General features: G+C 41.2%; 2 protein-coding genes across 2 annotated transcripts; one reads left to right on the forward strand and one right to left on the reverse strand.

Moving 5' to 3' along the window:
* Positions 1 to 15296: 15296 nt before the first annotated feature.
* On the reverse strand, positions 15297 to 84344 carry mei4 (meiosis-specific, MEI4 homolog (S. cerevisiae)). The gene is made up of 5 exons (XM_072656593.1): positions 84287 to 84344; positions 82452 to 82700; positions 79910 to 80451; positions 64585 to 64716; positions 15297 to 15584 (listed from the first exon to the last, which is right to left on the reverse strand). The coding sequence occupies exons 1-5, from the start codon at positions 84342 to 84344 to the stop codon at positions 15297 to 15299; spliced, it is 1269 nt and encodes a 422-aa protein (XP_072512694.1).
* Positions 84345 to 87581: 3237 nt separating this feature from the next.
* Positions 87582 to 90769, forward strand: LOC140575382 (5-hydroxytryptamine receptor 1B-like). The gene has a single exon (XM_072695685.1). The coding sequence runs from the start codon at positions 88145 to 88147 to the stop codon at positions 89303 to 89305; it is 1161 nt and encodes a 386-aa protein (XP_072551786.1). The 5' UTR covers positions 87582 to 88144; the 3' UTR covers positions 89306 to 90769.
* The last annotated feature ends 53410 nt before the right edge of the window (positions 90770 to 144179 follow it).

Here is a 144179-nt window from a genome sequence, read left to right on the forward strand (position 1 = left end):
GGGTGCGGTGAAGATCAAAATGGTGAAGAGCAAAAAAAAGAGTACATGAGAGACTTGAACCCTTTGTTTGTGTTGTGTCTGAGTCTAGCTGCCTATTGGGTCACTGTGGTCACACCCCTTTCCCCAGGGATGTGCCACAACTGACATAATTACCATTCATTCATGTTTCATAGGCCCCAAAATAGAACCCTGTTGGACTTCACAAGATATGCCAAACCAAACGGTTTACCACGTAATTCACATTCTCCTCTAGTCAAGTCAAGAGGCTTTCCTTGTCATTTCAGCTCTGTACCGAAATGAAATTGCGTTTTTTCCAGAAGAAAAGGTGCAACATGGAACAAAACGAGAACAAAACAATACAGTACTGTACAGACTGCAGAAAGTGCAATGTGCAGCCATAGGTGACATAATTAAACTAAGAAGACAATAGAATAAATAGTACTATGTCTGTCTATTTTCTAAATAGACAATAGAAAATAGTATAAATAGTTATAGGTACTGAGGTAGTAAGTATTGAATATGTAAATAAGATAAATAGGATGCAGACAGATTTAAAATGCTATACGTTGTGGGAGTGGGGGGGTCTAGTTCAGTCTCTGTTGTTCAAAAGTCTGATTGCTTGATGGACAAAGCCTGCACCTTCTGCCAGATGGCAGCAGTGAAAAATGTCTGCTGAGAGGGATGAGTGGGGTCCTTCACAATGCTGATGGCCTTATCGGTGCGGTGTGTGTTGTGAATGTCTGTGACAGAAGGAAGATAGACCCCTATGATCTTCTCAGCTGTCCTCACTATTCGCTGTAGGGTCTTGCGGTCTGAGGCATTGCAATTCCCAAACCAGGCGACGATGCAGCTGCTCAGGATGCTCTCCACAGTCCCTCTGTAAAACATGGTGAGGATTGGAGGGGGAATATGAGCTTTCCTCAGTCGTAGGAAATATATATCTCCTCAAATAAACAATGGTTAGTGTCATCCATGGCTTTAATGCAAACAGCTTTCAGAAGACCAAAGACATGTTACAGAAACAGCTGAAAAAAACCTTTAAAAAAGCATTGCTAAAGCCCTGGTGCACATCAGTCCACAATGAGACAAACAGTTTACAAATGGAGAAAAACTGTTATTTACCCTAGGAATGGACATCCTGTCACTCCAAAAGCAGAAGGGCCTACAGAAGACATACAGAACCTACAAACTCCAAAAACATTTCATTTATCTACTATTAGATAAAATGGTTTTAATGACGGGACACCACAAAGCCAATGCTGTCCAAAAACATGAATCCCATTTCAGGCTTGCCCAAGACAAACTTGAAGTTTCACAATGCTTCTAGGACAATGTTCTATGAAAAGATACACAACACAACACAAAACAAAAACTGCACACAAATACAAAAACATAAATTTTGACACCTGTGAAGCATGGTGATGGGGGTTTGCTTTTCTGCTTCAGGGCCCAGACACTCTGCAATCACTGATGGAACAAAGAATTCAAAGATTTATCAAAACATTTGACAGGAGATAAAGTTAGAGCAGCAGTTCATGACCTCAAGCTGAAGAGACAATGGGTAATGCAACATGACAAAGACCCAAATCACACAAGAAATTCATCTTCAGAATGGTTGAAAAAGACCTTTTCTGCTTTGGAACAGCCAAGTCCTGACCTTAATCCTATCGAGATGCTGTGTACACAATGCAAACATCTTGATGAACTGAAACACGTTTGCTTTGAGGAATGGTCCAAATATTCTCCTCAAGCTACAGGAAACGTTTGGTGGAGGTGATTGCTGCTAAGCGGATCACTGTATGCACTTTTTCTAGCCTACATTGTGGATGTTTACTCAGTGTGCTCAAAAAAAGACATGAACTGTCTTTTAGTAGTTATTAGTTTAATTAGATTGTTTTTGTTTATAATTGTGGGAGTAGGGGTTCACTACCCCTGGCACGACCAGCAGGACTTATAAGAACAGAAGATAGAAAAACACACAGAAGACAGTGACATGTAGATTACATCTGGCAAAGTGGGGCATTTTAGTTTGTAAAGAAAAAGATTCTGCCACTATTTTCTTTTCAGTGCTAAAGTTTTTTTCAGTTTGTGCAAGCAGGGACGAATGAATTAATCCTGGGCTCCTGGGTGCAAACCTCTGCAGGGCAAGCTCCAATGCTGCAAGGGTTTCACACCCACTCCTGTTCCACCTTCAATGGTGCAGAAGCTTCTTTCAGGCAATTGTACGAGGACCAGAATGTAACTGCTGCACCATTGACGTGGTGTGTTGGGCACGTCCGTAATAGCCTACACTTCCGACCGAGATGTGGGCTGTGTGGAATACAAACTAAAAGTAGGCTATCTAAATGGATCATTACACAGAACTCCAGCCCATCACTCAAAGCTGTGCTACATGAGAGGAAAAGCTGCTGAAAGAGAGAACTGACAGCAGCATTTTGAGTACAGTGAAGTCAAGGCGAGTTTCCCTCGTCTACTGTTTGTGGTTTTGCAGTCACGTCATACACGCACTGACTGCCTTTTTCCCAACCAGTGTAAATGCTTCCCGCTCCTGGGGAATTCTCCCCCCCCTGAATCTTTCTGCCTCTGATTCCAGTGTGTGTTATGCTCAATATGGATGGGACACGGTAATTGCATCACATTCAAAAGCTTGACTTTATGCAGCCTTTCTTCACTTCTCATTTGCATAAATCCATTTTCAATTCTGGAACTGTCTGTTCATTGGCTTCGGTTACATTAACCACTGACAACCTAATAGTGACTTCTCCTTAACTACATCCTTGACTACACTGTGAGTCGCTCTGGAGAAAGAGAGATCCTCCTAGATGCTCCTCAGGTTTCTCTTCCGAACTAAGAAGAACAATTCCATCCCTTGCACTGCAGTCTCTCTACAGCTTGTTTTAGGAGTACGGTTTGTTCAGAGCACCAGAAAGCAGCCGCTATTTGTAGGTGGAGAAGGCTGGTAAGGTGTGTTTTGTGAGTCACTGTCTAGCAGCATTTAAACCTGCACCTTCAGGCATTATTAAGCATTAGTCGGGTGATCCCGTAAAGCTATGTTTTTGGGTTTCGAGAAGACCTGTTCAATTCTAATTGCACTGTTAAAAGAAAATTATCTTATAGGTTTGGATTGTGCTGAAAGCCCGTCAGATTTGTGACACTTCGCAATTGAAAATGCTGGAAAGACCTTTTAATCGGGCTGCCTGCCATTGCCTGCCACAAGCATCTCATCAAAGACAGTCCGCATCTCTAATGGCCTCTTAATCACATGGGTGTGTAACCTTGAAAAAGCTTGTGAGGGAAAAGATAAGGGCAGTAAGGAGCAATGAGAGGGAGGGGAAAAACATTAAATGAAAACTAGAGAAGCCTGAAATCTTAATCAATAGACAATTGCTTTAGGTTTAGGGCAAGATTGCCTGGGAAGGGAAAACACATTCAACCCAGGTGTGTTTTTCTATAGCACTGTTTTAACGACACTGTGAAAACCAAGCCACTTAGGCCGCAGTAATGGATCATTCAACACCTCCTGTGCTGAAGACATACAGTAATTGAACAGAGGACGATAGCCTTTTAGATTGACTTCTGGAGCCGCTATACACTTTCGGTGACATGTCAGAGGCCATGAAAAAGTATTTCTAACATGAATGAAAGCGAAGAATTCATTGTAACCTGACAGACGAGGGAACTGATGACAAACGTCCTTGCGTAGAAGAATCAGATGTTAGATCCAAGATGCCAGACAGCCTAGAAGTAAAAGCTATGTACATTTTTGCGGACACTGACTAGTTTAGACAATAGGTTTAATGTTCCAGAACATTGCTGCTACATCTGCCCACTTACATCTGCCCATTATGAAATGTAACTTGGACATTGAGTTTTTGGTGATCGGATCATGTTCGGATTTCAGTTGACCACATGAACAGCCAGGTTATTGGACAAGTTTGGAACCTAATTAACTCGATAGGACTGGTTATAAGGGTCAAGAACTGGCATTAAGAATCGTCAGCTGACTCTTCTAACTTAGCGCTAACATTTCACATCTAAGGTCTCCCCTATGCAACTGATTGAGGATCTGAAAGAGACGACTTAAGATTACTGATGGGGAAGGCTGTAAATAATTTTCCAATGCATTTGCCGCTCACAATCGGCCCTGTCCCAAATGTAATTAAGGCATGGCAATAAGAGGGAACTGTGGAAGTCTAGGCAAGATCTGGAAGACCAAGAAAATTCTCAGAACTGCCCTTAGGCTCACCAGAAAAGCAAAGCAAATGCCGCACATGACAACAAAGGGTTGCATTAAGTTCATCCAACACAGGAGTGGTGGTGCACAGTTCTACTGTGCAGCACTACTGGCCGGAGTCATTAAAAGTTAGCACTGAAGTCCAAAACTATGCTCTCAAACCAGTTCCCCATATTTTTGTTCCATCCCTAGGACTGTCTTGGGGTCCCCGAGAAGTGGTCTGAGAACCACTGCTTTGGATGACTTAATAAATGTTAGTAAAAGTGTGACAGATGGGTGTAAGGCAAACATGAAGGTTTAAGAGGGACTTTCCGAATACTGACAAACATTTCTAGTTGTGTGTTTAGAAGTAATGCTTGTGTGCTACAGCAAGATTCTTCTTCGTACTGTAAATTCAGGAGAGAGACACTGCAATAAAAGGAAACGGTAAATAGGCCTCATTTGATTCCTACATATCTAGGTTTCTCCATATCATTAGCTCTCCCGGATGCTTCATTCTACACATTCACATTTGTTACATTTTGTAAGTGGAGGGAGGCTTTTCAGAGAGTAGATGGCTTTGGAATGAGTCCGTCACGCTAAAGAGTTGCTCTAACCGCCCACCATGTTCATTATACAATCTCGGCACACTTCCTCCAAACTTTATTGCTTAAAGGACAATTTCATGCCACATGTGATACTGCACGGTAAAGGCAGCTGGAAAGAATTTAGGCAACCCTCCTCAGGCACTCCGTTGATGAGCTATCAGTAAAATGAGGTAGCAGTAAATTAGCATCCCATAACTTGGGGGAAGGTAAGTAAAAGTGGGCTTCAGAGGAAACCTGAGCTGTAAGTGTGCACAGTCAGGTATGGCACATGAAAGGACATATTTTCAGCAGGACTCTTCTACAAAATCTCTGCAACGAACAACAAAGTCAGAAGAAGAAATTCATTAGCGAGGGGCTAATGCATGTAGCATTAATTAACTGATTAGCAGGGAATATGTGTAGTGTGCCTTAGGCTCTAGTAAGATATATGATATCCAAGCTGGGTTTTTAGGCTAGAACATAAAACCTTAACATGTGTGAAAGTCAGAGATGGAAACTGCGCTCCTGATAACACTTTGAACTCAGAAATGTTGCTTTAATTTTGAGTTCAAATAATTAGAGCTTGATGTCATTAATCCACCCCTCACACCCCCAAAACAATTTCGGTCTGCGTATTTTGCCATAATTAGGAGCAGAGAACCATTCCTCATAATTACCAGCAAAATCGCCCAGTAATATTACAGGGGCGGGATCTCTAAAATAATGGTTGTAATTAAGCTCGATTTCAGAAGATCAGGGCAAAGACTTAATGCATAACTAATTACACAGAGCTTTCAGATCACCCCAGTATATAATATTCATAACTCTCCTCTCACATATTAGCAAAATTAATTTCCATCTCTCAGATAATAACTGGGGAGGATACCAAATATAGTCTTAATATTATTTGGCAGTCTCAAGTGCTTCTTCAGACAGTATTCACAGAGCATTCAGAGATATTGCTCCATGACTGCCCTGACTTTACAAAATGTTAAAATAAAGCTCTCAACGTAGGCATAACCGCTGCTATGTTCGAGACGCCAAACCTTCTTCAGATTCACACCTACGTGTTCTGTACTTACAGATATTGAGAGATTGACAGTTTACAGTGCTAATATCGCTACAGCGTTGACACCCACTGTAAATCTCTGCCTGCCTAACAGAGAGCAGTCATACCGGCAGGGCTAATTCAGTGCGTGTGTCATTGCTTCACATCAGCACCTACAAGAATGGCCCCACCAGCTTCCCTATAAATAACGCCGTTATGAAACACGACCATACCACGACTCGGCTAGAATGGGCCCTCCATCAGCAAGGTCACATCCATGATCAACGACACAGCAGAAACTTGCAGTGACCCCTCTGGTAAGAGAAACGATTTAGAAAGTAGCCCTGGCCATGTGATTCTCTAACCAGTTTTGTGCCGTTCCCATACGCTCTAATACTTCTTGAACACTTCGATCTGGATTCACTGACTTTCCACTGAATTTGCCCCCCTAGATCGATTGGACTGAACTTGTGGAGCTCTTGCATAACTGTATGCAGATAGATAACATTCTGTTTGTGTGTGTATGAGTTAAACATGGACAAGACCCGGTTAGAGGTATAAAACCATTATCCAACTGCAATGTGTTCACATGCGGCCAAGTGAAATATCAATATGAATGTAAGGTGTAACCATAATGTAAGGTGAGATACCCCTCAGTTTTGTTAACTAACAGCGACTCCAGATGAGGACAGATGTGTTATATGTGGACAAACATGTTAGACCTGCCCCGCTCAACTGTAGGTGAAATGGAAGCATCACAGGGCAACATCTAGAGGCAGCTCACCCACGAAGAAGCAGACCACTCAAACTCACTGAATGGAGCACCGAGTGCTGTTCAGTCACTCACTTCAGATTTCCAAACTGCCTCTGGAAGCAACATCAACGGAAGGATGGGTTAGAAGTTTCAATAAAACGGGCCTCCACAACCACAGGATCAATACCAAAAAAGAAAAGCAAAGCCAAGTGTTGAATGGATTGGTGGTCAGATGTCCACACAGATGGCCTTGAGCCATGCTCGTGTGGTTTTAGGTGATTTGCTGGTAATGTGGTACAGTAGATTTCTGTGAAGGTACTGCAGTAGTCAGTTATCTACTGTAATTGTACAGTAATGCCTGTAAGAGATTTAACCTCAACCTCCTCCAAAAATGGTAGAGCCACTTCCATGGGCAGATGTGGTACTTGCCCCGGCTCCACTGTTTTTTTGCAGGTTTAAAGCTACTACAATGCTGAATGGAGACAATGGCTATCCTAAAAGACTTCTGTGCAGTTGGGATTTACACCGTCATTATAAAAAATTCTCTTATTAAGAGAATTGCGCTAATGATTTTTTAGAAATATGTACATAATTAAACTTTGCCATTACGAACACTCTCAGGAGGTTGAGGAGTCCTTTTCAGCTGAGCTTATGAAACATTGCTTTAACCCCAAAACTGTGCTATGAAAATGTGACTGTAATCTCAACTAGCATCTCACGGTCCCGGACGCTTTAGTACACCCAGCGGGGTTCCACGCCCCACTGAGAAACTCCCATTTCTGCCAGAGATGATCAACGTTTACCACGGCGGAAAAGGAGAGCGAAGACAACGTTCATTGCTGCTGCTAAGCTGTTCCCGCAACTCCATCCCCATCTGTCTCTTTTCAGGCAGACACCGTCATTAATTCACACCGCAATTTACTGTCAGGACCTAGTTTCGGTTCATTGTTCATGCTCTGATCAAGATCCTCCGACTCCACTTTCTGACAACTTGCACTGTAAATGTCGCACAGTGCGCGGGTTGTTTACATCGTTGTAAATTTCCCAAACGCATTACACTTGATGCGGCGCAGCCACGGAACAAAGAGGGATGGATTTTTTTTTTCATAAATCCTGACATCAATTAGAATGCAGCTCATATTCCTCAGGAGGTAGCTTGTTCCTGACACCACTTGTAATGAGCTTTTGATGTTTTTATACAGGCTGAAAATGGCTTTACAGTAATTAAGAAGTAGTCATGCTATGATGGAATGCTATGATGGACCTTTAACATGTACTTGTAAAAAATAATAATAATAATAAAAATAGGAAGCTTTTTTGAGTGCACTTAAATGGTAAGAACTATTTAAAGGGTTCTGACGTACATACATCATGTAACGCTCTTGGCAACAACATATCACCTAGTACGTGGGGTCACTCAGTGTCAGGTCTTTCAACTATTACACACTCTTGACTAAGTGGCCCAACCAGGGTTGACCCGGGCTAGTGCCCTAGTAGCCTGTAATGGCCACATCACTCTTGGCCACATCATCTGAGATAGTACCTGGGGTCACTCAGTGTTTGCCTAGATAACCCAAAGGGGATTGAACAAGTCCCAGGCCAGTGCTCTAGTAGCCTGCCATAGATTGCCCCTCAATCCAGAGCTATCTAGAGGCTTTCTAAGCTGCCTCTGTTGTTTCTCTGATAGTTGTCTTGTCATGTCCTGTGGCTGTAGGCTTTGGATATGTTCAAAGGTTGTTTTACACTGGGCTTGAAAAAACAGGACATTACAACCACTCTTTGGGCTCGAAATGCTTTCAGTGTTTAATCATGGAAAAAAAAGCCATGGCCTTCCCCTGTGAGGTTGTCTGCCTTTGATTTAAAAAATGCCTCTGTGTGCCAAGGTCAGCCGAGAGAAGCATTTAGGGGGCACCTTTGGTGCCATTTCCTTCTGAGCCAAAGTGCTTGGTGTGCATGTGGGCTGAATAAAGCTCGGATTCAGATTCCTAGGTCTTTTGGGACGCTATTGTGCAGTCTGACAGTGATCTATGGCCCAAAGAGAAAAGGACAGCTGAAGACCTACTGTTGTGTCGAGTCTGCATAAAGCTTTCAGGAAAACAGCTCTATTTAAAAGGATCTGCACACAACATTTGTGTATCTGATTTCCTGTAGTGCTCGCTCTGAGACCTTACAGGTACCTCTGAACTCGCTTCAGAGATTTTCTTTAGCTCTCAATCACCTGAACCAAGAATGAAAAAGAAAAGACTTTGGGATCTGAACAGAACTTTCTAACTTACTAGCCAGACTAGCCTGTGGATCCTTTCTAATGTATGTTATAATAGTAAGCATCAGGGAAAGAACGTCCTCTTTGGACCTGTTGGACCACATTTATGTCCGTCACTGCAATCACTAAGCAAGCGCTATATCCATCCAGCTTCACGTGCAAGAGAAACAACAAAAACTGTACCTGTTGCTGCTGTTGTCTCTTCACATTAGGACCAGAGACGCGTCCAGTGCTAGTAATGGAAGCAAAACACACTCTTGAGCTCAGTGATAGCAAACGGCATCGATCCACTACAATCACAGTGAGGGAATGATGCTTTCAAGCATGACAAAAAGTCTTTTCAGCTGGTAGACAGACTGAATAACACTTTGCAGGATGTGTCACAGGCTACTATAAACAGATGAATACACAAGCACCACCTCGCCATGGGGGTTCACCAGAAGATGCAAACACTGGTGAGCCTCGAAACATGTAGAGATGATTAAGCTTTGGATAAACATATACCAGAGCGACGGAGAAGAAGAGGAAAGGCTTATCCAAAGCTCTTCATCCTTCATCTCATCTGTGAAACATGGTGGCATGGGCATATTGTGTATGGCAGCTTCTGGATCAATTAGCATTACTAATGTAACTCTGACAGAACATGCCTTAAATCCATAAGAGAACTTATGTCATAACTTACTTTTGAAAGGTGGCCTACATCCCAAACTCCTCCCACTTAGTCACATATAAACCCTCAGTTACCGTGCCGAACAACTTTGTACCCTTCACCTCTCCGTCTTCACCTTTTTTTAACTTCAGCTTCAGAAGGGGCTTGAGCTTCTCACATTCACACATTCCTCAGTCATTAAAAGCATGGGAAACCTGAGGTTCAAGCACAAATGGGCTATGCATCAAGACAACTACTGAACAGCTTAAAAAAATTACAGCGATTCTGCTGTGAAGAGTTGGCTGAACTTATTACTGGAATTCATGAGGGGGGTGTATTTTTTTTTAATGGCAATGTAGATTCAAATAGGCTGTTATTTTTCAGTTTGATTCTAAAAGTACGGAGCCGAAACAACAAAAACTGTGACTGTCCAATTACTGACACAGTGTACCGTCGCATTTCGCAAACCAACGGCAAACTATGTTTAGCCCAGTGTTTCATAAAACACTCAGTCAGTAATGGCTTTTTTGCTAAGAGCTTCAAAACATTACGTTTTAATTATTTTCCACTCGTTAATTCACAGCTCTGGCTGTCAATAATGTGAAGTGGAGACCCAGCTTGAGCGGCGATCTGAAAAATGAGAAATGGGACACTTTTTGACGTGAAAACGAACGCAAATAGCAATATAAATTGCAGCAACACCAGGGAGCAATCATCCAAACTGACGGCAAACTAATAGTGGAAATGTAATCAAACAAAAGAGAGTAGTATTGCTACTGAAGCCTATGTGTTAGCGACCATTCAACATTAAGCAGCGTCTCCCAACACATTATCTAAGAGCCACGTCTGCCCCTGGAGGTGAGTATTTTTTTTCCTTCCCATAGTTCCTCCCTGAACGGCTGAGGACAGGATATGAGAGATGCAGAGATGACAGAAGGAAAGGCAGGCTTGCTGAGGCCGAGACAATACGCTGATGATGGCTATCAGCAGGTGCATGGGCGCTGGGAGCCCGGCTCAGGAACCGAGAGAGCAGCGGCAGCAGGAGCAGAGGCAGCGGCAGCGGGAGGACAAGCCCAGCCCTGTGATTCATGGCGGCCTATCATTCAACAGCAGCGATGTTATTGCCCACACAAATATCTCAGCATGTCAGTCCAACATCATCACAGGGTCGCTTACGGTGCTCCTCTTTACGAGGGGCTCACGCGGCAGGAAGCAGAAGAGAGGAGGAGGAGGGGGCAGAAAGGAGGGAAGAAGATAAATGTAGAAAATGTGTTTGTGAAACAAGAAACGTATTTATACAATACATTATCGGCAAGGAGTGGTTCCCTGAAGAGGAGAGAGAAGAATTACAATCAGGGCCATCATAAAAAAAGAGAAGAGACTGTGCCAAGGTCATTAAATGCACCGTTCCTAGGGAGAGAGGTAGAAGTAGAGGTGTGGATAGATGGTGTCAAATATGCGGTCATCTGTACCTGAAGCAGGGTGTCCTACTTGCAGCTTCTTTACTTGTCTTGGTTTTCAGGCACTCATGATAGCCACATACTTTGGCCCTAGTAAAGTATGTGGATATTTGGGCCATATTTAAAGATAAGTGATGGTATCGGCATCCGTATTGGGCCGATATCAGCAGAAAGGTTGGAATCATCCTGGGAAAACACTAAAATATAATATTTTATAATATATATATATTATTATTATATTATACTTTGCAAGATCTCCCACTTAGAAATCATGGAGGGGTCTGAAATTTTCATCTTAGGTGCATGTCCACTGTGAGAGACATAATCTAAAAAAAAAAAAAATCCAGAAATCACAATGTATGATTTTTTAATAATTTATTTGTGTTACTGCTGCAAATAAGTATTTGAACACCTGCCAATCAGCAAAAATTCTGGCCCTCAAAGACCTGTTAGTCCGCCTCTAAAAAGTCCACCTCCACTCCACTTATTATTCTAAATTAGAAGCACCTGTTTGAGGACGTTAGCTGCATACAGACACCTGTCCACCCCACACAATCAGTAAGACTCCAACTACTAACATGGCTAAGACCAAAGAGCTGTCCAAAGACACCAGAGACAAAATTGTAGACCTCCACAAGGCTGGAAAGGGCTACGGGGAATTGCCAAGCAGCTAGGTGAAAAAAGATCAACTGTTGGAGCAATTATTAGAAAATGGAAGAAGCTAAACATGACTGTCAATCTCCCTCGGACTGGGGCTCCATGCAAGATCTCACCTCGTGGCATATCAATGATCCTAAGAAAGGTGAGGAATCAGCCCAGAACTACATGGGAGGAGCTGGTCAATGACTTGAAGAGAGCTGGCACCACTGTTTCCAAGGTTACTGTGGGTAATACACTGAGACGTCATAGTTTAAAGTCATGCATGGCATGGAAGGTTCCCCTGCTTAAATCAGCACATGTCCAGGCCCGTCTTAAGTTTGCCCATGACCATTTGGATGATCCAGAGGAGTCATGGGAGAAAGGTCTGTGGTCAGATGAGACCAAAATAAAACTTTTTGGTCTTAATTCCACTCGCCGTGTTTGGAGGACGAAGAATGATGAGTACCATCCCAAAAACACCATCCCTACTGTGAAGCATGGGGGTGAAAGCATTATGCTTTGGGGGTGTTTTTCTGCACATGGGACGGGATAACTGCACTGTATTAAGGAGAGGATGACCGGGGCCATGTATTGCGAGATTTTGGGGAACAACCTCCCTCAGTTAGAGCACTGAAGATGGGTCGTGGCTGGGTCTTTCAACATGACTGACCCAAAGCACACAGCCAGGATAACCATGGAGTGGCTCCGTAAGGTTCTGGAGTAGCCTAGCCAGTCTCCAGACCTAAACCCAATAGAAAATCTTTGGAGGGAGCTCCAAACTCCGTGTTTCTCAGTGACAGCCCAGAAACCTGGCTGATCTGGAGAAGATCTGTGTGGAGGAATGGGCCAAAATTCCTGCTGCAGTGTGTGCAAACCTGGTGAAAAACTACAGGAAACGTTTGACCTCTGTAATTGCAAACAAAGGCTACTGTACCAAATATTAACATTGATTTTCACAGGTGTTCAAATACTTATTTGCAGCAGTAACACACAAATAAATTATTAAAAAATCATACATTGTGATTTCCGGATTTATTTTTAGATTATGTCTCTCACAGTGGACATGCACCTAAGATGAAAATTTCAGACCCCTCCATGATTTCTGAGTGGGAGAATTTGCAAAGTCGCAGGGTGTTCAAATACTTATTTTCCTCACTGTATAACCTAAAATAGCACTACAGAGTTAAATGTCGAACCCAAGAGGCATGTGTGTAAAACAGACCATTCCAAAACTGCTTTTCTTTTTGGCAAAATCATTTTAAAAAGTAGCTGGTGTGTTTCAGATCATTGTCGTTTGAGCAGTTTCTTTGTAAACAACTGTAGGTTTGCGTCCAAAATGCCTCTGTACACTTCTGAGTTGATAATCCCACCAATGAACACAACTGTAAGAAAAACCAACCACTTTACAGTACCTTTAGTGTGGTCCGGTTGGATATTCTTCTCCAGGCTTTCTTCACACAGAGCCAGATGAAATATACCACTAGACTTACTGTAACATTAAGAGCATATTATAGTTATAATAACACATCTGCTCATTCATTAACAAGGATTACCAGCCTGTTTCGGTGTTTGTGTCATATCTGGCACAGCCATGCTTGAACCCAGCCATAAACATACACATATACTTCGCCCATTCACCAATATATACTATGTGGACTAAGGCATCAGGATACCTACACATTACACCTACAGGAGCCAAATCCATACACATTAATATGGAGTTGGTCCGCCTCTAACAGAAGGTTTGGAGCTCTGCAGTTATTGAGTCAGCAGAGCGTTTGGAGACATTCATGCACTAGGCTCTGAGCTCAGCACTTGGCTACCTCGCTCTGTAAATTTACGTAGTCTGCTGCTTTGTGGCTGAGTTGCTGTGGTTCTTAAACGCTTCCACGTTTCAATAATACCTCTCACAGTTGATGGTGGAATATCTAAGCGAGAAGAAACTTCTCCAGCTGACTTGTTGCAAAGGTGGCATCCTTTTACAGGATTTCAGTAAGCCACCCATTCTTTCACTAATGTGTGTAAATGCACACTGTGTGCCTGGGTTCTTGATTTCATACATCTGTGGTAAGGAGGCTGAATGCAATACATTTTAATTAATGATTAAGAGGCATGTCCCAATACCTCTGTCTATACAGTGTATTTAAAATGTACATTCTGATGTGTTTGGATGGTAAACACCACAAACACAGCTTCGAATTCATTGTTCTGGTTCAGAAATGTTTCCTTTGAGTTAGCATTTCCAATCTGGCACCAAACCAAGCAGAGACCATTTGTCATTAGTTTGCATGATTTTGATCACCTTCCAACGAGGACACCTGTGGAAACACTGCAGCAGTAGGAAGGGACCAACATGCCAAGTCTACAAGCGGTTAGATGTTGTGCCTCTTCACTAAAACTAATATCATTTTGTACTTTATTAGCTAACCTAAAGAGCTTCAATAAAGCGTACCCGTGGTTAAACTGTTACATCTGAAGCATACATTTAACACTGTGTTTAAAAGGGGAGAGAATGGAGATGCTACAAAAAGTTCAAGATGCTCAAGTTCAAGCAGAACAAAGGCTGGCTCCTTAGGCAGGAAAGCATCTTAACCACCCTTAAGGGGGTAATCTCCCCATTAAGATTAATGGGGAGATTTAGAGTTTAAGCATTTTGTGATCAATTTCACACTAGCCTAATCACGGTGGGGCTAAAAAGACACAACAAAAGCCTCCTGGACTGACTGGACTATTCTTTTTTTTGGTGAATTTCTTCTCTTTTTCTCCCAATTTGGTTCATAGCCCCCCTAAACTTTAAACGCTAGGATGGTAAAGCAAGCCACCACCTCTTTTTAAACTGCCACCGATGCGGCATTGCCAGGCAGCAACATGCTTAAAGAGCATGGCCAATTGTGCTCTCTCTTACTCTTACGGCTGCTGATGGTGAAGCAGCATGGCTTGACCATAGTGGTAGCACATTAGACCCCACTCTGACTCTTCCAGCTTTAAGACCAATGATTCTGTGTGGGCTCTGGACCCACCGCGACCCTGACCTAGAAAAGGTGGATAAGAAGATGAATGAATGAGTGAACTTACTACTTAGAAGGTGGGTCCAACTACATCTGCTATAAATCAAACACAGCATTCCACATTAGGGACAATCATACCAACAGTTAAACATGGTGTTGGTTGTGTGATAGTGTAACATGACATAGCTAAGGAAAAGTATTTCTGCTGTTTTATGCAGTAAGTAGATTTTTCTACCCATGTACCCATGTGACCCATGTAGGCTCTGGACCCACCACTTCCATGGCGAAGCAGATGAATTGCAAGTGAGCAAACTGTAGATAAAAAACATATTGATGGGAACAACTCAATTATACTCAATAATTACTCAAAAATATGCGCTTGCAACATGTACTTGACCACATATTGATCATACTGGTACAGAAAATATCTTGATATTAAACACAGATGCTCAGAAGAGGAACTCCTTAGTTTATTTATCATTCACAGGACAATTTTTTCATATTTCACACTGAAACAAGCTGGAAATGTATGCCCTTGTAGCTCTCTTGTGCTTCAGGAGACATGTCCATTAAGTCTTTCAACTTGTACAGACCTCTTGTCAATCTGTAGTCACTTCAATTCCTCTGAATCCCAAAGTCAGATTGTAATCTCACTATGACAGGGTGAAGGTGCCACTAGGGATTAAAAGTACTCTGGGAAGAGAAGCTCAGAGCTGAGGTCCCTGCAGTACTCATAGGATTAAGAAGTGCTCTAATTCGCCACAAATACAGAGCGAAAAGGGGAAATTCTTCGGAGAGAGGAAGGACATATCTCTCTAGCTGGGCCTGGAGGTCCCTATGCTCAGTCCCCGCTCTTCCCTGTCCGACCACAGTAAGCTGCTCCAAGAGCCAGAAAAGGTAGACAGAATTTTCGTACATGCTCCAGTCTACCTGCTGCTGCTGCTGCTGTCCATGGCTTGAACTCTGCAAAACAACACAGCGCCTTTTAATGGGGGTCGACCAAGTTCACCAAGTACTTGAAGTTACAGCTGAAAAACAAGCAAGAAAATGTCATGTTTTTCTATGAGATGACAAACACTCAAGGGGGTTCTTAACATAGAACATAAGGGTGAGTGAACGGTGCAAGTCATGAAATAAGGGTAATACACTTAAGTAGTGCCTTATATGTAGTAGAAAGCCATTTCCTTTCAGCCATAGGTTGCATCACTCATTGATTAGCATTTACTGCACTACTTCTTGACTTATATAATGCACTATATAAGACGCAGGTAGTTATTTTGGGCAGTGGTTCCCAATTCTTTTCCTGGAGGACCCCCTGCTCTGCACATTTAGTGATTTCTATTGGTCCATTCATCATGATATTCTGACACAATGTAAAGGACAAAAGGATTAGCACATGCTCATTCATTCAGTGTTTCTGTCCAGGGAAGAAGGTTTTCTACTAGATTTTGGAGCATTGCTCTGAGGATTTTATAGAATTCAGCAACAAGAGCGTTATTGAGGTCAGGATGTTGGATGATCACCACCCCATCTCATCCCAAAAGCACCATCCATCATTTCAGCGAACACAGTTCTTCCACTGCTCCACAGCTCAATGCTGGGGGGTTTATACACCTTTAGTCCACGCCTGGCATTACGCATGGTGCCAATAGGCTCTAGCTGCTTTTCTGCTTCTATTCTATTGATAATACTTTTCTACAAGGATAAGACAAGCTGTGTAAGTACATCTGCACATCTGTGTCAGCAATGGGTGCAACTTAAAGTAGCTAAATTTAAATATATATATATATATATATATATATATATATATATATATATATATTTCTCTAACTGGTGGTCTGTGCGATTAATGTAATGTGTGCGATTTATGTTTTTCCGCACGACAATACATGCATAATTAATATAATTAATATAATTAAGTGAACTGCTTTTTAAATGGTGGGGTCTTCTTTAGGGTCAAAATTAAGCATTTGATCTGCATGTATAACTATACAAAAATGCGATTCATCACGATCAGCTATTCCCATAGTGTGACAGCTGCAAGATTTACTCTAAAACCTGGTCATACTGAAGCAAAATGCTCCAGGTTTTACCCAACTCTTTTCCGTTTTATGCAGATTGTCAGTTTTTGTCAAAGCCAGTAACCGTGAGACAGGAGGGTACACACTGTGCTGCCTAAAAAGTCAGATAACTTGGCTGTGAACTAAGCAGTAAAGGACTTGATTCCAGCATCCCACTGCTGCCACCGCCTCCTTGGGCAAGGCACTTTCGGCCCAAGCCGCAGCTCCAGGGGTTACTGCTCCTGTAAAGTGAAAGTCTGCAAAATGAATAAATGTAAATTGCGACAGTCAGGAATTATCAATCAGGACAGCGACTGCTGGAAGGGGAAACCAGTCACTTGGCTTACATGTGAGGAGTAAGTACCCATCTATACACTCACCAGTCCCATGTCCTCTCATAAAAAAAAAAAAGGAGAGCATTGGTCTCTCCTCTGTACGCCACTCTCGCCCCCACTCCTCCACCAGATAAGAAACGTTGAAAAAAGCAGAAGGAGATTAGGCTTCAAAGCCCTGGAACCGAAGAGTGCCACAACAGATGTTACTGGCTCTGCTCCGAGCGCCCTGAAGCTGGGCAAGAGAGCGCGGCAAAAAGCTACCAGCAACAAAAGACGCTGGGAGAAATTCAGGCCTAATGGTTTCAAGGGCATCCTACTCAGAGTTAATATTTGATAGCTCCACCTGTTCTAGCTGTAAAGTAAAGGTGGCTGAACATGGCAGGAAAAGCACTTTATGGGCGTCTCTGCCGCGACTGCAGAGAATGATAAAAGGATGACGTACAACCGAATTCGTAAAAGTTGGGCTGTGTAAAGCCAGCATGATTCAGGGGGCCGAGGACACTGGGCCTGATGAAGGTGACAAGAAGAATGATGTGGCAATGATGCTCGGCGTTGTGTGTAATTGCTTCAGCAAGAGACAGAGGAAACAACGAAACCACCACAATAAAAAAGGTATAATTTTAGGTTAATGTTTGAAAATCACTCGAATCTAAGTTGAAGTGAATGTGAAAATGCAGAGGTGGCTTGAGTGATATGAAGAGCGTATCTATTTAGGTTAGATCGTTGGACTGGTGTATGTTTATTTGGGTTAGATGTGTGTGTGTGTGTGTGTGAGAGAGAGAGAGTTGGAGTATGCAGGCCGCTGCTCTGCTTGTTAGCAGCAGCTTTCGTCTCAGCCCTCCAGAGGTGTGACAGCATGTGACATACTTTCCTTGGCAACAATGCCCACCAGCCTAGGGATCCCTACACACATTTTCTTTCCCCAATCCTCCCTCTCTCTGTGGCCTTCTCTCCCCCCTTCAATCTCTCTCCCTCTCTCTCTGACCCTCTCTCCCCCCCACCCTGTTCAATCTCACTCTCTCTAAACCTAATATTTCCAACAAATAAACATATATAAATAAATATGTAAGTTCAGCTCGTCACGCCACTGCTGACATTTTTCGGAGCGCAACCTCTCTGCAAGAGCGGGAGGAAAGACTTATGAAAAATGTTCCCCTCGCTTCCTCCTGCATAAGAGGACCGAACTCTGTGTACTCATACCTCTTCCATAACTCATATAACGCAAAATATAAACGCAAGGCGAGTAATAATAAGACGGCCCGTCCCGTAGAAAGGCGAATCCTCAACAGTGCAGAAAGTTCTGGCTTTAGCACCTTTGTTTTCCTTGGTCCTCTGCCCACAAATACAGTTCACTGAGATCATCTCTGTAAGGGTCCCATGACGGTTACGTCGGTATGGCGCAAAGATAATTATGAAGAGAAAGACACCCCAGAGCCAGTAAGTCCACACTAAAATCTGTAACAACAACGAAAAAGCACAGACACTACTTCCTTCCCATGTGTAGCATGATTACAGAACAGTGCTTAAAGAAGAAGCCACTAAAGTGCTGGAATACACAGTGTGCTGCACAACAGGGTAGGGAAGAAACGCTCTCCGAGTACGCTGAGATGACAAATCTGAAGCTGAAATGTCATTCCTTCCGAATCTGGGAGTCCTGAGGCACGCAGCAATAAGACCTCGGTCTGGGCTTCGGGAGGACTGGTGGGACCTTGAGGGAGAGAGGGGAGGAAATGAAAGGGAACGGAAGGCAAATAATCAGCAGTGTGTGGAGAGAGCGAGAGGTTGAAAAGGGAGTGAGACACACAAAGACTGAGGAAAGAGGAAAAAGGTATATAGGTGATATATATTTGGAGAGGCTTCATTGATCTCTGGGGAATGCTGATGAGGGAGTGCTGCCGGACAGCAAAGCGTTATGGTTCTGATTGATCACGGCACTGCTCTGATGATGTCCTGCCAGAACCAGGTCTTTGATAAGTTAAAGGGCACGAAAGTCCTCAAACTTTTCTGTTGGATGTATGGTTCTATGTGACAGTTCAGCATGGTTCAGGTATATGCTTTCCTAAGCTTGCTCTCCTGCAAGACAGCCTAGGTTGGAGAAGCACTTTTTTTTTTTACCACAGTTAGGACTAGTTTGTAGCTCTGCAAAGATCTCCAAAAGCATCTCTGCATCACGATGCAGGTGTAATACAAAGACAGTTGCAATTATAGACAAACACAATCTAACTAAACTCATAACACACAAACAGTTAACAGTACTGTTCATGTCTTTTTTTTCAACACATTGAGTAAACATCCACAGTACGTCGTAAGTCGTAAAACATTTTTTTAGCTATGTTGTTGATGCTCAACTGCCATTTAGGTAACATTCTGAATGTAAATGATTGTCTGTTGAATGCCACTCTGCACCTAACCCGAACACCTTACCTTAACCTTACTCTGTTAGAGTAAGGTTTAGGGTTAGATTTAAGGTTTTAGTTACGGTGTAGGGTTACATACATTTTTAATACCATGTCAGTCCCCCTTCAGCAGCAATCGCCTCCACCAAATGCTTCCTGTAGCTGCAAATAAGATGTGCACAACATTGAGGAGGAATTTTGGACCATGCCTCATTACAAATATGTCAATATTTATGGGAAGCCTTGTAAAGCTGGCCCTCTTCAGTCATGCCACAGCGTCTCGATAGGCGTAAAGTCAGGACTCTGACTGTTCCAAAACACAAACCCTTTTAAACACATCTTTAGTTGATTTATTTGTGTTCTTTGGGTCATTGTCCTGTTGCATTACCCAATGTCTCTTGGGTCATGGAATACTCCTGTAAAATGCTTTAATACATCTTTGTATTCATTGTTCTCTCAGTGATTGCAAGGCATCCAGGACCATGAATCACAGTTAGGATTAGGTTTTGGTGTAAAGTGTTTGTATACCGTTGTTTTTTAAACAAACATCTGGATACTCTTCAGATCATATGAAAAGAGACATGCTAACAGCACAACATTATTAGCTTGCTAATAAACAATTACTTAATTATTTAAATATCTGGGGTGGGGTAAGGCTTAGGGTTAGATTTAGGGTTTCGGTGTAGGGTTACATTCAATAGACAAATGTTTACATTCAACTTAGGAGTTCAGTTGCATTTAATAGACATTGAGTTGAGTGTTTGTTAAATGTTCGTTGAGCATCTACGAGGCATCTACAATGAACCATCCAAGGAAAGTGATACTGAATATTTTGGATAAATGCAAGCTATTGGAGAAGCAGCTGCTGGACTGACAAATGACAACTTTCTCTGACTGAAAAAAGACACTTGGACCACTGGTTCTAATTAAAACTAACTACACGTTGCCACTGTCTGAGCTATTATATTACACATGCCTATAAACCTGTTCATGAACAGTGTTCAGTGTTTGTTTTAAAATTACAGGATTCCCTGTGTGTGCTGGTTAACTTCTCTGCAGAACACCAGCCCCTATCTTAGCAAGCCAGCTGTAAGAAATACTACAACTGACATTTGGAACATTCCACACAGCGTGGAACATAAACTGTGACCAAGTTCGTAAATTTTAGTCCATGCACCGCAGGAAAAACACTGACCAGATTAGTGAGTTGAGGCAGTTTATCAGCGGACTCAAACTCGCAATGGTTTCACTCTTTCAATTTTTTTTTTTTACATAAGTAAATGGCATGTGGTGTTAACTGTCGGCCTAGCACATCTTACCTTAATTGTATGGGTGTGTTCTGTAAAACGCAAATGTCATCAAAACCATGACCTCACTTAAAAAGGCTAACTTAATTACTAATGACCTAATAGACAAATTCTATAGGATATACACTGCGTCCAGTTCTCTACCTTTAAAGCAAAGAAACAATGCCCTTTACATCAGCATGACACACATATAGTAAACCCATGGAGTCTGACCTTGAGGTGAGATAACAGCTTTACAGATAACTGCTGATTGTGGCTGTCTCGTCTGGCTTTATTCCTGGGCCGTATCGTACCTCTAGCATGCTGTACACTCTCTGTGGATATAGCATGCGGGAAGATGACATGAAGGCGAGACCCCTGGCCTCTTAAATTTAAGGTGGGAATATGATGAAAAGGAGAAGGAGAATACGAAGAAGCCGAGGAAGAAGAAGAAGAAGAAGAAGAAGAAGACGAGGGCTGAGTGGCGCTAACACCAGTACATCACTACAGGCTTACTGCTAAATCACTCAATCACAGCCCACTATATTTGGAGGAGCGAGGAGAGCGATATGAGAGAGAGCAAAAGCAATATAGAGAGAAAATGATTTATTTTCCCAACACGGCCTGCCTCTTTTTTCTTTTTTTTTTTTTTAGACCTAGAGAGACACAGAGGGAAAAGGAGAGACAAACTGATAGAAATAAACAGAAAACAATCCAGCCAGAGAAAGGCAGGTGTCAGGAACGCGTGCTAAGGTTAATCTTGTTCACTTCTCTTGCATATTCCCATCACTTTCCTTGGTAAGTTGGTTTCATCTTGTATGCCTGGAAGATTCTATTTGATGCTCCGCAAAAACGGGATCTTTCGAAAGAGGGCAGATGATACAACCGCTCCAAGTGGTGTTAAAGCCCTCCCGGAGAGGCTTGGTGCTCTGTGGGCTGCTGGTGCTGCATGGGGGCGGACCTCTCTTTCGCTGCAGAATTAATGCTCATCTAAATGCATAGGCTGTCTATTGTGCCCACGAGCATAGTGTCCCCATGTCCCAGCACAGGGAGGGCCGCCGTATGCTCTGCTTCTGCCGCCTTTAATAGGCCAGAGAGAGGAGGAGGAGGAGAAGGAGATCACTGGCCCGATACGCTGCTAACTAGGACACACAGCGCTTGTTCACTTCATACCAATCAGAAAAAAAGGAAGTTCAAACATGGCCTTGACCCTAAGTGACAAAGTTATGTCAAAAAATGAGGTTCAAGCCAATCACTGACTTCTGTTCATTTCAGGACAACAGGTTCTGTTGAGCAAAGTGGTTTTGGAATACAATACTTACATTTATCTACAGCATCATATTCAACTGAGAGTAATACGCTAGATGGCCATGAGAAACTGTATTTCTCATGCTCTAGTATATACATTTAATGGGCAAAAGTATTGAGACACACTTCTTAAACATTGGATTAAGGGGTTTCACTCAGTCCTATTGAAAAAGACAAGCACCTAGCCATGCGATTTGCCTTTATAAACAGTGTAAATGTGTTATGTGGAGTGACGAATCACAATTCTCTGGCAGCCTGATAGACGAGTCTGGGTTGTGAATGCCAGGAGAAAGTTAACTGCCTGACTGTCTTGTGCCAAATGTAAAGTTTGGAGGAGGAGGGATAATGCTATGGAGTCAGGGGTTGACCTATAGGCCCCTTAGTTCCAGGGAACAGAACACACAGACATTGACATTTTGGACAATTCCAACATGACTATGCCCCAGTGCACAAAGCAAGGTTCATAAAAGCATGGATGGGTGAGTTTGGTGTAGAGTTTTTCTTGACCTTTATGATCAACAAGAACAGAGGCTGTAAGCGAGACCCTCTCATCCAACATCATTGTCTGACCCCACCGAGGTTTTGAACGGGCAAAACTTTTTATAGATGCACTCCAAAATCTTGTAGAAAGTCTTCCCTAAAGAGCGGAAGCCGTTATAGTTGCAAATTGGTGAGACCAATTCCATATTAATGCCTTGAATTTGAATGCATTTAGATAGGGGGTGTATAGAGTGTATCATGACATTGTGTATATATGCACCAATTATTTTTCAGATCAAACCACAATTCCGTATGTAAGTTTAAATGTTGACTAGTTATAACATACTAAGTACACCCTCTACAAAGGTGCTATGAGGGATTCTTTGAGTGATGCTCTTGGTTCCATGAAGAACCTTTGTTTGTAAAAAAGATATGATGAGTGTGAAAAACCCTTAAATTGGTAAGGAACCTTTGAATCAAGTGATTGGACAAGGCTATAAGAAGAGAACAAAGTGTTTTCAGGGAATGGTGGAGGTCAAGTAGAGATCTGGAGGACTAAGATAACAGTTACACAGATTCGAAAGCATACCACAGCAGCACTCACGTGACACACAAGTGCCTAAAGACAAAAAACATACGGACTGACCACACTGTCCTAATATCCGAGCCCCTGCACACAGTCGTTTCGTCTGCAATTACCTCACTTTAGTCTTGCGCTCGCATTAGGTATTAACCAGCCTTTATTAACCAGTGGTAGGGAAGCTTTGTAAATCCACTGTTCGTTTAGCCAACGTTATTAAAGTGACATACTTGTCTGACTGCTACCTTGGAATTACCAGTGAATATGTGTCTAATGGAAAGTTAGGACTTTTACATTAATTGTGTGTGTGTGTGTGTGTGTGTCTTTGTGCGCTTTGCGACTGGATGTAAACCATATCTAATGACTCTATTCAGCCATTGTTTTAAGCTCATTCTCTTTGTGTAGAGAATGGCATAAATACTTAATTTTGCTTATGGAGGAAAATGCATAGTTTTAATTAACTGATTAGTCCACAAAATAATCAATAGATCCTTAGTGACGGCTCTAAACCTTTAGGAAAGAGACGTTAGAAGATTAGAAGACTCTTGCCTGCGTCCTCACCATGAAATTCAGCATCAGCAATTGTTGACACAATTTGGAAACTAAGATAAACGTTACACAAAGTTGTGCTTGGGAAAAGTGTAAGAGTGCAACTAGGTGGATCAATCAAGGGAAGAGTGAACAGCTGAAGATGAAAAGAGGATGATTTCTGCAGTGGACTAATGATCCTAAACCCACCGAATATTCACAGTGGACTACCTCATAAGGTGCAAGGTTTTATTATGGCCCTCACAGTGTGTGGACAGAGCTCAAAAGAGCAGTGCATGCAAGACGACCCAAGAACATCATAGACTTTGAAGGCTTTTGCAAGAAGGAATGCGCAACAATCCCCAAAACAAGAAGTAAAAGGCTCTTGGCTGGCTACAAAGACTGTTTACAAGCTGGGATACTTGCCAAGGGGGGTGTTACTAAGCACAGTTTTCCATTGTTATTTTAAAACTGTAAAAGATGGAAGCAAATATGGCAGCACAAGCGATGCAAGAGGAAAGAGAAGAGCAACAATTACAGATAAGATGATAAAACTGATAAAATCCATAGCTGAAGAACATTGAGACATGCATCCAAATAAAAGGTAAAGGTGCAAGTATTTGTAACTGTACAGCGAAATGTGTCCTCCGCATTTAACCCATCTGTGGTAGAGAACACACACACACACAAAGGGCTTTGCGCAAGTGCCCAACAGTGGCAGCTTGCCAAGCCCGGGAATCGAACCCACAACCCTGTTATCAATAGCCACCACTCAGCGAGCTATGCAAGCTATGCCAGTATACAGAGGTCATGAAAACAGGACAGTCAAACCCAAGGAAAGCATATTAGGAAGATTTCTAGGATTTTTGGGACGTAGCTGAGAACAGAGAGCTTCCCCACCTTATTCAGGACAGTAAACCTTGTGGGCCTGTACGCTGCTCAGACACCCACTGACTCAGCTTCAAACGCTTCTAAACATTTTGCAGAGCTCCACGTATGATTAAGACAAACTGTCCTTCTCATGTTTATTAAAAAGTTTTAGCTACTGAGACACAGCCGATCCATCATTTTGCCTCTAGTCACGACAACGGCAGAGACGGATGTGAATAGTGGGGTGATATTCCTGCGAAAATTGGGCAGAAGGAAAATAAAATAATGTCTCATTTTCACCAGTTGAAAAATGAAAAATTGTACTTGGTGTGCAAGACATCTGTGTCATTATGAATACATTGCATAAATAAATGACACTTCATCTATAAAGGCGTTAAGATGGATGTCGGTAAGCTATGCAGAGCAGACATATACTAGATAAAACAGCATGGTGGTTTTTAGAGGACAATATTTTATAGGATTATATTGTCTAACAGTGGGTAGCAGCTCACCAACTCACAGAGCTAAAAGTACTGGGTCAGAAGAAAGGCAATGACCTTGTAAGACAAAGAGGAAAACAAAGAGCTATACACTGAAAAAAAAACCCTTCTACTTTAATGGTCCCCAAGACTAACTCGCCCGACAGGAGTTGTTTGACACATTCATTCGGCCCAAAAATACCCACCTCTGACGACTTCAAACCGTACTCACTTGTGCGGCACCAAACCAATGACTCACAATGCTAAGACCTGTAAACAAGAGAATGGCCGTGACCCAGCTGCCTTACATTGTTAAAAGAACACAGCGTAGGAGTTCTTTTTTCCCTCCGGTGTCTATGGGCAGGACTTTTTCCTGCTAAGGGTCCAGATTTAGTGCCACAGCTTTGTCCTTGAGGGTACTGTTAAACTATCACTTGGTCCTTGTGCTTCATATTGCCTTGATCACAAAGATGACACTCAGTGATCGATTCCCACGCCATTCTTCTTCCTACCTTCACAGCTACGTTGCTGTTTGTTTGTGTGGTGACCGTTCATCCTTGTGTTGACTTACGTGAGGAAAAAAAATGAGGCAGGGGAGGAGGAGTTACACTCTTCTCGTCCGCTGCCTATAGACAAGGGTATGGATTTTTGGCACATTCATAGAGGCTACATGTACAAAGCAATGCAGAATTAGTCCTTCGCCTGTTCACAGACAGAACCCTGTCCAGGAATACAATCACTGCCAACGATGAATTTCTTCATAACTCTGATCATAAGATGTAGATCTTGCATCCACAAAGCACAAAAAAGCAAAAAGGGAGCATCTAAACAGGGGTGCAGACAAGGCCGTTCAAGCCCATGGGACAGTGTGTTAAAAAAGACCTAAAAGGAAGCTCTGATAATGAATGAAATGAAGCTGATAAGGGTCCTGTCTCAGTCCGAAAATGTCCCCGCTATGGTCTTCTCACTCCAGAGGAGCAAACAACTTCCACGAATTGATTTTTCTCCAGCGCTGCTGTTTTTCAAGCTATCTTTTTTTCCCCCTTCTTCTTCTTCTTGCACCCCCAGAGTGATATGCTCACGATACAGAGATTTACAAGACAGAAAATCGATTCCATCTCCTCCAAGAGCGCATCTGCTGAGCTTTATCTATCATGATCCAATCTTAAGCGTGGAGGTTTGTTTCTGCCATTAAAGACAACATACAAAATATGACAACATTTTACATTAAAAAATATAGCAAAAACAACATTAAATGAGTCAGGAAGCCTTCAGATATCATGCAGTGTTTCTGACAGGCTTACTACTGTAAACTACGCATTCAAACGTCAACACTTTATTTTGTCTGACCAGGAAACTGCTAGTAAGCAAGAACTTATATGAACTTCAATAAAAGACATTGTTTAAGATGGTTGGCACTGCTTATAATGGCCCACATCAGAAGTCCTATGCTGGGTATTGGTCATTTATTAGACAAAACAAGTGATCTCTCCAATAAAAGGCTTTCTATGCCTATAAACCACTCTTGTCCTGCTGCACCTGTAACTACTAAACATAGCAAAATGTATATAAGTATGCAGACACGACGGCCCTTCGAACACTCTGTTGCATATACCAAGCTGCAGCGGCCAAATATGTAGGGGACTTTAATTAGAATTCATTGTGTGCTCTGCCTCTCCCTGCTGATTGGCTAACACCGCTGACACACCCATGGAACGAGAGAAAACCCAGAAACTGCAGCAAAACGGTGCTCAACGTTTTGAGATTGAACATACCCCCAGTATTATGTAGTAGTGTGCAACGGCCTTCCAAAGGTTGACACCTTGTGCGTAGTAGCAGTGACATACCAAGCAGGAAACTGCCTAACTGGCTCCTTTCAACCCTGCTGTTCTGCCAGAGTGAATTAGGCTTCATTTTGGTGCTAGAGCCTAAGTGTATCAGCCAGCAGGCTAAGCTAACACTAGCATTCCCACCAGCTCTACTGTACTGTTCTTCCTAACGCCGCTTTAGCTTTAGTTAGACTAAAGTCAACGTGATTCTGAAAATCCGAACGCATTTTCCTTCCCTCCTATTTCCGAGTGTAACAGGATGTACGAGCGGGGAATGATTTAAGGCATATCCATAGAGATTTGATTAGATGGTGAAAACTCGGCATCTGCAGTCTACCATGAAGAAGTACTCGCCTCCTGCTACACCACACTGGGGCCCGCACTAGATGAGGGGGACGAGATACTGATAGAAGAGCAGGAGAAAAGGGCTTTAGTTCCAGGAGTTAGGCTGTATTTATCTGAGCCTTTGGGAGCATCTGGAAACGGAGGCAGCAACTGGTGTTTTCACTCAGTGATAGGTCACAGATACAGTCAAGCTGGAAAATCTGCACACCCCTTTTACCATCGTCGTGTAGACTGAGTTCATTTCTTGTCACAGATTTCTATGTAAGATTTCACACTGACAAAGTGAAAGCAGGGTTTAGACTTTTGTGCATTTGTGCTAATTTATTCAAACTCTAAATGTAAACTAAATGTGTGTAAAATATATAAAAGTGTGTGCACCCTTTGATATGACACCCAAAAGTGAGCTGAGGTGCCTTTTGTTTGAATGTCAGGGTCAAAGGAATTATCTGCAGGAATTATCTGATTCTAGAGAGGGGTGCATTAACTGTTGCAGCTTTACAGGCCCCAAAGAGCACAGTGGCCACCATCATTTGTAAACTGAAGAAGCTTAGACTCACATAGAATCCTCCTGGATCTGGCCACCTAGTCATACTGAGCGATCAGGTAAGACAGGCCTTGGCCAGCCAGGTGAGCAGGACCCGAGGGTCACTCTAACAGAGACAGCTCCAGCGCATCCTTGTGGGGATGGGAGAACTTTTCAGAAGATCATCCAGGCAACAATCCACAAATCACACCTTTATGGTAGAGTGGCCAGACGGAAGACATTCCATAGTTAAAGGCACATGGCAGCCCGCTTGGAGTTTGCCAAAAGGCACCTAGAGAACTCTCTCAAACCAAAAACAAAATCGAACTTTCTGAGTCATGCAGTGCTTATCACCTGGCTAATGCCATCCTTACAGTGAAGCATGGTGGTGGCAGCATCATGATATTTTCTGGAGTTGAACATTTTTTAATCTTGATGGAGTGGAAACTCTGGGAAGTCTGTTTGGTTGAATTATGGGTGTATTTCAAAATGGGCAGTAGTTTCAGCCACTGCTTACAACATGAGAAGACATTTAGCACTTAGTGCTTTTGTTAAAATAGTCTTTTTTAAGCATCAAATGTCTGTGCCTAATCCATCTACAAAATATTCAGACACACTGTGATATATATTTAATAGTATTAATGAAAAGTTGGACCAAAAAAATGTGTGCATGCTGTCATTTATAATTCTTAGAGAGACAAAAAATCAGAATCTGCAAGAAAATTGCAATCAATACATCTCTGCTATAAATACAGTTTTTGCACCATTCAAATAAACATAATGAACTAAAAAATGATTAGATACAGATAAATTGGACTTCTCTGAAATAACTTTAATGTTATGGCTGTTTTGACCAGAAAGTATTATTAATAATAATAATAATAATAATAATAATAATAATAATTGGTGCTCTCTTTTGCCTGGACATGTATCATCATTACAAAGGTTATTTTTCTTTAATACTATATTTTAATATGTTTACATGAATACTGGACTTCAGTAGAACCACATATATAACTAAAGACAAAATATCCATTACTATGAATAACTAAAAAAGTAAAAGATGACCGGATTTCCAAATGGCAAATTTCTTTAATATTGTAAGCCAGATTACTTTTTTATTTCTATCTTTTACTATTTTCTGAAGCACATTTTAAGCATCCTGTACTTGGTCAATACTAAGTAAAACCTCCTTTGATGAAGTTCGATGTATCGCAGCTTATAAACACTATAAGTCTTCCATATCTTCCTTGTAAAAGGCATCCAGTTCTGGGAGATTCTTGGGCCATCTTGCATGCATTGCTCTGCTGAGATCTATCCAAACATTTTTAATGGTGTTTAGGCTGGAGGACTCGGAATGCCATGCACATGTGTCTTAAGGTCTTGAGGGAGGCCATTATGGATTTTGAGGTTGTTTAGGAACATTATCCTGCTGTTGAAGCCATCCTGTTTTCATGTTCAGTTTTTTTTACAGATGGTGTAATGTTTGCTTCTAGGATTTACTGGTATTTAACTGAATCCACACTTTCCTCTACCAGGGAAATGTTCCCTATGACCAAACCATAATCGATGCACCCCTTGAGCTCATCTTCCTGACAATCTTTTGCAGTCAAATGGAAGCTTCTTGTTAACTACCATTTCTTAATTACATTACGAACTGAGGAAACTGCTACCTGAAAACACTTTGCTTTTGTCTTATAGCTTTCTCCTATTCTGTGGGTATCCAGAACGTCCTTACCCAGAGAAATGGCTCAGTTATGCAGCTCCGGTTGAAGGGGGTCAGGGGCTTGTGAGGCTCCTAGGTAGGTTAGTGCTTAGGCTAACGTCTTACCTAATAGCCTGCAAAAGCATACGATGTGTCCTTTTCATCAGAGCTGAATAATCCAACAATTTCTTTTGGTAAAGATGTTCTAGTGTTGATTGCCACTCCACAAAGCAGTAACAGCAGACATATGAATGTTTTAAATTTACTGTCAGACGCATGTCCTCTTCTTTGAATATGAGTAACGTTAAATAGCCCGGTGGAATATTGGGTAAGCACAGTGAGCCACTTTGTGATCAGTGTCCACAGCAGTAGCGTTACCCTACTTCAGACTGCATTCATTTTAAATATGATGCGACCATAAACCATTTGATATGAAATGACTGCAAATTCTGCACAAAACGGTAGAAAGAAAGCCAAGAAGAAAGCCATTTCTCAAAGATATTCATAGTCAGGTTTAAAGTTTGCCACAAGCCACCTGGGAGACACACCAAACATGTGGAAGAAGGTGCTCTGGTCAGATGAAACCAAAATCGAACTTTTTGGCCACAATGCAAAACGCTATGTTTGTCGTAAAAGCAACACAGCTCATCATCCTGAACACACCATCCCTACTGTCAAACATGGTGGTGGCAGCATCATGGTTTGGGCCTGCTTTTCTTCAGCAGGGACAGGGAAGATTGATGGGATGGAGCCAAATACAGGACCATTCTGCAGCAAAATCTACAATGGAATGGTTCACAAATAAACGTATCCAGGTGTTAGAATGGCCAAGTCAAAGTCCAGACCTGAATTCAATCAAGAATCTGTGGAGAGAGCTGAAAACTGCTGTTCACAAATGCTCTCCATCCAAACTCACTGAGCTCGAGCTGTTTTGCAAGGAAGAATGGGCAAAAATTTCAGTCTCTCGATGTGCAAAACTGATAGAGACATACCCCAAGCGACTGCTGTCAGCTGTAATCACAGCAGTTACAAAGTATTAACGCAAGGGGGCCAAATAATTTTGCACGCCCCACTTTTCAGTTTTTTTATTTTTTAAAAGTTTAAAATATCCAATAAATTTCTTTCCACTTCACGATTGTGTCCCACTTGTTGTTGATTCTTCACAAAAAATTACAATTTTATATCTTTATGTTTGAAGCCTGAAATGTGGCAAATGGTTGAAAAGTTCAAGGGGCCTTTTTTTTGCAAGGCACTGTATATATAATATCATATATCGTTATAATAACATTCGCGCCACAGAAGCAGCATTTTCTTTGACCAAGAAAACCTAAATGAAAACAAATTGTATACCAATATTCTCTTATTTCATTCATTTTTAACGATGACAGACCTGACACTGTCAGATTACATATATAGCGCTATTTATTTTATTGTGGTCAAATACTATTAGGCAGACATTCTACAGTGTTCAAGCTACAGATATTAAACCAGCTGCGCTGACACAAAAACCTGTGTAGGTTTACATTTTTTTTCCCCACACAGAAAATTGATCAGGAATCGATAAAGAAACGGACCGATTAGGGGAATCAATAACTGTCATTGGTACCAATAAAATCGAATCAATTCCAATTTCTAAATGTAACAGGACAACATAGTCCAAATGTATGGAACACAAGTCAACAGCCCTGTTAAATTAAACACTGAAGAAAATACAGACGGCCTCCAGCTGTTTGAGCGGATTAGTCATTTAGTCCGGCTATGTTTATGAGCCCTCAGTCAAACTGCAGGCTACTTATTTATTAAAGTATTATGGTATAGCATTGGTTAATCTGATTCCCTCTGTCATGAGCAGAACACATGCTGGGTCTAGCTGCCGAAAGTAAAAGGCTTGGGTTTTTACTTTTACTCACTCAGGGACAGAGATGCTAAAAACCTGCATCTATTTTTAATGGCTGCTGCGGTATGGAAAGGACAACACAAACAAATGTGACCCTGAAGCAGTGTGGTGTTGCATTTCTCAGTGTAAAGGCTAGGGCCTCGGACCTGCTGCTCCACAGGGCAAGGCTAATTTCCCACACAGGCAGCCTGCTGGGATACTGCACATTCATCTCCGCTGGACACCTGTACCATATCAGAGGTTGCACCAATGACACAGGCAAAGTGCACCAAAGGTACAGTACAGTACAGTACAGCCCTTGTTCTCCGTTTGTCACTGTAGGGATCGTTAGTGCATACAAGGTCTTTAAAATGCAATCTAGCTTGACTGTACTAATGGAGCAAGTCATGTTCTAATCTATTTGACCGCTTAGGAAATGTTTGTCCTCATGGTGCACTGTGTATGTTTCCTATTAACTAGGTGAGGATGTCTTTTACAGAGTCCTTCAGCCCTACAGGCCAAAACCTCAATTTCCTAACAACTATTGCGTTGCAAAGATTTGTCAATTGAACACAATCATTGCTGGTAGAGTCAAGGTGGGATCTTTTGCCTTCTTGGTGTGTTTGTGCGTGGCCTTTCTACTGTCTTTAAATGTGCTTTACAACATCTATGTTCAGTCAATTGAGCTGCAACCTAGTAGTTTTCAGTAGTGGACGCTAAACAAAAAGTTACAAAGGATTTTACTGAAAATAAATAAATAAATAATAGGACTGCAGCTCTAAGCAATGTCATCAATAAATTATTATAAAAAAAACTGCAGACAGTTAATCACATTATTGATTATTTTGAGGAAATGTACACGTCTCACATGTAAAGAGGGATATACCATTGCTAATATCAGACTTTATTACACAATGATCCAAAACACACAGAAACTATTGTTTCTGTATAGTTATAGGTGAAATGATTATGCATAAGAAAAAAAAAACAGCTGTAGAAGCAGCATTCCATAACACTCCATAACAAGATTTGGCTGTGTTACTTCTTTGTTTGAGTAAAATAAAGTGTTGTAGACAGTGCAGAAAGAGCTGCTGATATTTTGTTTGCTTGTTTATTTGTAATATGTCTATAATTAAATATTAAAATATTTATTTTTTGCAGTTTCAAAAAGAAATGCCTATTCATCAATTTGATAGTTTTTTGGCTTCAAATCATGTGAGAAGTGAGCTGATTGAAATTGACCGGCTAGTTGCCGTCAACAGTATGTGGCCGAATACTTCCAAGACTACACTCGACAACAAATCTGTATGAACAGCTGAGGCTGCATCCCCTGACACCGTATGGAAATACTGTATGTACAGTAGTAGTGTACCCTGTTTCTTGGCAAAAGAATTGACGTTGTTCAACACGGCTGAGAAGACAATATTCAAAGAAAAGCTGGCCACATTTAATCATCAGTATGAGCTAATTCTGATGACACCAGAGCAGTCATATTACAGGGATTAAGGTCGGCCAGCTTAATAGCTTTGACCACAGACATGGTCTTCAGTCAATATGATGCCTCACAAGTCGCTCGCAGGTCATTATCTCTGTATGGATTAGAAACGTGAGGGCAAATGTCAAGCCATTATTCATTCCAGTGAGGCACACCAAAGAGACACTGGCAAATGATGCTCTACATGAGTGGGACATTGAGAAGAAGCAGATCATATCATCTAAATCTGAAGTTTTATAATTTTCTCACTAATTTTAGTTCTTTCCAGTTACGACACACTAACGAGGACTCCCAAATCACATGATGCTACCTGTGCTGGGAAGGTAAAGGCTAGCATGTGCTTCTCCTGAGAAACATGAAGCCAGCCAACCACATCTTTATCAAGCTCTCTTACATCAGCCCAGATGCCCACAATGGCTAGCATCGTGCTGAGTGAGGACAGTGAGGGCTAACCAACCTACCCAGAGAGAATTATTATTATAATTATTATTATTGTGATCATTATTATTACATTCTTTATGGAACCAAAAGTGGTTCTTCTATTGCATCGCTCAAAGAATCCTTAGAAGCACCTATATTTTTTTGGTGCATTGTACATAGGCCACACCCCCACATCCATGGAGAGTTCACATACCGTCATGCGTCCCTCAAGTATATGCAACTAAGCTAATCAGAGGCTACTTTTAAAAACAGGACACACCTTCAGGGGGGTGAAACACATTGGGGACCCATGATAAAGACTGCAGATAGATTGCAGTAGTGGAACAAGCTAACCTGACATGGCAAGATCAATAAGTCCTGGATGCCTTAAACAAAGCATTGAAAAAATCTTGCTGCACAGACATTGTCTCTCCGGAGAAGCTTGCCTGCGCCACGACTTCTTAACACACCGATGATGCCTAGCTACGTTGCTCGATCTTAGCGCACCAGGGGCACACAGATTACAGTGGAGGAAACAGATGATGCTGTCCAGTCAGCTGCCTCTCCTGTTCAAATACTACCCTGGGCCTCCTTCTAGGAATGGCGAAGGCACTGCTTGAACTTACACTGGAGCAATGAACAGATGCCAGGATTAAAGATATCTTGGGGGGGTGGGGGGGAAACCTCAGAAGAAGGTAATATGGCAGAAAACAAGCTGTTTTCTCCATGATGGCCAATCTCGCCAAGACATATTTTTATATGTGCTGCCGGCACGTCCCGAGAGTATTTTCAGCGTGGCAGGTGATGTCTTAATGCCATGGAAAAGCCAGCTGAAAGCTGAGGCAGACAAATATGCTTGAGTTTCACGTTTCTTTTAAAGATGCATAGGCTAACTCCCTTTGCTCTTGGGTTGGTAGTTAGTTTATTTAAATGCACAGTCAGTTAAACTAAAACAGGCAAAACCCTACTTTATCAGTCTAGCATACAGGCTACTGTTATTATAGGCTATTTCCGAAATTATTTTTAATATATTAAACTTCAATTTAGTATTTAATAAAATTTGCACATGAGGCCCAAGCCTTTATAGATCAGTTTAAGCATATTGTGCAGTCAAGTCCTTGGCCTACTCAATACTTAGATTTCAAGTATTTGAAAAAAATCTCCTTTCACAATACTAGTACTTGCTTCAAGTTTTAGTCATTTCAGAATGAGTGTTTTTTTTTCATTTGGGGGGAGGGGGTTCATCTTTTATTCATAATGGGAAATGTATTACTTTGAAAAAGTCAATACATTCATCTAGAGAGGTCTGACTACTTGAAAATGAGATTTTTTTTCTCCTAAGAGAATTAGCGAGCACTAGCAGAGAGCAGAATCAGGACATTCTGCTTTTGTCCTCCCATCTACAGTCGGAAAGTTTGAGGGAGAAAAAAGACCATGACAAACAGAACAGCTCTTTTAAACGGAGTTATGAAACAGCTGAAGATTGGGAGGAGGAACATGCCCAAGGCCCCTCCTCCTCTGCCCAATCTAACATCCTTTAAATTCCCATCCTATGAAACTGTGTCTCATGACAAAGTTTCCACACCACCACCACCCTGTCTCCTCCCTTTATCTCCTCAAAGCAGAAGCTGCCTGACCTTCAGCCCAATTTTTTTTAGAGTTCCTTCTCAATCACATGCTGGTGGCATGGTCCGCACTCTCGAGTTTAGTCTTTAGTTTAGTTAAGTGGAGACGGCACAACGTTCTTTTTTTTTTTTTTTTATAGCAAAGTAACTTCAAGGATGTGTCTAAGTCCAAGGTGCTTTTGCTTTCCCATTTTCTGAAACTGAAAGACTTTATTCTAGAGCCTATATAAACAGTTTCATATATTATTTAAGTCTTTACAGGCACTTCGGCTGCATTCAGTGTTGAACACTGAAGTGTCTTTCAAATGCGTCTATGCATTCTTCACTAAGCTAAGCCTTGAATTTTTGTAATGTCTTGGAACTTACCAAAATGGCTGACTCTACAAGATCTCTGAATGTTGTGGTATTTGGCACCGAGATGTTACAGCAGAACCTTTTAGGGTGTGTTTATACTTGTAGTTTGGTTCCCTTGGTCCAGACCAAGCAAAAAAAATGATAGCTTGTACCTACAGCGAATTTTAAAGCTGTAAAATTTAACGCTACTGTGGCTGCATCCCAGATTACACACGTCTTCACTTTACTAAGGCACCTAAATGCTATAGCAATGGTGGCTAGTTTAGAAACACTGTGTAGTGTGGCAATATGTGGTTTGGGACACAGCATCGCTAAACTAATGCATCAGACAGAAGAAGTCATCTAAGTGATGTAAAACAAAACAAGACTCATTTGGGCAGGTGACCTTCTTCCATTGCTCTGATTAAGTACCATTTTAGATGCTTATCTCTCCATTGTAGGTGCTTTCACTTTGGTGGACGGGGGTTAGCATGGGCGTAATTCAAATTCTTTTACCCAGGGCCACAGTAAGATTTCTGTCAGTCTGATTGTTGCCCTTGCACATCCATGAATTTTGGCCCAGCCCAACACCCTGTCGCCGGTTAGTGGGTTTTCCTGATCGTAGTCACCAGGAGCACCACACAACCCTTGCTGTTTTAGAGATGCTCTGATCCAGTCGCCTGGCTATAACAAACTGGCCCTGGTAAAAATCCTTCAGGTCTCCACGCCTCACTCGTCATTTCATCTGCGCTGACATGCCGACTACAAGGTCTAACATGTTTCTCAGCCACTGTTATGTCATTATCAGCATTACTCACTTCATCTTTGAGTGGTCATAATGCTTCGGCTCATCAGTGTACAAGAACTATGTTTGCTGGCATGTCCACCAAAATTGTAGGAATGCAGCTGAACTCAGCAGCTAATATTTTACAGCTTACATACCCTGACTGTGCGGGTTGCAGAGATTTAGATGACTAAGTGTGCCACTGCCTGACAGAGCGAGAGCGGAAGAGAGAGAAAGAATTGTAGAGAAGAACATAAAGACAGAGCTGCTTAATCCCCTAGTCTAGCCTCTTAAGGTCAATGTTAATCAAACAACTTTATTCCCCCTCGCTGTTGGAGTCCTTAATGAGACCTGCCCATTTCCCCATCTCCTTTACTGCCTTTGACCTGATCTTCGATCACATGCAGTGCAGTTCGCAGTTCATGAGCAATTTCACAATGTTATTTTTTTTTACTGGCTCTCAATTTCTACAAACAATTATTATAAAGTACAGAATGTTAACTGTTCTTAATTTGAGAGCGTTTACATCTATACTGGATGACTCATACAGGAACGACAGTTAACACATTAAAAGCTATGCTCGTGTGTTTCAGTTAATTGTGCTATCTCTGCTCTCTCGGTCATATCCTTAACAGAGTAAGTACACATACTTAACGCAAGCAAAAGCGTCACATTTTACTGTTTTGTCAGCCCCTTGGTATCGCGGCCTCCCCCGGGCCGATGCAGAGCCGCCGCCCACAGGCTCACAGAAGGACTTCTGTTTTGTGTTTCTGTTCATGTATGATTCTAAGACTTGGTTCTTGTTCATTTACGTCATGTGTGTTTGGTTCAGTGTTTTGTTCATGTTCAGGTGTTTTGGTTCAGGGTTATCATGTCTTGTTTAGTTCATGCGTTTCACCTGAGGCTGGGGGTACTTAAGGGGTTTTGACGCCCGGTTCCATGCCCAGAATTAAATAGATTATATGGTTTATGGTCTAGGAACCTTGAGGTTGCCCCAGAGATTCCCATCCGTTTTCCACGTAGTGTTTAGGCCAGCTTCGGCTCAACTCCGTTGTCGGCTACCGATCTACTCGGCGGTTCGAGCTTCCAGCGTGGTTCGCTCGCTTTTCACGGATACATACCCACGACTCTCGTTCCAGCTAGGCGACCTTCTGCCACGCAGCAGTTCCAGGTTGGGTCGGCCTAGTCGCTCATGCCAAGTAGCTGCTTCCCCAGCTAAACCCCCGGGCTCAGGTCTGTTTGTTTTCACCCTCTTGTTTGCCATGTTCTGGTTTTGTTAATCACTGTATTTACGTTTATGCCCTTTAGTTGCTGCCTTTTTGCGTCACTTGCCCCCTTTTGGTTTGTCTTGTTTTGTTTAATAAATTACAGAGTCCATCTCTGCGAGTGTTTATCCCTCTGTGTCTGGCCTAACCCACCATGACCGGTTTGGCCTGTAAAATGTTCTTCTATTCTCCTGATGAAACATAACAAATACCCGAAAAGTGATTTCGGTATGCAAATTCTGGCTTAAAATACAGTTACCTGAGTCCTCGAGTAGCTGTACACATCCCTAGTGACAATATGCACTTTTACTAGTTTGACAGTTTAAACCATTCATATTAGTCTAGGCTTAAGTCCACTTCTCTGTATATGTTGCTATGACAGAATCCGCGATTGTAGCACTCTACTTCAAATACAGATATTAAATAACATCCTTTGCAGGCTATGCATGGACAGTGCTCATGGGAGGTCTATAGGTAATTCAACAAACAGCAAACTAGCAAACCTTTATGTTCAGGTGCATGTGCCCCCTGCGCTCACAGCATGAAAATAAACATACCGACCTACCAGTCACCAGTTAGTTAATTAATTGGTCAAACATTTGCATAAGAATAAATGAACGATAAATGCTTGAGTAGAAAATGTGGGGCATTTAGTGTCTAGGATCTTAAGCCTTAAGTTTTTTTCTGTCTCTTGGAGTTACTCCTGAAGGTTTATGCAAAGGTGATGCATATCTACTGAAGATTTTTCTTGGTTGCATGTAAAAAAAAAAAAAAGAAGCTGTCACCAAATCCTGGCTTCAGATAAATCCCCCTACTGTGGACCTATTTATAGGAAATGTCAACTATATACGCTTCATGGAAAAGATGACTTGCGCTCTTTATCTACAGAAAGACAAGGGGGAAACATATAGGAAGAAACGGGACTGTTCCTCCCTACATTACGCATTAATGCTGAAATTTCGGTATAAGGAACTATACTCATCCGTCTGTCTCTAATGACCAGTGATACCAGGCGAGATTACCTGTTTACAGGCATGTAGTTTTGTAGGATAAACCTGATATGCTGAAAAAATAAAACTATAATAACAAGCAACTTAACCAATGTGTCACAGCCAGAGGTTTACTGCACTGTTGAGAAGAAAGAATCAGAGGGCACTGGTGAGCTTAGGAACACCTAAGGACAAATGTTCTTGATCTGATTGACTGGACTTATCTGAACTGTGCCCCTATTCAGTGTGCATTACGTTTACTAAAGAGACCACTAAAGTCCAGTGTAAAGTACCAAAGTACTGCTTTTTAACTACAATCCCCTTCAAAAGCACTGGAACAGTGCTTTTGACAATTCCTTTGTTTGGTACACTGTAGATATTTAACCCTCTGAAGTCTACGAAAGTTCTGACATGTCAAATTCACTGTTTTTCAATGTTTTTATGAATATCTTTGCAATAATATGATGCAGAAATACTGTGTAAACATTTCCTGAATATGTATAGCCCACCCTTTCCCATACATGTATTTGGCATCTGGCAATGTATCATATGCCACTCACATCCGGAGTTATGAGGCTGTGAAGACGGGCCTAACTGGTGGATTCGGGAGTCACTATGGACTGCGATGGTATGGATTTTCTTTTCTTACAGCGGTGAGAAAGCAACACATCACTGCGGTTAGCCCTAATGCCACTGTAATTGGTGGATTTGTGCTTCCTTCGTTGGTTTTGTGTGAAACTGAACATCCTCAGAAACTCATCTTCTGCCCCTTGATGTTTATATTCATATTATTACATACTTCATCCATACATTCCACTACTGTGTACTACTGTGAAAACTTTTCCAAAACTTATTCGCTTTCATATTTAGGGTCAGAGTAGCTCTTCACACAGTGTTCTAGGTCACATGGGGTCTCTTTATAGAGAGAGCTGAGATTGTTCTGAACATTTTGCTATAAAATATGTGGGTCTTATCTTATATGCAAATTTGCAAGCACATTTAAGTGAATTTTAACATATGCCAAAACTGAGAAAACGCCTTTAGACTCCACTGTATATAAATTCACTGAATCCACTGAATAAATTCAAACACATTTGTATCTGTCTTAGGGGAAAAACAACCCTACATGCCTGGTGGTTAGAGTGCTGGGTTACTGATTACGGGGCTGTGAGTTCGATTTCCGTATCCGCTAACAGCTGCCACAGTTGGCTCCTTGAGCAAGGCCCTTAACTATCTCTGATCTGGAGCACCACAGCATGGCTGACCCCAGTTTTCCAAGCTGGGATATAGAAAAAAGAGAATTATGCTGTACTGTACAAGTATAACGACAATAAAGGTACTTATTAGAGAAGTCAATAAGTCACATCAATCATGCATGCACACTCATTCAGCATCACTTTACTGGGATGGTCCCTTGTAGCTGAATGTAAGCGACTGTGTATTGACTGTAACTCCACACCTAACCATAACCGTACCCTTGAACCAACCCTAAATCCTAACCATTCCCTTACCCTAAGAATTAGGGTTAGGTGTAGGGGTACATCCAACAGACAGATTTACTTCTTAGGCACTTAACAGGCATTCCAGTTGAATATTAGTGGAATTCCAGGTGAGCATCTATAATGAACCATCCAAGCAAAGTGCTAACATGCTTTCTTTCAGCTCATTGATCGTTGAGCCAGCTGGAACTGACTAACACAGCCAAAGTTCACTTATAGACAGGCTGAATGCATCGCTTTACAGTTCAAACAGATCATTAACTGGCTGAGTGGGTGGAGCACGGGAGTTTTCTCACCGCTTTCCTTCCCGCAGTGTCTCCTTGGCCTTCGCCCTTCAATTATTCCTGCAGATCAATTTCACTGCTTCATCATCTGCTCCCATGTTGACGCTGATCTTCCTGATGGCATCGGCGAAACACTCAGCACTCAAAGATGCGGTGCCAAGACGTACGGACCCACTGAATGATTGCTTCCCCACACAATCTGACAGTCCAAGAGTTTACCTCGCAAAAATATGTCTCCCTCTTCTACAGCTCGAAGTTCATCTTTGGGCGAGATAAAACCGGATGGCAGTGAAGCATTACAGCTCTGGGAAAGCGGGCGCTATTTCTTATTCTCCCCTTGAAATGTCAGAACCCCACCGGCCACTCAATTGCTGAAGCACAAATGGTGACCACTGCAGACCTGAGCAGCGTTCAAAGCAGAGCTTTATGCAGCAGATAAAGCGAGGAGCGCTGACCCTGGCGTATGGCTAGGAAATGGAGGTGTTTTTTTGGGTTCGTGCAAAGGGAAGGGAGGCATGCTGTTCGGGAACTCAGAGGGAGCTGCAAATGTAACTCTGTGGCTCTGTGTCTCTGCGGACAGAGGCTTATCGAGTCCTCGGAGGGGTTGCTACCAAAAACCTTACTGGGCCACACACATATGCACTTCAGCGGGCACTGGATTGAGGATGGTGGGTTTGGTCAGAAGGAAATCTGCAGGCTTGTGGTGATTTGCATTGTAGGATAAACTAAGCCAGTATTGATGCACCACTTAAGTCAATTTAATTATGTGAAACATTCAAGCACTGGAGTAAAAGCTCAGGAATTTGTGGCATGACAGTCCACATTTATGGGCTTGTTTCGCTCTCAGTATCATAAGGGAAAATAAACCTGATCTCTCTGAGACACACGCAGCCTCATATTTGTTCGAGCTGGAATTAACGTTCAGGAGCATTCACTTGCCTTTAACGCAGAATTTTTCTAAATGTCTACATAATTAAATGGTGGAGATGTAAACAAGTCATTCAGAGGCTTTTAATGAGAACCGCGGCATTCTGGAAAACTTACTGAGTTCCAATTGTTCACAGTGGTGGTGATAGGAACAAGACGTCTGAAGCATTTAATATCTCTACGAGCGCCCTCACAGAAAAGCGGTATATTAAATAGTCATGAATACTCCGCCTGATGTGGGAGACATTGTTTTGAAATAGTTCCAGAAAAGACGTTAGCTTTTTTTTTAATCAATTCATAACAGAGATGTACATTCAGGCAGTTCCAAAGCATAATTGTACCCCAAAAAACCCATACTTTTACAATTATTTTACTTTTACTATTTCTTACACTATATGTCCAAATGTTTGTGGACACCCTTTCCATGAATTCCGCTGCTTTAAGTTGCACCCATTGCTGAATTGCCATAAGAAGACTCTCTAGAGTGTATAAACCTATTGGCGCCATGTCTAATGCCAGGTGTGGGAATAATGGATGGTGCGTCAGCCAATACTTTTGGGATGAGATGGGGAGTTGGGGATGAGGTGTGATGGTTATCATCCAACATACTGAGCTCACTAACGCTCTTGTGGCTGAATGCAATCAAATTCTCACAGCAGTCCTTTAAAATCTAGACTGCTGGACAGTAAATACAGTTACTCCAACAAAAGCAGGATCAACTTTTTCTCATTTCGAATGAGTAGGTGTCCCAATACATTTGTCCATAGTGTGTAAATATACGTTGAATGGTAGTTTTGGATTAGACCTAGACCAATGAGTCCTATTTGGATGGGATTAGTTTTACACAGGAAGGTGGCATTCTGTCATGTTACTGCTTTGAACGGGATAAAGGGTAACAAAACACGAGGTAAATGAGACTAAGACTGGAGCAGCTTCTCGATTTACGCTTCATTTAATATCCACTAATTAAATACAGATAATATTTTTGTGCAATATGATTGGGTAAAAACAAAAAGTTCAGTGAACGGAGTCTGGGGAGTCCCACGTGTGTGCCCACGATTGATCCAAGGACGTTCTTAGAGCCTATCATTTAGGTTGTTGCTTCATTTGCATAAAACTGAAAAAATATCCAAGTTCCATTTGTCTTCTGACACCCTGCTGCTTGCTGCGAAATTGCAGCGACAAATTGCCAGCTCCCACAGAAATTACTGGTCGTCTATGTATTCATGTGAAGGCCAGGTTAGGCTTACATTTTACACCACCTTTAGCCTTCATGCTTTTTTAGCTGAGCTGAGTTCATTAAAATCTTTATTCTATATCATATAACTCTACAATTTAGTCTTTTGGTAATAAACCTTGGTTTTTTGGGAGTGCCAAATCAATCATTTGCTTGTTTTTCATATCGCCCCCCCAAAAAAACAGCTTGGGACACTTGCAAGTTCACACCTGGAATTAACACGTGTCTTTTTTGATCAGATCATGTTCGGATTTCACTTGTCTGAATACTTGTCTGATTTCACATGAAAAGACAGACGTAAACACCCCCAAGGCACACTGTGATCGGATTATGATCAGACCTCTCTGCACGTTTTGTGACTGGATTCCAACAAGCAAATGAAAATACATCTGTCGATAAGCGTTAATAAGGGTAATTATTACTGTGGAGCTTGGCTTCCTTCTCCCTCTCCTTTCTGCCTCACTCTCTTTTTTTGCTGTCTTTGTGTGTGTGTGTGTGTGTGTGTGTGTGTGTGTGTGTGTGTGCCCTCCAGTGTTTATATTAATAAACTGGAAATGATGCACATATTGGTGTGCTTTCCACACGGGGAGGTAAAATTGGATCCCATCTGGTCACACTGGGGACTCATCTTAATGACAAGTGAAAACAGAATCCGCTCAAAGTGGATCCAGATACAAAACATAATTAAGTGCCAAATGTAGACCGACACCCCACCAAAAAATGGTGGGGAAATAAAACTCTACTGTAGCCTAATGGCTTATTAATGTAGTCCAGCTAAGGTTAAGGTAGTTAAGCCAGTGTAGTTAAAAGCCGGTTGGGTAGCGGTAGCTTGTAGCCTAGCATCTGTGCTGAGTCTGCAGAAGCCGAAGTCACGAGACCAAGGGCACCTTTGAAGTACTTTTAAAGGCTAGTGTTTGGTCGGATATAACAGTAAAAAGGAATAAGAAAGAATAAGAAGGACTTCTAACATTAGTTGATAGGATTTAGCAAGCTGGTTACGATAACATTAGATCTATCTAGTTTCCCAACGCGAAGGTCATCGTATTTGGCGTATCATTAATCACCTCTGATATCTGATTACAGTGCCCAGTTCGATTTGGCCCATAAAATAAATGTTGGCCATGTTTCTGCTGTAGACAAAATCCCTGATACCTGTCTCCAGCACTATAAAGAAAATCTAAAGTGTAATAAACAGATTTCAAACCATTCAGGCATTCATGCCAGTTTATCTTGTCTCAACATCAAGATATGAGCCAGCACTTTTCAGACCATGAATTCAATCGAGCTCAGTATTACAAACAACTCTTAACAGCTCAGATTTTTCTTTTTTGGAACTGAGTAAATTATTCACACGCACAACGTTTAGCTTTAATCATCTTAGCAGCCCCAGTCGTGTACCGAACTACATTATTCAGCATCTCTAAACATTCAAACTTGAAACTCTTAATGAAAGAGTTCAGCCACACTTCCCTGCAAAACAACAAATCCGTAATGGCCATTTAAACCTGAGGCTTCTCCTAGGTGGATTCTCACAGAGGCCTACAAATAGCGCTATAATGTCTCCATCCATCTGTGCTTCAGCTGTTTACTTGCAAATTGGAAATTGTGTCCTGAGAGAGACCACGCGAGGGGTGAGAAGAAAGGCACAAGCCAGACTGCTGAGAAGAAATCAGGAGAATGAGTCTACACTGTTAAAACTGTCTAAAAAGAAATAGAGTAGCCAGCACGCCCATTGACCTTCTATGACTCCAGTTTTCACCATCATCTCTCCCCTGGCCTTCAGCCTCTGATGAGCTCTGCATGTCTGATCAGCCTCATTTAAAATGCTGCAGCCAAACATAGGCAAACGCTCAGGCTGGCTCATCCTCGACACCTATCACAGGCCCGCTTTAGCGCCATAAAAAAGGAGAGAAGCAACAGTTTGCTGAGGAGCCATTGGTCAAGAGAGAGCGCGAGTGTGTGTGGGATTGGGGGGCGGGGTGTGAGTGTGTGTGTGGGGGGGGTGTTGTACAAAAGCTCCTGTTGAAGGAAAGGGCAGCGCTGTGTGTGATAATTACTTCATTAATCCAGGGACCTGGATACATTTCATGTACCCCATAACCACCAGCTTGATGGGATCTAAAACACAGTAAGATGAAGCATCATTACTTTACCTTCACATCAGCAGATTTAATGCCATAAAAAATATTTAAGCATTGTTAGCACTGTCCCAGGATAGCACTGTTAGCGGTACCAGTTGATAGTGTATTATATGGCATTTTGCGCATCCAAACATCATGGAAACACATCCACAGATAGACGTTTTACGGTACTATGAGTACAACTGATGAATTAATAGTACTATAATACTACTGCTGCTTTCTACTTTCCAAGTAGGAAATCCCACTTGTGGGGGCGCTCCAGTTGAAAAAACATACTTGGAACCATTCAACATGTGAGTTCAAATGGATCAGCATCAGACACCGAATGTGTAATGCCAGGGAATGATTTCCCTGAACACCTTAGGTGTCACAGAATACATGTATTTAGTATTTTAATTTGTTGTTCGATGTATAAATAGTAAGTATTTTTTTTGGTTGGGGTGAAAAATGCTCAGATTTAAGTTAAGTTAAGCTTTAAATTAAGCTGTTGTCAAGGTGTTTACCTTGGATTTGGCAAGAACCTTTGCAATACGCAAGTATTGCGATTCAATATATAAATTGCAAGACAAAAAGCAAGACAATAGTTTGCTATTTTTAATTTTAAGTAAGCTGTCATAGTAGAAAAGCACACCACTATCAGTGTAAAATCTGAGTAAAAGGAAAGTTCTCATGACTCATGTATCTGGCGGTCAGGGTTTAAACACAACACAAAAATGAAACACTGTCTGCCTTTAATCCTTACATGTCAGCTATTAAAAAATCTAACAACAGTACTGTGCTTATGAGAATTGATACAGAATTGCAAAAAATAATACTGTAATACTTTGATATTATATTGATCTAAGGCATAAAAACGGTTCTAAATAGGGGTGTAAGAAAATGTATATAGATGATGTTTTTCCTTTTACACAAGGATCTACATTTATTGGCTGGTTTACAACACTATGACAGCTCATAGATGCACAGTTTTAACACTGTGACAAAAATACAGTAATTATTATTATTATCTCCCAGTGCGATGTGCTGCAATGATTATAGTCAGTTAGCTTTTAGCCTTGTCGTACTCACTTTTACCAGGTTTGGCTTCCTAAAGTGTTACCGTCATAGGTGTCAAGTAACGAAGAACAAATACTTTGTTACCTTACTTAAGTAGACATTTTGGTTATCTATACTTTACTGGAGTAATTATTTTTCAGCTGACGTTTTACTTCTACTCCTCACACAATTATCTGTACTTTCTACTCATTACATTTCAGTTTGTTCTCATTCCGGCTCGTCATCATTCAAAATAAATAAATAAATAAAAGTGTAAATTTGATTGTAGTTGGATGAGAAGTATAAACATATACCATTCTGACACCCAATTGGTATGTAAGAGATCCATTGCACCTGCACGCCAAGTCACACTCCAGCAAGGACACAGCAGACGTATGCAGCCTAGCATGAAGACGTCCGTGGCAGAAACTCAAGAGAACTCGAGTGAAATGTCCCGACTAAGCTCCACATTTACATTCTAATAAAGGTTATTGATCACATGCCTGGATATGATCAAAAGTTTGACTTTTTGAACCACTGCAATACTTATAGACAACTACTCATCATATTTACCCTCTATGAATCACACGTTAATGCTCAGTAGTGCACAGAGATGCTCCTTTAATATATTTGATATGACTAAAATGCATTCATTTTCAATGGGCAGATCTGCAGCTGAAACAGGCAGCCTAGTGCAGCCCAACATTTTTCAACATGAACATTTTAATATTTACATTATAATATAATATATTAATATTAATATGGAACATTATAGTCATTATAGCTTTTAGAAATATGTGTTTTTGGAGAGGTGGGGTAGTGCACTATAAGCCTATGTGGCGCAGCCTAAGCTTTTGGCCTTTTACTTTTCTACTTTAGGTAGTTTTGAAACCAGTACTTTTACACTTTTACTGGAGTAAAACGCTTAAACTGATATTTCAACTTCTATAGAAGTCTTTTTAAACCATAGTATCTACACTTCTACCTGAATAATGAACATGAATACCTTTGACATCTTTGGTTACCGTAAAATAAAATAAGCCAGTACTTTTGGTGTGAGTTTAGCTCCATAGTCTAGCTTTTAGCCTAGCATTAGTGCTGAGTCTGCAGACACTGGCACAGGAAATGCCAAAGTGACGAGACTTTGGGCACCTTCAAAGTACTTTTTCAGACTAGTGACTACACTCCTCAAAGATGTGCCTGTCTCAGTAACTGATATCATGATAATAAAAAGAATGTCTATGTGTCATTGCTTGGGATGAAAAGTGACTTTGACTTGATTGAAATGTATCTATAATTAAGACCTAATTAACAGTTATAAGTTAATTAAGTAGCACCGCCACATAGCCAAAAAACTGTCATTCTGCCATTTCTACCACACACCCGCTCAAATTACATATGGCCTTCTTGCTTTTACAGCTTATAATTTAGCAAACTGTAGTTGACTATCAAGCTCAAACTAGCAAAATGCTACTATACCACATACCACACTGTTTTGGACTAGATTTGTGAAAGGATTTTTTTTCCTTCCGATATCCAACATAGAGTTTTCTGTTCATATTGACCCGCTACCAATAGCCAGCACATCAAATAGTCTTCATCTGAATTCTATATCAGTGTGCAGAATATCTCTGAAAGCAGCGGTTATTGGACTTTGTCTCAAAAGGGCTACAACGCACTGAAGATAAAAGACCATGTAGGGTGCCAGTGTTGTCAGCGAATAACAAGAAAGCGTATCTCCAGTGGGCAGGAAGCATCAAAAAACACACAGACGGATACATCCAGCCTGACAGTGCGCCGTGTCATCAGGTACGTATCATCACCAAATGGTTGCAGGAACCTGACAGCAAATTGCCATTGCTGTAGTGGCTTCTGTTCAATTTGACGCAACAGTGCAAAGCAATCATTTCCACATGCTACAACATCCATGCACAACACATCTAGCACTTTCCAGAATTCATGCCCGAACATTCCTACTGTAACATACTCGAGCAACTTGTAGTGTGTACCCTGACAAAAGCAACAAGAAGCATCTATCTAGATATCTTGCATTAAGGAACCATATGCTGAAATGTTCACCCCCTCATATTCCCTTGCATTACTGGAGGGACGTTACACTATATATCCAAATATTTGTGGACACCTTCTAATAAATGCATTCAACTATTTTCAGTTGCACCCATTGCTGACCATGTTTAGTCCCAATACTTTTGCCAACAATATATGTGTATTAAGAGTTTTTTACAGCTGTGAACATAGACACCCTACAGTCGTGTATCGTTGTCATCCCGCCATCTATGTCAGTCTTGTTTCTGCTTGGATATAAAGCACAGTTAACTACCAAAAGATAGGAATGGCTGTCCTAATTTGCGACAGTAATCCCTATACTGTCTTCTACTCAGCATATTTTCCATCAGACTACACTGGAGGAGCCCTATACAGCACTGAGCCTCCCAGCAAACTCTTCATAAAGAGCAACACTGAAAAGAAACGTATGACCCAACTGCATTTTTTTAAACCGGTCACAACCGCGAGTGCCAAGTCGCCCCTGTGTCTTTACTTCAGATTTCATCTGCTGTTCCAGACTAAGACTTGGGACAGTCAAAGTGTCCCAGTGTTTCGTCATGTCTGTTAAACCAATCATACATAGTCGTGTATCTCCGTCATCCTGTCATCCGTGTCAGTCTTGTTTCTGCTTGGAGATAAAGCACAGTTAGTAGACGAATGGGCTAAAAGGGACAGGGACTCTCCCAAGAGACTGGTGTAAACCTTACCTGACAGGATTTCCGCTGTTATAGAGGCAAGGGGACACATATCCAAGTATCAGAGAGGAAATGATGTGTGTTATGAGCTTAGAAACTGGATAAGTGTCATTTATTGCACCTACATATGTGATTACCAACTCCTGTAGACCCCATACACTACACCATTCTTTTTTTTGTCCTACTCTAACACAACAGAATCATACTGCTATCTGATTATGAAGTCTGTTGGGAGTTCAACCGGGTGTACCACAGCAGTACAAATGTGAAACATGTGACCTAACAGCTTAGTGTTGTTTAAATCTTCAAAATCTTCCATGGCTTGACTTGCAAGTTTCCTTTAAAAAGACTGCAAAATTCTCCTCTAACTAAAACTCACAGGTGTGACATTTCATTCAGCTTTAGTTAAAGTCTTGTCCTGAGTGTTATTAGTCTAAATGACTTATAGACTTTAAAGCATACACTATATGGACAAAACTATTTGGACACATGCTCGTTCATTATTTTTTCAGAAATAAGGGGTATTAAAAAGAGTTCATCCTGATTCTGTTGGAGCACCTGTCCAGGGAAGGCTTTCTACTACATTTTGGAGCAGCATTGCTGTGAGGATTTGACTGCATTTAACAATGTGCATTAGTGAGGTCAGGATGTTTGGATCACCACCCCACCTCATCCCCAACTCAACCATTCCAGAGAACACAGTTCTTCCACTGCTCCACAGTTCAATGCTGGGGGAGGGGGGGCTTTATACCCCTCTAGCCCATGCCTGGCAGTAGGCATAGTGCCAATAGGTTCATGTTTATCTGCTCCAGAGAATCTACTGTTACTAAAAAAGTGTGTGGGTGAGTGTGTAAGCATATGCACATCTGTGTCAGCAGTGGGTGTAAGGGGTGTCCACAAACATTTAGACATATAGTGTATGTGAAGCAAAGGTGCAGACTAGAAATACTAATAACAACACTGACAAATGTTTTATTAACCCAAACATAAAAATGTATGGTACCTTGAAGCAATGAGAACCGAGAACTGTACCTCTAAGTTTACCTTCTGGTCAGTATTCACATCACTGTCCGCTCATTTCATCCTCTTTGGGCAAATATCCAAGAGTGAGACGGCAGTTCACGTGGCTTTCACCCCTCAGTGGCGGGAGACGCACTCGCCCGCTTCCCTGCTTGACCACTGCCCGTGCGCTTCCTTCGAAAGCACACTAATTGGGTGCCAAGGGGGGAAGTGATCTTTACTGGGCTCTCTGGTGGGTCACGGAAATGCTCAGTGACCTTACAGTGAAATCGTTATCACTGCACTCATCACGTTGCGACTTCCACTTTTGTACCAGGAGCACAGAAAGCAGGGCAGTCAGTCCTCTAGTACTTGCTAATATTCAGAGAGCGTTAAAAAAATACAGAGAGAGAGAACCAATGTGGGAAAAGAGAGCAGTGAATTGGATTCAATCAGCACGGGCCACTTTGAGAGGCATTTTCAATTATGCACTCTTTTCTCTGGCCAGGAACTGGCAACACAATTCACCTCCCTCAGGCCACAAAGCTAATTTTACCGACATCAGCGCAACATATGGTGGCTCTGGGCTACCGAGCAATGCTGGAGGTGCCATCACTGTTTGGTTATCTGTTGGCAAGACGGTCAGGTTGTCTATCCAGCCGTCCTAATAACTAGGATACTTTTGGGGATGTTCTCTCAGAAATAGAGCACCAAAAAAAAAAAAAATTAGAATAAAGAGAGCGAAAGCAGAAACACAAGCAAAGAGTGAGGGACAGCAGATGTTCTCTCAGCGCTGGGGAAAAGAAGCTTCTGTAATTCAAAACAATGAGAAGCGTCTGCCCAGATAAAGCACATCCATATAGATGCTAAACATTTAGCCAACAGGCTACTGTAAACCACTATAACTGGCAGCACAGATTAGTTTTACTGGTAATCCATGGTTCCATCCTTTTTACTTAACAAAGGGTCTGTGCATCTTTAATGCAACAAGCGGCTGAAAGTCTCCAGGCTCATGGCCTTCACAGATTGGTCAAAATAAGGATTTGGTAAGATGTAACAAATATAATCAATCAAAGCTTCAGTAGCCTTATTGTCTTATTGTCCTGTTCACTGGGGTAAGCACTGGGTGAAACCTTGACCACGTGTTCTCCCCAGTTCAGTCCCAGACATCATTTGGATGTTGTTTTTGGGAGAAATGTGATTGCCCCCTAGGAGGGTAAGAACTTCACACATCTCATCTGATAAATGCCAGGCCAGCCACCGCCTCTTTTCCAACAGCCGGGCCAGGCGGTCGACAGGCTGGGTCCCCAGCTGCACTGCACCGGCTAACAGACACTTGTGCTGACAACACTGCTTAAGAGTGATGACGGGAGAGAGTGCCACCTATGGCCGACTCCCAGGCCATAGCGATAGCGACTGAAAAAGTCAAACTAGCAGGTGAACAGGGACGGAGGAGGAGAAGGCCAGACAACACTAGCACATGCACTAGCACTATCATCCAGAAATGCGTGTCTGACTGAACCTAAGGATGCTAGGTTTCCGTTTCAGTCAATGCTACAGGAGCAGCAGGGGAAGATAAGACCCGGCAGTAACAGTTGTAATAATCAGTGTTGTCAGCTTTACTTACCCATTTCATTTGTAATATTGCAGGTTTGCACAGATATTACATGTTGTGCAATGATGCAGACTCACTGATGAGGCTTGGTTTGGTCAGTCTTTGGTTAGATTGGAAAACCTTAGGAATAAACACTTACCTACAGAGCAAACTCTCCTGTTCTCTAATCTTATACTGTTATTAACTCTTCGCCATGTTTAGCTCTGTACCTAGAATGTTAGAATATTAGTACTGCAATAACTAAATTCTTACTGATTTGTCATCACATCTTGGCTGTTGTTGTCCTAATTTTTGTGTCTCTTTTTGTGTCCGATAGTCCGATATCTTTACAGGCTCGTAAACAGCAGGTGATGTTCTTTAAGTAGTTATCTTACGTTTTTTACATTGTTCTTTATGTAAAATTTCATGATGATTCAAAATGAAAAAGCTGTCATTTTGGAAATGCAGGGTTTTTGCATGACAGTGAAAAATATTACATAGTTAAATCCACCTAAATAATTTGTCTTTACAACTTATACCTTTTACCAAATTTAGACATAGGGCGATGGCTTTATCTACGACCTGAAAAAGATGTTTTTTCAATCCCATTTTTTTTTCTTCAGATGATACCACAGCACTTAGAGGTGGAAAGAACTAGCGTGTGCTACTGCATCTTTTATTCGAACCCCTTCTAACGCATTGCCACTGGACAGTTCAACACGCTTGGAGGAGAACACTAACTACTACTAATTTATGTTACATTAGCTAACAGACACCCAAACTGGTTAAAACCGCACTGACTGATATAGGGAGAAGGAGGGCTAACCTACCCACCCACAGAGAGTGCGACCAGCCTTTTGGACTGTGTCACCATGGTGGATGTCCTGATGATAGGACCCACAACTGCTCCACTTGTGAGCTTCCATCACCTCTGCTATGGAGCTGGCAGAGTGGAGAGATGAAGTGATAAAAGTGCTGAAGTTCCATCAGTTAAAACGTGAAGTCCTGGTGAAACAGAAAAGTCTAATAAAATTCTAAAAAAATAAACTTTCCCCTCATTAACCTCACCCCAAACAGCTTTTTTTGGTGAGAGTGAGGTCTACGCCTACTGGAAAGAAAATTGTGCAGCTTCTTCAGCTTCTTTTTTCCTAGTTTGGTGGCATTCCACCATCTACAAAGCAACCTAACAGGATTATCCTGAAGACTTCGACCAGATCTTAAAAAAAAAACACATTTTATACTGAGGACTTACTGAAGCGGTCTCTATGGTTACAGACCAAAAAAAGCTCTACAAAAATAATCATAATAATAATACAGGTGTTTGTCACTGTCACTGTCACGCCCCGGTCTACGCCCACTCTCATTTTCTGGCGCTCAAACTTGCTGGAGTATTGAACTCAACCACGCCTCTCAGTCACACACCTGAATCCCAGCTGAGAGCAATTACAGACCGCCTACTTAAACCCAGCTAAACCTCAGACTCACACTGTGAAGTCTCTGGTGCGTTATCATATCATTTCTGAGCTGTAATCGTGGTGACCTTTTGCTAGCCTTCACTTTAGCCTAGTTGTTTTTTGACTAAGCCCTTGAAAAAGTGTGTAGTTGGACCAGCGAAATAAAACTGTCCTCCCTGAACACTTTCACTATATTTATCCACTGGTGCTGTACAAAGAACCTCTTTGGGATGAGAACACAAGGTCAGCCAGGCTAAGTGCCTTGCTTGTCAGTTAGCAAACCCAGGTATCAAACCCACAACCCTGTGATCAATAGCCCAGCGCTCTAACCACTGAGCCACCACCTCTCTACACCCCTCATAGCTTAAATCCCATGATATCTTAAATTTGATCATGTGATTTTTTTTTCCTTTGTATTTTTAAACATTTTATCATCTCATCATCATTTCCAAATGTATGAGGTCTGGAAGCTGTATGCTTGCTATAGTGAATATGTGGTGGAGAGGCAAGAGGAAAAAAAAGAGACTTATCTTGGCTTCTGTAGCAACACACACACAAGGACACTGTCTATGCGGGGTCGTAGAGGTGCTTTAATGGCCTAACGACACCTTTCCTATTCTCTTTATTTACTACTGTCCGAATAACTCCCATAATAACAACCGTACAGTGGCTATATCTCCGGTTCGCCGTCCTGCAAAGGGAGCTACAGCATGCGCAATATTTCAGTAACTTGTGGGCAATCATTGCATGCTTTTAGATATTTTTCTCATCACTGTCATGCACCACCCTTAAATCTCCAAAAAAAGCTACTTTACACAAGAAGACAAAATCTTTCTATGAAAGTAAATGTGAAAAGATTTGATTTTGGAAAATTTCTATTGATCCATTCATCATGAAATTTTGACCCAACGTAAATAACAACAGCCAGATTCACCTTATGTCAAAAAGTGAAAAACGGCAAAGTTAAAAAATAATATGTGCGGTTCAAAACAGACATCCATCAAATTACTCTACACTAAACACAGTCTCAATCACTATTTTTGGGCTAAATAAAGGCCATGGGGGGGAGGGGGACGTACAAATGTGAAATGTGAACAGTGATGCCCTACAGGCCATTAATGCCAGAGGGGTACGACGAGTCCGTCTAGTGGCACAGAGCAATCGCCTTACCACTGTGGAGCAGTTACCCTCTGTAATGAACACCTTCCCTCATCTTAAACGGTCCATGCCGGAATGTCTCGATAGTGTCATCTGAGCCAAGGCTGACTACTATTAGATCTAATAGGTCATTATGTGAGGTCATAATTAGGTCACAATATTCTGATATATGTGTGTATATGTGTGTGTGTGTGTGTGTGTGTGTAAATAAATATATGTCTAAAGGTGATATTGACGTGAACCTCTCACCAGAGAATTGTCAGTAACAACGCATCCAAACACAATCCACACATGCAAAGAAATTAAACCATAGACGTTCATAAATGATGGTGAGGACAGCTTTAAGACGCCTCCTGTATGGAGAAACTAGTCACATGCATTGCTCAGGTGTGATTTTGGCCCATTCTTCCACATAAACACTCTAAGAACTCTAAGCTTTAGGTCCTTCCATAGATTTACAGCTGGATTTAGGTCAGGTGATTGGCTGGGCCATTGTAGCAGCTTTATTTTCTTTCTCTGAAACCAATGGAGAGTTTTCTTGGCTGAGAGTTTGGGATCATTGTCTTGCTGAAATGTCCACCCTCGTTTCATCTTCATCTTCCTGGTGGATGGCAGCAGATTTTTGTCAAGAACCACTCAGTACTTTTATCCATTCATCCTTCCTTCAATTATCTGAAGTGTGCCAGTGCCATATGCTGAAAAACAGCCCCACACCATGATGTTCTCACCTCCAAACTACATTGTTGGTATGGTGTTTTTGGGGTGATATGCAGTGCCTTTTGACCTCCAAACATGGGGAGTATTCTGGCATCCAAAGAGTTAAATTTTCTCCCAGTATTTCACAGACTTGTTGAAATGTTGTTGAGCTTTGAACTTTAAACGCTCTTCAACCTGCTTTTTCTTCAGCAGTGGAGTCTTGCGTGGTGAGCATGCAGGCAGGCCATGGCGACTGAGTGCATTACTTACTGTTTTCTTTGAAACAATTGTACCTGCTGTTTCCAGATCGTTCTGTAGCACTCCACAGGCGAGACCTTGGGTCTTGGACAACTCTTCTGATAATTCTTTTCACTCCTCTGTCTGAAATCTTGCAGAGAGCACCTGGTCGTGGACGGTTTATGGTGAAATTATGTTCTTTCCATTTCCAGATTACTGCCTTTAGTAGTTTAGAAATTCTTCTGTAACCAATGCCATTAGTATGTTTTGCAACAATAAGGTTGCGAAGGTCTTGAGAGCTCACTGGTTTTCCCCTTAATGAGATGTTCTTTGTGTGGCACCTTGGTAATGAGACACCTTTTGGATTGGATGGGTTGTTACCGACATCTGATGAGAATTTCAATAGCCCCTTTGGACATATATTTAATTAGACAATTAGTGACAGGTTTCATACTTAATTCACCCACTATATATATATATATATATATATATATATATATATATATATATATATGTACACACATACACTATATTGTTGATACACAACCCCAGACCCCAGGAGCCTCTAACAGCCTGACGACCATGTTCAGTTGTGGTATGTTATATAATAATAAAATGTTACATATTTGTATTTTACATAACATACCAGTTATTGGTCTGCCCCCTCACCCCCCCCATCATATCCAAGAATTCATAAAACATAATGCATAACGCAAAAATGCATATTGCTTGATCTGTCCCAGATCTAAAACAAACAAACAAACACCTCACCAAAGTGTGAAATACGAAAACATCCAAAACCTTGCTTTGCACAGCATCTGCGGTCGGACATCAGCAAAAGGTCAAAGCTGGAAGGGGGAGGAGAGTCATATGCCTCCTGCCAACCCCCAATGAGGGGTTAAACTGGATCTAAACGCTCACATAAATCAACGCCAAGCAGCCGCTAAAAATAACACTCAGCCTGACAGGCCCTGCTCTCGCTGCTGTCGCCGAGGTGGGGAGAAAGACGGCAGAAATATGAATATGGAGGCAGGAAGGAGAAAAAGAGAGAGAACAGGGGGAGGGAGAGAGATGGAGGGGGGGGTGATAGAAATGTGTGTGTGGGGGGAGTAGGGGTGGGTTTGCACTACAAAACATACCGTAACTGTTCAGCTCTAGTAGCTGAAATCCGCTGAAAGGTGAACTGCGAGACCCTCTTAAAGTGCACGTCTGAATAAAACATCATCAGCAGTGTGGTAGGAGCTGCATGCGGTGTCTGTCATAGGTGAGCAACAGAAAGGTTCAGATACATTCACCAGCAATCCACGGCAGCCCTCTGTGCAAACAGGGGTGCCTGGCTAAGAATCACAGCAGAACAGGAGAGTGTGCTGACTTTTGGCATTTGATTTTCAGGGTGACATGTGTGGGAACGTTTCCCTTCTCAAGTGAGTGCTGGCATTTCGGAATCCTCCCCTGGTGTATTTCTTCATTTAGACACAGGCTTCATAACCTGCCGACGTGTGCTAAGAAGTCCATGTCTATCTAAGAGTCTCAGAGGGACCATGTCTGGCAATTTTCTTTGCATGTTTTTTTTAGGTGCAAAAAACCAAAGGTCAAAATTTCTTTCTCACATCACCTTTCTTCCCTTTGACCCTGAGAGGGTCTACACTTCTCAGATAGGGTCTGAGTGGCTAGTGAAGGAAAGAGAGTAGATCTCTATAAGCTTGAAAATTGACGTCTGGGAGCATTTTTCCCAAAAACTAAGGCTAACCCTATAAAAAAGTTACTGGCCTAGACTGAATGTGTTATTACAAACTTCTATTAGCAAAGAACAGCCCCATCAGTTTGTACAGAAGACCCTGTAGTTACTGCACCTGTGTGCACCTTGCTGTGTTACAGGGTCAGGCCCCGTCCACTCATTTTCATGCCTCCCTTCTAACTGTTATCTACGGTTTTCTGATGAGTTTACTCTGACCTGGGAGGGACTAAATTTGGCCCATCTGATGTCAGATCGGCACACCGGCAGTTGTTTACATTGCCATGGTGATGCCACTGCCCATCATCCTGTGATCTGACACACCCTCGCAGTGCTTCAGCTCAAATTGTTTTGAGAATTTAGAGGAACTTGGGAAGCTAGTTTTCTCTCTAATATAGTTAATCTGGCTCCTCAGACCCCCCAGTGTAAATGTACAAAGTGTGTCTTATGATTTTTTGCCATATCTGGCAATATCTGTAGTATTTGGCCAGTGTTGTGGAATGGACATGCTTACATCAGCAATCAGGAACTTAGTGGATAGGTGCCAGGGTCGATGGGATATCCCGTCGCAACACTGTAACTGGGCTGATATGCAGCCAGCCGCCCACGCATACTCCGCCCTTCACTGACTAAATGCAGTGGTGAAGTAGAGAGGCGGGGCGACTGGGGACGTTTGTATCTATACATGGGCTGGTAACTCTGTTACACATATCCGAACCTCGGTAAACCCTAAAGATCTGTAAAATAACAACCACAGCTCAACATAAAAAAGCTAAAAAAAAAATGCCACTTCTCTTTCTCAAGGCTGTGTGCGTTGCCATGGTAACATGCACACATTTTGTTTGCCAGTGATAGAGGGCTGTCAGTCACACACATGCATTCCAGTATAGGGTTTTTCTCGGTATGTCAAAATCGCGGTGTCAGGGTATTCTCAGGGATTTTTTTTTAGATTTTAGATTGATAGTAAAATTACTAATACCACAATTTACATGTACTCTTACAAGTAAAGATCCTGCATTTAAGATATTCAGCACAATTATGTGGTATCACCATAATTTTATTTTTTTCAAATAAATTTCTGAGAGAGACAGTTATTAACGAGACACCTACTCTGATCTGCACAGAATAGGTTTTCTCAAAGATAAACTCTAATAGCTGCCACTTTACATTCACCTTGTTCACTGTTTTGATTTTTTTAGGGGGATGGAGACTGGTTAAACTGTTAACTGTGATTAAACTATTAAAACATATACAGTGCATCCGGAAAGTATTCACAGCGCTTCACTTTTTCCACATTTTGTTAGGTTACAGCCTTATTCCAAATTGTATTAAATTAATCTCTTTCCTCAAAATTCTACACAAAATACCCCATTATGACCATGTGAAAAAAGTTTTCTTGAGAGTTCTGAAAATTTATTAAAATTAAAAAACAAAGAAATCATATTTACATAAGTATTCACAGCCTTTGCTTAATACTTTGTAGAACCACCCTTGGCAGCAACTACAGCCTCAAGTCTTTTTGAATATGATGCCACAAGCTTGGCACACCTCTCTTTAGGCAGTTTTGCCCATTCTTCTTTGCAGTACCTCTGAAGCTCCATCAGGTTGGATGGGAGACGTCTGTGCACAGCCATTTTCAGATCTCTCCAGAGATGTTCAATCGGATTCAAGTCTGGGCTCTGGCTGGGCCACTCCAGGACATTCACAGAGTGGTCCTGAAGCCACTCCTTTGAGATCTTGGCTGTGTGCTTCGGATCGTTGTCCTGCTGAAAAATGAACCGTCGCCCCAGTCTGAGGTCAAGAGCGCTATGGAGTAGGTTTTCATCCAGGATGTCTCTGTACATTGCTGCATTCATCTTTCCCTCTATCCTGACTAATCCTTCCCCAGATTTGTGCCTCGAGACTGTTTTGTCTCGGAGGTCTACAGACAATTCCTTTGACTTCATGCTTGGTGTTTGCGCTCTGACATGCAGTCAACTGTGGGACCTTATATAGACAGGTGTGTGCCTTTCCAAATCATGTCCAATCAACTGGATTTACCACAGGGGGACTCCATTTAAGCTGTAGAAACATCTCAAGGATGATCAGTGGAAACAGGATGCACCTGAGCTCAATTTTGAGCTTCATGGCGAAGGCTGTGAATACTTACGTAAATGTGATTTCTTAGTTTTTTTTTTTTAATAAATTTTCAGAACTCTCAAGAAAACTTTTTTCACATGGTCATAATGGGGTATTTTGTGTAGAATTTTGAGGAAAGAGATTAATTTAATACAATTTGGAATAAGGCTGTAACCTAACAAAATGTGGAAAAAGTGGAGCGCTGTGAATACTTTCCGGATGCACTGTACATATAAATGAAATATAACATTGGTAAATGCTTATTATGTGGCAGATCTTTAGTATTACCATACATTTGTAAATATTTATAAGATTTTTTTTTTGTTCTGTACTGAAAGACTCCCTGTGACCTGGCTACTTCTGATGTTTCCCTTACTATAATCACTGACGTTCCCAGTATTAAACTGCCAATGCTATAATTTTCGGAAGTATTCAGCCACTACTTTGAGACACTGTTGAGTAATCACCAGCTCCACCTCCTGACTAGGATGTCTTATTTCACAGCTTGTGAATTGGTAGGCACCCCAGATACCCCAAAATGACTTTTACACTGTGTTCCCTGATAACTTTAAACTCCCTTGTATCCTGGTAGCTTTCATAAGTTCACAGGGCTCGCCAAGTGACTTTCCTAAACTCCCCAAAGCTACAACCACGCTGGCTCACTTCATTTCTTCTTGCATGTTCCCGTCATCACGGAATTAATGACAAGGCACTCGGGAAGCAATAACCCATTCACTCTGGAAATGAATACAGATGAAATTTGTTAAGGCCTGCAAAGTTCACCCAGCAGCGAGGTTCCCTAACTTGACTGTTCCTTCGAATCAGCGGCAATGTCCATGTTCTTGCTGCGCAGCAAACGAAGGAGGCATGCAGAGCTAAAGCAGTGCAATAACAGCCCGCTGTTGCCAGCACAATGACACAAAACAGCAGAAGTATAAGTGACTCATCGAAGTCACACTTAGTATAAGAGAACAGACTGCCAAGCCTTAAAAGGCATACAGATAACAGCTTTATCCTGTCATTAAAGAGAGCTCCACAAAGCCGTAAGCATGTCTAGCGTGAAGGATCCACTAAACAGTGGTGCCAAGCGTTAAACTGCCACTTTCTTACGACATATCTGTGCCATGGAAATCTGTCATTCCTTCAACCACTGACATATTTTACTACAAAAGAGGCGTAAAGAAATAATATTAATAACGATAAAGGGTTACTATTTCAAGTAACAGTGCTGTGGTGCCTCGCTCTGCCTGGTGTAGATCTACGACCGGAGGAAACCTACTTTCTTGATCGATTTAAAATTGTGCCACATCCCAGTCAGAGCACACACACGGCTTGGAGGTGATTCAGCCCAAGCACTGCGAGCGCAAGTAAAACTTCTGCTCCAGTGCGAGCCGTTTCTGAGGTGCAATTTCAGGTGATGCATTGTTTTCACGGTAAATTGGAGCCATTGCACCCAATGAGTTTATAAGAGTCGTTTCTCTTTTATTGGTTTTGGCTGTTGGTTTAAAAGAAACTCTGGAAAAGGAGTGATGGATCAGCCAGTGGACGCCTACAGCCAGGACAGGTTCAAGGAGTGGAAAGTAAAAGTGAGTGCTGCTTCTGCGTAAGCCTGTCATGGTATACTGTCCCCGAATTAATTGCAATAAACAATATTACTGTCATATTAAGACCATTTTACATCACTAATATAATGACAATATACAGATCATCTGCCTCACATCCTTGTGCCACCACAACAAAGCTGACCATTTAAGGCTCGGAGTCCACAAGACGTTAGCAGCAGATCCTTTAAGTCCTGTAAGTCGACCTCTTAATGGATCGCATCAATGAGCCTTAGATGCCCATGACCCTGTGGTCGGTTCACTGGTTGTCTGGTAGGTAACCCCCATATATCCCACCCCTTGACATGATGTTCACATTGTCAGTGGTGCCAATGTTATGGCTGATCTGTGTATATCAGCTGCCACTGTTGGGCCCTTGAGCAAGGCCCTTTACCCTCTCTGCTCCCCCGGCGCTGGAGTTGGCTGCCCACCGCTCTGGGTGTGTGTGTACTCACTGGCCCTAGTTCACTAGTGTGTGTGTTCACTACCACAGATGGGTTAAATGTGGAGGACACATTTCGCTGTGCAGTGCACACTGTACAGTGACAAATACGTGCACCTTTACCTTTACCTTTTTACTTTTAATAATGCAATTGCACCCTTTTAAAGACAGAAACCTTTTTGCCAGAAAAAAGGAGGCAGCAAATAAAAACAGTGGCTAATTTTAAAAGAACTGTAATAATAGAACTGTTTTAATGCTTGAAGTTATCAGTAGTTCTCCTAGCTTTGTTGATCCTCGCAATACAGCATTCTAGACAATTCTATTATAAAATGAAGTCATCCAGGGTCAAACCACAGATGTGAAACATGCCACCAAAAGTCGTTAGTTATGAAGAAAGGTAGCTTTGCAATTATTCTCACATATTTTACAACTTGGGTCTGACTGAATTTTTTAAATTTCTACCATTGATAGATTTATTCTACAAATAACCTTGAAGTGAATCAGTACGTATGTTCGATTTTTTATGATAATCCAAAGAATAGACACTATTTCCCATTCAGGTTCCAATCACTAGTCAAGCCCTGTTTCCCGTACAGACAGAATTTTTACTGGTTTGTATGTTTTTTAAGTATATTTTATAGATGAGCTTAACAACATCTTGGGAGCTTTTAAAGCACTGAATCAGGTTTAACACTGGATGAGAAGCTAAAGCGCAGTTCCAAGCTGCGCCATAGGCGTTCACTGCAGCTCTCAACCGTCTAAAATACAAAAAAAAAAGAGGAGCCTGGAAGGGAATAATATTCAGTTTGAATAGCCTGGCCATTGCAGTCAGAAATATCTGCAAGCTTCTGAAGACCAAATGGAGCAGGGAAAAGGTTGACCACCTGTTAACAGATGGGCATCATGCCATAGAGGGGACTATTGAAATAAAATTCTTTAAATAACCAATCATCTTTCCAGCACTGTGCCACTGAACCTTTAAATCATAAGAATATTCAGACACTGGGACTGGTCTATAAACATGTTCAAATTTCCTACAGAAATAAAAGTACAACCGTGCTTTTATATAAAGTATACCGGACAATCCACGTTCCAATGGGCTCTCCTCACTAAGTAAACATACTAGGTGATATTGTCCATGTATTGTTTTGATAAGTCCACAGCGTGATTACTGTGAAAGGTCTACTTGTGGACATGGGAAGTCTAGAGTCAATTGCATTAATACTCAGAACTAAACTTCTAAACATTTAATATATGGCACTGATTAATGCAGACATCTTCACAATCTCATTTCAGTGCTGTGTTACTGAAAAGCTAGCAGTGTTAACTTTGCACCCAGAGACTACTGTTACCTGGGTTCGCTTTTCATAGCTGCCTGAACATAAACTTTTACATCTGAATCCTTCAGTAAAACCTCTCTCTGAATATTATCAAACAAATACAACACACAAACCTAGTTAAACTAAATATTTTACCTTGTATGCACTCTTACTTAAAGGTGCCCTTGAATGGGAAAACTGTATTTTTCTTGGCATAGTTCAATAATAAAAGTTCAGTACATTGAAGAGACAAACCCTGCTGCCTCAGCATTGAAAAGAAAACCCAGCATAACCTAATAAACAGAGCTGTAAAACGGGCCAGTGCTCTGTATGCAATGCCAAGACAGAGGCAATTCTTTGCAAAGAGGGTTACAGATACCATTCAGTAAAAAAAGGATTTGCACCACCCCAATGTTTTCTAGCCTCGTATATTAAATATAGCCTATTTCAATGTTGCATTTAACTCAATTTAATACATTATAAAGACAACATAAAGATTATATCGATTTTTTCACCCACATGAAAAAGTAATTGCACCCCTAAACCACCTTTGGCAGTAACAAACGCAATCAACTGCAATGTTTGCCATTGATTGTGGTTGGTGTGGCGCAACAGATAACACCACTACCTGCCAGTGAGCTACCACGCCATGTGGTAGACTGGGGTTCGATTCCCGGTCTGGGTGACTGAGCTGCGCTACCCCAATAAGAGTCCTTGGGCAAGACTCCTAACACTAGGTTGGCCTGACTCTGTAATACCAGTAACCTTGTAAGTCGCTCTGGATAAGAGCGTCAGCTAAATACCACAAATGCTAAATGTCATCACTGTGGAAGAAATTTCATCACATGCTGCCTTTTGAGAGCTTCTAGCCAGCGTCACATTGCCAGACAGGTTCTATTTAAGTGATGTTCATATTCAACAGGTCTGTCCGTAATCATGTCTGGGCATGGCTAGTGAAATTGAACTCAGCTTTTTCAAGTAAATGTGGTTAACTGGTTGCTTTACTAGCTAATCTAGGTTTTCAATAAATATTTGACTTTCAATTCATGTAAATGTTCAATTAAAAGCTGCATTGTCTGTCTACTCGTGTTGTGGTATTTTTAAATGAGTTGGATGAACTGAAACATTTAATTGTGAAAAACACAAAAAAGAGAAGAAATACGTTTTCACCACAATGTAAGGTACCTATACAGACAGGTAAATGAGGAACAGATTACTATTCTGGTTAGTGTTGGAACAGTATATGTGAAATTACCGTATTTACCATGATTGTGCATAGCGTGTGTTCTCTGTATGACTGTGTTCCCCAAACCATGGTGGTTCAGTATGAATACACATACTGAACAGGACCAATACTCAGTACCATTTTTCTGTATTAAGGTACTCATATTGGATCGTGGGGCATAAAAATGGATTGGGACATCCCTAGCTGAAAGTCTTGCTGTTACCAACTACCAACAGCCTTGCCCTGGACCTCAGGGCTGTCAACTTTGACTAAAGGAAATATTTAAATATCTGTCTTGTTTTGTGTGAAATATATTTTAAGCCAAACATTGTTTTTCAAGAAGTGAACTGCAGTAAACAGGGTTTATAAAGACAGTGCTATGTCTCCTAAATCTATAACTGGGGCACTTATTTATATCAAACCGTCCCCTGCAAAAGCACAGTGTTACAAATCAGCTGTTCTCATTGCCTTCTTCTAGAGGTGCAAGACTGTTGTCTAAAAAAACATTCACACACTTATTTTTACACACCGACACATTCAAAAGTCTGGGCACACCTATCGCATTATCTGTTGCTGAGAAGTTTTGTGTCCGTCTTTTACAGTTTCAAAATACCAAAAAAGTAAAAGGGCCCACATTTTTGCATTTTCAGGCCTCATCTGACGATGACTGTGAGCAAGCCATAGCAGTAACAAGTAAATTAAGGTCTTAGCTAAATTAGCTAAGTAGTACATGCTGTTCTAAAGTAATTATAGTAGCTGGACTTATGTTTATATACGAGTTATGTGAGGATTATGTTACTGCGTTGCAGAGCACTGTATTTGGATTTGTGAGGAAAAGTCCCAAAGCAAAGCAAAGTCTGCTTGTTACTGTTAAAAGTAAAGATATCACTAGGGCTGCTACAAAAACCCTGGTTGCACCCTATGCTATTTCAGATTGCTGTAGGACGATCTAGAATCTTTCTTAGATAAAGCACTTAAAAGTTAATTATTACTACTAACAATAAATAATAATAATAATAATAATAATAATAATAATATTTGCATGAAGCATGAAAGCAGCATGAGATATATAAATAAAATAAAACACACATATATAATGTATACCATAATATACTGTCTCATACAGATAATATAATTAATAAGATAATAATAAGGTACAAAAAACAACAAAAAAGGTACTATAATTTAAAAAGTAAAAACAGTATTATTAGTAAAAAAATATATATAAATAAAAAGCCTACATATTATAATGAATGTGTATTAAAATACAACTAATAATAAAAAAGCGGCAATTCTATTAATAATAATCATAGAAAAAACAAAGGAAGGTCACAAGAACCAAGGTTTGTGAATAAACTGATCAACAGAGATTTCTCTCACGGTCTACTGCAGCCAGATCCTCTGTATAGAGGGCAGCCATGGTGCTCGCACTTGTACAAACTGTCACGTTGCTTTGGAGTCACACCACTCCTCCAGCAAATTTTCCAGTGTAAACACTGATCTGCTACTGTCTGCTGTCAGCACTGCGGAGAGCTGTTGTCTCACTGTCTCCCAGTGGCTTTGGCTGCGATTCATATTTGCGAGAATCACAGAGGCATGCAATTGAACTGTCTTGTGCGACACGCCAAACGAAATCCAAATCTCCTCGTGTAAAAATGTTCAACAAAAGCAGAATGTTCACGCCCAGTGGAGAGCGCACTACAGTCATATTGTCCCTTAATAAAATGTGGGCGCAGATATGACAGGCTCACTTTCTATAGCACAGAAATGCTCAGCAGGAGAAGATACTGTAATTCCTTCTGTTTTCCTCTCTCTCGTTCACACATTTGCTTTCTCGGTGTCTGCTGTGCCAGTTCATTGAATCCCGCTGGGGGTGGGGGTGACAATTTCCAAAACCTTCTCAAATGCACTTGCAGACAGAAATAAAAACACAAGAAGGTGGAAAGAGGATCACATGCTCTGCTTGTCAGCAGATGGTTGAGGTCTTACCTGGCAGGCGGTCCAGAGGTGCCGGGCCAGGTGGTTGATGTGGGACAGAAGGACTCTCACAAGCACAGACCTTAGTATGCTGCTGCCTCCCAAAGAGATCAGGCACTCGGTCAGCGTCTCCTGCAGCGCAAACTACAGAAACAACAGGAACAAGATGTTATACAGACTCTGACGATGACCCCGACCCTCAAATGAACATAACCATGATTTATCACTGACCCCAGATGCAGCCAATCAGCCCAGACATGACTGATAACACAGAAAACACACACAGACTTCTCTGAAATAAACATTACAACAGCGTTTTAATGTTTTCTTCGCTTTTCTTCAAATATATTCTACAAATTCGGCTCATTATCTCATTATCAGCTCGTTCTTATTTGTTTGAGTGTTCCAGAAGTGTACACAGTGAATCAATTTCAACAACACGCTGATTTCTTATCACCTCAATTACCTTATCTTTACACTCTGATGCGCTGATTTAGGCTATTAATTAATCTTTTTAATTATGGAAGCATTTTCTCATTAGAAATCTAAGCTTCCCAAATATCCTACCTATCCTTAATGGAAGCATTTATCAGAAAATCCCACCTACTGTTTTATTCAGGCAGCTATACCCATAACTATACAGTATGGTAGGATATTTTGACAAGGTGACAAACAACAAATATGTGTGACCTTTAACACATTATTTTGATTTACTGAATATTTCACAGATCCAACCAACCATCCATCCCCCTCCCTTCATCTACACTGAGAATATTTTACAAACACGGACCAGGTAACAGGCTTCCAATTCCAAGTAGCTGCTACTGCGGTGGTGTCTCCTTCAGCGCTGACGAAGCTTGATTAGGTTTGGTTTATGCATTTTGTGCATCATTTCTCATCACAATACCTGACACGTGTTATTATTGAGGCTAATGCATTTATGGTATCCCTATTTCACGCTGAATGTTAACATTGGCTACCTGTGGTCCAGTGCTGTGCTCTCTTCCACATCCTCATCTAGAGCTGGCCAATATGATGATATTTTACCATATTGTAATAAATGTTGCTACTGCGATACACAATATACTTTTATAAGCATAAGGAGGAGACTGTTAAACACTGATCAGCTGCAGGTTTCATTACTAACAGTGTAATTAGACTGGTTTAATTGGATGAAGAGCAGCGGATGCTGAGTATAAATCACTGTATTCGATACAGGAGAATATCTGAATAGTAGTTTATAAGAATCTGTCGCTACTGATGTGTTTAGTCTGTGATTAAATATGGTGTATCGTAAAGAAAAATGTCTCTAAATATCATAATGTAGTATTTTTATCATATCGACCAGCCCTATTCTCATCTTTACACCAAGTTCACTTACATCAATATCTGCTGAGGAAAGGCATGAAAAATAAGTACTCTTAAAGAAACTTAGCTAAAGGTATTTGATGTCCTTCTAAGTGCCATAGAACTGGACGCTCTAAATTATCCACGAGTCTGCATCTCCATCATCAAGTCCTACCATAGAACATCTCTCTCAGTGTTTCTCTGTGTGACTGTCAGTAGATCCTAGAGGTAGAGCCTCTAGTTCAGTCATGGCGGAAGGTGTCGCTCTCTCGGATATGAATTCAAATAATAAAGGTTAGAATGGACTTTGCCTACCAATAATGTATCAAGCTGACCTGCCCAAGCAAATAATAATAAGTGAACTCAGACAGCGCCTTTCGCAAACCCAAGGACACTTTACATAAAAGAAAAAGGATGACCAAGGATAAAAAGAAGAAAGAAGAAACTCTTTGAGCGGAGATTTGAAGTAAGACAGGGTCGAACAATTATGAAGAGTATGAGAAAGAGAGTTCCATAGTTTGGGGGCAGCATTGCTAAAAGATCTGCCATCCACAGAAAGTGAACACTAATTAAAGGAACAGTCCAGTACAGAGTCCAGAGTTAGAAAGAAAAAGATCAGAAAGATATGAAGGAGCCAGACCATATAGTCCCTTAAAGGTTAGAAGAATAATTCGGTACTCAATCCTTTAGTCATTAGGAAGCCAGTGCAACTGCCCGAAGAACAGGAGGGGAGGTCAGCACCTAATGGAAGTAAGATCCCTGGCTGCTGAGTTCTGGATGTGCTGGAGATGACTGATCAGTTTGACAGGTAGGCCAAAAAAAAGCAAATTACAGGAGTGAATACGAATAAAGATAAAATCGTAAATTGACAATTTAGCATCACTATTACTAAGCATAGCGCGTAACCATGTGATGTTATGTAGATGACATGAAGAAAAACCTGTGTCAGCTAATTCAACAATTCACAATCAACCCACGCCTACATCAGTATGAGTATGGATTACTCTAATGTGAGTGTTTAAGGAATTCAACTAATTTCTCCAAAATAAAGAAAAAAAACCTTTAATATTGCAATATTTTCTTAAACACATAGTGCTAATGCACTTGATGGCACTATTCTGTAACAAAAAATACTTGTTAACAACTTTACAGAATTAAAGATTAAATAATTCAAGTAAAAGAAATAAAGTGCAAAACATGTAACAATCTAACAAAATAAATAAAATAAAACTTCTCAGAGAAACACCAGAGCAAGTTTTACAGTCCAAAATTAAAATTATTTTAATTTTAATATATATATATTTTTTAAATAAAATTCTTTAAAAATATTCTCAATGACTGCAGTTTCAGCAGAAGTGAACTTTTTCCTAGCAAAATGACTCAAATGGCTCACACACACAGTACATGTGTCCTCTCCATATATATTCCTAAAAATGATATATATATATCGTCAACACAGCTTCCCAGCCCCATTCATGAGTTCCCTGTAATGTCATAGAACAGCGTCATGTTTCTTATGTGGGTCAGCAATCGTTGCAGAGAAATCTAGTAAAATGGACAGGATGTGTGAAGATTTGGGCATGCAATTTGGATGATACTATTTGGTATCTTCCACTGCTTACCGAAGCCCACAGAACATGCTTAAGGTTTAGCATAATTATAAATATTTGGGTTTTCACTTTAAAAATGTTAAACAAACCGTGGCAAAAGAGACTGAGGGAAACAAAAGTGGAGTGTTCGTCCCAGGCAGAGAGACAGGTTGACTGTTGTGGCCTGGAAACAAGTTGTTCTGCGCATTATGTGCGTGAAATGATGGAAAGCAAGAAAGCTATTTTTGTGTGGTGGAATTTCCTTTCAAAAACCACCAGCGGGTAACTCGACATCTCGCACGCAGGAGAGGAACCTCATTCGGGAAACAAAAGTCCAATTAGTCCAGGTAATGAAACCCCAGTAGCGCAATTAAAGCGCTGACGGTGCTCGGTGTAACGGTTATGATTTATGAAACACGTTCAACTGGTGATAAAGGTCCAGGGGCAAACTAATGGAAAACAATCCAAAATGCGCACGTAAAAGTGATACAGCTGTGAGGAATGAAACAGACTGTGAAATTAGACTGGATCCAGCCGCGTCGGAAGCTGCAAAATCAAGGCTACAGGAGCACAGCGGTAACTAACGACTAATTTCACTGAACAGTAACTTTGTAACATTTAGTCAACAAGCCTCTGCAGTGCCGCGTCTTTAAGGAAGACCGGTTTACCTTATGCACTCCTCAGCTCTCTGAACTGACCGAAACTATAGGCTATAGGATCGTGACGCATGCAGAACTCTCTCTCCTATAGGATCCGCAGCATAGGCTGCATTTATTTTTTCATGAATTTTAAAGCAGGTCATTCTGTGTGCTATATGTTGCCTATGGCCCCATTCAGCTAGAACCTGACAGAGGAATTTATACATAACCCCCCCCCTAAAAGGTTTGTGCCACCTGTAACTGCAGCAGGGGGAAATGGGCTGGGCGAAATGGCCGTCTGAGAGAGGCAATAAGAGGCTGCTCGATTTCAGAATGAGCGATGGGGGTCAGCGATGATGAAAGGGGTGGGGTGGGGTGGGGAGAGCATGGGGGGGGGGGTGTAAAGGCGTACCAGACTAGGTAAACATTACGTTATGCTGGTCTTTCTGCTTTTTTACATAACGCACAAGTCTCTTGATAAAGTGTAGAACAGCAGGCTCTGAGGAATGGAAGCTGAAATCCATGGTCCATTTGAGGATGATGGTCCTCATGGGGTCAATGCAACACAAAAAATTCTACCGAACTACACAGAGACCAGTCTGTACTTTACAGAGTTATTCAATTTTGTAGACTAATTGTCATTTATATGCATTTTTAAGTGATCAAGAATTTTAATTTCACAAAACAATAAGAGGATAAGGGGGGGAAAACAGCAAAAAACACACACAAGAGACAGTTACAATGTTCATAGGTACATCATCAAAAAATTAAATAAGGCATGAAATGACCATATATAACATTTACCTTGCAGGAAATCCAAAATACCTAACACAAACATTTGGCATGTTTCAACAGTCATATGCTTAGCATGGTTAAGTCGCATAGCCGAACATTCAAGTTTTGCTATGTTAACAACCCAGAACGATTCCAAGTGAAGTCCAGGGCTAATCCAGTTTTGTAGGATTGCATTTTTAGCCGCAGTAAATCCAGAAAACCATAGTTTACTCAGTAGAATCTCTAACCCTATACTGGAGATCAGGAGACACATAATTATATTACATTTCCAGTAAATCAGACACTGAAACACTGAATTGACATATTTCCAGACTTTTTCAACCAAAGGCATTCCCAGAACATAACATTGACAATAATTGGTAGTTTGGAGCTTCATTTTAAATCTTCTATATGGTATCAGGTATGCTGTATGAATAACCTTAAAATGAATATGTTGATGTGCAAATCATCTGACTCTGGCCTACAAAGCCCAGAACATACCAGCCCCTCCATACTTGATAGCAATGGTCAGAAGCCGATCCGCACCAAGAGCACTTCCAGCTTCAAGTACTGCTCTGCTTGACCCGCCATCCTTTAAGATCCACGGAAGACAAGCATCTAGACTTTTTTCTGTGGTGGAACAAACTTCCCCTGGGTGTCCCCAACGGCAGAGCCTGAAGACCCACCTCTTCCGAGAGTACTTGGGCGAAGAGTTTTATCACAGACACCCCCCTGATAAATGAATCCAATCCCAATAGGGCTTTAAATAGGGCTTTAAAAGGAGATTAAAAGAGACCCGGTAAGCTGTTGATGAATGGAATGCAAACCCAGATTTCCATCCTATAACTATAAAGTGTAAAAATACTGATGGATTTGGATTTGCATTGTATTGTGAGGATTGTAGTGGATTCAGAAACAACAGTGTATTTGGGGCCAGTGTTGATCGTCGGTGCCTAGAGCTGGGCAATATGGCAATATTTTATCGTATCGTGATCAATTTTGTTATCATGGTACACGATATGCTTTTAAGAGTGTATCGTGGATATCATCAGTGCATAAGGAGCACTGATTAACTGCACATTTCATTGCAAAGAGTGCAATCAGTCGTATTTAATTTAATGTTGTGAAAAATCAAAGTGCTCGGTATGGGAGAGTGACACTGATTGGCATTTAAACACAATACTGATCATTTTACTTTGACCAAAAGAAGTGCAAAAAAGGGTTCTTTAGGGATTTTTCGGTAAAGGTAATGATTCTATATAGAACAATGACAACTCAAAGATCTAATCCAATGCTAAAATGGATCTTCGACTGGTTAAATGGTTCTTCGGATTGATGAAAGATGATTTTATCGTACAATATATGGGCATAAACTCAAGCATTTCTGCTGGCCTTAATATAGTCCACTGTGTTTCCTTGTGTGTTTAAGAATTATAAGAATGAACGTTGCCAACATTTTAGCCAGTGCAATGACCAGTGCATCAACAACAGTGCCTTTATACGCATAGGGTGGACTGCAACAGGTGAAGATGTGTTTCCTTTATGCTGATAGGTGTTTAAAAACGATACAAACCTTTAAAGGGTGTAACTGCTTTATTATGTTATTATATTATCTCTATATCAGAGGCATAAAAAGCTCTTAAAATAACAGTAACATTGTTTATCACTGCAATTATATCTGGGGCAATATAAGATTTATATGAGAATAAAAAGTCATAGCAACACCCGTATATATGTAACATCAAAAAGAGTCACTTTTGAAAGGCTAAGTAGGCTTGATGTGTCTCGTGTTTCTGCTGTACCTTTTACAAGTGAGGTGGTGCATGAGTTTGTAGAATAAATGCTGGTGGTAATAGAGAGCCTTTTCAGTGAAATAAGTAGGTTTCTGAATTCAGGTTTTGATGTCAAATGGAAATGAAATCATGCAAGCTAGTTAATTAATTAAAAAAAAAGCTTATAAAAGATATTTGAAATGAGACCCTTTATCACGCTTCACCTTCAGCATTGCCTTTCATTTTAGACAGATGAAAAAGACACCTTAAATAACCTCCCCGTTTTTCGCCTCTGTCCAATTCAATTTAGTCCTTCCCCACTGTGCCTGAAAATCACACTTTAACATCTAATGGCTGAAATTGAGGGGCTCGGGATGAGTGTGAACAAGAAAGCCTTTTAGCTCTGAAACCTGAGCGTCCTGTAATGTGGCGACGGGAAAACAGGGGAGGCGCTACCTTGCCTTTTCCTTGGTCGGCCTACGCGCTTGGCACATCCATCAGGAGCGGGGCTGAGCGGGAGATTAGCTCTAACTAAGCTCCGACGGGCGAATTATCCAGGCACGCAGGAGAAATCATTTCCGAAACTTAGGCTAATTGAAAATAATAAACCTTTAATTAAACTATGAGCAAAGAAGTCAGTCAGCCAGCCGTGGCACTAATGGGTGAAACGGCTGCGCGAAGTCGTCTCCTTGCTTACAAGGAGCCAAAATAAGACGTGTTAAATATGCCGATTTATTCATTTCCAATCCTCTGTTCCTCATCAGAGGAATAATGCTGGCAACACTGGCAGTTTAACCACGGTTGAGAGGAACATTACGCCTACGCGCGCACACACACACACACACACACACACAAACACATACACACACACACACAGACACATCCATGTCCCATCCAGACCGACCAAACAGCCCATGGAACAAGCGCTGCCAGTCAATAGAGCTTTAGCCATCTGTGACACTGAGGTCAGTGAAGATGCTGTAATCGTTAACTGGCCAGTATCACAGGACCAGTCCAGAGCGCCAGCAGCAGCAGCAGCAAACCTGGCCCATCATCAGCATGCTCATGTTAATGAACCAAAAGAAACATGCACATACACACACACACACACACAAGCAACTGACAATTGAATTTTGGCTCGTTAGCAGCTTGGACCAGGCCAGCAGGCAGTCACAGGGCTGGAAAGGCTAAAGAGAGAGAAATCAACTGTTTGCTGATTACAACACGAGCACGTCTCGCTTTAAAGGGCTCGGTGTGCTTCGTCACAGTGGCAGTCTCGACTCTAACAGGGCTGTGATATACGTGCGTTACAAAGGGTCCCGGGGTTCGCTCCCGTGATCAGAGCCGGCAAGCCAACCTTACAGCACCGTTGATAAATGCACGTGGTCTTAGAGGACACTGCGCTTGCTGTCGCGTTAAAAAGAGTTACAGTGTTTTTGTACACGCGTGTCGATCCAATCAACTGACTCCCTCCCTGACAAGGGACTGTATTTTACGAGGCGCGTTATTTCCTGCTACATCCCCTGCCCCGAGGGCATCAAGACCACACCTGCGCCTCCTCGCTGCACAGCAGCAGCAGCAGCAGCAGCAGCAAGAGTTTGGGAATATTTTTTGTGAGATTAGTTTTTGGTGGAAACTCCATGTAGTCGGCGTAATGCGTCACACCCGAATAAATCTGTGAAGTGTAATCATTATCTACCCGCTCCAGTGCACGCTGTACCCCAACGTAAATCTGGAGCCGACATTACACCTCCAGTGTCATTCACAGGCACTGGAGAGGTAGACCTGTCTCCTCTTTGATGGATATGTTGACACCTTCCCCGTCTCAGGACACTTGGCTGATGGCTGATGGGAACGGCCAGGCTTAAAACTAGGCCCTGGAGGACTGGGTTAGGGCGTGCGTGGATGGACAAGTGCAATCAGGGGGGTTCTTTTACAAAGCAGGATTTCTCAGTAAGCTGGATAACTTAATTTGTTTTAATCACAAACCAAAAAAACTTTAGTTCTGTATCTTTGATGTCTGCATTTCATTAATTTTATCCACATTTCATCAGATTTGCTGATGCTGATACATATGCAAAAATAAAGTCAGCACTGGCCTAAAAATCCCAGATCAGTGCTCCCTTGATATAATGTTAATGATCCCACACAGCTGTAAATTCATCGATTTTTACTTCAGTTTTATACTGCATGCCACATACTTCCCTTTCGAATTTGCTAGTATGTGCCGTGCCCTGGAAAGCTGTTACGGGGAGGCTCAGAAGAGTACTGAGAGGGAGCTCGGGGTGGCTTCAAAGTAGGAGCACGGGAAGCCAAGTACCCCCACAACCCCTGTTGACGTGAGCTTGGAGAAAAAGACTTGGTTTAGGCAGGTGTGGGCTTGTTCATCACGAAGGTTAAGTGGGAAATAGAGGGTATATACAGGGCTGAGGAGGAGGAGTCTAGGGTGTGTTCCTTCTTACAAAATGTAGTTATGTCATACCATTAAGCTTACTGATAACCTACTTTTTTAGTTATTTACTTTTTACATAGTACATTTTAATTTGGATACATTGTTATAAAACCAAGCGTTTAAACAACCAGTAAAAGCCACTCATAAATAGTTATTACCATTAAACAGTCATGTAATGGAATTTTTAGCACTTTTTATTTCCATGTGGTGTTTTTTTAATACGAAGCTGAATACAGAAGCTGAGTGTAAGTAGCTAATTTAAAGGCCATGCGTTTAAGTTTAGTAGCTTTTTACACAGAGACGTGTACTCCAATGTGAAAGTGCTGCATAAGCACTTGGTATTTATTCACTGCTCTGAAATGTGAATTTTAAACACCAGTTAAAAAGCTGTTTGGTGAAGCTTAGCAAGATTTTGATTTCATATCTTCACGTTTCAGCAATTTTTATTTTTTCCCAGCTCTAAAACTTTAAGAAATGTGCAGTTACTCAACCAGTAAAAGCTGTTCTTTCAAGCTTATTAAATCTTATTTGGGATAAGATATAAAATAATACAATCTATAAAAAGTGGAACACTATAAATATCAGTATTTATAGCCCTGTATCGAGTATTTAAGCCAAAGTTGGTAGATGGCAGATACATGAAAATCTGGTATCAGTATCAGAAAGGAAAAAGTGGCATTGGTGCATCTCTAATCACATCCAACAACAAAGGTAGCACCATGCTTCTTTTATATGGACCGCTGATACTGACATGTTTGAACCTGTGTTTTAAGGAACGATGACCATCACAGCTATACGAAGGTGGGCAAGGAAGAGAACGAGAGAGAGAGAGAGAGAGAGAGAGAGAGAGAGAGAAAAAAATGCTTTTACATAAAAACAATCTAATGCTATTAATATTGATTAGGGACGCATCAGGGCTGGGTCATGTGCCAGTCGTCTTGCGCAAGGCAAACCTGAAGCTCAATGATTTGCTGAGCTGAAGCAAGTTTGCTACATTGCAGAGCTGTTGTCCGTCATGACCTGATTTTGGAAACCCATGTGGACACACAAATACATGGCCTTCATGCTTTGGAGACTGCCATGATTGTCATGGGACAGGGATTTCAAGAAGGACAACAGGGTACTTTTAATACAAAAGAAGAAAGTCTGTCTTTTCAGTCACTATCAAAGTCTGCCACAACTGCAGCAGATGGCAATCAACAAATCAAGGACATTAGACCAGAGAAACTCAACAAAGAGTATCGTCAAACTGCCTTGGAGAAAACTGCAATTATAGAGAGCTTATTACTTTTATTATCCGCCATTCAAAACAGACGTTCATTCATCCATTCACACTGCACAGTCATTAAATGCTAAATCAGGATCGACACCAAAAGACACACAATCCAATCTCAATCTATCAGCACAACACGTCTGCGCTATCCTCCTAAGACTTGCAAATACAATCTGCTTTCTAATTTAGCTTAAATGGTAAACGACAATGCATTGCAAATCTATCTATTAATCCTCTCAAAGGAACAGACAACTCATCCCCCATAGGGAAATTATGACAACTTTCTACTGATGCTCCTGAAAGCAAAACGACTGCATTCCTAAAGTGGAAACATATGGTTATCAGCAATTCAACAATTCAAACGTAGAGATGTATGGGGCACAGAAGCACAGATAGAATAAGTCTCCTAACTCAGGTACTCAGTTGGACTTCTACAGAATCCGAATCAGGCAGCAATAAGGCTGGACCGAATTAAATTAACAGAGGGCAATCCAATAGCAGGGTAATCACAACACTCTACAATCATCTTGACCCTCTACAAGCTTTTATCAATGGACAATACACTTTTTATTGAGTCACCTCTATTGTTGTGTTATCTACAGCTTTGGTAAGAGCAGTCAGCAGATGCGCTGCTAAGTTGCACCATGACCACATTCTTTTGGTAGCAATCAACAAGCTTCTGACTTAATTCTGGTTGGTTATTTGAACACTCCTAGGACATCTGTTGGCATCCTTGCATGCACTAGGATTGAGCTCAGGACAGCTTTTGGGAAGGCCATTCCAAAAGCCTAATGTTAGCCTTCTGATTTATCCATTCCGCAACAACATTTAATGTGTGTTTGGGGTCACTGTCATGTTAGAACATCCATTTGTGTCCAAGTTTAAGTCTGTGCTGCTGGTCATGATGAAGAATGCACTAGTTTCACAAGCGACTAAACAGCCCCAGAGCATGCTGCTACCCCCACCATGTTTAAGAGTTTGTACAGTATTCTTGGGGGTTTTCAGTATTCTTTGTCTTATCTGACCAAAACCATTTTCTCTCAGCCAAAAATCTCATTTCTGCACTAATTTGTTGTTTTTTTTCTGTTAAAGATGTCTGCTGTAAACTTGTTCTGCCCCAGAAAAAGAACAACGCAAAGGAATTACTGAAAGCCCAATATTATCATGACATTTATGTCCCTGATGAACATGTGTAAACATCTGACTGGGTCCTGGGTTGTTGTATTACTGGTTGGTGTATTACTATGTTGTGGTATTTACTTGTTGGTGCACTAACCTGATGTGTAATGAACATGATTTAAAATTTCTGTCAGTAAAAAGAAGTAATTTTAATATATATAAATATATATATATATATATATATATATATATATATATATATATATATATATATATATATATATATATATGTGCAGTTTGAAAATAAAAAAAGAACATTGGTCCTCTGGGATCAAGACGTAACTGAGGTGCTGGAGCTAAATGAGCAAAGATAACTCAAATCTGTGCAATTTTTTTTTTGCAAGCTTTTGGTCAGTCTCGCTTCCACATTTGATAAGAAAGAGACAGGCCATAACACTTTTCTTCTAGCGAGTTGTGCTCACCCTAGAGCCTTGATGCATGGCTCAGGTTAAAGTCAGTTTTTACGATACGGTGCATTATCACATTTAATATAAAAATGATTGTGTATTTGCTGAAATGTTCATGATAGAAACATTATGTTTGTACCTTTAAGCAAAAATGACTAAACATTAAGGTTCAATAAGATGCAAAGATATGAATTATCCTACAGCTCGACATTTTAATAACCTTTTTTAACCATTTTGTCTCTTAGGTTCCATAGCATAGAGCAGATTGTTCTCTAGAGAGGGGGTAATTCTGACAGAAAGCTACACCAGAGAGACATTTATGGGTACATCACAACCATTGAGTTTCTATAAGGATTTTGATATGAGTGTTCTAATACACTTTAATAGATTAGATTAGATATGGTTTGTGTTTTATGACTCCTGAACACAGAATTTATATCTACTGTTATATCTGTCTTTTTGCCTTATTTTGGTTTATAGAAGTAAATTACATTCTTTAAAGGCCTCTGTGGGCACTTTGTCTTTAATTGGAAGTGTCTTAAATCAGGGACAACAATTCCTATGATGTCTCACTACAAGCTCAGCTGACCAGCGTAATGGCCCTGTATTAAGCGAAGGTCTTTTTTTTTTAGCACTGCTGTATTCATTTGTTGTTTACCTGTACCTTGAAAAAGGTCTTTGATCGAAAGCTTGCATTGCTGCAATTCACAGAACACACAACTGGAATCCAGGCACTGAATCAAATGTGGACCCCCCTGTTTGGACATGCTAAGTTTGATTAAAAAGGAAAGCAAGCAAACCCGAATGAAGCAGCCTACTAAATGTACTTTGGTAAACACTTTTAAGACCATTCTCTCAACTCTGTGCTCTCATATACGAGACTGTATCCTCTAAACAGGTGTGATTTAAGCTTCAGTTAGCTGGACGTTCATAACTACACATCGCTGTTCATGGACCATTGGTTCTTTGGTAATTTGGATGGTTTGCTGTCGAGTCTAACTGCCTTTAATTTGAGCAGACTATTGTTTGTTTCAATCCTGGATTCCCAAACTGTAATACATTAGTTTTTTTCCACTCAGTCCAACTAAACAGGGGTGTGTTTCTGATGAAATGTGACATCAATGCATCCCCTCTACTTCCCACTAGGGGGGCGGGACAAAGAGCTTAAGTGCAGCATGTGCGCATGACCCAAATCGTAATCTTTACCAGGAAAAGGAACCTGATAATATCTCAGGTTATGTGTAGGAACAGACTCAAATGGTAACACTTTCAGTAGCGTATAGACAGGGGTCAGAGGAAACTGCTCACACAGGCCACCAAGTCAATGAAGCTTGTTGCCAAAATGAACAACATGTGACCAGAATTAGGGAAACATGCTTGTTGTACATGTATAGTATTTACATTAACAAGTTTCAGTACCAAAACCCAGTCAGGAATACAGGAAGTCCTTTCTTCACAATATATTCATCCAGACTAAAGATTTTTATCATAGGGTTACATTGATCCTCCTCCAAATGCAGGTTTGTATGTTATTGGTGTTGATGAATAGCACTGAGCTATAACCGTGTTCGTGTTTTGAATACCGCGTTTAAACGATTTACTCATTTATGCAGTTGACGCAGTTCATTCCGTGTCTAAGCAGAGCTAAAAGCAGTTGATTTGTTTTTATTGGTGGATTTTCACGGATTTGTGTTTGAAGGAAAGAAAGAAAGAAAAACAAACAAAGGGATTATGCAAGGCTAGTAGCCTTGGAAAGCCGACAACTGGCTCTGCATCTTGTCAGAAATGTAGCCAGTATCCAGCTCTCTCCTTATAAGGTCACTAGACATGCCCAAAGGTTTGACTTTTAGGTTTTCTAGCCTTTGTTTCTGTAGAAGTCTTGTGTGCTGGTTTGCCATGTCAGAAGAAACAAGTAAAGGGAAAATACAGCACAAGGAGACCCAAAGCATAAGTCAGCCTGTTGAAGCGAAAGACATGGCTTTTATGAGCTACTCACTTTGGCTTTATACGGTCAGTGCCCAGACTGTGAAATGTGAATACAGACTAAGAGACAGACCATGCTTGGATTGAGCGCACACTTGGAAGTTTCTCAGAAACACAAGATTGCTGCACATGTTTCTAGTCATGGTGAGTGTCAGTTTAATCTACAGTAGCATATATGGAATGGTATGGAAGGCTACTGGGCTGGAAAATCACCTTGCATCATTGGATGCAGCTGCTTCTAGTATCTTATGATCACAGGAGCTTTAAATGCATTGAATCCAGAAAGTTCCACACACCCAGTCTAGCCCTTGAAGCACGGCCGAGTGTGCCAGCGATGTGATTTACAGTGTTATATTATGTTGAAGGTCATCTCGCTTTCAGGTCAATGCGATCATTATGGTCATCAGCACTGACATGGAATGAGAATGTGTGAGGACGGTGATGACGACAGACACTCTGAGACAAGCCAGGCTAAACTTAAAGTGACAGGTCCTTGGATATAAGCAGAGTTTCCTACATATATACTGCACTGTGCCTGGGTGCTCAGGTACTGTACATGAATGCCCTCCAAAGTTTGGGGTATTTCCACAAGGGATGTATCGATATACCATGTTTTCTTCTTGCTTTGGTGTTGAGTATCGGTTCATTCCATTCCAATCTTTGTATGAGTAATTTATCACCTGGTAAAGATTAAGATTTGGATCATTCGCACATGCTGTGCTTAACCTCTTTTGACGGCCCCCTAGTGGGCAATAGAGGGGATGCATTGATGTCACATTTCATCAAAAAACACACCACCTTTAGTTGGACTGAGTGGGAAAACTTTGTGCAACCAGGCTGTGTTTATTAGTATCTGGGAATCCAGGAATGAACCAAACAATAATCTGCTCAAGTTCAAGGCAGTTGGACTCGACAGCAACCCATCCAAAGAACCAATGGTCCATGGACAGCAATGTGAAGCTATGATTGAGCTATGAAGCTCAAATCACACCTGTTTAGTCTCGTGTCTGAGAGCACAGAGTTGAGTTGGCTGCTTCATCCAGGGTTGCTTGCTTTCCCCTTCAATCAGTTGCTCACATGTTGGCTGAAAGTGTGGGATCACCTTCAGGCCACGTTTAATCTGGAACATTAAAGCACAGAGTCTCAACACAAGGCAGAGCAGAGTCATCTGGAAGCCCTTTTATGATAGATGCGGAGCTGAAAATTGTTTGGTTCTCTTCTCTTTCGGTTTCTGCCTGCAGTATTAACATAATTACAGAACAGCTGAAATGAATGGCTTATTTGTGTGAGATTTTGACTAATGTCAAGATTTTATCACATTATTGTCTAAACATTTTAGCCCACTCCTACCCTTGCAGTCCCATAAAGGCTTACAAACATCTCGTTTTTGACACTGCTTATTGACGAGAAAATGTTTTTCTGCTGAAATAATACAAAAATCATGGCCCTCAGACCTGTCTTTACTTTAACTGCACAGTAACATCACCATTGACTATTTATTTCCCCATAAATACAAAGCAAAAACTAAACCACAGTATGTTTATTTTCAGTCAGCTGCACACAGCTGTGACCATCTGATGGTTTTTCAGGAATCTCATGTGCCTCCATCCCAAACCACACATTAGAAGTGTGTACTTTGCAAACTACCGTAATTAATGCATCTCCTAATTCTAAGGCTGGGGTATTATTAATTTTATATACTTCTAGTGTTACAGTGTCTTAAACAGTCATCCTAAAACTCTTACGAATACCTACTTCAATCCCTCACAAGTGATCATCAGTCACTAAAGAATCTTTAAAGCTAAATTAGCTGTCTGCATTTGAAGAGAAAACGCTTGCCAACGGAGCGAGACAGTGATTCAGTGCAACAGATTAATCAAGAGCATTTAACCTGGTGGGGTTTTTTTTCTGGGCCTCTCCTACCTTATTGAGTCCACTGTTCCTCAGCAGTAGATCAAGCAGCTCCTTCAAGGAGTCCTCCATCTGTCCCAAGCACAGCGCAGAAGGTCTCTGGTGGACAGCTCCTTGCTCCAGGGCCCGTGCTGCCACCTGGGAGGCCTGCAGGAGTAGAGGCGGCTCTGTGAGAACTCTGTCGCCACTGGCCTCTTTGAAGGCCTCTATCACGGAGCTAAGCAGATAGAGTACTGAGTCCCACACCACAGCGCCTTCTCCATCCACTGCCAGAGCAGGGCCTGACGACTTACGCAGCCCGCTCAGGTGCTGCAGGAACTGCATGCGCTTGGACAGAACATGCTCCAGAGGGCCTGTCTGACAAGGGAAGGTGACATGACCGGGACGGATGGAAGGCGAAGGGTCGATGGACGTGCGGCATGGGATGGGCGCATCTAGAATGTCAGGTGTAGGAAGTAGAGTCTGTGTATTGTTGCTAGTGCCACAGCCAGAGTCGCTTCCCGAAAGCTGGGCATCTGTGGGGTCCTGGGACAGAAGCCTCACCACATCGTCACCTGCGAATAGAACAGGTTCAGTCACCTCGGCAATGTGCCCAGAGAGACGGAATTAGAGCTAAGCTAACCCAGCTTGGTTCTAAGAACAGCAAGGAGAGAGATGAGCCGTAACACCCAGCCTAATTAAACTTCATCTCTGTATTGTTTACCTACCTCGTCTGTTTTTCTTTTCCTTGGAAAATACCTACATGCACTAAATGATAATGTAATGTAGTCTATCAGTTCCGTGCACAATTCCGTAATGAGTGCACAGACCAATATTTGGTATCCCAGGCAAGTCACCAACACAATGGAAAATATAATTGTTAGATGTATCTCTCAGCTTGTCCAGAAATGCATGTGCATAACTTTAGGATGGCTCAAAGTGCATCTGACTGTAGGGGGAGCCCTTGAGTAGGAAATACCAATTCACGCATAATGCTGCTTAAAGCTACAGCTCAGTTATGATCATGAGTCCCTAACGTCTTTATTTTTCCACTCCCTTTTTTATTTGACTCCCATGACTCATTAACTATTAACTACTGGTCTACATTCCAGCACCACCTTTAACTATTAGCCATTAATTACTGGCCTTACATTCGAGCACCACCTTCAACTATTAGCCATTAATTACTAGCATTACATTTGAGCACCACCTTTAACTATTAGCCATTCATTACTGGCCTTACATTCCAGCACCACCTTCAACTATTAGCCATTAATTACTGGCCTTACATTCCAGCACCACCTTTAACTATTAGCCATTCATTACTGGCCTTACATTCCAGCACCACCTTCAACTATTAGACATTAATTACTACCATTACATTTGAGCACCACCTTTAACTATTAGCCATTCATTACTGGCCTTACATTCCAGCACCACCTTCAACTATTAGCCATTAATTACTAGCATTACATTTGAGCACCACCTTTAACTATTAGCCATTCATTACTGGCCTTACATTCCAGCACCACCTTCAACTATTAGCCATTAATTACTGGCCTTACATTCGAGCACCACCTTCAACTATTAGCCATTAATTACTAGCATTACATTTGAGCACCACCTTTAACTATTAGCCATTAATTACTGGCCTTACATTCCAGCACCACCTTCAACTATTTGCCATTAACTGTTAGCCAGCATTTGAGCACCACCTTTAATTATTAGCCATTAATTACTGGCCTTACATTCCTGCACCACCTTTAACTATTAGCCATTAATTACTGGCCTTACATTCGAGCACCACCTTCAACTATTAGCCATTAATTACTGGCCTTACATTCCAGCACCACCTTTAACTATTAGCCATTCATTACTGGCCTTACATTCCAGCACCACCTTTAACTATTAGCCATTCATTACTGGCCTTACATTCCAGCACCACCTTTAATTATTAGCCATTAATTACTGGCCTTACATTCCAGCACCACCTTTAACTATTAGCCATTAATTACTGGCCTTACATTCCAGCACCACCTTTAATTATTAGCCATTAATTACTGGCCTTACATTCCAGCACCACCTTTAATTATTAGCCATTAATTACTGGCCTTACATTCGAGCACCACCTTTAATTATTAGCTATTAATTACTGGCCTTACATTCCAGCACCACCTTTAATTATTAGCCATTAATTACTGGCCTTACATTCCAGCACCACCTTCAACTATTTGCCATTAACTGTTAGCCAGCATTCGAGCACCACCTTTAATTATTAGCCATGACCAATACAAATTGTATTGTTGTGTTAATTATTTTTCCTTGCCCTGTAAGACTGTAGTAATGCCGCTGCTACAGCTGTCCACCTGGGTCGGAAGGCATTTTACTGCACACAGGATTACTTCACCTGGTATTCTCCTCTTTTTGGGACTCTTGTGGTCTAAATTCAAATGTTATAGCTTGAAAGTGAGAGGTGAGCGACAGACAGAATATGCTCCAGGTACTGATCTAGAAGAACAGAGTGTAAAAGCCCCCACAGATAATTAGGAACTAAATGTGAAGGCCTGACACTCACGCTCCGCGCGCCCACCCTCCGCAGCTTTTCTCGAGTTTGACAGCAGCTTCGTGAGCAGCAGTTCTTGTCGAAGTTGTAACACTTCTTCCCTGAGGTCTTGAGCTTTTGCTTTCCAAGTTTCGTCCTGCTTCTTGAGTCTGGCGGCCAGGATTTCTGCATGCTGTCTCCCACTCACCCCTGAGGGCTTGCTTTTTATAATAGCCACTGCCACGGCAAGCTTGGCGGTCCTGATGTAGCTCGTTGCTTTTCCTGAAGCAGAAAAGGTGCAGAGGAAGACATAAGGAGTAGTTGTACACCATTTAACAACTGATGCATGATGGTACATAAGATTCAAGGCACTGTTGTTGTACTACTGCAATAAATAAAAACACACTGGCTACTTATTTGGCTTAGCTGAGGGTAGCTTCAGTTTGCCTGCTCATAATCAATCTGTTAGCAGAGCTAGCTAAGCACCAGCTAATTTTAATAATTGTTTTTTTTAAATGCTGCATATTATATTAATGTTTTCATGCTTAAATCTTGATAAATGCTGATATTTCACTGTTGTGTTTTAGAAACAGAAAAAATATCTGATCAATTGCTAAAAAAAAAGGCATGTGAGTAAAAACTGCTGCGTCTGCTGCTTCACCCCCTACCCCTCTCTATCTCTCTGGATAACCACAGGAACCATCCCCTCTAGTAAAGAGGACCCATACATCTCTCTCTCTCTCTCTTTCACTCACTCACTCACTCACTCACTCACTCTCTATCTCTCTCTCTCTCTTTCACTCACTCTCTATCTCTCTCTCTCTTTCACTCACTCACTCACTATCTCTCTCACTCTCTCTCTTTCACTCACTCACTCTCTCTTTCACTCACTCTCTCTCTCTTTCACTCACTCACTCTCTCTCTCTTTCACTCACTCACTCTCTCTCTCTCTTTCACTCACTCACTCTCTCTCTCTCTTTCACTCACTCTCTCTCTCACTCTCTTTCACTCACTCACTCACTCTCTATCTCTCTCTCTTTCACTCACTCACTCACTATCTCTCTCACTCTCTCTCTCTTACTCACTCACTCTCTCTCTCTCTCACTCACTCTCTCTCTCTTTCACTCACTCACTCTCTCTTTCACTCACTCACTCACTATCTCTCTCTCTCTCTCTTTCACTCACTCACTCACTCACTATCTCTCACTCACTCTCTCTCTCTCTCTCTTTCACTCTCTCTCTCTCTCTTTCACTCACTCACTCTCTCTCACTCTCTCTCTCTCTTTCACTCACTCTCTCTCTCTCTCTCTCTCTCTCTCTTTCACTCACTCTCTCTCTCTCTCTCTTTCACTCTCTCTCTCTCTCTTTCACTCACTCACTCTCTCTCACTCTCTCTCTCTCTTTCACTCACTCACTCACTCACTCTCTCTCTCTCTCTCTCTCTCTCTCTCTCTCTCTCTCTCTCTCTCTGGTGGCCAGAATGACTATAAGGTACTGTAGATGAAGTAGACGTTGGCTACTGAAGCTAATTTCCCATTCCACCTTAAATGGCGCAGCGGCTGCCTTCCGCTGACTGCGCTGGAGTGGCGCGTCGGCACAGCATACAGGTGGCCGCTGCACCATTTAAGGTGGAACGGGTCTCCGTCTCAGACTGACTTCGTGCCAAATTTCTCGATCCTCTGTAAAATAAGGTCCATGACTAACACCAGCCACGCGCTTCTAGGACAAACCAACAGCAGACACACCAGACTACATGTAGGGTTCCTCAGTTAGCCAGCTAGCTTAGCCGTCGAGCTGATGTTATCTAGAACGTAGCTAGCATAAAATAGCTGAAGACGTTAGCTAGCTACTTAGCTAAAGTTAGATACCTTCATATGGATAACATGGCATTTTGCGATGTGGCTCCGATAGGCTGTTGTCTTTCATTCTGGACGAACACAAAAGTCACGCTTTTGGTTCATTAGAGAGGTTAAAGCAGCACTACAGTCTCCTGAGAGTCTGAGAGGCGATCAGAGGGGTCTCCCTCAGCCGGGGGCGTGGGGGCGTGTGGGGGGCGGGTTAACCAGCTCCTCAACTCCACGTGGTCTCACAGCTGAGGACCTTTTCCAATCAGTCACACCATCTCAGCGGGGTTCAGCCATAGACCAGTCTGTGCTTTCAGCGCTGCTGCAGGTGAAGCTGCAGGTGAAGCTGCAGGTGAAGCGCAGAGAACACGATGATCTCCTCTTCATTTTCATGTATCTCGAAATGACTATTTAAACCAAACAAAATAATCACAGATCATTTAAAATAAAGACTTTTCTCAAGATTCATCTCAAAACAATGACATATTGTCACTCTGCCCTTTTATTAACCAACAGTGATGACTTCTTCTCTATATCATCATTCTGACTTATCTTCATGTTTCTCATAATTAATTCATCTATGTCTTTTTATCTAAAATAATGGCATATTCTCTCATCATTTTGCACTATGAAGTAATTAAGAAGTAATGTATTTCCTTATAATTTGGACTTATTATCTAGAAATAATGTATTTTCTATTTGTATGATCTAAATATAATGACTTATCTAGAAGTGAAGTATTTATTTCATAATTTGGCCTTATTATTTAAATATAATGACTTATTATCTAGAATTAATGTATTTTCATCATTTGGCCATATTATATAATGTAATGACTTATTATCTAGAAGTAAAGTATTTGGCCATATTATATAATATAATATAATGATGTCATACAATATAATATTATATAATGACTTATTATATTACTTATTCTATTCTATTCTATTATATTATATTATGACTTATTAGAAATGTATTTTCTCATTATTTGGCCATAAAATATAATATAATGACTTATTATCTAGAAGTAATGTATTTTCTCATTATTTGGCCTGATTATCTAAATACAATGACATATTATCTAGCAATACTGTATTTATTCATAATTTGGCCATATTATATAATATAATGACTTATTATCTAGAAGTAAAGTATTTTTATAATTTGGCCATATAATATAATATAATGATGTAATACAATATAATATTATATAATGACTTATTATATTACTTATTCTATTCTATTCTATTCTATTATATTATATTATGACTTATTAGAAATGTATTTTCTCATTATTTGGCCATAAAATATAATATAATGACTTATTATCTAGAAGTAATGTATTTTCTCATTATTTGGCCTGATTATCTAAATACAATGACATATTATCTAGCAATACTGTATTTTTTCATAATTTGGCCATATCATCTAAAATTAATGACTTATTATCTAGAAGTAAAGTATTTTTTTCATCATTTGGCCTTATTGTCTAAAAATGATGACTTATCTTCTAGTGCTGGGAGGGTGAATGCTAGCTTCTATGAGTCACATGAATCCAGCCCACCTCATGTTTTCAAACTGCAGCTAACACAACGTAATTGGACAGCTGAAGGAGAGCCCTAATCGGTAATTCTGTTACATCAGAAAAGCACTCCTGCACTGGAGTAACAGAGGCGTGTGAATGTGAAGAAGCTTTAAAATGTTAAAGAACCTTCACATCAAATACAGATCTCTTATAGATCTCTTCTATAAACTTGGGTGTTTATTAAACCAAACGTTTACTCACATATCAACAGAACATCTGAAGCACCTTTATTTTTAGGAGTGTACGTGCATGTGTGTGTGAGAAAGAGTGAAAGTGACAGAGAGAGAGGTTGTGTGCATGGTGTCTTTGTAAGACAGAGATAGAACGTGTGTTGGTGTGTGTGAGACACTGAAGACCATGATTTACAGGCAAAGGCTCAGAAAGAAAACTTTCCAGACTTCTGAGTGTCGTCTTTTGCTCTTATCATGAAAAGCAGAAGCTCCCTTAAAGCAGCTCACGCTTTTGTGTACATGGGTTGCATTGCACTTTATCAGTCGCTGCGGTCTTGGAGTACACACTGCAGGTTGGTAATTAAGGGCTGTAGAGTGCTGATTACCTGGCTCAGGTGTGTGAGGAGCTAGATGACAGACATAGGGAAATGCAGGGCTGCCTGGGGGTCCCTGAGGACTAGATTTTGGGAAGACGGACGACTTCGGGAGTCGGGTGTAGTGCCAGGGGATTGTGCAGGAGCTGTCCTTGGTGCTGAGGAACCTCAGTGGGTTGCAGCACACCGTGACTAACACTGTCTAAGGAAGTGAATTGAGGATGTCCGCCCATTTCCCAACCTTCTGAATGAAATTGCTCAGCTGTTGAGATGTAAACTAACTTATTTCAGAGTGGGTTTTGGTGTGGAATAGTTCCCTGTATAAAACATGCCTACCTTTTTACAGTGGTGCTGAATGGAACCACAGGTTGTGATGTCTGCAACACAAATACAGCAATTTTGTTTACTATTTAAAACTTACTGTTTAATGTTTAATGATACAATAGTGGTCCCAGGACACTCTGCATGTACCTCTCCACCTTGAATGTATCTTAAAATGTATGTTTTAAGCCAAGGTGGGATAAAGCAGTCCATAGAATGATGATAGTAATGAATGTAATGGGTTTCATTTGCTGGTATGTTGGAGGTGTATGGTGGTCATCCTGGGAGCCATAATATGAATATATTATATGGAATATGGCACATGAATGAACTTATTTAATATCAAAGAGGATTTCTACAGAATCTATTGGTTAAGATATAAACAAAATAGTCCCCTATGATCCTCTTTTTACCATCTCTAACATTACATATACAACTCAGAAGTGGTTTTAGTAAATATATAAATAATAAATAAATATCTAAATAATAAAATGCCTGTATTTGTTTTGCCTTTCCTTGGTTCCATTCACCACCACTGTATAGAAATCTGAGTGTCATTTTCTCCACAATTTCACACCAAACCCCCACCAATGACTCACCAATGTTTACATCTCAACGAAGGGTATTATGAATTATGCATTTCATATTTTTACTATAAGGCTTTTCACTGGACCTGGCATTGCACGTGCACTGGTATACTGGAACGAGTTTTCTGGCAATGTGACAGAGCCAGAGGTTGTTTGGCTTAATTTTGTAGAGGCTTGTTGACCAAACCCCAGGGCATTATGACCCGGTGGATGATCAAGTCTGGGACCACAGCGCCCCCAGCGCGCGTTCGCGTCTCCCCTGAGCGCGCGGCGCGCATAAAGCCGAGCGCGAGGCTCCGGCAGCGTCATATGAAGTTCAGAAGTAGGTTGAGGAACAGCGGGAGCGGCACCGTCGGCGCCCAGCCTCCTCTCACAGGCCTGATGGGATTAAAAACGGACGGGATGGAAAGAGAGCGCAAGGCTTTCCCCGGCGGCTTTTTCCTGCAGGGCGCCCTGGTGGCTCTTTTACGCACAGCCTAACGCTAAAGAAGGAGGGCGAGAAGGGCGGGCGACCATGGGATACAAACGCGCTCCGGTTCACATCTCGACTCGGCGCGCGTCCGCTCTGGAGTACTCCTGACGACGCGCGGAGGAGACGCTGAAGAGCCAGGCTGACACTTTCCGTCTTCTGCCGAGTTTTCCGCTGATGCTCGTGCGTTGCGCCGAGAGCGCGGGCCACGTTCCGCGCCCCTCGAGGGCGAGATGACACGCAAGAGGCGCCGAGCGCAGAGCGAGCACTGCTGTTAAAAAAACAAAACAAAGGAGAGAAAGAAAGGAAGGAAGAAAGAACAAACACCTCTTGCTCGCGCGCGCGCCAGTTGCGCAAAAAAACCGCGCGCACCATGGAGCTCAAAGCGACCGCGGTAGCGTACGGGGAGCCCCTCAACATCTCGTCCAACCACACCGTCTCCAACCACACGCACGCGCACGGCGACGCGAGCGGCGCCGCGCCCGCGCTTGTGCAGGCGACCGTGGCCACGCTGCTGTCGCTGCTCACGTGCGCCACGGCGCTCTCCAACGCGTTCGTGGTGGCGACCATCGCGCGCTCGCGCAAGTTGCACACGCCGGCCAACGTGCTGATCGGCTCGCTGGCCTTCACCGACCTGCTGGTGTCGGTGCTCGTCATGCCCGTGAGTATCGTGTACACTGTGCGGCGCGTGTGGACGCTCGGTCGCGTGCTCTGCGACCTGTGGCTCTCGTCGGACGTCACGTGCTGCACGGCGTCCATCCTGCACCTGTGCGTGATCGCTCTGGACCGCTACTGGGCCATCACGGATGCCGTGGGCTACTCCAAGCGCCGCACCACCCAGCGTGCCGCTGCCATGATAGCTGCTGCTTGGGTCATCGCTGTGTCCATCTCACTGCCGCCCTTCTTCTGGCAGCAGGTGCGCACGGAGGACGAGATGACCAGCTGCACCGTCAACACGGACCACGTGTTCTACACCATCTACTCCACGTTCGGCGCCTTCTACATCCCCACGCTGCTGCTCATCGCACTCTATGGCCGCATATATGCAGAGGCACGCAAACGTATCCTCAAGCAGTCGCCCAAGCATGTGGGCAAGCGGCTCACCTCGGCGCGCCTCATCAGTGGCTCGCCGGGGTCTGTGGCCTCCACCACCTCGCTCAACTACGGCACGCACGAGACGTCCACGTCTGACGCCACTGTTACCACCTCCGCCGTGGCCAACCACCAGGTGAAGGTGACCGTGTCCGACGCCCTCCTGGAAAAGAAGAGGATCTCCGCGGCCCGCGAGAGGAAGGCCACTAAGACCCTGGGTGTGATCCTGGGAGCCTATATTATGTGCTGGCTGCCCTTCTTCATCTACACACTGCTGGTGCCCATATGCACCACCTGCACCTTCTACCCAGAGCTGTTTGACGTCTTCACCTGGCTGGGCTACCTGAACTCACTCATCAACCCCATCATCTACACCATGTCCAATGAAGACTTTAAGCAGGCCTTCCACAAGCTCATCCGCTTCAACTGCTTCCGGTCTTGAGCTGACCGGACAGGCACGGATCGAATAAGCCGTCGGACGGGCCGCTGGCAAAAGATGGATACCATTGGCCTGTGTGCCTGAAATCATTTTTAGAGACAGGAACTTCATAAGGAATGGTTTCATCGTGGTGGAAAACAACTATTGATTGGTTAAACCATGTGGATAGAAGACGTGGATGGAGTTGCCCTACACAAAGGCTGTGTCCAGCTGGAACCAATTTGGAGATGGAGAGGAATGGTCATTTTCAATTCAAATATTTACCAGGGTGGGGAATATTGAGCAAATCCTGAAGAGGTGGATGTGCTTGGCCTATATGTCCAGTTTGCACCATTTTTGAGATGGTCAAAGGAATGGTCAGAAAGAGAAGAATAGATACAGTGAAGACAACATTAGACTATGGAGAACCGTTGGAAACCCAAGCAACGTCCATCTGTGGACAAAAGCGAAAGTTAACTTGACCAGATTCGGCATTTAGACTCGCCAGTCATGCCTCCAATGCAGTTTTTTCCCCATTTGTCTGATAAATCCCAGCATGTACGGATTTGGCTGAGCCTGATTGTGAGCACAAAAGCTCAAGAGTGGCCTATAAAGTCTAATCAAAGATTTGTCAGATGATGTCCGATGTTCATTTTGTCCCCTTATATCCAAGAACCCTGGTGGGAATCCCCTCTTCAGGAGATCTGAAATAGCCTACAATTGTAATGTTAAGACATGTGGTGGGAAAATCTAGCCCATTGCAGGTGGCCTGGGTGGTACCAGTTCATTCTAATGATTGTAATGAAAAAAAAGCCATTTAAGGCCTGCTGTATCTGTGTGTGTGTGTGTGAGAGAGAGAGAGAGAGAGAGAGAGAGAGAGACTGATGAGTGATACACTGGTGTGTGTAAACATTGTAAACATTTTTCTTACACATTATTTTTGCACATTATTTTTAACCGTCTGTTCAAATGGATTTGAAATGCGTCTGTCTGTTTGTTTTTATTTATTTATTTGTTTGTTTTTTAATGTTGCTCATTTTTCAGCTTGTAAGTCGCTTTTCTCAACACAGCTGGTCTAAAACACCACCAGGCCTGGCAGTGTTCATTCTAACTCTTCAAAACACGTGTGTGAGGCACACGTGGGACAGCCGACGGGTCAAACAGGCCTTGAACACAAGTGACAAGTGTGCAAATGAACTGCGGTCAGTTGTGGCGTAGAGCACAATTCGATTTGTCTGATTAAAGTCAGATCAAGCCGATTAACAATGCAACGCACTTCCGGCACAGTGAGGCCACAGCGTGGCCTTTACTGGAAAGTGGTCATTTCATGAGAGCTACTGCTGTACTATAAGCTTCTGTGCATTTTAAGCAATGTCCTGTAACTACCTTGGCAATGTGGGCTAAATTTCAATCCAACGGAAATCTAAAGAGCTGCTGCTATTACAAAAACATGAAAAAATAATTCTAATAAAAAAATGTCACAATGACTTCCAGGATTATGGTCGTTTTCATTGGAGCCATGAGGACTGGGTGGGTTTTCACTTTTCCTGACAAAGCATTCCAGAAAGGTATCTGAGCTCCAGTGTTCTGAAAAGGTTAAAAAAAGCTCATCTCTCATATTTTTCTTGTATTTTATTGATTTTCTGAGGTCCACTTATTGCCTGTTCATTTTTGCACAACTGTTTTCCAGCTTTTTTTCATCCCTTAGGATCGAACAGATCAAACAGGCTGCTTTTGTTACTGTGCTTTTAAGAATGAATCAGGGTAAAGTCATGTGAAAAAGAAAGCCCACCCTTTTTAAATTCTGTGGTTTTACGTATCAGGACATTTTAGACCTTAAATGATGTGAATACAACCTCAGATGAACAACAACACACAACAGATTCCACTGTGTCATTATTTATTGAATAAAAACTAGGAAAAGCCATGTGTGAAAAATTAAGAACACCTCATGAATCAACAGCTTGTTGAAGCACCTTTAGTAGCAATGGTTCTGGAGGAATTTTGACCCACTCTTCTTTATAGTGTTGCTTCACTTCATTGAGGCTTATGGGCTTTCGTTTATGCTTTTTCTCTTTCAGCCGTTCTGCTGTAGATTTGCTGCACTACTTGGGATCACTGTCCTGTTGCATGACCCAATTTCAACCAAGCTTTAGCTGTTGGATAGATGGCCTCGCGTTTGACTCTATAATACTTTGGTATACAGAGGAGTCCATGGTCAACTCAGTGGCTGCATGGTTCCCAGAACCTGTGGCTGCTAAACAGGCCCAAATCATCGTCCCTCTCCACTATTGTGATTGACAGTTGGTCTGAGGTGTTTGTAGTGATATGCTGCTTTTGTTTTTTACCAGATGTGGTGTTGTGCAGTATGGCAAAACACTTCCACTTTGGTCTTGTCTGTCCAGAGGACATTGTACCAGAAGTCTTTTGGTTTGTTCGGAAGCAACTTTGCAGACATAAGCTGTGCTGCAATGTTCTTTTTTTGTGTCCTGAGAACCTTCCAAACAACACGTACTTGTTCAGTCTTTTTCTAATTGTTCTTTCATCAACATTTACCATGCTAACTGAGACCTGCAGGGTCTGAGATGTAGCTCTTGGGTTTTTGCAGTTTCTCTGAGCATTGCACGGTCTGACCTTGGGAGTTTGCTGGGACGTCCACTCCTGAAAAGATTGGCAGCTGTCTTGAATGTTTTTCACTTGTGAGTAATCTTTCTCACTGTAGAAGGATGGACTTCATGTTGTTTGGAAATGGTCTTATTACCCTTTCCAGATTGATGGGCAGCAACGACTGCTCCTCCACGATCATTGCTGATTGCATGCTCTCCTTGGCATACTCCAGCCAAAACCTCTGCTTTTACACTCACTGATGATCAGCTGATCAAGCGCATTTGATTAGCAGCACATGGCTGCTATTTACCTTCTTAATTCCTATGGAAGCAGTAAGGGTGTACTTAGTATTTTCCACACATGGCTTTTCCATTTTGGCCTAGTTTTTAATAAATACATATCGGCATGGTGAAATCTGTTGTATGTTGCTGTCTGTCTGAGGTTGTATTTACCTCATTTTAAGACTTTGTTCAGGACCAGATGTTTATTATCTCCTGATACAAAAAAGGGTGTACTTTCTTTTTCACCTGACTGTATAAAAGAGCTCTGTTTTGATTGCCTGCCAACTCATGATGTGTGTCATAATTCTTTTTTTTTTTTTGTGACCACGTTCCAACCTCTCTTTAGAATTAAAAAAGGATGCTCTTGGTTTTGTTACTGTGCTTTTAAGGAGGATATAAGTGACAAATGAGCCGTGTTCTGATTGGCTGCTATGTGGTGTTACTCATTCAAAATGCCGTCTGGGCTGAAACCTTATGAACACCTTATGACTTGACAGTGTAGGTGGTGTTAAGTGTAGGTGGTGCTGAACTGCTGTGGGCCGAACAGACTGATACGCACTTGTAAATGTGCTGGTCTTTGTGACATCAAAAACGAATGAATTCACATGGGCTGATTCTGCAGCTTCGTTTCCATATACGGACTGTATGGACTCTCAAACTCCTTATTTGTCTCTTTACTTCGAGAGTATGTAAATACTTCTGTCGCCGTGACGTCGCAAAAAAAAAAAATCATTTGAAACTGGCCGACTGGCTAGTTCCCATATATGCACCGCATGGACTAGGGAGTGCTTGTCCTGAAAATGACACAGTGTTTAGATAATATGTATGCCGTACATATTTCTCAAAAAAAAGAGGCAAATTCAGTTTTGCACGATAAGCAATTAATCGTCTTTCGTTTCGACCATTCCTCAGGTGTGGAGAAGTGAGTGTTTCCTCCAGCTCTTTTATTAAACTCTTGCCTTCAGAGTCAGAGCATTAATGTAAGCACAAGAAAATAGAGGAGACCCCAATTAACACTGAGCACGCAGTCTGCATTTCTTTGGTCTATTCTCTCTCTCTCTCTCTGGATCTCTAGCCACACTTTGGTCCTTGCTGGGATAAAACAATGCCAGTCACAGTTTCATCGGAGTCAAAAAGGTTTGCAAAACATATTTGGGTATACTGTGTGTGATCTGTGTGCTGCAAACCAAATACAAGGTGGTTCAGGTGTTTAAAATGTTCTGTATGTCCCAAACACCAACACCAATCTGTGTATTCAACCTATAAACATTCAGCTCTGGACATTCATGTTTGAGGCTGAACGGTGTTTGAGGCAGCCAGTTGGAACAAAGGTAATCGGCTGCACATGTCGGTCATAATAGAACAGTAGCATCGAATGAGTGTAACAGTTTTAGTACATTAAACGAATACATGCCTGCTTATTTATTTATCTGGGCTACATCCAGCCTCCAGGACTACAGTTGGCTAATGCTGGCACATTTACATTCTGCTGATTAATGTACACTATTAATCAAAAGTAAATGCGCCAGGGCTAAATAAATAAATAAACATAACGGACCTCAAGGGGGAGAAAATGGAATACAACAAAAATCAAATATATGAGCCCTTTGACGTAATGGGTAATATGTTGAAAGGGGGGGGGGGGGGGTTTGGATGGACGTGGCTCAATTACCTTGAGAACCCTCTTAAACACAGATGGGTTGGTGCAATAACCGCAGAGCATACTATTATGTTTACTATTATTATCATGAGATGGATGGAGTTGGATCCAGGCTATATATTGCTGCTGTGTATGTAAACATGGGAGTGGAGCGGGGGGTGGTGGGGGATGGGGGGTGGGGTTGGTGGATAGTGCACTCCCCTTGGTGTGTTTGAGCTCACTAGACAGTGCTGATGAGGTGAGGGAGGTGTAAATAAGGGTCTGGATGGAAGGAAGCATGGGAACGTTAAAACAATCATGTTTGCCTTCAACAGCCACCAGATATACACCAATACTGGGGGACGTTGGGGAATAGAGTCTGGGTGACTGAGCTGCGCTACACTAATAAGAGTCCTTGGGCAAGACTCCTAACACTACACTGGCCCTCCTCTGTAATACGAGTAACCTTGTAAGTCGCTCTGGATAAGAGCGTCAGCTAAATGTCATAAATGTAAATGTAGAGGAACCTGGACTCTAAGCCTTTTTAACTTATTGATGAAATGGATGAAATTTAGAGTGTAATCTTAATGATGCATGCTATTTCTTTCAGGTGTGTGTGACATGCCAAGCTGTTGGAATGAGTGTGTGGATGTCAGAATGGTTGCAGCTGCTAAATGCCGCAGTGGCCCAGCGTGGCTCATACTTTTCACTGTTAGCCAAGAACTACCTACTTTGACAGGAAGAGGCCGTTTGACTGACTGGTACAAAGCGACCAATCACAGCCCGCTATTTTGGCAATTTATGGCATTTGTGTGGGGTTTATATATCACACTCTTATAATTATTTTTTACTGATAGTCTCTTACAATTATACAGGCTTTAAGATGGTGAGCAGTTTACATACACTCATCATGGGCATGAATGTCATGGCAATATTAGGCTTTCCGTGATCTCTTTGAACTGTTCTTTTTGTGATTTTCAGAATACAGGGTCATAAATATACGTACAGCACACCCAATATTTGATTAAATATCCCTCAGCAAGTTGCTCCTAGGCCAAATGCTTCAACAAGCTTCTAATAGACCACTGGTTGGATTTTTGAGCCCTCTTCTTAGCAGAATTTGTAGAGTTCTATTAAGTTTGTTGGTTTCCTGGCACATATCCGACTTTTAAGCATAGCTTAAGTTAGCTTGGTTCATCTATTCCACAACCACTTGTAATGTATTTTTGGGGTCAGTGTCCTATTGGAATACACAATTCCATCCAAATTTCAATTGTTTAGTTGAAGGTTAAGGTTATGCTGAAGAATTCATCTGCTTTTCAGCTTCACTAGCAGCAAAACAGTCCAAAGGCATGATGCTACTGCCACTTTAATGCTTAATAGCTGTTACATTGTTCATGGGGTCCATGAACCATTTGACATTCTTCAGGAAGTGGCTTTTTGTCTTTGTCCATGTGGTTAGCTGCAAACCTAAGTCAAGGTGTTGCTTTTGAAAAAGGAGCTTCATTTTTGGATGGCAGTTGCTCAGTCCAACTTCCTTGACTGTAGACAGTGACACCTGTGTTCCAGCAGCTTCCAGTTCATGGCAGGTCTGTGCTTTAGTGTATTTGGTATATTGGGTTGTTTCTGATCATCCACACCAGTTTTCTCTTAGCTGAGTGTGGCGGTTCTTCCATAGCAAAGTGGCTACACCTTGTGCTTACATACGCTTGTTTAAAACGATGGTCTTGGAATCTGCTGTCTGCAGCAAAACATTCCCCAAGAAATCACAGAAAGCCCAATATTGCAATATTGATGTCCATGTCCCTGATGAGTGTATGTAATTTCAGACCCCAACTGTAAATAAACTCTGCTCTGATTGGCTGAACAGTAATTTGCCTCATTTAAAAAGTAGTCCAGGCTGAAACACCCCTGATAACTACTAGGGCTAAACCACTATAGGCCAAATAGGTGGATGTCCACCCACCGATTAACGGCACCTGCCTAATATTGAATAGGTCCCCGTTGTGTCACCTGACCATTTGAGACATGCACTCCACAAGACCTCTGAAGGCGTCCAGTGGTATGTGGCACCAAGATGTTAGCAGCAGATCCTTTAAGGCCTGTAAGTTGTGAGGTGGGGCCTCCATGGGTCGCATCAATGAGCCATGGGTGCCCATGACCCTGTGGCCAGTTTACAGGTTGTCTTTTCTTGGATCACTTTTGGTAGGTACTGACCACTAGTTACCAGGAAAAACCCACAACTCACAACATTTTTTTCACTTCACCTTAATGTTATGGCTGATCGGTGTATGTTATATATGTGGATATATGTTATATATGTTTTGCTAGACCTAGTGACATATTGTTTGGCGTGCAAAATTGGGTGGGGGGGCAGTTGTAAATAAATCCCACGGATATATCTTGTTCTGAAAGGGCATCCAGTGAAGCTGTTCTATCGCAGACTAGAAATTAGCTGGAAAAAAACATAGAGACAGCATCTGCTAGCTACAGTTGGGCCGGTTTTGTGCCAAAAGAGAGATGCTGTTTAAACATTTCATGCTTAGCATGTAAAAAAATTACCACAACTTGATAATTTCACATATAACCCGTGGACTGAGTTCAAATGACATGACAAACCTTAAATGTGGAATCTACAGCTGGGCCCCAAAATAGTAAAACCTCCCATTGCCATTACGTAAAGTATTTGGCCCAGAAATGTATGCTGTATCTGGGTGGCATGGTATACTTTATAGTTCTTCATTAAATAAGCCTGTTACATCTTTCTGAGGTGCTAAAGAGCCCAGGAAATCCACACAGGCAGAAGTAATTTGTGATGTTCACTTACTTGTACTAGATTTCACAGGGAGGATTTGCAGACCTGTAATGGGAATGTGAACTGGCTCCATACTCTCACATAGGAACTGATATAGTGACTTCTACACCCCCAACTAATTCCATATATAAAAAAATCAGGCAGCTTTTGAGTTGGCTAAAATCATGAGCTTAGCTTGAATTACAGTGTGTGTACGCACAGCCAATCAGACTGAAACTGATAGCATCCCAAAACACAACAAATATCAGACATTCCATAGATCATATAAAGCCTCACCCAGACTGGGCCTAATGGGCCTAGGCCCATATCAAAATGGGATATGTTGATTGCAACAATATGTGGGTTGCAACAGATTAGCCATATTATTAAAACACTTACAGGTGAAGAAAATAGCATTGATTATCTGAGTACAGTGTCACTGGTGAGGATATATAGGCAGCAAGTTAACAATCAGTTCCTGAACTTGAAGAAAAAATGCCAAGCTTCAGGATCTGAGTGAATAACTGGGTCAGAGCATCTCAAAAACATCTGGCATGTCTTGTGGGGTATTGGTTCTGGTATGCAGTGGTCAGTACTTACCAAAATGCTACAAGAAAGGACAACCGATGAACCCGGCAACAGGGTCAAGGGCACTTATTAATGCAATCTATTGAGACCCCCCTTTACAACTTCCAGGACTTAAAGATTCTGCGGCCAATGTCTTGGTACCTGATACCACAGGATGCCTTCAGTGATCCTCTAAAGTTTTTATCCAGTGTGTTTTTGTTCACATGCAAGAATGGAATTCAAGGTTTGACCCATACATGAGTTTGTTGTGTCCACCTAATACTAATTGTGGTAACTGACACATTGTGCTGAGATTCAGCCCAGTAGGTTGGCATCAGCTGCTACAAAAGAATGTGTTTGTGGGCGGAGCCTGGATTCTCCCATCCTCAGCCTTTCTAGAACTCTGTAGGTGTTCCTCTCTCTTGTGTTTAGGTTGCTGGGTGACTGGTTGCCAGTGGTGGCTTAATAGACTGATAGGAAAGCAAGATACAATGATATTAATAAGCGCTCAGCAAAAATAATACAGACATTTCAATCAAATTCATGAACTCTTGGATGCCATCTTTAGGCGTTATTGTCCTCGGCAAAGAAACAGAAATTAATATCCTGCTTCTATGATGCAGATATGTCTCAGGCACACTTGGGCAATTTCCAGCCTCCCACATGAGAAGACAGTTTCCATGGTTTCAGCCTTTATTAGGAATTAACAGCGGGCTCGATGGCCGCTGCTCCGTCGCATTCAAGCTGCCGAGAAGCTGTGGCTAGCAGGACCATGGCCTGTTGTTCCAGGTGACCTGTTAATTGACTGGGTTTGTGTGCTCAACCTCAAAACGGTGGGCCAAAGGGCCACAAGGCATTGGAGGCAGCTTTTGGGCTGTACGCTTAAAACAGCACACACATAGCAAATTGCTACTATTATAAGAAGACTTTGGATCTCTGTTTTTTACATAATTTGCAAAGGGTCACTGCCATTTTTATGTTGTGTGAACACTTTATGACCAGTAGACATTGCGATGTAACCCTGCATTTAAACAAGCAGCCGACAAGTCACTTACCTCCCCCCAAATTCGTTTCTTGAGGATGCGTTCGAGGCCGCACGCGTTGTTGCGTATGGGCTTGTGCAAAGTCCAATTTCCGGCAAGAAAATGTAAAAGCCAAATACAAATACTGAATTCAAAGTGATTTAAACTGTGAAAATAACTGTATTTAAATGGATTTATTATAATTATGATAAATTATACATTTAACCCCTTAATATAGCAAGGCTTCTCTTTAATTGTCCCTGTATGTGTGCAAAAATGCATTCTGTAAAATGAGAATACAGTGAGAAAATTAACATGGAAGAGAAAACAGTGGTTATCTCTTCCATGTTAATAAGGATAAAATGCTAGTAGGAGAAACAAAGGTTCAGAGAGCAGAAGCTGGGGACCTCGAACCCCTGCAACTTTGAATTTGTTGGAGGCAATCATTTATAATGTTGCTTCACCACATCAGAATTCATTTGCAGACAGTTGAGAAAATCTCAAGTCGATACGCTGCTCTGTCATTGTTACACTAGTCGCTAAATCACGACTACAAATTGCATACTCCCATAGGAAATGACTCTGTCACTTGCTAGTGTAAACACAGGGTAAGCTCACAGATGCTCCGTTAAAGGGGAATGCCACCCTTACAAAGTTTATATGCATACAAAGTCATTTAGAGTGGTTTGGTGTGAAATGCTTGTCTCTAGAGAAACCTCCGTTAGAGTGGTAGTCTAAAAGTAGAGGAAAGAGATGGGGTGGAAGTGGGCACAGTGTTTGAACTGGGATGGGTATTGGGGTATGTGTGGGTATATAAAAGAGGTGTGGGTATATAAAGGAGATGGAGACCTGGAGAAGGAGGAGTTAAGGGCGTGGTCCTTTTCCCAAAAAGATTTTTGTTGTAGACATGGCTGTATATTCCTGTATCCAGTCACCATCTGTGTACAGAAACCCATTCGCCACTCCGCCTAGCACTAGCAATGCTGCTGGCACTAGGAGGGTAAGGACTTAGCAGATACCTTTTTGAACTGCCGCTGATGCTGCATTGCCAGGCAGCCGGGTACCCAGTTCCACCGCACCAGCTTCAGAAGCCTATCCCAGCCAACATCGCTTAGGAGCAATGAGGGGAGAGGGCGCCATCATAATACACACAATACACTAATGGCAAAGCAGCATGGCTTGGGACTCGAACCCCATGGTTATTGGTTACGCATTAGAATACACTCAATGCTGAAATTATACTAAATTTTAAAACAAAAAAACGTATTTAACTTACTTAATGTAAGATATTTGGAAAAGAGATGTATTTAGGATATATCTCTTCTCCTACAACTGGAAACACAGCTTGTCATTTTCAAAAAGTGCTGACTATTTTGAGCACATCAGTGCAGGGAGAGTTAAAGAAGTCATCTGCAAGCTCCAAAAAGTTACATCCAAAAAGCACTGAGCTAGAAAGATCCTTCCGTTGAGATGGCACCTTTCAGCGAATATATTTCTTTGCTAGTCATAAAGTAGGATGAGGTCGACACACTCCTGCCCCTGAGGCAGTCTGTGGTATGATTTGTTCCCCCCCCCCCCCCCCCCCACCTTTTTCTCCTTGCTCAAGTTTTTCTCATTGGAAAAGCCCATACTCTGAGCTCCAAGAGCTGAGGTATGTGTGTCTGTACCCATCTGTCTGATCTGGTCTTGAAAAGATGTGCAGGAGTGTATTCATGTGGGTGGTCCAATGCTTGGGATGCCATTTAAGCCTTTTTTGTTGCATTTCTTTTTCTTTTTTATATTTTTTTTACAATGTTTCTTTGCTGGCAGTAGCTTAAATGAATAATAAGGCTGAAAGTAACCGTTTTTTATAAAGTTAGCAGATGACTAGCATACATGTTAATGGCATGAGGATAACAACCACATTCAGAGCTGTATTTAAAATGTGTTTTGGTATTAATTAATAATGAACTTTTGAAGAATTTTGGCAGCAAAGTTGCACTTTCAACATGACCTTTTCAGCCAACATCACTGAAATCACTGAAAATGAAGAAAAAATGAATGTTTCATCTTTAGGAATTCAATGATTGAAGCCATATCTTACTGATTGCTGTAGAATATAGCCAGCTAAGAGTGCAAATCTGTGAGATTCCTGGGCCGTCTTGCATGCACTTCTCTTGCAAAGTCTTTCCACAGATGGAGGTAATTCATTGTGAATTTTGAGGTGTGTGTAGGACCATTATTCTGTTGCAAAAATCCTTTTTTCCCCCATCTACTAGTGAAATGTTCCCGGTGCCACTGGCTGCAACACAAGCCTGAAGCATGATCAACCCGCTGATGCGCTTAACAGTTGTAGAGGTGTACCTTTCATAACATGCAATCTTTTTGCTCCACACATACGTTAGAGGCCAAAACATTATTCAGAACCTAGAAACTTTAACAAATACATCAAGCTTGTTGAGATGTTTCTATGATGCTTCTTAGGCAAAAGTTTAGGCACCCCTAGTGAAATTACACATATTGTTGAAAATCTACGGGAAATAAAAAGAAATATTTATTTGGACACAATTCCTTATCATTCAGTGAATTTTACATACTGAAAAAAAAATATATAGACGTCTGAATATCTATACCTGTAGTGTGAAAAGTGTTAACCATGAAGCATTTGTCTGTGCGAAGACAAGCTACAGCCAATGAAGGTGCAAGACACAAAATAAGAAGAAATCCCTGGCAGTTTTTTTTTTCCCATCTGGCTGCATGTACATAGTGTCACTTCTCACTCATTGTGAATTTCTCATGGTGGTAGATCTTTTTGGGGACCCCCAATTGCTGATCAATCATGTAGTTTGCAAATCACACCTACTCAAAGTATCCCAATTCCAGCAAAGCGATTTTATCATGTGCTTAATTGTGTCTGTCCCATAGTTGTGTGGTCGCAGGATTTACAGCCCAGGTTGTGAAGGTCTGCTTATGTGGTCCTGCTCAGATAAGGCCACCTTGCTGGAGGAAGGAAAGAAAGAGAGTGAGAACTTTGACGATTAATGAGCCGCCTGAACATCTTAGCATCGTGATGAAGGGGAGGTCGTCGCTTTGAAAACATGGGACGTTAATCTAGAGTGCGGTGCAACCTCTGGAGCAAGATTATGATGTGAGTCATGACTGTACTTTACGCACGTCGCTCTCCCGTCTGGCATTTTGACTGAGCGGTTACTCAGCAGAGAGTGGTGAGTTGTAGGGTGGATCGATGATGTTCTAAATCATCTCTCAGCCCGTGCGGTTCATCGGCTCTCTGCTGCTGCTCCAGAGTCACCTATTTTATTCTGATGACCCCCGTCAGAGCTATTCTCCCAGCCTTATCTTGCTCTGCCGCACCACAACCCACCACCACCCCCGCCTCTTTTCTCCTTCAGTCCTGGACCGGCAGGCCATAAAGCATTTCGGCGGAGGAGTGCTGATGTAGGATTGGACCCTTTTCATGTTTAAGACAATTAGAAACATAAAAGAAGATTCTAGATCAGCATTCCTGCTCTGAGACTCTTCACCTCTGGCCTGGCACAGATTGATAGAGGCTGAATATGCAGGTGTTTTATGCAGTTTCATTAGATGCCGAGAGTCTTGCAGGGATTAGTTTTTGTGCTGCTGCATAAATTGCATTTTACATACAATGGCCACTTTTTTCTTGTTGCTCCACTCGTATAGTCAGAGATTGCCGTCCTTCTGCTGGTGCACTATTGGCATTGGTCATCCTCTAATAATAAAAAGAATAATAATAATAGTAGCAGCACCTTTTTCATAAAGTTCAGAAACAGTAAAATCATCTAAAAGGAAACATAAGAGTATTTATTCAAATAAACTGAAATGATGTCAAATGTTTCTTAAAAATGTGAACTGTGCTAGACTGATATTGTCCCCAGTTTAGAAGCATGACAACAGAAAGAGTCCTATTTACTTTTAATTGAACAACATTTTAAGATATACATTGAGAAATATCTCCCACATATGAGGGGTAAGAATGTCGGAGGGTGGTAAGAGTCTTGATATTCAGAAGCAATGAAAATGTAGTATTACATTAGCATCTGCACCTACCTATATCTGCATACTCATGTTCTCATGATCTCCTGTTTCCTGGTGCCCTTACCTACTTACACTGATTTTCCTGAGGAGCCCCACAGGGCTCAATTGTAGGGCCTTTCGTATATTACATTAACATTCTTAAAAATGAGATGCTACAGTGGGTTCTTTGAGCGATGCCATAAAAAAACACATTTTTTGTTTCCATAAAGAATCATATTCTTAAAAAAGAGATGTGTGCAAATTTACTGTTCCTACCCACAGCTCATTTACAAATAAGGTTCTGTATTAAACCAAAAATGGTTCTTCATGGTATCGCTCAAAGAAACCTGTGTAGCACCTTTATTTTTAAGGCAAAGGCCCTAAGATTGAGCCCTGTGCCACTCCACATGAAAACAGACATTTTTCAGTGGTTGGTTTTTAACCACAGAGCTGCTTCTGTCTGGATTTTGTGGGGTGGTGACCAACTCTCTACCTAGAACATATATATACATAAAAAAAGTATTTAGTCAGTCACCAATTGTGCAAGTTCTCACACTTAAAAAGATGAGAGAGGCCTGTAATTGACACCATAGGTAGACCTCAACTATGAGAGGCAATATGAGAAAAAAAAATCAGAAAATCACATTGTCTGATTTTTAAAGAATTTATTTGCTAATAATGGTGGAAAATAAGTATTTGGTCAATAACAAAAGTTCATCTCAATAATTTGTTGTATATCCTTTGTTGGCAATGACAGAGGTCAAACGTTTTCTCTAAGTCTTCACAAGGTTGGCATGGTTCCTCCATGCAGATCTCCTCTAGAGCAGTGATGTTTTGGGGCTGTCGGCGGGCAACACAGACTTTAAACTCCCTCCAAAGGTTTTCTATGGGGGTTGAGAACTGGAGACTGGCTAGGCCACTCCAGGACCTTGAAATGCTTCTTACGAAGCCACTCCTTTGTTGTCCTGGCAGTGTGCTTGGGATCATTGTCATGCTGAAAGACCCAGCCACGTTTCATCTGAGTCTGAGATCTGAGTCCCTGGCGGCGTAGTGTTTTACTGACGGTAGCCTTTGTGACGTTGGTCCCAGCTTTCTGCAGGTCATTCACTAGGTCCCCCCGTGTGGTTCTGGGATTTTTGCTCACCGTTCTTGTGATCATTTTGACCCCACGGGCTGAGATCTTGCGTGGAGCCCCTGATCGAGGGAGATTAGCAGTGGTCTTGTAGGTCTCCCATTTTCTGATTATTGCTCCCACAGTAGATTTCTTCACACCAAGCTGCTTGCCTATTGCAGATTCAGTCTTCCCAGCCTGGTGCAGGTCTACAATTTTGTTTCTGGTGTCCTTCGACAGCTCTTTGGTCTTCATCATAGTGGAGTTTGGAGTATGACTGTTTGAGGTTGTGGGCAGGTGTCTTTAATACTGTTAACGAGTTCAAACAGGTGCCATTAATACAGGTAATGAGTGGAGGACAGAGAAGCCTCTTAAAGAAGAAGTTACAGGTCTGTGACAGCCAGAAATCTAGCTTGTTTGTAGGTGACCAAATACTTATTTTCCACCATTATTTGCAAATAAATTCTTTATAAATCAGACAATGTGATTTTTTAGAATGTTTTTCTCATTTTGTTTCTCATAGTTGAGGTTTACCTATGATGTCAAAGTGGGAGAACTTGCACAATTTGTGACTGACTAAATACTTTTTTCCCCACTGTATATACAGTGGTGTGTGTTTAAACACTTTCAGGATAATAGCAGCAAAAAAAACAAAAAAAACATCACCCCACACACAGCCACCAATGGCAATAACACCATGGCAACGCATGCTACTGTAGGTCGCGTACCAATATGAGGTATGACAGGATTTATTTTTTTACAAAAAACACAGCATGATACTCACGAAAACCTGAGCAGCACCGCTCGGCCTGATACACTACACATACATTTACCAGCACCACATACGCCACCATAACACCTTGTCAGGGTCACTGCTGTGCTGAGAATGCTCCACCACCAAATTACATTGGATCAACAGCAGCTCAATGGCACAGAAACTACCAGTGATGAATGGGGCAGAAGGTGTATGACAAATTGTGTGGAAACAGGTCTGCGGGTACACACCAGTAAAGTGGACCGGTAAAGTGGGTGGACCTCATTAAGTGATCATGAAATGGAAGTACGACATCTGTTTCAAATAAAGTGGACAGTGAAAGATCCAAGAAGACAAAAGTCAAGATTCAATGTATTCTATGCAGGTCCTTGTAGGTAGAAACTTTCACAATCTGCTCAGATATTGACTGACTGTGCTACATTATGTGAGAAGGAGCACAAAAGCACACCAATCACCTGATGCTCAGTGCACTAGTTAGGTCAGTATTACTATAATAACGGCCGCTGTGCCTACATGTTTTGTCAGTGCCGTTGATTCATCATCTCTGCAGAGGTGCACTCGGGTCTACTTAGCAGGCCATTGTGTCCTACAGGTGTTCCTCATCCTGCTGCAGCTCCACTCCTGCTCTACATCAAGCGCTGGCTATTTTTGCCTCCATACTGTGCTGGAACAATAAGCTGCTAATGAAGACAGAAAAACAGAGAGAGAGAGCTGGAGGGAGAAAGAGGAGGTGTACAATGGAGACCTCACCAGCCAGTAACGGTTCCTCGACAACATCTCATTTTGCAGTTATGTGCCTATTACTATATTTGCTTTACAGTTTTTTCTTGTTCCCTGAGGCACACCAGTGACATTTGTACAATAGTTTATTACACAAGCAGTTTCAGCCGATTTCAGGTCAGGCTTTTTGTTACGGTGACTTCTTTGCTCTGATTGGCTGCTCTGTGTCGCTCTTATTCGAAGAGCAGTCCGGATTGAAATACTGCAACTTCAGTCTGAGTGGGTGGGGCTAAACTGCTAAAGGCTGAGCAGGCAGAAATCACCATATTGACAAAAACATCACCAAAACAACAAATGAACATTAGGCCTCATTTCTGAAATGCAAGCAGAATAAATCTGCATGTAAATCATTGTAAATTTTTTTTTTCAATATTTATTATTAATTTTATTGAAGTATTAGTATGTCTCAAAATGTTTGTAAGTGCAAACGAAATATTCGCCTGCTTCTGACCACATGTAAAATGTGTGTAATGCAACGAATCTTTATTTGGCATTACTGCACTTTAATTACAGTGACAATTTAGATTAATAAGAATTAAATAATCATTAAAAATACATCAGATAAAATGACACTCAAAAATATCCAAGCAACTTCCAGTAGCCTGTACAGGACACATGTGGTCAGTTCGTGGTCAGGTCACTTAGTTAATGTGGATTACTTTACTGCAGACGAGTATAGGGTCTGTAATAGCCACCAGTGGAAATGACCGATCTTGTGCTACTGTTGGTTCTTGCAGACAGAGCTCTTTAGAGGTTTCATAGGTTTATTAACTGACAGGGATGACTCTCTGATTAGTCCACTTTTAACTATCAAGGTCCATTCTTTTGTATTCGTGCAACATTTTAGAGCCAGCTCCCGTACCTGTACGGATGCTGCCTGTGTTTGGCTCCTTGGATACAGGAGATTGCTGACAGATCAGGACTTTCTGAGCCCATCGTATCATCCCAGGAGTTCTAAGTTATACTTGAGGCATTACGCAATCACAGTGCTTGCACCCCGCATGTTGTTGTTGTGCACCTCAGAGTTTTTGTAACTTGGCACACACTTTATTCACAATGGGCAAATTTGAATGGGCTCTCGCAGAGCAGGTACAGCTCCTGCAGGCCTTTTTATGATCCCTCTATGAGAGACCAGAGAAAACCCATTGAAGAAGAAGGTTGCCTATAGCATTCGTGCAGGTTCAAGCAGGTTCGAGCAACAATCTGCTCAGCCTTAAGACGCAGCTAAGAAAGCAACAGATATACAGGATGGAAATATAAGGTGTGGATTTGAACGCACTTCGTTCAATAAAACACAGATTACTGCTCAGAATAATTGTTTTTAGAGACTTTTCAGGCATTTAGCTGTGACTCCTCAGTACAAGGGCTTCCTTATATGGTGGTCATTTGCAACTCATGGCTGTGGTTTACGGTTATGGGATGATAATTGTAAAGAAACTTATATTGGTCTTGATTAACATACACACATTCTGCTAATGAATCTGGTGTTAGCACAGCATTTGTGAATCTGGTGGAAAGGTTTCGGACAGGTTCGATTTACTATTTTTATGAAGGTTTAATGAATGAGGCCCAGTATGGTACATCAAACTCTTTTCATAAAAAAATGTTATTAGCCATTCCACTGTTAGCTTATTTATTTTTGTTTATTATTTTTATTTATTTAATGGATTTAAATGGACTTTATGGTTTATTGTTCAACAACATGCGATTGGTGAATGGAATCACCAATGGTAGCCACTACATTTCCTATCTGAACCATCAGGGGACGCACATGTGTTTTATATGTAATGCTGACCATTGTGAAATAGTGCTAAATCTGCTGTTTCTTTTGGGGACTATTTTGCCGCACAACGCCCTGCATGCCCCTCTCCGCCACGAGAGTCTCTGGCATCTGGGTGTGTATTGTGAAGCACTTTCTAATAACCGTTATAAATAACCTTTTCTGTTTCTGCTTTAGAGGCCTTCAGAGGCTTGGTTCCATTCTCCATCACTGTGAACAGTTCTGACTGGGTACGTTTCTCAAGAACAGAGCATTTCACACCAAAACCACTCTGAATGCTTGCATCTCAGCCGTTTAATTATGCAGAGTTACAAAAACAACAACAACAACTAGACTTCCCCTTTAACACAACAACAACAAGGCAGTAATGAATAGAGCCTACAACCGACTGACGTCAGTATTTACGCAGAGCTTTATCTGCACACGGGCCAAAAATAGTGCGTTCATGGTTATCATGTCAGAAACACCTCGCTCGCTCCCACAGTATGTGAGGAGATGAGAAGAAGCACACGTGTGCATAATGTTGTTTGTTCTGTGAAATTTCCCTTTAATTAGTTTACACTAAAATCCCAGTTTTCAATTTATCAGGCAAATTTGAGGCGCTTATCGACTTTGAAATTGGGTTACGCTCCCCAAAGCAGAGCCTCCTCCTCGTTCTCCTCCTTCACTTCACGCAGAGAGCCTCCTGCAGACAAATTACAGTCCATCTGCCAGAGTGGGAAAAGAATCCATTAGAAACCAGAACACAGACAAAGAATGCATTAGTCTGCTCTCTCTCCTTCTTCTCCTTCTTCTTCTTTTTTTCAGCTAACAATGAAAGCGTGTGGGCATTAGCTGCGAGGTTCTGCCACTGCCAACAACACCGTCAACTCTACCTCGCTGCCAAAAGGGACATATTTGTAGCCATAAGGGGATGTTTATGCGCACCGATGCATCCACAAGATTCAGTGTGGAGGAAAAGTGGGGGCCTCAGTGCTGTCCAGAATGCACATGAGTAATTGAGCAAACAGGCCCAGGCTGCCCTGGCCTTGGTATGCTGGCGTTAAATGAAGATCCTTCAATGAGAGGCTGCCGTACGAGAGTATGTTTAGAGGCAGGTTCATACATTCAGACACTCTACGGCTCAGCATGCCACTCAGGACCCCTATTTACCGTTATCTCCCGCGGCCAACAGAGAAAATCGGGGATATCCATTCTGAGATCGTTTGAACTGGAATCTGGCTGTCCAGATAGCTATTCCTCCACCATGGTTTACTGACTGTCCTTTGTAGAGGTCAGGCAAAGGTTACCAACAAATCATTTTATCAGGGAGGAACACAAACGTCTACTTTGCTCCTTTGGACTTGTTGTCGTTATATATCGGCTAAGATATCCTTCCATGTTTTTAGAAACACCTGCTTTGTATGTCCATTCATTGGCCACTTTATTAGAAACACCTGCTGTGTGCTTCCACTCACTGGCCACTTTATTAGAAACACCTGCCTTGTGCTTCTACTCACTGGCCACTTTATTAGAAACACCTGCCTTGTGCTTCCACTCACTGGCCACTTTATTAGAAACACCTGCCTTGTGCTTCCACTCACTGGACACTTTATTAGAAACACTTGCCGTGTGCTTCCACTCACTGGACACTTTATTAGAAACACCTGCCTTGTGCTTCCACTCACTGGACACTTTATTAGAAACACCTACTGTGTGCTTCCACTCACTGGACACTTTATTAGAAACACCTACTGTGTGCTTCCACTCACTGGACACTTTATTAGAAACACCTACCTAGTGCCTCCACTCACTGGCCACTTTATTAGAAACACCTGCCGTGTGCTTCCACTCACTGGACACTTTATTAGAAACACCTACCGTGTGCCTTCACTCACTGGTCACTTTATTAGAAACACCTGCCGTGTGCTTCCACTCACTGGCCACTTTATTAGAAACACCTGCCTTGTGCTCCTACTCACTGGACACTTTATTAGAAACACCTGCCTTGCGCTTCCACTCACTGGACACTTTATTAGAAACACCTACCTTGTGCTTCCACTCACTGGTCATTTTATTAGAAACACCTGCCTTGTGCTTCCACTCACTGGCCACTTTATTAGAAACACCTGCCGTGTGCTTCCACTCACTGGACACTTTATTAGAAAACCTAGCTTGTGCTTCTACTCACTGGTCACTTTATTAGAAACACCTGCCGTGTGCTTCCACTCACTGGCCACTTTATTAGAAACACCTGCCGTGTGCTTCCACTCACTGGACACTTTATTAGAAAACCTGCCTTGTGCTTCTACTCACTGGTCACTTTATTAGAAACACCTGCCATGTGCTTCCACTCACTGGCCACTTTATTAGAAACACCTGCCTTGTGCTTCCACTCACTGGACACTTTATTAGAAAACCTACCTTGTGCTTCCACTCACTGGTCACTTTATTAGAAACACCTGCCGTGTGCTTCCACTCACTGGACACTTTATTAGAAACACCTGCCTTGTGCTTCCACTCACTGGACACTTTATTAGAAACACCTGCCTTGTGCTTCCACTCACTAGACACTTTATTAGAAACACCTGCCGTGTGTTTCCACTCACTGGACACTTTATTAGAAACACCTGCCTTGCACCTCCACTCACTGGCCACTTTATTAGAAACACCTGCCTTGCGCTTCCACTCACTGGTCACCTTGGCCTTGCCTAGTCACCCTGAAGGTATAAGCACGGACTGCTTTTTAAATGAGGCACATTGGGCACAGGGCAGTCAATCAGATCATTCCTGTTTCACTGAAGTACAAATATGAAAGTCCATGCAAACCAAACACCCCCTAGTTGTCCAGCAATCATCAGTGCTGCCAAGTCTTTTTAAAAAACAGAGCACGCTATAGAGTGCTGAGCGCTCCACCATGCTGAGAGGAGAACAGTGAGCGAGCTCTAGTAGACACCTGCTGGGGTGTCCATTAACGTGGATAGAGAAAGGAGCCACAAAGAATGCCCACTAACACCACCCCCACTAACACCACCCCTAGCAGCCTGTAATACTGAGAACCTTATAGCACAATAATGGCTTAAAGAAACTGCAACCTGACGCCACAGCACTGTCAGATTAGCTTAATCCAGAGAGGCTTTCAGATGTTATCTGACGCTGTAATCGAGGGGGATAGATTCATTACTTTTAGTCTGAAAATGTTTTACATTTTCAGCACAGACAGCCAGGACAAATACGAGAGACGGCGTTCTGGTAGAACTGATGTCGCCTCTGATTTGCTGGCTCTGTGAACATTTGACGGCTTTTATTAGTAATTTTCGAGTCCCAAATTTATCACTGCAGCAGGTTATATAAATTGAGTAAAATAACATCAGTCATCTCGCATGTAATTTAGCTCTAAAAGCAGCCTAATTATGTTGCTAATGAACCCCTTCTGCACAGATTCCACAGTGCCTGTGGGATGATTAATATGATGTAATTTGAGTCCACTTATAAATCCATACAGTGTAATCCATATAGTGTCACAGTCCATTTAGGTCCAAATGTGCGTGTTCCACACCCCACTTGTCCCAGTAAGTCTGAAGAGGCTTCAATACAAGTGAACAAAGTAAAAATCTGAAATCGGAATATTTGGAGGGTCCACAATATGAGAACACTAGTAAAGAATGCTTCTATTTTGCGTTCAATTTGTGTTTATTATAAGGGTTTGCGTTGATAGATTACTGACTATTGTTTACAGATTATTGCTCAGTGCAATAAATATGAATTTGCTGTATATCAATGATAATTAGAGCTGCAGGGACTACACAGGTTTGTGTAAATGTCTCTAATGAGCAGATCAGATCTACCTGAGCCATCTGAACATGAGCTTCAATTAATCAGATCAGACAGGAGGTTTGGAAAAATCTCCTCCATTCTAAAACAAATCAAGGCCCTCTATTCTCATAAAACTTCATTATGATAAAAGTCTAAAAAAACCTGAGGTCCTCCATTCTGATAAAAAACTGAGGTCCTCCATCCTGATTAAAAGTCGGACGTCATCCATTCTGATCAAAAGTTTGAGGTCCTCCATTCAGATCAAAAGTTTAAGGTCCACCATTCAGATCAAAAGTTTAAGGTCCTCCATCCTGATCAAAAGTCTGACGTTCTCCATTCAGATCAAAAGTTTGAGGTCCACCATTCTGATCAAAAATTTGAGATCCTCCCTTCTGATAAAAAAGTCTGACGTCTTCCATTCTGATCAAAAGTTTGAGATCCTCCCTTCTGATAGAAAAGTCTGACGTCCTCCCTTCAGATCAGAAGTTTGAGGTCCTCCATCCTGATCAAAAGTCTGATGTCCTCCATTCAGATCAAAAGTTTGACGTCCTCCATTCAGATAAAAATTTTAAGGTCCACCATTCTGATCAAAAATTTGAGATCCTCCCTTCTGATAAAAAAGTCTGACATCCTCCATTCAGATCAGAAGTTTGAGGTCCTCCATCCTGATCAAAAGTCTGAGGTCATCCATTCAGATCAAAAGTTTGAGGTCCTCCATTCAGATCAAAAGTTTGATGTCCTCCATTCAGATCAAAAGTTTAAGGTCCACCATTCAGATCAAAAGTTTGAGATCCTCCCTTCTGATAAAAAAGTCTGACGTCTTCCATTCTGATCAAAAGTTTGAGATCCTCCCTTCTGATAGAAAAGTCTGACGTCCTCCCTTCAGATCAGAAGTTTGAGGTCCTCCATCCTGATCAAAAGTCTGACGTCCTCCATTCAGATCAAAAGTTTGACGTCCTCCATTCAGATAAAAATTTTAAGGTCCACCATTCTGATCAAAAATTTGAGATCCTCCCTTCTGATAAAAAAAAGTCGGACGTCCTTCATTCAGATCAAAAGTTTGAGGTCTTCCCTTCTGATAAAAAAAAGTTGGACGTCCTCCATTCTGATCAAAAGTCTGACGTCCACCATTCAGATCAAAAGTTTAAGGTCCTCCATCCTGATCAAAAGTCTGACGTCCTCCATTCTGATCAAAAGTTTGAGATCCTCCATCCTGATCAAAAGTCTGACGTCCTCCATTCAGATCAAAAGTTTAAGGTCTTCCATTCAGATCAAAAGTTTGAGGTCCTCCATCCTGATCAAAAGTCTGACGTCCTCCATCCTGATCAAAAGTCTGACGTCCTCCATTCTGATTAAAAGTTTGAGGTCCTCCATTCTTATCAAAAGTTTGAGGTCCTCCATTCTGATCAAAAGTTTGATGTACTCCATTCAGATGAAAAGTTTAAGGTCCTCAATCCTGATCAAACGTTTGAGGTCCACCATTCTGATGAAAAAAAGGCTGACGTCCTCCATTCTGATCCAAAGTTTGAGATCCTCCCTTCTGATAGAAAAGTCTGACATCCTTCATTCAGATCCGAAGTTTGAGGTCTGCCCTTCTAAAAAAAAAAAGTCAGACGTCCACCATTCAGATCAAAAGTTTAAGGTCCTCCCTCCTGATCAAAAGTCTGACGTCCTCCATTCAGATCAAAAGTTTGAGGTCCACCATTCTAATCAAAAGTTCGAGATCCTCCCTTCTGACAGAAAAGTCTGATGTCCTCCATTCAGATCAGAAGTTTGAGGTCTTCCCTTCTGATAAAAAAACAGTCTGACATCCTCCATTCTCCATTCATCCTTCTGATCAAAAGTCTGACGTCCTCCATTCAGATCAAAAATCTGACGTCCTCCATTCAGATCAAAAGTTTAAGGTCCTCCATTCAGATCAAAAGTTTGAGGTCCTCCATCCTGATCAAAAGTTTGAGGTTTACCATTCAGATGAAAAAGTCTGACGTCCTCTATTTAGATCAAAAGTCTGACGTCCTCCATTCAGATCAAAAGTCTGACATCCTCCATCCTGATCAAAAGTTTGAGGTCCACCATTCTGATCAAAAGTTTGAGGTCCACCATTCAGATGAAAAAGTCTGACGTCCTCTATTTAGATCAAAAGTTTGAGGCCCTCCATCCTGATCAAAAGTTTGAGGTCCACCATTCTGATCAAAAGTTTGTGGTCCTTCATTCTGATCAAAAGTTTGTGGTCCTCCATTCTGATCAAAAGTTTGAGGTCTTCCCTTCTGATAAAAAAAGGTCTGACATCCTCAATTCTGATCAAAAGTTTGAGATCCTCCATCCTGATCAAAAGTCTGACGTCCTCCATTCAGATAAAAAATCTGACGTCCTCCATTCAGATCAAAAGTTTAAGGTCTTCCATTCAGATCAAAAGTTTGAGGTCCTCCATTCTGATCAAAAGTTTGAGGTCCACCATTCTGATCAAAAGTTTGAGGTCCATTATTCTGATGAAAAAAGTCTGACGTCCTTCATTCAGATCAAAAGTTTAAGGTCCTCCATTCAGATCAAAAGTTTGAGGTCCTCCATCCTGATCAAAAGTTTGAGGTCCACCATTCAGATGAAAAAGTCTGACGTCCTCCATTCGGATCAAAAGTTTAAGGTCCTCCATTCAGATCACAAGTTTGAGGTCCACCATTCTGATCAAAAGTTTGAGGTCCTCCATTCAGATCACAAGTCTGACGTCCTCCATTCAGATCAAAAGTTTGAGGTCCTCCATTCAGATCAAAAGTTTGAGGTCCTCCATCCTGATCAAAAGTTTGAGGTCCATCATTCAGATGAAAAAGTCTGACGTCCTCTATTTAGATCAAAAGTTTGAGGTCCACCATTCAGATGAAAAAGTCTGACGTCCTCTATTTAGATCAAAAGTCTGACGTCCTCCATTCAGATCAAAAGTCTGACATCCTCCATCCTGATCAAAAGTTTGAGGTCCACCATTCTGATCAAAAGTTTGAGGTCCACCATTCAGATGAAAAAGTCTGACGTCCTCTATTTAGATCAAAAGTTTGAGGCCCTCCATCCTGATCAAAAGTTTGAGGTCCACCATTCTGATCAAAAGTTTGTGGTCCTTCATTCTGATCAAAAGTTTGTGGTCCTCCATTCTGATCAAAAGTTTGAGGTCTTCCCTTCTGATAAAAAAGGTCTGACATCCTCAATTCTGATCAAAAGTTTGAGATCCTCCATCCTGATCAAAAGTCTGACGTCCTCCATTCAGATAAAAAATCTGACGTCCTCCATTCAGATCAAAAGTTTAAGGTCTTCCATTCAGATCAAAAGTTTGAGGTCCTCCATTCTGATCAAAAGTTTGAGGTCCACCATTCAGATCAAAAGTTTGAGGTCCTCCATCCTGATCAAAAGTTTGAGGTCCATCATTCAGATGAAAAAGTCTGACGTCCTCTATTTAGATCAAAAGTTTGAGGTCCACCATTCAGATGAAAAAGTCTGACGTCCTCTATTTAGATCAAAAGTCTGACGTCCTCCATTCAGATCAAAAGTCTGACATCCTCCATCCTGATCAAAAGTTTGAGGTCCACCATTCTGATCAAAAGTTTGAGGTCCACCATTCAGATGAAAAAGTCTGACGTCCTCTATTTAGATCAAAAGTTTGAGGCCCTCCATCCTGATCAAAAGTTTGAGGTCCACCATTCTGATCAAAAGTTTGTGGTCCTTCATTCTGATCAAAAGTTTGTGGTCCTCCATTCTGATCAAAAGTTTGAGGTCTTCCCTTCTGATAAAAAAAGGTCTGACATCCTCAATTCTGATCAAAAGTTTGAGATCCTCCATCCTGATCAAAAGTCTGACGTCCTCCATTCAGATAAAAAATCTGACGTCCTCCATTCAGATCAAAAGTTTAAGGTCTTCCATTCAGATCAAAAGTTTGAGGTCCTCCATTCTGATCAAAAGTTTGAGGTCCACCATTCTGATCAAAAGTTTGAGGTCCATTATTCTGATGAAAAAAGTCTGACGTCCTTCATTCAGATCAAAAGTTTAAGGTCCTCCATTCAGATCAAAAGTTTGAGGTCCTCCATCCTGATCAAAAGTTTGAGGTCCACCATTCAGATGAAAAAGTCTGACGTCCTCCATTCGGATCAAAAGTTTAAGGTCCTCCATTCAGATCACAAGTTTGAGGTCCACCATTCTGATCAAAAGTTTGAGGTCCTCCAATCAGATCACAAGTCTGACGTCCTCCATTCAGATCAAAAGTTTGAGGTCCTCCATTCAGATCAAAAGTTTGAGGTCCTCCATCCTGATCAAAAGTTTGAGGTCCATCATTCAGATGAAAAAGTCTGACATCCTCTATTTAGATCAAAAGTTTGAGGTCCACCATTCAGATGAAAAAGTCTGACGTCCTCTATTTAGATCAAAAGTTTGAGGTCCACCATTCAGATGAAAAAGTCTGACGTCCTCTATTTAGATCAAAAGTCTGACGTCCTCCATTCAGATCAAAAGTCTGACATCCTTCATCCTGATCAAAAGTTTGAGGTCCACCATTCTGATCAAAAGTTTGAGGTCCACCATTCAGATGAAAAAGTCTGACGTCCTCCATTCAGATCAAAAGTTTAAGGTCCTCCATTCAGATCACAAGTTTGAGGTCCACCATTCTGATCAAAAGTTTGAGGTCCTCCATTCAGATCACAAGTTTGAGGTCCTCCATTCAGATCACAAGTTTGAGGTCCACCATTCTGATCAAAAGTTTAAGGTCCTCCATTCAGATCACAAGTTTGAGGTCCACCATTCTGATCAAAAGTTTGAGGTCCTCCATTCTGATCAAAAGTTTGAGGTCCATTATTCTGATGAAAAAAGTCTGACGTCCTCCATACAGATCAAAAGTTTAAGGTCCTCCATCCTGATCAAAAGTTTGAGGTCCTCCATCCTGATCAAAAGTTTGAGGTCCTCCATTCAGATCAAAAGTTTAAGGTCCTCCATTCAGATTACAAGTTTGAGGTCCACCATTCTGATCAAAAGTTTGAGGTCCTCCATTCTGATCAAAAGTTTGAGGTCTTCCCTTCTGATAAAAAAAAGGTCTGACGTCCTCTATTCTGATCAAAAGTTTGAGATCCTCCATTCTGATAAAAAAAAATTGAAGTCCATTTAATTAAAAATTCACAGGTTCTCCATTTTGAAAAAAATCTAAATAATCTGATGTCCCCCATTTGGATAAAAATCTAGGTCCCACATTCTGATCAAATTCAGAGGTACTCATTCTGATAAAAATCTAAAGCACCGCGTTTGGATTAAAATGAGGTCCTACATTCTGATGAAAAGATTGAGGTCCTACATTCTGATGAAAAGTTTGAGCTTCTCCGTTTGGATAAAAAAGCTGATTTTGTGACAGCAGTTTTTCAACAAAGGGGAATGGCCTGTTCAAAACTTCCCACAGTGCTACATAGCTCATCATATGCTCTACTTCAGTGTGGAACCATTCATGAAGTTGGGTAATGAACATATAAATCACTGCACATAAACACAAACACCTTGGGATCAAAAGGGATGACCAACGTCCTATATTGGCCTGTAAAAGGGCTATAAAACCAGTAGTAAGCTACTCCCACTAGACTGGGAGTAGTCTAATAGTTGTCTTTCAGGTTCCAGTAACATCAACTCAGTAATAAAAACCGAGAGGCATTGCTATGAGGATTTGACTGCATTCAGCGACAAGCGTGTTAGTGAGATTATGATGAGATGATGACCACCCCACCTCATCCTCATCCCCCCAACTTCTCCCAAAAGTATTAGATGGAGCATTATCCATGATTCCCGAGAACACAGTTCCACTGCTCCACAGCTCAATGCTGGGGGGGCTTTGTACTATGTGGGTTCATTTTTATCTGCTCCAGTGAGGCATACATATGTATATATTCTTAAAAGTGCCGTTTATAGTCTTAAAACAGCCTGTTTCATTCTAAAGGATAATGCAAGGATGGAAAATGGTCATATGCAAATGCATTCAGACTGTTTTTGGGACATACAACTACATACTCCATACATTCAACTACAACTCCATACAATACAAGCGATTACAGAAAATTGGCATGGCTGTGACACATGGGCAGAGCTAAGCCTACTAAGCCTATGTTAATGCAAATTGACAATACACACTGAATTTTTGAGAACCTGAGAGTTCCCAAACTTTTGCCCGGCAACATTTTAGACAAAGAGATGCCACAGCCTTTTCTTCTTGATTATGTATTTTCTTCAGTCACACGAATGGTCCATAAAATGCCCTTCCAGTCAATTTTAGTGCGCTCGAACAGATGTGGGTATTCAAGAGGGTTTCATTTAGTTGGGCAGACATATTGATCCGAAATGTCATCTTGCTCTGTCTGCGGAAAGTGGCGGAATGAGCATGTCTAGTATTGTGCTGTACACAGTGAAATTCAAGTGCTTCCCCTTTTTGACCTCAATTTTTTTTGACAGAGCCGTTAATACATTCTCCCAGTTCCTCTTGATCTGGAGTTTTACGCGTCCATGGACCTGCAGAAAAGCATGCAGGCGATTTTAAGATGATCATGCCACCTCCCTCGGCTCAAAAGGACTAGTACTGCGACATCTCATATAGCAGGGTCAGGGAGTGAGAGTGATGGACAGACCATCTAGTGGGCATGGCTTGACATCTTGACACTGTGTAATATCTTTCTTCCTCGGTGACCTTAATGCTCAGGGCATTGTAATATATATATATATATATATATATATATATATATATATATATATATATATACTGTATATAATACAGACAAAAGTAATCATGAAATCAGGTGTTTAATTGCACATTACATTAGTGAAAGAATGGGTGGTTCTAAAGAGCTCACTAAACTCACCAAGCCACTGCTGCAACACCCACAACAACAAGTCAGCTGGTGGAATTTCATTCCTCCTAGATATTCCCTAATCAACTATGAGTGGTATTATTGAACAGTGAAACAATTAGGAACCACAGCAACTCAGTCACCCAGTGTCAGACCACGTAAAGTTACAGAGCGGGGTCAGGGTCGAGTGCTGAGCTCAGCGCATAGGGCAGAAAAGTCTCCAACGCTCCGCTGCCTCAATAACTGCAGAGCTCCAGACCTGCTGCTGTTAGAGCTGCAAAAGGGGGAGCAACTCCATATGAATGCTTATGAGTTTATAAAAACTGTAATGTGTAGATGTCCCAATATTTTTGTCAATTCAGTGAATATATATATATATATATATATATATATATATATATATATATATATATATATATATATATATATATATATCCCTCAACACGCTCCTCTTTTCCTTATCCATTCACTCTGCCATAATTTGATAGTTGCATATACAAGTCCATCTGAGCTGCCCACTGCACCATGAGCAAGTGCACGGGAGAAGTGCAGATAGACAGATAGATGTGCTCATTTCCTGTGTACTTGGAGGGAGTAAATATCTGCTGGGTGAGTCAGGAGTGGCTCAGCATGGCAGAGGCCCAGCGTCTCCCAGCTGTCTCACAGAATGAGGCATGAATTCTCGCTGGGCTCTCCCTCTCTCCTGCCTTATCTCTCCCACGCTGCTGCGTTTGATTGGGCCGCAGAGGGGAGTACAGCAGAAATGTCCATGGTGTTTGCAGGTGTCGAGGTAATGCCTCGGTACAGAGAGACCTTCCAATCGAACTGTACTTTGGGGTGACATGTCAGCCAATGCGTGTTTGCTGTCTGAAGTTTGCTTCTGTGATTTTGTACGGGTGCTATGGGAATACCTACGGGAGTACCTGGCATTGTGCATATCTCATATGGAAATCATCATATTCTCATATTGAACTGTGCTGCATTGCTAAGTAATCTCAAATACACGTATTGGTTGTTTTTTGATGCTGAATGCAATTTTTCTTCAGGATGTAGTAATACACATCTCTAAAACTAAACAATTCAATTAAAATGTGAGTCTTGATTCCAGAGTGAGTGCTTAAGCTCATTCAGAGCACAGTTTCCATCTGTAAGTGCTTATTATTTAGTGCCACTGTCCTTTTTATGTCGTCCAATAACATCCTTGCGTTTGCGCAGTGTCTCTTGTCTTTTAAGATTTAAAGGAGCTTAAAGGAGCCATTAAATGTATAAAATTATTGAGTGTTTGAAGTTGTCGGTTAATGTTTAAATGGAACGTATGTGACATTAGTCGATGAGAAAAAGGCTCAGATTGTTTCACAACCTTGTTATTTTACCTCATAATGAGACAAGGTGAACTCTGCCTGGTTTATGTTCACTGCTGTGACTTACGGGAGCATGTAGCATAGCATAGCTTTGTTTTTAGCACTGTCTACTACATAGTGGTGCTGTCCTCTCTGTGTCCTCTCAGTGTCCAATGAGCACATGGTGCTGTTGGCTAGCTGAAGACATTGTATTAGCAGATACTCACTTGCTTCACCGGCTGGTTTATCTAGGTGGGCATTCGTGCGGATATCGGTGGCAGTTCTAACCCTTACCTGTCTTCTTTGATCGATACTATTCATATTCCAAAATATCTGTTGTGTTTAGCTTGGAAAGGCTTTTACCAGTGGACTGGGCTTATATAAATTTTTTAAATGAACCAAAACTGTTACGAAACAGTTAGGGGGTTTTGGAATTGGCCCATTTGACATCTCTGTATTGATTAAATATAGCTGTAGCAATGCTATATTAACTTATGAAAAAATCATTTCAATGTATTCAGGACTTATACATCAAATATGTATGCTAAAACTGTCCCGATATTTGATATGTTAATCCTCCTCACAGAAACCATCAAACAGCAATATGGCTATATGTTCCTAACCTATGTTTTCTTTTTCAAATCACTAACAAGCTCAAACGCTAAAGCAATTGTTTAAGGAAACCTTGAAGTATTTTTTGTGCCTGGTTGACACTGCAAGCCACACACAGCATTTTGGTTCTGTTAGTAAATACAAATCTGTCACTGCTGCACAGTGTTTTATAGGGCTCCGTCATAGGCCCACTTCTGTTTGTCTTCTACATGATCCCTGTGTCTCTATCCTTTGTCAGTATGATCTACAGTGTAATTGTTCATGCTGATGACAACCAAATCTACCTCAGCACTCATTGCACGCCTCTTCCTCTCTAATGAGGTGTTCAAGACATCTGTATAACACTGTAAGACAACAGATGTTCTCAAGTTAGATTCTGCTAAAACTTCAACGGCAGCTCTTTTGACGGTAAGTCATTAGTGTGGGGCGTTAGTTGCCATTATCCCCTCCACTGCACCTTGGAGTTACTTTCGACCACACATTCTTTTTCCAGACTCATATTACTACTACAACTACAGCAGCATTGTGCACACACAGCACTGCTTGTCTCACTTTCTCAGCTTTTCTGATGTACAAATTGTTGTTCATGCATTTGTCACCTCTCTCCTAGATTACCAAACTCATTATTTTTGTGTCTTCCTGCCAAGTCTCTCAATAAACTGTAAAACATCCCAAATTCAGCAGCTTCACTATTTATTCACACGAAGAAATCGACACAGAGCACCCATGACATTCCTTTCTAATTATACTGGCTTGCTGTCAAATGCATTTCCTCATTGTCACGCAAGGCACTAAACGATTTTTCTGCCTTCTACTTTTCTGTACTCCTCTATTCCTACACAACATTAATTCCTTACATTTCCCATCTACTATGGCAGCTAGATCATTTAGTGCTACCGTCCTTAAACCGGAAACTTTTCCTCCTTCAACATGCGTGCGCCTGCACAAAGTCTCCCGTCTTTTCAGACGTGACTTAAAACATATCTTTTTACTTAGCAATACCACAGCTGTATTAAAAATTAATCACACTGCATTCAGCACCCATACAGCCAATATATAATAAAAAACCCGGTCCCTGCACTTAATCTCTTGCTTTCTGTGAGTCTATTCTTTGAAGGACTGTGCTTTTTTAATGGCATTTTATTTTTGTAAAGCAATCTTGAGTCTGAGAACGGACTTTCTAAAAGAAACAGTGATGCTATTCATTTTTTATGACCCTTCACTGCTTAATTCCCTGTTATTTCACAGCTTCACTGTTATTCTGAAGTGTGAAAAATAAGGAAAATAAGCAAATTCATTCTGTACGTAGGTGTGGCCAACCTTTCGATTGCTACTATGCACAGAGAACAATTACGATATGACATAATATGAAGGAGGAATAATAACTGCATCTTCTGGTGTGCCATAAAAGTAGCAGTAAGAGCATTAGGCCAGTTGTGGAAAGTAAAATGACGCAGAAAAGGCCTGTAATTACAACTTACATCAGAAACACAGTAGCAAACCTCAACAAAGTGTAATTATGTGATGAGATATGCTTTCTTCAAGATTTAGTTTTGATGTATTCATGTACTTTATTAGAAACATCCACCTTCCAACCAAGCAGTAAGACGGTAAGGCAGTGAAACAAGGTAAGGCAGGTCTGTTTCTGAGCACATGGTTGGTTTCACTGTTTCAGGTACATGAGGCACAATGTTTTTGCTAGCGTGTCCACAAACACTCACTATAAAAGTGCTACAAATGCTTCTTTGAGTGATTTTGGTTCTATAAAGAACCATGTTTATCGTAGGCATGTGTGAGTGTGAAGAACCTTTAAAAAACCTAATAAACGTCCTCTTGATGTAGATTTTTTTAATCAATTTAATGATCACATGTCTGTTACCAAAAAAAAGTTAACTATTACAGCATCTTTATTTATTAGAGCGTAGGTGGGTGTCAACAGACAGGTTTTCGTTCATTTAAGTGACTAACTGAACTGACATGTCCGAGGCTGAACTTCTCAACATCACATCTGAAACACTTTAAAGACTTGAACGCTGAACAATCATCATAAGGGCTTAGACAATGTCCATTAAATCATTTTCCCGTCCTAATGTCAACCTAATATATATTTTCTTTAATAAGATAAACATACTTGCGGATCCATTTTTAATAATAATCCATAATTGTGCATAAAAGTAGATTGAGTGGCACCTTCAGCTTTTTTTCAAGATGCCTAGTCCTGCCTGGGGAACAACATCTCCACAGGATACTAAAGAAATGAATGCGGTTTTTAGCATAGTGGAACCTTTGGACCAAGTCTGATGCATTTTTTGCCTTCTGTGCTCTGTAAACTCCATAGTTTTCATAAACTCCCATGCTTTCTTGTTCTCTGCTCCCTGTCTGCTTTTGCTCTCTTTAACTTCCCTCCTCCACTTGAGTGGTTACTAGTGAGGGAAGCAATAGTTAGCGGTTCTTTGTGGACATGGACAGACAGGGATGCATTTCAACAAACTTGGCCCAGCCTTTCAGCTCTGCTCTGCTATATATTTACACTAATATCTGCATTTGTACAGTCAATGTGTTGCTGCTCATCATATAAGCCTTTCTGTTCTGCTGCGAACAAGCTTATGCTAATTTGTTTGTTCTGTAACCATGACAACAGAGCTCTGATTGGGCATTCTGATTTTACAACGCAGAACATAGAGCTGGCTTCTTTTATAACTTTTTATATTTTGGCCAAAAATCTGACCATAAAACCCTATCCCACATTATCCCACATAATTCCTTTTTTAAACACAGTACGCACAAAGTACCTTATCATTTACAATTCAACATGTAAAGTGTAATTCAGATGAATCTGATGAATTTTAAGGTGGTTGAACACTTATCTCCTCCAGGTTATCCTTTAGCATGTTTGGGAGTGTTTCAATCTGGAGTGCTTTTTGAAAAGCTTGCTGAGCCCAGGTATCAAACCCACAACCCTGTCATCATTAGCAACTGTTGCTAGGAAGCAGTTAAAAAGCATAAATAATCCAAGAGATTTAATATTAACTTTAATATCCATTCTGGTGTGATCAGGTTGCTAAATGCAGTCTGTGATATTTCATTTTAATGAATCGCTAAAGCATTCCATATTCAAAGGCTGATCTGGAGAAGAGCAAACAGCAATTCGACACTCTATAATTCATAATTACTGTAATGTAACAGCGTCTAGCGTGCATCTTTGCTTGACGGCAGCCAGCCTCTGGCAGCATTATTTTGCCTCATCTACACACCGCACAGTGGCATCGTGACTTCACACGGCCTCATCAGTACCAAGTTAACATCTGCGGCAGCCAGCCACGAATAATCAGGAGCGAATAATGCGGCCTGCCTCCAGAAATAGGCTTTTCATCAGGACCAACAGAGAGCGTTTTCTTGCTGCTTTCATTAAACATAAAAATGAGATTATTGCAATGTTACACTCATCGCAGTGATAATGAGTGCACAGCTTTCTCTCTCTCTCTCTTTCTCTCTGTCTCTCTCTGTCCTTCTGTCTTTCTGTCTCTCTGCAGTCACACCTAACAGCAGCAGTCTTCGCCTCTCCGAAACGTCAGCAGCTTCTTATTTGTGCGTCACGTTTCAGAGCGAAGGACGTTCACGCAGTGGCAGCTTCGGAATTGACAATTATCCTTGTTTTCATATGGAGAAGCATCAGTGAACCCACAGCGCGGTGTCACGACTCGGAAGTGATGAGGGGATGACGCGTTAATCAGCGCTTTCTCAATCCTTAGTCTGAACAGGAAACAATGAATGCCTCACTAATCAAAGAGGAATCCAGACGTAAATACCTCAGAGCATATTACATGGCTAAGGCCAGGCTTTACAGCACTGAGCTGCTCTAGAGGCTTCTTCATAATCGAGGCAGTAACACTTAAGATCTTCGGGCCTGTAGCATGCTGTACTGCCTCATGTCATTGTTTTGTGGATGTTTCCAGAGTTTCCCCTAAATAAGTCATTTCATATTTCAAGAAGAGAGGTGTTGAAGGTCTTTGAGGCTTGTAAGGGGTGCCTTGGAGGTCTAATTGAAGATGGAAGATGAAAAGCATATTGACAATCACTCAAGTGTATTCCACTCCTTGGCAGAAAGATCCTACATGTAGCCTAAAGTCCTAACCCTGATATCAGCAGCATTGAATTGCCATCTACCCAGTGCAATACATTTTAAGTATATTAAATTGGTCAATTCTAATGAGTACATTCAGTAAAATGACCTGGTGCCTTTAAGTAACTGGACCATGTGTTCTGCAGCACCATCGTTTGCATGCAAATTGATGCGCACTGGCACTTAAAGTCCTGGTGTTTTTTCTGCACATCTTTACCATCTACTGACTGCAGCAGGTCCATTGCACCATTCATCCCTCAGTAACAGGGATAACAGAGAGGCCATTTTCCATCACTTGCATTAGTGATGTATCATCAGGCAAAGAGGAACATGCCGTATTCACGGCCTAATGAGTGATTATGGATTTTGCAGCGGCGCACTCTGGCAGGCTCGTAGCAAAGGTGCAGGCAGGGAGCTGAGGGAGTAACAAGGCATTTGTAGACATTTGTATGTTTTAGGTAGGCATTCAAACATTGTATTCATAATTGAGCACACACTGTACTAAATCATACTAAAGAGTGCTCTCTCCAGATACATTTTGTCCCCCAAGGTACCCACAATGTAAACATACCCTTTTTTTTTTTTACCTTAAATGACTTTTAAAGGTTCACTACATTCATGTTCCCCAGGAGGAAAGAGAACATTTATATCTTTTCATGAACCAAATTATGTAGCCTCCTAATGTGTGTAACCTGTTACATCTAAAAGCTTATTATTGAATAATTATATGTAAAACAATGCAAAGGTTAAAAGGGAGTGTAAAATGAGAGGTCTGGAGTCAAAACAGAGTGGATGGAGTTACTGCAACATTAACTGCAAAGGAAAATGGCACCATCATGTGTCCTAATTAAAGGTGTCCAAGACCTTGAGGGTACCACCCAGGGGCATATTCTGGCTGGGTGCCCTGTAAAGCTCCTCATTGAAAAAACACTCCTTAATAACTTCCACATCAGTGGGCAGGCTTAAATGGCTGTAGGCTGAAGAGGCGGATATTCAATGATGGCCTATGAAATCAACTTCCGAATTTTGGAAAGTCTGAAATCAGAGACTTAGAAACTGTGAGAAAACAAACCCAAAAAGAAACTTTAGGTGATAGATGGACCTGTAGGTGACTTTTTAAAACTGTACAACTTCTGGAATTAAATTAGGATGGCATTAATATATATATAGTGTATCATGCTTCATGAAAACTTTAATTTATATGGTTTACAATATGTTTGTCAAAGAGATGCAAGAGTGTTAAGAACCTTTGAAAGACCCCAAAAAAACGTTCTCTTGAGGGGGATGAAGGGGAACTTCTGAGGACTTTGGGCTGAAGTTTGGATGGATTCTGCTTTGTGGTAAGAAGCCAGTCATCCCACTGCTCTCTGGAGCCAGGAATGATAGATGGCAGGCTTAAAAGGGAGGTGATGGGGTGGTGGAGGGAAAACTGTCTTGAAACAATGTTAACATACTACATAAAGTATTTGTATCCATTCTTTGAGGATGAGGATGAGGATGAAATGGCAGTTTTCCATTATATAGGCCCTTAATTATGAACAACTGTTTTACTGGTTTTTGGTATATAGGCTGGCATGTATGTCAACACAGAAACACAGAACCCTTCCACTCTTATTTCCTGGGCATATTGGTGAATTACGGAAAATACACTTAGGGCAGTACATGAAGGAGATCATATGTATAATACATATTTGTAGAAAAAAATAAAAGCATAACACTGTACATGAGGGTATGTATGTTGAGTAGTTTTTAAAGAAAATATGCAGATGAATATAAACAATAATAACATAAATAATAATAACAATCTTAGCAGGAGCTTAGTAAAGCCTCCATAGATTGGAAGTTCTCCTTCCAACTAAATGATATAAAGCATCCATAAAATCTATTGGTGTCTCAAAATGGAGTGAGGAAAGAAACACTGACCGACCAACATTTTTTAATATATTTTTTTGTGGTAGGAAGCCAGTTCCCCCACTGATCTCTGAAACCAGGAATGATAGATGACTGGGTTAAAAGGGAGGTGACAGGGTAGTGGAGGGTTGAGCAGACCTGTCGTAGAAATGTGGACATGGCAGAGTAAGAAATTATAGGATGTCCGATTAGAGAGGAGGGGCTTCAGGCTTGGTTCCTCCTCCCAAAATGTAGTGACTGATGAGTCAGATGCATGTAAAATCTTCTTAGCATGATATAGGTCCTTTAATGATCAACAGCTAAGACAAGAAAAACCTGGTTGTTTGCATAAAATCCATTGGACCAGGAGTAATTTCAGTTTGTCTGAGTCTAATTTCACTTAGAAAATGGCACTTCAAACTGCAAACATGCATTATAATACTTGGGGTAATAGCCACTGAGTCATGCTGGTTATATTGTCATTAGTTCCATCACCACAGCCATTTGCTTTTATCGCTAATTTCTTGCCACCTGTGGCTGTTAAAGCATGAGAATCACTTTATAAACACTTGAAATGACAAAATGCTTTAAAATGACAAAATAATAAAGAAGCTTGTTGGAGCTGCTGAGAATTTAACAAGCGACTTTTTGAAAGGCTTTTCAAAACAGAAAAAGAGAACAAAAGCCGAGTGCCAGCTATCGCTCCGGAGTTTAAACCAATGTGCTGCCTGAGATACATTTCATCTCATTACGCCTTATTGCACTTCTATGCTTATTTAAATGATCAAACAGACCACTGTGGCAACGTGGCTGGGCTACCCTCAACTCAATCCAAACCAGTCCAAACCATCGGCAAAGGCCTCTTTGATCCTTTTCCAGGAGCCTTTAGGAACCCAATCAGCTCTGAGAGGCAAATGTAAAAACAAATGTAGCCCAAACAAGTCGTACTATGCAGTAAAGGTCTGGATGCTGTTTGAGCATAGGTGCCAACTAAGAGTGCAAACTATTCACCACCCCTAAAGAAAATGAAGGGAGCAGGGGCTCCCCCTTGCCACCCAAGAGGACAAGCATGAGAAAAGCCATGACTGTTCAACTGCTATAATATTCAGAAAATAGTCAAAATGCATTTTTAGCTGCAGAGTTTCTATAGCAGTTTTTATCTTGCAGACATTTCACTTGCGATTCTCTGCCAGATTATCATTTTTTTCCCCATCAAATGAAAGATTTTTTCTACTAATAAGTGAAATGAGCTGATGTGTTAGGCCTGGCTCACACTGCAGGATGATCGGGACAATTCTGAGGCTGATTTGCTCCTCCCGACAATCACAAAAAGTGAGTGTCAGCTGTGATCTTCTCAGTGTGTGGTGTTTAGAATCCAATTTTTTGTCCTCCAATCGTCTCCCTGAGCAGTCTGCGTCGCCCCAATCACAAATGCGTAAATATGAAGTATTTGTAATGTTTACGACTCAGTATCCTGTGGTGTTGAAGTGGACGCTGATTCTCTGGTGTGAATCACAGCATATGATATCATGCAGGAAAGACCATCAACCAAAGAGAGCTGAGGTGAACTGAACTTTTCAGATCATAGTAAAAAGAGTTAGACGCGGAAGTCAAATGTGTCCATCACAAATGGGCAATATGGTTATCTTGTAAAAATATGGCCCTCAGAAAACCCGGATAATTGTCATGTGTACAAGATCTTACTAGTTTTTTAAGCTTCTCAAACATACTTTAAATGCACAGATACTTTTATTTTAGAATATAATCTCAACAATTACAAATATTACACACATCCAAAAGAAAATAATAATGACTAGATCTGATAGCACCCTGAAACACAGTTATTTACTATTTTATAAAGGATTACAACAATATGAAGAAAAAAAATTGGACTGTTGGTAGAAAACAAGCACTTTTTATTTGTTGTTTAATACTCTTCTGCTTAACCACTGGCAGGCCACCCAGAGAATGCTGAGCAAAATGTCAGTGGCCGCCAGCTTTGCCATTAAGGGGCCAACAGATATTACTGAAAATACTGATTCAAAATTTGGTGACTCTTCTAGTGAATGTCTTAACATGAGCATACGATAGAAACTTTTGCATTCCAAGTTCCCCACCACTGGACTTACAGTGTGACCTTTGCCTTTGGCATGGCTAACCTAATTATGCCTTGTCACGCAAGCCCGAGCCAGATACAAGTGTACTTCCATCACTGTCTGATACTCAACCAGCCGAACCGAACTGCAAATTGAATCATGCAAATCAGGCAGAATAATTTTGGCATGGGGGGTGAGGAGGGGTCCTTCTAAACAATCCATGCCCACTTTTCAAAAATCTAATTTCAGTCATCATTATTATGAATTCAGTGATTAGGATAAGCAGGGAAATGCATCAATATTTCAAACTGTCACCCTTGCCTCAGCATACCAATGAACTTCGAGGTGCGAGTGTTTATTAGCATGGCCTTAATGCATCTGGCAGCCTGTAAAAGTCAGGCTGATGTAGCTAAACAAGTCGAAAGTCAGCTTTTGCTGGCATCTTTTTCATTGCCCGTCATTTCTGAAAAGTTTCTCTGCAGATTTCTACTTTCTACAGCAGCAGTTCAGCAGTCATAGTTCACATGTATAAATCAACTCAACTCTCGACTTTGGGAATCTTTTTCTTGCAAGTTCTTTGAAGATAGATTTAACAATATCCACGTTCCTCTGAAAGAGTAAACACGGCTGATGAAAGCGAGACTTAATCATTGAAACCTTCTGAGCCTCTTGAAAAAAAAAACAAACACTACATGCCTATACTTTTTGCGAAATCTAAGCAGTTCAAACTCAGATCCACCACTATTCCTATTAAACATTTCCACTGGAATTTTTTATATAATGATGGCAAGTCATAATAATGAAAGCAGAGATCTAGTCAGGTAAGTAAAAATTAATAAATCATATCTGAGCAAATTTGATTTGGACAAGAGCGTATACTATTCAAATGTAGCCACAGTGTCTGAATAGTTAGTTCTTATACTCAACAGTTTGGATGAGGGAAAAATTGGCAGGCATGAAAACCTGAGTGACTTTGAGTGACAAGAGTGAAACTGTTATGGCCAGACAAACATTTGGGTCAGAGCATCTCCCAAACTGCAAGGCTTGTGGACTGCCATTTTCAGAAGTGGCGAGTGTCAACAGAGAGTGATCTAAGCAGGGCTAAATTATGAATCAGTGTGCCCAGAGATATGCAAGGGCAATGAAGGCTATCCATCCTGGCATGAACCACCAGAAAGACTACTGTGACACACCATTATTAAATAAAAATATGAAATAATGGTCATGGGAGGAACCTGTCATAACCTGCTGAAAAGTCCAGCTTTTGTGCAGCTGGTTTCAGATGGTCTAAACTAGTCATTGATGGCCAAGGCGTTTGAAAAGCTATACTAGAAAGCGAGCTGGTTAACCATGTTACATTTGATTTTGACTGTGCTGGTCGATTTTTGTGATGCTGGGGATGCTGGTTGACCACCATGGTCTTGCTGATCATGCTGGTTGATCAATAGCTAAACCACCAAACTCAAACAAACACTTACCCTATGCTACACGGCATAACACATTGCTGCATTTGGGACTGCTGACCAGTGTGGTGAGAGTGCCCATGCTAATGTCTACATATCTATCATCCATTATCTGTAAAAAGACATTTTCGGCTTGATTTCACTGAGCAACACAGGCTCTAAGTTTAAACGTTTAAAAGTAAGTAAAGCAACAAGTATAGTAAAGAATATTACATAAATGTTCAAAAAGGCTTCAAATATCTGGAATTAATCTAGAGAGCTGCTCTAAAATTCACCAGGCAACCACAGCTTGGTACTAACGTAACAGACAAAAACATTCTCTCAGAGTGGCAACCCTTACCCCCTACCACTGGGACTAGATTGTTAATATACCCCAGAATCCACATTGAGGAGTAAATGACACATCGTACAACGACTGACAAAGTGGGTAGGGTTTTTACTCTTTACTTACATTTAGATTTATAGCATCCAGCTGACGCTTTATCCAGAGGGACTTACAGGGTTACATATATTACAGAGGTGGGCCAATGTAGTGTTAGAAGTCTTGCCCAAGGACTAACTTATTGGTGTAGTGAAGCACAGTCACCCAGACCAGTAATCAAACCCCAGTTGTTAAGTCTTAAGTTAGGTCTTAAGCATTGCACCACACCAATCACATTACTTCACATCCTTCACCAATACTGTATATACCAATACTGCTGCAACAGACATAGGAGGAATATTGCATATAAGTGCAGCATACAGCCTCAGGAAAGCTAAATGTATGTTTTCTTTCCAATCAGGCTAATTTCCTTCTTGTTTTTGAACTTTGACTAGATATTGGGCTACAGCCGCAGATCTTTTTTCTTCAGTCCTGAGTTATTTCAATACCAAAAACATTACAAGAAGAATTTGGAGGGAAAAAACTATGATTTCTCTCAACAAGACAAGATTGTGAAACATAGTTTAATTGCTTCTCCCAATCTTAATTTCAAACTGCTCAACCCGCTGCACCCCTTTCAGGCTTTTTTTTCTTTTCGAATTGGAGTTTAATTGCAAATATGACAAACCAGAAATGAAAAAGTGTGTCAGGTCTAACAACCATTAATGAACTGAGGTTCAGCAGCCACCACACCGTCAGTACACATGTCATTTGAGCCAGTCACGTTGCCTTGTTAAATGAATATAACCATCAGTGTTGCCAACTTAATGACTTTGTTGCTATATTTAGCAATTTTTCAGACCCCTCTAGCAATTTTTTTTTTGAGGGACTAGCGATAAATCTTGGGACTTTTTCTGGTGTTATCTGAGACTTTTGGAGACTCTGAGGTGAACACACATGTTCTTCAGTTACTGTCCTTAGCGGAGGATGCTGCCGTGAGCCCCGTCCCACAACACTCCCAGTGCTCAGTCTCTCAGTCAAAGCAGACCCTCACTGCTCCACGGCCACACTTCAAATGAACTGTGCATGTCCGCCACTGACCCCGCCCCCAGTTTACAGAAGGGGATGTAAATATAGTCTCAGTCACTCTCTCTCACTTCAACACTAAAAAAGAAAACAAAAAAACTAAGTAACTCTGCCAAAGTGTCTCTTTTAGGCTCACTTTGCTGCTCCCAAGCCTGGATAAAGGAGGAGGGTTAAATGTAGAGCAGCAGTTCCACCCCACATAACAGTCTTTTGATTAAAATTTATATGCTACCATTTTACAACACAGGACAAAATTGATTTATGTAATTTACTTAAAAATGATTTATGTAACGTGCGTCTAGACCAAGCATTATAGTCATGAAGTTATTTTGAGAACTAAAAGCATATTTCAAAGGAAAAAAAAAAAAAGAATCAACAGAAGAAGTTAATTTATTCAGAGTTTATTCACTTTTTTCACACCCACAACATTATCCCTTTATTCTACAGCTTCAAATTCATGCAAATGAACAACCATTTAGCAACTTCTAGACATTTAGGAGAGCCAACAGCAACTCTCTTTACTAAGAAAGTTGGCAACACTGATAACCATGGCAAAAATTGTTGTAAACGTAGCAAGCAAATGTTAGCTAACCTGTCAACCAACAACTGTGAAAACATAAAGTACACATCATTTCATCAGATAATTATGTACTTATGGAAGTTAAGAACAGTTGTTAGCAGAAGTGAGATCATTTGTGTGTGTGAAGCTGCATTTAGGGATAGGTGCTTTTAGGGATAAAAAAAAGGGGGCAGCTTGATTTGCTAGCTTTGTTGGGCTGAAAAACGTGTGATTCAGCTGTGGAGTGAAGTGAAATGACTCTGGACCAGTGGAAATAGCTTTTATGTATAGCAGAGGTAGTCCTTTATAAATAAGTTAATTGCTGTTGCTTGGACATATTTAATTGACTCATTGTATGATTAATAAGCCCCTTTAGCATGTACTTTCTTTAACTAAAGGAGGAGTCGAGCAGAGGTGCTGATCCAACAGGGCCCTGCTGAAATTTCCAGCTCAAGCTGGGTAGCTGATTTCAGATAGTTTAAGCTGGCCTGTTGGTCAAGGTGGTTGAAAAGCTGGTCATCCAGTTGAAAACAGGTGCTGTGCTGGTAAGCCAGCTGGTTAGGATGGTTGGCCAGTTTAGATTTTGACTCACATAGTGCACTAACCAACTATCTAGACACTAGATAACCAGTTTTTTAAAGCCCAGCTTACACCATTTGAGCTCATTATTAAGGCCTTTATCAATACCTGTGGACCAGTGTGATCATGTATCATCAACCAACTTTTCAAGCTGAAAGCAAGACTGAACAATGCATAACTGAATGATTAGACAAAGAGCAAAAATTGTGTGTAAAATTTGTATTATTTCCTTACTCTTGACATAAATGGCAGTGTTCACGTATGCAGAGTTTGACTCCTTCGTTACGTGTTCTGCTTTTTGGTTCTCAACTTACTTGACTTGTGGCGTCCCGTGAGCAGCAGGCCCTCTGCCATCACTCACGGACGATTTCAGCGAGTTGCCTCATCTTGGTGGCCAGGCCAGTGAGAAGCAGTACTAAGACGATTTGCCCTACAGTGCTGCACTGACTGGTATCAGCTCTGTCGCAATGTTGGGGCAACATTAATGTCCTTTCACCAACAAACTCAGACAGCACAGCACTTCTGAGGACACAGTACATCCCAATCAAAGTCTAAATCCAACCCTAAATATCCTTACAGAGAGTGAGTCAATCCGCAGTCCCTGTACACTGCAGTGCTGTGCACCCGAGGAAATTAGGTACATGGCATGCAAAAGTGTACAGTGGCTTGCAAAGGCAACCCTGGTTAAAATGTCTTTAACTGTGAATAGCTAAGTGAGTAGAAAATGAACTGATTTTTAAAAAGGCATAGAGTGAAAGATTCTTTCAAATCTAATGTGAGTTACTTCCATCATTTACAGTTTAACAGCTTACATTAAATTTACAATTTAAATTCCACAGCTTGTAAATGCTTTTTGAAGTCTATCCACAGGCTTTCAATAATGTTTAGGCCCGGGGAACTGTGAAGGTCAGTTCCCCTGACCCTAATACTTCAGCTTAAGAACATTTTAAGGTTTAAGGAGTATTTCTAAAACTTTGACATTTAAACCACCAGCAGAACAAGCCATAGCCCTAACGAGCTAATTAGCCAGATAGCAAGGTGAAGTTGACTCATCATTGATTTTTGAACAGGATCATATTTTTGGTTAAGGCTGAAATTTGATATCAGTATTATGTTGTAATAACAGTACAGTATGGATGAAAGTTGCCAGTTTTTAACATTGGGAGAAATGCCATTGAGTATACGTTGAGTTGTAGTAGACCAGGAGATCATGTGACACAGGACGGGCAATTCCAACAGACCCAAACTGACGTATACAGGAGAAAGCATTTCCTTAAAAAAAAGTTGCATTTCAGAGTGGTTATTTTAATTGAATTTTGATCATTTTAAAGCATTATCTATATTACCATTACATTATACTTTGGCAAAAATGCCTGGTTGTGACTGGAACATTTGCAAGCTAACTATCTATGTCTTCATCTGCATTAGTTTTATTGCTCACATAGGCTAGATCAGTGTATAAACTTGCTTAGCTTTTTAGTCATTAGCATGTGGAGCTAGCTAAGGTTAGTGTGAATAGAAAGATTTTAATTACCATAAGGAAAATTGAACTAGCTAGGTTACGTTATGTTTTTATGATATCTGACTTGTAAAATCTGTAACTTTTTCACATTGCCAAGCTTTTTGTATAAGTTTTTTTTATATATATACTGTAATTACTTTCTTTCCTTGAATGTGTTGTAGACTCTGAAGTGCTGCTCCTACTGATTTGGAACATGAACTAAGGGCATGAACATTAACATAGGGAAAGGTAAGGAACAACCTCATGCAGGCTACAACATAACATGGATATTTCATGTAGGCTCACGATTCACATTTTGCTCCATAAAAGTAATCTTTTAGTAAAAAGTGCAAAGCTTTGTTTAAACTAAATGTTTTTTGTATGCAAAAATGTATGTATTTAATTATACAAATGTATTCATGCATGTATTCAAGCAAATGTGTTTCTGTTTTACTGTGCTGATGTTTCTGAAAAATAAAATTGCTGCATTAGACGAGATCTCTTTTCACTTTTCTTTTTATATTCTGCTTTTCACAAAATGGCACTTGCTGTACATAAAGCAGGGCTGGCTTCCCATATTTTACTGCAACCTTTTTAAAAGGTTAAAACGTGATTTTTCAATATTAGTTACATCAGATTTATACATTGACTTAGTGAAGTTAATGTTGACAGTTTAACATTGACTTAAGATCTATTCAGTGAGGGACTGCTATCTGGTGGGTGTGTGCTCTTCTCACGTACAGTCATGTGACAAAGTTAGGACACCCAATGAAAACTTTGTCTCTGTTAATAGATTTAAACATCAGGACATTTGACCTTAATTTAAACACTATTAGGAGGTGGAGGTAATATAACTAAACCAGTTAAAACTAAAGAAATGTGTTTTACAACCATTTGTAAAATTTATAATGTTTTTTTCTTTCCATCAGTTAATCAAATATCTGTTCCTTAACATTTATGGATATTTGGATAAATGAATCAAAATACACATACACATTTCTCACTTGGCTTTACTTAAGTTGTGTTTGATTCATTAGAATGCATTAGCATGGCTAAAACACCTTTTGAGCAATCAGAGGTTTCTACAATTATAATGAAAATCGTGGACATCTTTCATGAACATGAAAAGAGGGGATGGCAGGTAGAAAAAATGAGTTGCTTACAACATAGACATTACACTAGATGGCATCTATCTTTCTCTGGAGAGAGACACAATTGCTAGTTGGTAAACACCCACATGGGGCTGGGGGTCTATTACCCATGTACAGACATGCCAGTATTAATCAAGAACAAAAAGAACACTAGTGAATCCTAATGCATAAAATGCCCCCTGTACTTGTAACAAGAACTGTGTCTTGGATGATTAAGCAATTTGTATTCTTCTGCATCTACAAGTATGCTACGAACAAGTAGCCTCATAAGCATAAATTGTTGCCTTGAATGCAAATATTTGTATCATATCAGCTAAGTTCCTAGAAGTGCTGGTCTTAATTAGCCAGTGTTGTATGACTACAGCTAAGCCTTCGCAGCATTTAAAATGTAGGCCAACTCTTGTAAACATAATCTCATTCAATCCATGCAGACTAAAGGACCTTGGTTCTAATGACCTTCACTGTGGCTTATTAAGTTATGAACAGTAAGTATAGTCATATCCCCAGTTCATCCCACCACCACTGGGTTCATTAAAAAAGGCTATCAAAGTTATAAGGTGTCCAAAGTTCTTAGACTTCATGGCATTAATTATCGGAATTGCAGCTCTCAGAAATGCTTACGCTTTACAAAAAGGATATTGTTTTCCTGCCCCCAAGCCATTGCTCCTTTTTTGGTATATGAAAGAGAGCATGATTTCATCAACTTATGTGCAATGAGCGCTCCGAAAAAGAATATGGAATATGGTCCCATAAGATAAAACTTGCCCACTCGTTCACTTTTCTACTGGGATCTAATATTATACAGTGGACACAAGGTTCAGGACCTTTCACAGACTTTCAAGCTGCTGTGTCTTTGAATACACACAGGCATGGCAAGTAAAATGAATACAACAAATGAATCTTTGCACACTGCAGACTCTAATCCAAGCATCTATAAATGCCAAGGGTGTAACCAAACCACAATTCAGTTTAATTCAATAAGACACAGTGGTGGTAATATTAGTCATTGTATAATACCTTTTCTAATATTTTTCTAATACTTTTACGATATGATGATCTATTATTTTTATTATCAGTCTGTGTATCAAAAGCTTTGTCTTGAACAATATAATATGAAATGTAATTAGGGATGTAGTACTGTATTGTCACACCCCTAATAAATTGCAATCCAAAAAATACCCTTAGCTAGTTTGTATAGACTAGGATCTAAAATATATATTTAAGCTTAGATACTACAAAATACAAAAGTCAGTATGAAGACCACAACACTCGACACTACACTACACCAAGTACTCTCTGAAGAGGAGGGTCTTCAGACTGCGTTTGAAGACAGCGAGCGACTCTGCTGTTCGGACACCCAGGGAAAGTTCGTTCCACCACTTCGGTGCAGGACAGAAAAAAGCCTGGACGTTTGTCTTCCGTGGATCTTAAGGGAAGGTGGGTCGGGACGAGCTGTACTTGAAGCTTGAAGGGCTCTTGGTGCGGATCAGCTTTTGACCATTGCCATCAAGTACGGAGGGGCTGGTCCGTTCTTGGCTTTGTAGGCCAGCGTCAGGGTTCTGAATCTGATGCGGGAAGCAGCTACAGGAAGCCAGTGAAGAGAGAACGCAGCAGTGGAGTGACATGGCTGAATTTAGAAACGTTGAAGACGACCCGTGCCACTGCATTCTGGATGAGTTGCAGGGGCCTGATGGTGCGCAGAGAGAGACCAGCCAGAAGAGAGTTGCAGTAGTCAAGTCTTGAAATGACGAGAGACTGAACAAGCACCTGGGCGACTCTCTAGAGAGGAAGGGTCGAATTCTCTGGATGTTGTACAGGAGAAATCTGCAGGACTAAGTCAGATTTGTGAACTTGAGAATGATAACTGATCATCCATGACTACACCAAGGCTTGATGCTTCTGTAGATGGAGGGACCAATGAGTTCGCAAAGGAGACAGCAAGATCTAGAACTAGGTTGAACATCTGACTGGGGAAACCAGCCCTTAAAGTTTAATTTTAGCACATATAGCACTGGTGTGCATTGAGCATTAGAGTGGCTACAAGTACACCTTAGTGCACAGTAGCATAATTAAGTTTAACATACTTGAGTTTCCCACAGTTGCCTGGGGAGATACAGAAGCTTGCGGGCTTCCTTACCTATAATATTGCTTTGTGTGGTCTATGGAAAAAGTGCTGGTAATGTGAACCCCTAGGTATTTGAAGCTCTACACCCTCACCACAGGCCCCTGTTGATGGTGAGGGACTGGTATGCCTCTCCTGTGACTTACCAAAGCCCATAATCATCTCCAGTGTCTTTATAACATTGAGTTAGCTTGTTTTTCTAGAATCAGCGTGTCAGCTTGTCCACCTCCATAGGTAGGTTGTTAGACACTAGGCCAACTACTATTTTATCGCCCGTGACCTTAACAATGGCATTGGAGTGGCAGCACAGTACAGCCCTATGTGTGCAGGGAGAATAACCGAGGCCTAAGTACATGTCCCTGTTGGACACCCGCACTCAGAGTGAGGGTCACAGAAGTAGATCCACTGAGTTGAGCCACCCGAGGCAGGACGTGATTGGCAATTTTCTCCTTTTTTTCAGCCTCTTTTAAGTTTCAGGTTAAAGTAAAAAGGCTCCAAAGGCATTTATTGACTAGGACAACATTTAATTGAGCCTGTGTTATAGTCCGCTCTTTGTCGGCTGAGGCCAAAACCCATCTTTGGAACAAAGCATTTTATTGAATCCATTTCATGTGCGCAAACCGTAACGATTTTAAAGGCAGCTCTGTAGCTATGAACCACTTTAGGCAGCCTAAACAAAAATACGCGTCTGCGTTCAAGCTAGGCGCCCAGCAGCCTACGAGGAGGAGCCAGAAAGCTGTGTGGATAATCCTTTATAATTTCAGAAAGTGCTTTTGAAGCTTGCAGAAAAGGTCAGTCAGGATGAAACAATGCAGATACAAAACGCCACACGGAATAAACAGTGGCGCGCTCCGCACTCCAGCCCTTCCACGACGCATTGATTCTTCCTGCTGAGGAGGAAGGAGAGGAAAAGAGTGAGAGAGAAAGGGGGGCTTTGATCTCTAGCTTTCCTCTAAATGCACAGAGCAGCTTGAGATGCAGCGGGGGATCGCCACGTTGTTGTCTAATGCGGAGTGTTTACCCGGTTCCACTACAAAGCATTTCCACGCTTCACAGTGTAGGGTTTATTCAGATTTGGACGCCGTTAAACAGTCATGAGAAGAATGGTAAAACACATCCAACAAAGTTATGGCATCCATATGCCTAGACAAACACACACTGCAATGGAACGTCACATGCACACGATTCAGCTATTGTATTGCCAGGGATAGCTGAAGGTTGGACTGAGGGGCCTAGTTTAGGCCTAGAGACGAAACCACAGGAGGCCTCACCTCTAATAGCAATGTTGCACACCACCTAATCTGACACACCTGAATTAACTAATGGTGACTTGTAAAAACATCTGATCGTTACAGCCAGGTGTGTTAGACTAGGGTAGGACACATGACACACTTCTTCACTGTAGTAGAACACTTTCCTCCAGACTTAATTTGCACATTGATCAGTTGAGTGTGGAACTTTCTGCACTGCCTGTAGCCATTTCTAAACTTTTTGATGGCAAAGACCCTACAAGCTATTAAAATTCAGCACAGCGAAACATATTTTTTATTACCCTGCCTTGCAGTGTTCTTTCTTTGAGAACATTTGCATCTTGAATAGTATTTCAAGCCCTATTATGTGAAAACAAATCATTTAATAAGCACTTGTTAGTCAAATGAAGTATACAAAATAAATTTAGTATAATAATCACATGCATTCTACAATTACTTTAGACCTCTTTATCTGCACCCAGACTTGAGCCATTTCTTGTTGAGACCACTTTTGTGTGTACTTGTGATTTTTCACTAGATGTAGTAGGACATGTTCATAATAGCATATTTTATCTGCTATTAGTTTCAGACCCATTGATCTTTCTAGAGTTCTACCTTAACCGCCATTGAGTGTAGAAACCACAGTAGATGTCTGTCTAAATGCATGTGTAGCTCAAAAACCTTGTGTTAGCGCACCTGCAGTCTAACATACTATCAGAACCTTATTGTGACCCAATAAGGTTCTCTCTGAACCCGACTGTAGTCCAACAGAGTAAGGATTTGATTACATTCAGTGACAAGGGTGTTAATCATCACTACCCTACCTCCTCTCCAACTCCCCAACTCATCCCAAAAGCATAGAGGAACCACTTTTGGGTTTTTTGAGTGTGTATTAGACAGGAGATTTGCATGAGATTGTTTGGTGTAGACAACCAGAACTGTTTAATGTGACCTTATACATTATATATTTTATTTGAAATTGAATTTGTGGCTTTAAAAACACAGATAATCCAAAAGTAACTAAAAGTAATTAGACTACTTTAGTTTTTTATAAATTTATTTCAGATTTTTTTTTTTTTTGCCAATTTGGATCGCCAATTACCCAGCCCGTACATATTCTTCCCCTATCGCATGCAATGCTCTCGACACTAGTGAGGGTGAAGACCAAACCTTGTAGGCTTGACCTGCATTCAAGCCCTGGGTATCTAGGCCACCCTGCAGGGTTTAGAAGTCTCAGGCATGAGAAGCAGCAGCAACTCTACTCTCTGACTGTTGTCAGAAAGTGGCCAGTATGAATCACCTGACCGCTACCTGGCAAAATTCTGAACTCAACCACAGTTTGAAAAAAATCTGCTTGATTCTCAACCTAAAATTGAAAATCCAACCGGAGACTGAATAGAATATTAATAAACATTGCCTGGCACATATTTGAGAGATTGTGTCCAAACTCTATTGCGTGAATAATCTGGGTTCAAAGCTGGAAAATGGATAAGGAGTAGTCAGACCCTGGATGGTCATCCCGGCTATGAGGTTCTTCCTGCGTGCAGGCCTTGGTTAACTAGGCCACCCTGCAGAGTTTAGAGGTCTTAGTCATGAGCAGGAGCAGCGATTACTCTCTCTGACAGCTTTAAAGTGCCCAATAGGGACCACAGAGAAGGGGGCTTCTACAACATCTCCCTCAGTGGCCTTCTTGTCCATGTGTGAGACTTAGGATGAGTTATTACAGCTGAGATACAGTAGGCAGCCCTACTCTTAGTGCACTCCAAGGGACTACAGCCTGCTAGCATGTCAAGGAAAGGCCTCTGACCTGAACCGAGTAGATTAATGAGTGAAGTGTCTATACCTGTCCCACAGCTATGTCTACTAATCATGTCAAAGCATTTGGGCCATCTGTAAACTTCTAACATCACCGCCCCTAGACATCATTAGTCCAAGGTAGGTGCTGGACCTGAGAACATGCCTGGAATCAATGTCCCTTGACCTAATCCCAGTTAAAGTCATTTTTAGCGGCCTGTTTTATGCTAAGTGGACACCACACAACTTCCAAAATCTACATGGATGTGCAAACTTTATGACTGATGGCAGATGTTCTTTCATCTGGAGGGTCCGTTACATATTAGAAAACTCCAAGACCCAGCTCACAGCTCACAGCTTACAGACTGGCAAAGTCTCACACAAGCAGCCATCACTGGAGTACAGTTCTTTGCTGTTGGGCCGGGGTTGGGGGAGTGAGGTCTAATAGTAGTGCTGATTTCAGCTGTCTAAGGCCCCGTCCACAAGTATCTGGATATTTTTATAAATGCATTTTGGCCCTGTCCGCACACAGCATTTTAAGTCACTGAAATGGAGGTTTTTGAGAACTTAGTTTTCAGTGGTTTTGCACGGAGGAGCAATATGCAGCCTTTTTAAAAAATGCTGACATCACCATGTTAACCTGTGCATGGTTCTTGCCAACTAAAAATGTTTGCGTGATCAAGATTGTGTGTCTGGTTCGGAGACAGTAGCTGCACCACAGCGAGTAAAGAAAACTTTAGATTTTTCTTTCTGAATGAACCTTATACAATAATCAGGAATACATAATGCATAATGCATATGTATTAAGCTCACCCAAATGCACATTCAGACATTTTTAGAGTACAAAACATTGAATCCAGCAGCATATTATAAAATAAAATGTTAATCTCTCATTTAATCATATTGAAATTAATTGCTTTATTACGTAATTTAAAATAAAGATATATATATATATATATCTCTCAGGCCCTTGTCATAGCACCCTCTCCGCCCAGAGGAGGCCCAAACAAGGACTTCCTGGTTGTTTGAGTTGATTCCTGTTCATTTGTGTTCATTCACTGTTTGTTGTCTGGTCATGTGTTTCACTTAGGACTGGGAGTACTTAAGGAGCATTGTCTCCTCAGTTCATTGCCGTGAATTGAGTCTCTTTGTAGCTCTCTGACTCTGACTGTTGGAATCTCAGCGATTCCTCCTGCGATGGTGGCATACAGGCATAAATGTTCAGCTCATAGTTATGAGGGTTTATGAGTCTTATTCTGGAGACAAGCGAGGTATGTTCGCTTCCTGTTCATGTTCCTAGGCAACCTCAGTTCTAGGCAGCTCTCTGCTACTGCTGGTTATGTTGGTCACGCTTTCTAGTCTAGCTGCTGGCTCCCCCTTGTTTCACTCCCATTCAGCTTCCTGCTCCTCCCAGTCCCAGGTTTGTTGTGTTCGCCATTTTTGGTGTCACGTTTGTTTGTGTTCACGATTCTGCCACCCTTTGCTGTCCTCAGTTATTCTCATTATTTATTCTCGTTATTAAACAATCTTACATTGATCCCATCTCCGCGAGTGTTCACTCCCTTCACGTCTGGCCGTACACGCCATAACAATATCTACAAAAGCAAAACAAATCGTAATGGGTACAATGTATATATTGAAGCTCACTATAATACATTTGATTAAAACTAGTTGTTTTAAAAAAAAACTACATATTTAGAAATTATTAAAATAGGTTTTATTTGAAGGTAAAGAAGCAATAACAACCAAACCTCTAAACTCTGGGAACTTAAAATAGAGTGGAGGGTCATTCAAACTACTTGGGTGATGTAGTATTAGCTAGATGGACTGGCTAGGAATCGTATTATTTTCTGCAGTGCACTCCATTATATTTTAAGGGTAATAATGTATTAAATGTATTTATTTATTGATTTTCAGATTTTGTTATTAGGTTTAATGATTTTATATTTATATTAGGTTTGTTATTTTAGGTTTTATACATTTTTTAAGATTAATTTAAAGTAACAACCATCAGTGAAAGTTTGAAGTCTTGTTTGAAAGTGTTTATGAAATTTAAAGAAGACTATAACATGTTTTTTAAAAAGTGTATTAAATATTAACATTGCTGTTCACTGTTAGTGAGCTTACAGTGAGCACACTGAGATTGCGCAGGAGCAATACTAAAAATAAATAAATAAATAAATACAAAGTACAATGTTATGTAGCGAAATATCAAATCAAATTTGAATTTAATATAAAACAATACTCTTAATGTTTATTAAAGTATACATCTTATTGTTTTCTCACTGATTCTTCATTTTTTAATACCGTACTCACCTCACAATAATATGAGATCAATCTACTACTATTGACCATTACTAAACTAAACATGTATGGTCTCATTAATTTTAAACCATAAGCCTGTGATGTATAAATATATTTGTTTAGTATGCAATCTTTTTTGACTAGTATGCTAGATACATACTGTAGCAGCTGTGCTGTGTCTCTGTTTTAAATAGCAGGAAATATGTAGTAATGAGCACATCATTTGTTTATGAATTTTAAAATGATGGTAGGAAGCCTAATGGATATGTGAGCTTAATCGGTACATTTATCCTACACTTTACACACTTTACACTTTTACACATTAATCTGAAATTTTGTAAGGTGTGAGCTGGCATGCTTACATTTTAAGGCTGCCTTTACTTTCTCTTGTGAATTTTCAGAAACACTGCTTTCCAAAAACTATCCAGATATGTGTGGACGAGACCTATATGGACCTAAATAAAGAAGACTAAAGTTAAAAGAAGTGGAATCTGGCATGGTCATTCTGACCTGTGGAGGGGACTGATTTGCTTGAACCAAATTTGCTAGAACTTAAAGAATAATTACCTGCTCCAAAGGTTCATGCAGAAAGATGGGTTTGTTTGTCTAGGCAATCCAGTCTCCTAGAAACTGAGAGGCATTACAGGGGATTACTGCCTCTCAGTGTTTGCAGAAAGTCTGCTCCACTCAAATCCTTTGAGTCTTTTAAGACATATTTTTGCAGTTACTCTTAGCCCCCGGATGACCTTTCTGACTTCATAGCAGCACTAAGGCGAAGCATTTCCTACTCCACTCAGAGTTTAAGGGACAGAGGCGCTGGCTTTCTTCCTGTACGTGAGGACCATACAGAAAGACTTCACACTCCTCTCCAAGCCTTCTCCAAGAGTTCAAGCATAAGCAAATTCTGACTCTGCACTCCAGCGCAAGGAATTTTAAATGCAGTAGTGGTCATGAGGTTAAAGGGGTCAAACTCTTTTTTTTAATTAAGCAAAGTAATGTTGCTGAATTCATGTATTATTGTTTTATTATTGCAAAATATTTCAGGTATTTTAAAACACATTTATACAGCTTTTTACCATATATATATATATATATATATATATATATATATATATATATATATCAGTTTAGCCCCGCCCATTTCCATTATAATTATTATATATTATAATATTATTATAATGCATTGCTTTTTGAAAGAACTGGGTCATTTACATATTCTTACATATGCTTAAAGGTACAGTCCATTTACATTTGGTACATTTACAGGGATACATTTGGTTGGAAAATGGTCATGTTGATATGATCATTGTTTATCAATTGTCATATTTGGAATTTTAGGGAAAAACAACATAAATAGATGAAAATACAGGATTTAGGCTTTTTAAACTGAAATTGCTGAAGACCTGAAATTGGCTGCTCATGCGAACAGTGCTAATTGTACTAATACAAAATGAAAACTAGAGAGCCAAGTTAAACCACCCCAGCTGTTGGTAGCCAGGCTAAAAGCTTTGGGTGGACCATCCCTTGAAATGTCTGATTGCACATCGTGCTGTATTGGCCAGCGGTGTGAAGCTAAAGTCCAAATGATTCATATTCCAGCTATGCCTTTAAATTATGCAGCATGGCCATTTCACAAGTCTACATAGCTACTTCATTTGAATCATACTTGAATGATTGCGATGATAGAGCTGCATAAGAGGTGCAATTCTAGACTTAACACCACATTATAACAAATTACCCGTAAACTGTGAATAGAGGCAGGATTTTCAGCCCCGCTTTAAATGCACACAGCATCGATTATCAGACATTTTACCGTCATAGAGCTTTTTCTTCCCTCGGTAAGTAATACTGAAGAACTTCAGAGGAGTTTATTGTACGTTAGCCTCCTTCAATTCCAGCCTAAATCTACGGCTGAAGAATTATCTGATTGCATTGAATGACTATGACAGTGACACATGTTGTTTGATTTAACCCTCCCTCCAACTTTTGGTCTGCTGCTTTAGAGATGATCCCAGAAGTTGGAGTGATAGCAGATCACCAGCAAACCTTTTAGTCACCAGTGCACCTCATAAAAGGCCAGTGTTACGTTTACATTTTATGCATTTAGCAGACGCTCTTATCCAGAGCGATTTACAAAAGTGCTTTGCTATTTACCCAAGAAAAACCTCAGCTAGTTTGAATAGACAAAAAATTCAAAGATACGTCTAAGTTTAGACACTACTAAACACAGGTAAATAAGGTGACCACTCTACTATTCCCCCAAGTACTCTCTGAAGAGGTTGGTATTCAGTCTGCGTTTGAAGACAGTGAGCGACTCTGCCGTTCGGACACCCAGGGGAAGCTCGTTCCACCACTTTGTTGCCAGGACAGAAAAAAGCCTGGACGCTTGTTCATCTTGCATAACAGTCGCTATCAGATATATCTGCCTGCAGAACCACGTGCAAGCCAGGTAACAACCATTGGTATATATTGCTTTCTTATGCAGAATTAGGGGATGGCTCCACACCCTTGCTCCTGTAAGACCAAGAGTTGCTCCACCCCCTCTGTTGAAATAGAGATTTAGATTGGTTCTGCTCCTGTTAGACTTTAGGTTGCTCCACCTGCAGCTGAAATGGAGATTTAGATTGGTTCTGCTC

Source organism: Salminus brasiliensis, chromosome 1 (assembly GCF_030463535.1).
Source record: "Salminus brasiliensis chromosome 1, fSalBra1.hap2, whole genome shotgun sequence".
Taxonomy (NCBI): domain Eukaryota; kingdom Metazoa; phylum Chordata; class Actinopteri; order Characiformes; family Bryconidae; genus Salminus; species Salminus brasiliensis.

What these genes read in the sequence shown, in the direction of transcription:
- mei4 (XM_072656593.1), bottom strand. Translation starts at nt 84,344, where the DNA reads ATGAAAGACAACAGCCTATCGGAGCCACATCGCAAAATGCCATGTTAT. An exon ending in GGAACAGTGGACTCAATAAG is followed by an intron (nt 64,717 to 79,909) that starts GTAGGAGAGGCC and finishes TTGTTTCTGTAG; the next exon opens with TTTGCGCTGCAGGAGACGCT. An exon ending in ACCTCTGGACCGCCTGCCAG is followed by an intron (nt 15,585 to 64,584) that starts GTAAGACCTCAA and finishes GTTGTTTTGCAG; the next exon opens with AGTTCAAGCCATGGACAGCA.
- LOC140575382 (XM_072695685.1), top strand. Translation starts at nt 88,145, where the DNA reads ATGGAGCTCAAAGCGACCGCGGTAGCGTACGGGGAGCCCCTCAACATC.